Consider the following 144179-nt stretch of genomic DNA (forward strand, 5'->3'; position numbering starts at 1 on the left):
AAATCTAATACCATTCTGCATTTCCAGAACTTGGTTTCACACTTGCGCAGTGTTCTTGGTCAATCACCCACCAGCATTTTCTGGGTCTGTATGAAGAACGTTTATTAAGTTATTCAAACTGCTGTTTTGACCATAAGTCACATGTGACTATGACAATTAAGAAATCAATTTACTCGATTATTACTCTGTGCAGTGCACTCACAACGCGAGTGTAGAGGATTAAAAATAGAACAGAAGTCTCTCACCTCTAAAATGGACACAGGAGTTCTCAAATTAAAATCATAAAAAAGAAGGGGAGGGGAGCTTATTGGCAACAATAGACACTAGAGAGGACACTGAAATGGTTTGGTCAGAACTTAGGAATGTAATTTCCTTGACAAAGTTTTAAAAATACCTAACCAATACACTGCCTTATGTCTAGCAAGTACACTGCTCCATTCATTTCCATGAAAACATAATAACTGGTGTTCGCTGATCACGATCCATGTAGTCCCAGTCTCGGCTTCCCAGGCGTAGCACTCGGGTCCTGCCACCTCTAGCTACAGGCTATTGTCTCCAACTGCTGCTCGGCTTCTGCAGCCATGGCTGCAGCCTGCAACTGTTCAGTCTCGCTCTGGATGGCACTGGGGGTAACCTGCTTTCTCTCGCTGTGCATATTGTTCTCATGTCTCTTCAGATCCGAAGCTTTGGCAAAGGCCTTGGTGCAGGAGCCACACACAAAGGGCTTTTCACCTCTGTGCCTCCTTTCATGGTCCTTAAGGTGAGACTTGTGTTTGAAGGCTTTGTCACACATGTGACATGCGAATGGTCTTTCATTACTGTGAACTCTCTCATGCTTCTTTAAGTCTGGGGCACAAATGAATGATTTTCCACACACCTCACAACTGTAAGGCTTATACCCTGTGTGGATTTTTAGGTGTTCCTTCAGGTGGGCCTGGGTGGTGAACCCTTTTGTACACATTTCACATACAAATGGCCAGTCTGCGGTGTGAAGTTTCTCATGCTTCCTCAATCTGCCTTCATCAGAAAATGTCTTACCACATGCTTGACAGGCAATCTGCTCCCGATGGTGACCATAAAGTAAGTACTCAAACTTCATGTCACTGGTAGCAGTCCAGCCTGGTGTCTCTTCATCTTTTACCTCACTCATTCCATCATTAAATGTTAAGGCTTGAGGGGTCTGGGACCCCAAATCTTTGGACTCTGGGGTCTCCATGGATTCTACTTCCTGACCATAGCAATTTACTTTTCGAACTTCCTTGCTCCCCAACTCTTTCAAAATTGCTTCCTGAACCCTGAGTGTAGTCATAGGTGACTTGCCGTCCTCTTGACTTGGGGGGGGGTGTCTTCTACTGTGTCGTCTGAAGGACTGTCATCCTGATCCCCTATTTCTTCCACATCATCATCCTGAGTGTCAGCAGTATCTCCAATGGGGCGATTTATTTTGAGGCAATATTTACTCTTTGATTGGCCATTATTTTCATCAGGACTAGATACATCTTGCTTCTGAGAACAGAGTTTATCCAAAAATCTTATACCAAGAATCTGACCGGATGACATCATTAGGTTAACATCTTCCTTTTTCATGGAGATCTTTGCTGTGTACATGTAGTTCAGGACCTCTTCAAATATATCAGAACAAAGAAAATCTATCTCTATTACTGAAGAGCTATCTACCTCAAGCTTCTTGAAAAGCTTTTTAAAGTAGGTGCTGCAGGCGGCAAGAACACATCTGTGTGCTCTGAATTTCACATCTTCAACCACAATAGCAATATCACAAAATTCTCCTTCCAGGCGTTGTTCATTTAGTGTTTTCAGAAACAGAGTTTTATGATCATCGTCATTGTATTTAATGGTTTCAGACATACTGATGAAAAACTCCATGAACAACTCAGGCAATTATCTTAATGCCTTAAACGCCAAAATCTTCAGATCAGAATAACTCTGATCAGGGTCACACCAGACCTGTGTGATATCGAGCACACTTGTCTTTAAGATTGAACTTGTGAAATTCTGGTATTTTATCTCTATCCCCACAGTCTCAAAGAAATTTAGCTTTTTAACTCTTAGCCGAAGAACTTTTTCCTGCACTCTAATCTTAAAAACCAAAACACTTTCTCTACTAAACCATGACCAAATAAACTGGTATAGTAGGAGCAAAGGACTTGAGCTATAATACAGTCCCACAAAAACAAAACAAAACAAAACAAAAAACAAAAAAAAAAAAACTGATGCAAACCTCTAACCTAAAGACCAAAATTCCCTCTATAGAAAACACTAAGCCAACTAGAATACTAGGGGGGTTTCTCATCTGCAGTGTGAAGGCTGGGCAAAATTATTTCTAAGGATGCTTCTTACTTGACCATTTTGCTCCCTGTTCTTTAGGGTCCCCAGGGACTACAGTCACCCCCCCAGAGAGAGGGCAGTCCAGGGAGAAGTTTCCTACCCTGTCACTTCCTACTGATGTAACTTCTGGGGCTTAGAAAATAAAAGTGCACCGGTCATACAGTGTCCATGTGTGTCCTGTGTGTGCGCATGTGTTTTCCTTTTGTGGCTAGTGTGTATTTGGCTGTCCCCCTCCTCAAGATCTCTTGAGGACCTGAAAGGAGAGACCATGTGTTCACTGGCTCATTTTTTTCTATAGAGATGTTCCAATTGCTAAGTTCAGATGAGTCAAACCGGAAGACAGCCATTGCCAGTATTTATGTGGGTAAGTGCAAGAAAAGATGTAGCCCCCAACTACACCTCCACAATAAAGCTTCCCCTATGCAACTGCTCCCCAAATCGCGAGCGCACAGAGCCGCTGTGGGGGTGGGGATGGCCCTAGCTTGGCGCCAAGTGCAGCCCGCCCGGTGCCGCCCCTCGGAGCCCCGGGCCCCACCGCGCCGCCCCCAGCCGCCTGCAGAGGAGGGGGCTGAGACCCCCGCTCACGCACTCCCGGGTGCGCCCTCAGAGCTCGGGAAGCTGGCCGCGCGCCGCCCGGGCTTTACACGTCCTAGGAAAAGGGACAGGAGGGAGGGGAGGAAACCCAGACCCTGCAGTACCTCCCTCCGACAGCGCACTCGGCTGCCGCAAACTCGTTCCCCAGGCCTCCTCCCACCCTTTCCCAGCCACCGCCTCCCACCTCTGGCCCTGCGGTCCCTGGCTCTCCTACCTTCGCTTTACCAGCTTCTATCTTTCTCCTTCTTTCTTCGTCCTCCATGGCTTCTGCGGGGTAGGCAGGGAAAGAACACGGAGGGGGTCGGGGGTAGAAAGGAAAAATCGGTTCAGACCGAGGTGGGACGGCTAGCTCCGCGACCCAGGCCACAGGGCCCAGCTGGGAGCTGCCTCCCCACCCGAACAAAACCAGTCAGACGCTGCAATCACTGGCGAATCCTCCTCGTCCACACGAGTACAGCGGTCGCCACCGCCATCTTCGTCTCCACGTAAACACAGAGTGAGGCGGGAGTCAAGACACGTCACAGAGCGCAGGCGCCTCGAACTCCGCGTTGCCTGGCAGGTGCCAGGCTGAGAGGGACATGGTAAATAGAGTGAAAACAACATTATCAGAAATAGTTTAGATGTTGCAGTGGTATACACCTGTAATCCCAGCTACTCAGGAGGCTGAGGCAAGATCCTGTCTGAGGGGAAAAAAAGGGGGGGAGCTTACATTATAGCTCAAAGGTAGAGCACTACTGTTCTTTATCTCCACTACTGCAAGAACAAAACTAAACAAAGTATGTACATTATTTCATTTGTATAAACATGTGCTTTTCGAATGGGATTGAAAAACTATTATAAATATAGTTATTCTTGGGCTAGGATATAGCTCAATGGTAGAGCACAAGTTCCTAGGTTTAGTCCCCAACACCAAACAAAATTTATAAAGCAGTTCTACTAAACATAGTTAACTTTGAACAGACACATAATCAGCAAACTTAGATCAAGAGGTGGAAATAGAGAAATGGCAACAGTCTCTGCTTTCCAAAGTAGGAGAGACAGATGCTCCTGGGTAATAAGTACAGTGAAAGGTTGGATTTTGGATCTTACCCCCCCACACACAACATTTTGTTAAAATATTTAAAATGCTACTGACTCATTTTCTAGAATATTTTATAAGGAAAACTCTCAATATCAATTAAATGCAACCTAGCATAGTGCTTTTCAAATAGCAGGTATTCAATAAGTGTTTGCTTCTCTCCAGCTGTGCATGCTGGCAAGATGAGCTGGTCAAAAGAGCTGGCTGCAACGTTAAAGTAAGGAAACAGCTAAGAATCATGCAACCCATGGACACCAGTTTCTCAGGTGGAGAATGGGCCTGCTCTGCCACCTCAAGGGTCCTCTTCCACGCTGGAAGGCAAGAGGGCAAGAGAGCGAGTGCACTTGGAACCCATCTGTTTATTAGGGAAAAGACATTTGATAGAATGTTCCACCCCAATAAGGCAGGGGATAGTGTTTCAGCAGGGGTTGCCCAATCCTGTTGGGTACTGCTCAAGCCCAGAGCTGAGGCTCTTCCTTGATGAGTGGGGGTAAAGGCCACTTGCTTGTTATAACACATGGTGTGGCATATGTTGCCAGTCCAATATCCCCTTTACTCAAGGCTTTTGGAGGGGCTTAGCTCATGCACAGGGCAGTCCCTGACATTTGCTTCTTGAATGAATGAGCAGAATGACAGAATAAGTTCTTAATGAGTGTAGTGTTACCAGCTAGGTTGGAATTTAATAAGAGTAATCCAGAATTTTCTTAATTAGAAGTCTCTTATTGCTGGTATCAGAAACCACCTAAAATGATCATTTCCCAAAATTTATTCAGAGACTTGGTTCTCCAAGTATCTCATTTATTCATAAGACTTAAGTGTTAACATTTGATAATAGTTTTACGACATACAACTTTTTAATCTTTTTCTTGGTAATTGGTCTTCTGTTTCTTTCTCTCTAGATTTCTCTAAATTTCCTTTTTCAAGACCTTTTAATAAATGATCATTTTAAAATTCTCATGTATACAGTATAGTATAATTTAAAATTTTTTTAGTTGTAAATGGACACAGTACCTTTATTTTATTTATTTATTTTTATATGGTGATGAGGATTGAAACCAGAGCCGGACATCTTGCTAGACAAGTGCTCCACCATTGAGCCACAACCCCAACCCCTACAGTACATTCTGTACATTGTCACTGTCTTGATCTTAAAATGTTCCTTTCATTTTGTTACTCAGGTATTTTCAGTCTTATTAATCTATTTAATGTTTATTTGACCTCCATGCAAGTCGGTGTAGATTCAGAGATAAAAAAACCCACAGGCCTGCGCCTAATATTTTCACATTCTAATAGAGTAGAAAGTCAACCACAATACAGTAAGTGAAGTGCAGATAATCACTTATTTACTCATTTGATAAATACATTTGTGCACTTATTGCTTGTTATATCTTGTGCTAGACTGTAGAATGTGAAAGACATGGAATCTGTTAAATACAAGCTTCACTTAGTTAGTAGTAGGCAGAAACAAAAACAGATATTTATAAATTTAGGAGTGTAATATTATTCTGGCTCTATAAAAAACACAAGGGAGGAATATCTGATTCCATTTGGCAGTTAGAGAAGGCTTCTTGCTTGGATAAACTCTGAATGAAGCCTTGAAGTTTTGAGAAAAACTTGGTGAAAAAGTAGAGAGGTGTGGGTAGAAACTTCAGGAAAATGAGACAGGAAGAGTAAAGCACTGAGGTGTGGAACAGTTTGACTTCCTTGGGGGAAGTTGTACAAGAGCTTGGTATTATTGGAGTATAAAGGTATAAGCAAGATAGGGCAAGAGATGAAGCTGAAGAAGGTAGGTCTGGGCTCTATCCTGAGGGTCTTGAATTTCATGTTAAGGAGATTTTTATCCTGAAGGTTGTGGGATATGTTGATGGGTTTTAGGACAATGAGTAATATGGTTACATATACATTCATTCATTTAAATTTTTGCATTTAAAAATTATTTTTAACTGATACTTAAAAAGATTGAGTTTCAGATTGATCCATTTTGCAGCTGTATCGAGGATAGACTTGACGGTAAAACTATTTAGAGGCTGTTGAACTACAATTGAGACAGTGAAATAGGAGTGAAAGTGTGGGGATAATCAAGAAATATAGAGAGGATAAAATCAGAACGTGATTGGTTGGTAAAGGAGAGAACATGGATAGAAGGTTGGTGTTATCACTAAGAGAAAAAGAAGAACAGTTTCAGTTGTTGACTTCAGGCAAGATTGGGAAATCAGTTTGGGATATTTTGTATTAGAAGTTCCTTATGAGACACATCTGAGTGGAATTTTTCAAAAATTTTGTGGAGAAAAGTATAACCTATAGTGGCTAACCCAGATTGTTTGGGATCAAGTGTGACTTTGTCATTTAGTGGCTATATGTCTTTATAAAGTTATACTTAACCTCTCTGTAACTCAGTAACTCATCTGTAAATGTTGGTACTGGGGTTGATGTGAAGATTTAGCCTTTTAGTATAAAATACTTTAGAATTTTGTCAGGCTGTAAAAAGTCTTAAAGAATTATTAGCCATTCTTAAAATCATTGTCATGTTGGAATTTAGAAGATTAAAGCTATATAGCAGAAAACTAGAGTAGAGAAATATGCTGGGATCAGATAATGAGGGGCTGTATGTATCACTTAAAAGTAGTATGAATTTTAACCTAAATATAGCAGAAAACTTTTTTTTTTAAGTGTGATATATCTTAACCTCTGAAAGGGTTCTTTCCAAATAATTTATTATTTTTAGGTAGGTATGCTGCCACCAGGTGGTAGGTATGTGTTACTGTTGTACAAATGAAGCAATAAAACTATTATTTCTTTTAAATGAAGTATTGATTTGATTAAGATTGCTGAATATAAACAGTCTAATTCTGGTAGGACTTCTTTGTTTCAAAACAAAAACTAAGATTAGTTAAGATGAGGTAAGAGAGGGTTGTTGTAAAAATGCAGAGATTTCAGAGGAAGGACAGAGAAGTGTAGTAGGGCCTCAGAGAATCTGAAAAGCCATGGGAAATTGATGCCATTCTTGCCACCATTTCTTATCTCATTTCCATATTTTTGTATATTAACTTCCTTTATTTACACATCAGTTTGTGTATGAACAAAAATTATAGGGTGAATTTTCAAACCTATGCTATATAGTGGAATGGTTTCCCATTAAATACATTTTTAAAAATTTTTTTAAAAGGCAAAAAAAAAACCCAATATATAAACAGTGGAAGCAAATCTCATAAAATAAACCACTATCCGGTGGTTCCCAAATTTTGCTGTACACTTGAAGCTCCTGGTAAGCTTTTTAAAAGTTCTTTTTACTGTTTAGAACACACCCCATGCCAAAATCAGAAAGTCTCACTATTTTAAAAAGATTTTCAAAGAGCAGAAAAGTTTTAAACCCATTGATAGAGCCACTTTGCATGATTTTGCAATACTTGAGTGATTATATATTATGATTTCTTATAAGCCAGGTACTTTACTTGGTGTGCTTCTGTAAGGATTATTTAATGCCAGAAGGAAAACTGGCTGTATTGGATATAGAGAAAAGTGTCTTGGGCTGCAATTTATCTTGTAGGATGATCATGTGTACTGTAATTTAGAGGTCATTTTAGTGGTGTGGCTGTAATTACATGAGGATCAAATTATGCACTAATTTTAGAATCTTTCATACAAGATATCTCTTCTCTATAACCTTTCTGGACAGCTCTGCTACTTCCTTGTTCCCTACTTTCAAGAGAAGAATCTAATTGATTCACCCCTCTTATCAAAAGAGGGTGAAAACAGATGTCATGGATGGTAGAACTTGTAAGTACTGGCCAGTTCCCTCAGAAGGAAGTTCTACATACTTTAAAAGTACTTCAGTATTTCACCTACAGAAGAATGCATGGTAAATATATATATATATATATATATATATATATATATATATATATATATATATATATATATATATATATTATTAAAACAAGTGAAAAAAAGACCTCTACACCTATCACTTAGATTAAAAACATTCATGTATCAATGCATTAAAATCTTTATCTAATTCCACCCCTAGCACCTGAGCTAACTATAGTTCTGAATTTATCATCACCTTGCTTTTTATGCCACATATGTGTACATAAACTATACTTAGTTTTCTGTTTTTGAACTTAGTGGTGTCATTATGTGAAGTCTTCAGTGATTTTCCTTTTGTTCAATATCATTAGAGCATTTTCACTCCTGCGATAGTATTCCCTTATAGAAATTTATCTCAGTGTCCATTCTCATCAGTGAGCATTTAGGTCATTTCCAGTTTTGTTACTGTTACAAATACTTCTACTGTGTTAGGTTTTGTCTGCAAGTGCCAAGGGTTTAGAGTTGGATAGAAATCATGAATCCTGTGTTCCCTTAGTCCTTGAGTACTAGAGAGTGTCTTTGAAAATGAGGTAGAAAGAGGGAGTGAAATCAAAAGCAACCTGGTGAGGCTGGGGTTGTAGCTCATTAGTACAGCAATTGGCTAGCAGGTATGAGGCACTGGGTTTATAAAAATAACTTAATAAAATGGGAATTGTGTTTATCTACAACTAAAAAATAAAAAAAAGAAAAAAAGCAAAACTTGTATTTGTTAATATTATCTACATGGTTTCATTATATAAATCATCAAACAGACGTCCCTGGGAACTATTGATGAACACTGGATACCCATTGACCATTAACATGGATCACTGAACTGAACAGAGGTAGCAGTTCCTTTATTTTTTTTCTATTTTTTTTAGTTGTAGATGAACATAATATCTTTATTTATTTCCTGTGGTGCTGAGGATTAAACCCAGTGCCTCACACGTGCAAGGCAAGTGCTCTACCACTGAGCCAACCCCAGCCCAGTTCTTGTATTTTTGAGTTGATATTTCCTGCCAAAACTATATGCTTACCAGAAGGAATCACTTATAACCTAGACTTAAAAATTAATAAATAATAAAATAACCTGCATGACAGTGACAGTAGGTGGTATCTGATACCACCTACCTCTGCTTCATTTCACTGTCATGCAGGTTATTTTATTATTCATTTGGATGTGATTTTTAGTAGGTATATAGTTTTATTATTCTTTAAGAAAATACTTATTATTGTTGGTGGAATGGCAGTGGCAGGAGAAGACAGCCTGAGACATAAGCATACAAAGACTGAGTACACTATCCCAAGCAGCAATTGTAAATGATATTCTTGCTAGACATTTTCTATCAAGCATCTGAAATGAAACTCTCACATTGATTTGGATTGCTCTAGAGCCAGGAGTACAGGCTTCAGTTGACTTCAGGCTAAAAAGAAAACACTCTTGGTTTTCATCATAAACATAGGAACCAATGTGATAGTAAAATGAAATGAGACTCCAATATGAAACTGTAGCCACTGCTTTAGCATTTATCACTTTGTTCCTCACTCTGTCTTGGTATTCTAGTGCTAATATCATTGTATTGATTCATGGAAGAAACAAAAAAGATTGTTTCATGACCTAAGTTTTTTGTTGTATATGTTTATATGTGCATATTAGATACAGAGATCTCTCTGTGCATGCATATATACTTACATGCATCTATATGTATAAAATAAACAGATGTAAATGGAAAACATAGGCACCATAAAAAATAGTTATAGTAACATATGGAGCCATGATAATATTATCAGTGAATATTCCTTAAAGATATGTAGGGGTAGAAGGCAGTAAAGATCTTTCAAAGAAGAAAAAAATTACCTGTAGTCTCATAATCTACAAGTAATTATTTTTAATAATTTGTTTTAATTTTTAATAGTTTGTTAATATGTACATATATATTTAAAAACTCCACTTGATTCATTTTATGCAGTTTTGTGCTCTTATTTTACCCAGCTTTATACTGAGAACATTTTCCCACATTAGAATTTTTTGAAAATATTTTTTGACATCTGCATAACATTACATTGCATTAAGTAATTATACCCATGTGTAGCCATGGACCTGAATATATCATCTTAGGGTTTTTTTTGTTTGTTTGTTTGTTTTTGGTTAAAGAAACTATGTAGGAGTTCTGAAGTTCTGAGAAATAATGCCTATAATTAATGCCTAGAGGTGCCTCTTTCACAAAAAATTAGTTTTTAAAAATTTAGCAATTATTCAGAGCTTATATGCAGTCACTGTTCTAGACCTGGAGTGTATAATGATTGATTTTTATTAAAAATCCCCTCCTTTATGGAACTTTCTAGTAATTTGTTCTGAATGATACTTAATAACATGAGAATAAAATAATGTTTTGGTAATTTTATGTACTTAGATGTTATTCGTTCTGAACACTGAATCATTCCACTTTCTCTGTATCCTATACCATTTTTCAGTTGGAATTATTTAGTAATAGCTATATACTTTTTGTTGACTTGTATTTTCAAGCAACAGTTTACAAATTTTCATAAGTAAAATGCTGGTTTCCTTAGAATTGCAGGTAAAGAAAGGAGAAAGGAAAGGAAATAATTGAAAAATTTTCTCAAAAAACCTCAAGACCTGGAGGAAATTTTAAATGATTCTTCTAATGCATCTCTTCATTATACAGTTGAAGAAACTGAATTCTCCTGATGTAAAGTGGCTTGTCCACTGTCACATAGCTAGTACTATATGACAGCTCAGCACTATATTATATGTAGTCCATATTGTTTTGAAATTCAAGAAATATTTGGGTTGTCTGTATACCCAGGCCATGAAGTACACAAAATTAAGATGATTCCTTAAGCTAAAGAATCTGTTTTCTTTTTAAACATGAAGGTGATCGAATTGAATGAGATTATAGGCTATAAATAGGTTTGGTTGCTCAATGATTTAAAGTCTTATGGTCTTTTCCATTCTTGATTTCCTTAGTTTTATTTAGCACTATTTTTTTCTTACAGGTTTTTGTTTTGTTTTGTTTTTTTGAACGGGGGGTGTGTCTTGCTAATTCTGAGGCTGACCACAAACTCTTACATTCAAGAGGTCCTTCTGCCTCATCCTCTCAAATAGCTGGGACTACAGGCATTCTCCTAGGCCTGGTTTGTACCTTTTTGTTATTTTGGAAAATATGATTCAGAGCATCCTAATATGTTGCTTTTATCTTTGCTCTCATTTGCCCTTCTTCAGCTGGTTTTTAGGTTATTCGTTATAATCTTTTTGTTTCCATGGTTAGGCCACCAAAGTTTTTCTGTGATAGTTTATATAGCTTCTTGTTTATCATCCATAAAGAAATATTAAAAAGGCTTAATGACAGCCCTGCAAAGAACAAATAATCACCATAATTAGAATTATTTGGGATTTCTTCCATTTTCTACAGGAAAAACATAAAAATCACTTTTTATAGTTATTTTTAAATACTATAGAGATTACCAGATTACATATTTTTGTAACATTCTCTTTGAGGTATGTGCATTTTCACGTTTGTTTTTCCTCTCATCAAAAAACACTTGTCAGTTTGGCAATTTCATTTGTTCATGCTTTAAAATTAATGTTCTAGGATTGTGAAATACAATGAAAAAGGACGTAAAAATACATAGAAAGCAAATTAGTATAATGAAAGGTTGGATTTGGAGTCAGATACTCTAGTTCTGTTTTGTTTTGCCACTGATTATAATATTGATCAGGTAACAATGATTTTTTAAAATATTTTTTTATTTCTACACAATACATTTATTTTGTTTATTTACTTTTATGGGTGCTGAGGGCCTCGCATGTGCTAGGCGAGCGCTCTACCGCTGAACCACAACCCCAGCCCCTAACAAATTGATTTTTATATATCAGCTTCTACATTTTTGTCTCAGTAAGATATTTTCTGACCTCTCCCCACAGTCCCACAAATTGAATTTCCATTGTATGCTGTCTTTAATGCATATACTTTCTCTTCAAAGCACTTTTTATAACTTGAATGTACATATTTCTTTTTTGTTTAATATTATCTTTCTTACTAGATTGCAATTCATGAGAGTTCATATGTGTTATTTATCACTACATGCCCTGTCATAGCTCATGATAGGCAGTCAATAAGTATTTGTTAAATAACTGAACTATATACTTACAACCGGACATAAATCTAATTTTTATGCTTTCCAGGCATAAAACTACAACACATCTCTTTCGGAAGTCCTTTTTAAAGAAAATCAGGACAATACAGTTTCCTATAACACAATACACCTCTTCTCTCTCTTCTTGCTGTCTATATATGTATATATGAATGATTGCCAGGCTTAAGAAATTGCTGTAATCCTTATTTCTCACTCCATTTAATAATAGAGTTTGGCATTATACTGTGAAGTTCTACTTTTGGGGCCATGTGTTTCACTGATGTCTAGCACAGTGCCTGGCATGTAGTAAATAGTCAATGTACACACAAAAACCTAAACAGACTTCAATTAGTCATTTATTTTTGAAGGAACATTATAAAAACTTGGCATGTTTTTATATGTAACATTTTGAAAATGTATTGTTTTATTGAGAATGATCATTTATAAAATTATAAATATTGAATTTAAGGAGCTCAATATATTTATATTCAGTTGTTTATTCATATTCTGGTCAAGATAAGACATTTTACTTGTGATCTGGTCTACTTTTGAAAGATAAATATGTGAACATAATATCTTTCCAGTACATCTTGCAACTATTTCTGTGACTACACATGTTAACACTTTTATAATTGGCTTCCAAATGACAAACACAGATGGCTGTAGTCTGAATTTTCAGCATGTTTTAGAATAAATGTTTTCTCAGTAATTTAAAGTGCATGATTTCAGTATCAGATGGTTATCTAATTGATTCAGATTTTTTTGCTTATCTGCTAGCTTGCCATTTTTCAAATTTAAAATAAAACTAAATAGCTATAAATAATTGAATACATGATACAATCTTATCCCTTTCACATTTTTATAAAACAGTAGTTTTACCAGAAAGCTATTATGGATATTATTTTTTATGAGAAACTTTTTGTTCTGTTTTGGTTTTCTTGGTGGAGGAGGGAGGTTATAGTGAGAAGGATTGTTTTTATGTTCTTATTTATTTATTACCTATTTTTGTAGTTGGTCTATTTAATAGTTACAGTAATTCCAATCATATATTTCCTTTTTTTAAGGAACAAAGAAATTCACTTAGTCTCATTCTTTTATCTTTCACTTCTTAAGAGTGATTCAAGTAATTTGAAAATTATTCATTTTAATTTTGAAACCATGGAACATTTTAATAAAGTAGAATTAGGTATGCCTTTTATATGATCTTGCTTAGTGTGGTGACTTTTCAATAAAAGATAAATTATCCTTTTAAAAAATTCAACATAGGGGCTGGGGATGTGGCTCAAGTGGTAGCACACTCGCCTGGCATGCACGCGGCCCGGGTTCAATCCTCAACACCACATACAAACAAAGATGTTGTGTCTGCTGATAACTAAAAATAAATATTAAAATTCTCTGTCTCTCTCTCTCTCTTTCTCTCTCTCTCTCTTTCTTTTTGCCGCAGTCTGGCTACAGCAAACTAGCTGGGGGATGACAAACAACTTGTGTACGTTGATACAGCAGGAATGGGAGCCGTTTATTGTAGGACAGGAGCGGTATTTATACATTCCACACAGCTTATCTAATTAACATAAACTAGATACGGCAGTCAACCAATCAGGAATCTCCACACTTAATGGCTCACTGGCGTTATTTCACAAACCACTTCCTCTGGCAAAATGCCAGGCACCCATCCAGACTTGTTTACAGACTCTAACATCTTTTTAAAAAATAGATAAAAAATTCAACATATATTTATTTAATATTGCTCTAGGCTTTTAATATATAGAAGTAGGGAGGAAAAAAGTCCTTGCCCTCATGGGGTTTACCTTCTGGTTAATTTTTCTGAAAAAATAATATGACTCACATAATGAGTAGTATAGGCCTAGAACAGTATCTTTAATTATGTTTGTAGAAGTGATTCATTCTAAATACTATAATGGAACTATTTCTACTTTTTATTCCATATCTGTGTGCTTCTTTTTTGCATTTAGTAACAGATATTCGTATTTTGGAGTTTTTTTTTGTTGTTGTTGTTGTTGTTATTTTGTTGTTGTTTAAATCAAACTTTCCATTCTTTATTTATCTATCTTTCATTTTGTGCTGATGGTTGAACCTGGGCCCTGTGTGCTTGCTAGGCAAGCACTCTACCACTGAGCCACATCCCCAGATCTAAGTCATTCTTTCTATAATGCAAAGATAATATTTTTTTCCTTTGTTATATATTTGGCATTTGAATAAATATTAGATATAAATTATTGATATAATCTAACACTTGGAATTTTAAGCAAAATCTTCATCTTTGCCTTGATAAATTTTGCTGACTAAATATATTCTGATGCAGAAACGTGATTTTTCAAGAAGTTTCTGAAATTGAGTATAAATATTATAAATGTCATTATTAGTATTTATTTTTTGGCATTGCATTCTCTCTAAGGGATGCTTTTAAATAATGCTCCTGGATTTCTGATTCTATTTATAGATAAAGTATTTGCCAATATTCTAGTTAGTTTATTTTTAAGAATGATCTGCTATGCTCTAAGTAGTTCAAGTACATTCCAGCAGCTTAATAATGTGAAAATAGAGGCAACTGGTCGTGCACCTGTTCCTCAACACACTGCGTAGTTACTAAATAACTGGGAAAAATGTTAAATGTGATATATTTTTATACTCTGTAAGTATAATCATGAGCTATTTCTGACTTATGAATTAAATATCTTTATTAAGGGAATAAAACTTGTTTATATGCTTTTCTTCATCTACAGCAGATAATTTAAGTATAAAATGTTATTTATAAATAATGTATTTGCCACATATTTGATAGTAACATTAGCAAGATTGCTTTAGTACTTTAGATAATAAAAAATTTATTTGCTGTCTTTGTAAGTGGTCTGGTTAATAGTTTGGGTAATTCTAGGCATATATTTCCTCTTTTTAAGGCAGAAAGGAACTTACATGTGGTCTTCTTTTTTCTCCTCCTAAGAGTGATTCAGGAGCTCAAATTAACTTTAAGTCTTTGTCAGTAGTTGCTTTATATAAAAATCAAAAAATTTACTGTATTTAAAAAAAATACAGTAATAGCTCAGCAATATATCCTTTGCCTAGCATATACAAGGCTGTGGGTTTGATCCTCAGTACTACATAAAAATAAATAAAATAAAGGTATTGTGTCCATCAAAAAAATTCTTAAGAATAAATAAACAAAATGTAAGTGAGCAATAGGAAAAATACCTGTAATCTGAACTCCAAATGTAAACAAAAGTTGTTAAGGTTGTAGTTTTCCAGAATTTACCTATGTCTATGAATATAATGATGTTTAAATTCATACTGGATATAATCATTGAAAGCTATGAGCCTGAGACTTGCCTTATCTTTTAAAAAATGAAGTGTAATTTTCCTTTCATGAAAAGAAATAGATATGCTACAATACTACTTTATACCTGCTATTATATCACAAAGTCTTTAATAGCAATGGCTTGCATTGGCATTTTTAATATAAGTTCACCATAATTAGTTCTAGTGTTACCTGGTATATAATGTGTACTTCTGATTTTAGGTGGTAAGAAAATATTTTAGGGCTTAAAAAACTTTGGATAGTATAGTAAGAAAGTTTTTACCTTTTTCAGTTTTCTTTCTACTTATGATAATGAAAATCTGTTTGATGCTTCTCTCTCTTTAACAGTCTTTTATTTTGTCCATTTTTTTCATAGCCTTCAGCAACCTCTTACTAAAATTTCAGTAATAGATTTATCATTTCTTTTATTTTCAACTTATCTCTTAAAAGAAATAACAAGTGATATTAACTTTCAAATAATGCCAGAGATTACATCTCCTTTTAAAATAAATTTAAAGAAAATACACTGTTTAAAATATGTTAAGTAAATGATAACGTATCATGGACTAGGGTTTGGTACAAATTCTGATGATGACAGACAAATGATAAAAGGTAGAAAACACTGCTGTTTAAAATTTTAAGTTACTTGTAAGTTTTTCCCACTATAAATATGGTTGCAGTGAGCATTTGTATAGCTAATAGGCTAATTATCTTTTTTGTATAAAAGATAATTATAGACAATATCTTTTGTATAAAGTAGTAGAACAGAACAAGTGTGTTTGGAGCTCCTTGTTTTTGTGTGTATTTTCATATAATCTTAAATCTAGAGATTATACTGTGAATCCTCTATTCCCCTATTCTAGTTATAGAAGAGTTATTCCTCTAACTCAGCTAATTTCCTCTTCTTTAGACTTGACATGTTCATTTCTTACCCCTCAATATTTAATAAGTTCATTCACAAGTACCTAGTTTTACAACCTTTACAACCCGAATATTCAATCCAATAGTTATTCTGAAACTGTGAAGTCATCTATATTATTATCATCGTTTTACTTTGGTGATAGTTTAATTTTTTAAAGAAAGTGATCCCAAAGAAAAATTATCATTGATGTTAATGATATTTTTTTCCTGTAGCTTGCCCAGTTTCGACAAAGAAGAGCTCGATTGGATGGACAAAACCCTCATAAGAAGCCAAAAAAGAAGAAAACCTCAAGCAGTAAAAATGATGTTCATGGCTTGAATATTGATCAATCAAAGAGTGAGGAGATGTTCATAAATAGTTCTCAGGGTGTTGGATCAGCCGTGATGCCTGAATCCACAATAATGAGAACTCTAAACAATGAAGAAATGCTTAAGCATGAGCAGGTCTTTTGTGTTGATGTAAGTATTCATCCAGATTTTAAAACATTCTACCTCTAACTAGAAAGTAGTGGCAGTAAAAAGTCATTAACATCCACCTGAGGGAAGCTTGACAAAGTCATTGACTTTTTAGCATCAAGAACTGATGATTCTTTTAAAGAACTTGAACTTTTCTGATGGCATGTTAAGGATTTACTTTTATTTAAAAGAGTTACATGAATTAGAGGAATGGTGTCTTTGATGCTTTTGGCTTACAGATGACATCTACTATATATGTAAAAGTTCTTGCTACTTTTGTATTTATAACAATGCCTTGTGATAAATTTTATATGGATTATTATAAGTCATTATAATTCATAATGAAATGAAATTTTTAAAGATTTGGATAATTTTTACTAGTTTTTTAATAGTATTTTTGTGAATTTTCTATCATTGTTACTAACTGCAATGTCTTAGTAAAGCAGAATTTTTTTTTTTTGTAAAGTATGATATTTAGCAGGGGAAAAATGTCATAATTGTAATCATGTTTTACTTTTGTTGTAGCCAGAAAGTGAGATTTCAACCACAGAAGATGATTGCACTTCGGAGGTAAGACTAACATATCCCAATTAAAAATGTCATAAATAGAATTGATATTTTTTTGAAATTATTGATTGTTTGTACTTTATTTCTTATAAATTTATATGCTTCTGTATATATTTAATATAATTTAAGGTAGCATAATATAATATAAATAGATTGAAAAACTGAAAATTATATTTTACTGCTGTATCTTTTTTCAGTGGTTAGCTAAAGTCTTAACTGTTTGAATTGCTTAATCCTTAATTATATAGCAGCCCTAATTTGGTTTTTAGGAAAGTGAGTCTGCATTTCTAGGATCCATGACCATTTTAAGATAGCCATTTAGCACAGTAAAAATTTTATAATTTGTATGATTTTTATAGTAATGCTTTTTACAAATGTTTGAATACTAGTGTGTGTGTGTGTATATATATATGTACACACACACATACATTTATATATATAAATGTTTATTGGAATTAATGTTGCTGTAGTGTTGTGCGTGTGTGTGTGTGTGTGCATGTGTGTTACTGGGCATTGAACTCAGGGCCTTGTACATGCTAGGAAAGCACTTTGTCACCAAGCTACATTCCCAGCCATTTTTAAGTTTTATTTTAAGATAGATTCTCACTAAGTTGCCCAGGCTGTCTTTGTACTTGTGATCCTCCTGTCTCAGCTTCCTGAGAAGATGGGATTAACGCTGTGCATCACCATGCCTGACAATGATGATTTTTATTTTAGGTGATAAACCATAAAATAGGCATTGGTCTCTTAAGAAATACCTGCCTTCTTTATATGTTTGCAATAAGTATCACTTTGTTATCTTATTCTTTTTAGATATGATTGTCATTTCTTTGCTCCCAGATTTAGAGTACATGGAAAATTATTCTTTACTCTGAATGTTTAAGCAACTTAGTATATTTCATAAGTCTGAATTTATTGTAGGCTTCTAATAGAAAAACTATGTCCTTTTTTTAAGAGAGAGAGAGAGAGAGAGAGAGAGAGAGAGAGATAGAGAGAGAATGAATATGAATTTTTTTTGTAGATGGACACAACATGATGCCTTTATTTTATTATTATTTTTTAATGTGGTGCTGAAAATCAAACCCAGGTACTACCCATGCTAGGCAAGCACTCTACCGCTGAGCCACAATCCCAGCTCGAAAAACTATGTTCTTAAATTAACATATTACAGTTTTTATTTTTGTTGTTTGAGTGTGGGTGTGTGTTTGTTACTGGGGATTGAACCCAGGGGCACTCTACCACTGAGCTACATTCCCAGCTGTTTTTATTTGAAACTGACTTGCTAAGTTGCTCAGGCTAACCTTGTACTTGCAAACCAGAATTATCTCAACTTTATCCATGCTGTGGTTCTCTGAGGACCTGCCTCTGAACATCTGCCAAGAAAATGCTCCAGCAGAGCAAAATCTTGAAAGTCATTCACAAAGACATTTTTAAAATTTGCCTTGAGTTTTTTTCTGAGCTGGCACAAAATAAAGAAAACTACAGGGGAAAAAAGTCAGAGGCATTCTCTTAAATAAATCTCTAAAACCTGGAAGCTCTGAGGACTCCCAATAACTACTGATGCCTTTCTGAGCTGCTTGACTATCATACCTCCCAGTCTGGAGGTGAGATCACTTTTCTGTCAAAAATGTCTGTTGCCTGAAGGAGACTCAGGTCTCATCACTGATGAGAGCAAAGATCAGATAGCAACTCTGCTTTTGTGGAGTGGAGAAACAGGGCTTTCAGGTTGTATATTGATGAGTATTGTATGCTGTAGCTTGGGGAATTTGGTGGGAAGGCCTGCAACTAACTAAAGATGAGGATGAGAAGAATGAAATGGAGGAGAGTGAGGTGAAGTTTGAGAACTCTTCTGCAAACTTATGAAAAAAATCTTAGATAAGAAGTTGAGAATCTTAGTTATGAAGGTTTTGACAATCCTCCAGTAGGCTGTCTTCAACCTGCTGCATTGTGACTAGCACTCAGGGCTGAACAGCGAACTCAGAGCAGATCATAACAGTCCAGGCACTGCAAGACAACTCTACAATCGGCAACATGAAGGCCAGAAAGTACTTAGAGATAGATCCTAACCAACTCATTGTGGGGCATTATAAATATGTTTAAACTGAGTTAGAGGAGAACAAACTGAATATTTGCTATAGAGGTATTAGATATAACTATTATACTGGATAAATAATTTATGTAATACTGATAACATGATATTTGACATGATCTTTGATGATATTTACAAATATTCATTTTATTACACTGTTACTTCAAAATAGAAATTTTAGTGTGTACTACAATCAGAATGTGTCATTTCTGAGTCATGAAAAAGTAATTGAAATTTAGAAGTATTATAATTTGAAAATTATCACAAGTGACTTTATATCTAGAATTAGCATTCCTACATTCTTGTGGTTTTTCACCAATTACAATAATGTGTTAACAAAAGTTGTTTTTTTGCCTTCCATTTAGCTTTATTTCTCAGAGATTATTCTTAGAAATAAAGTAGAGCAATCAAACTGATTTTTTAAAAGTCTCTTAGTTAGGACCCTCTCCCCCGACCCTTTTTTTTTTTAATTTGGCAGTTGTGGGTATTGGGCCTTGCACATGCTAGGCAGATGCTCTACAACTGGGCTACATCTTCAGTCCTAGGATTTTTACTTTTTAATGTGTCATGCCTCATACAGACTTAATCCTAACATTCTGACTAGACATTCTGACTTGTCTGTCCTACATATTTCAATGTTAACAATTTCATTCTCCTGGGTTCTATTAACATAGAATTGTGAAGGCTTAAGATATAGGCAGGAATGTGGGCAGGAATGAAGTTGGGTTTTGTACTCTTAGTGGTAAAAAGGCAATTAAATGATTAATTGATAAGAAATTAATTTCCCACTCCTTAAACCCTATGTACATATTCTATCATCCTCCTTTCTCTTACTACAAAATATCTGTTCTACAGACAAGTGGTGATATGTTAAAGAAAGCCCCCACATCAGTCTGGATTGGCATGACTAGCAGTAGTACTATCCCCAGAGGAAAGTTCTTAGGGGAGTGTTCTTTACCTCTTTATTTCCCTTTGCTTGCTTACTAGCCTTTAATTAAATTTATACCAGTAAATGGTTTTATTTGAAAATAAATAAGGCTTAATTTTAAAAATATTTTTAGCTAATTTTAAGGAAGCATTTTGTAAAAGAAGATCTAGTAACTTGAAGCTTTTAGTTATCTTTCTGAAGACTAAATAGGAACTGCACTTAGAACTTCAGTTAACTTAAATGAAAGTGTCTTTTGCATTGTAAGAACTTAGATGTTTGAGGAATGATTGACATTTGATATGCCTCTTAGATACTTCAGTTAAATATAATTACCATATTTGTTTTGCTATTAAGGCATTTTCCCTAGATGTAAAAGATACACAGTTAGTAGAAATATTATTGTTAGGTAAATAAAATTTGGTCTCATAATATATCAGGAAATTATTTTTATACAGGTAAATGATTGCTGTAATGTGGTGAAAACAGGAAAGCCTACCAATTTATTAATGGTACAGTATATAAAACTACTCATGATACTAATATTTTTTATTATTTAAAATCATTTGACTTACTAACCAAGCTTTCTCCTGTATGTAATTCTTTCTGTATGTGATTTCTAAAAGTTACTAGATCTTCTTTACTGCTTAACAAAACAAAGTTACCTCATTTTCATTATAGCATGGAATTGGAACAAAATTTGCAGATATGCTGTTTAGGGGTAATATCACATTAATAGCAAACCAGATTCCCATAGAAGTGAACTTCAAAGTGAAGAGTGATGTTTTAAAGTGGATTTTGTTATGGAATTCAATACTCGAATTCCTCTCTCAGGAATGTTGCTAGTACTGAATTATTAAAAATATTGGATTGATTTACGAAGAAGAATTTGGTGTCGTTGATTCTTATTCTGAACAAGGCGCACACTATAGTGAGACTCACCTAGAGTTGATAGAAAATGAATTAGTTGGGAAACCTGAACATGAGCCCGAAGAACTGAACAGAGAACTGGAAGAAATGAGGACCACCTGTGGGAATGAAGGATTGCATCAGGTACATTTACCTTCTGTGGCCTTTGTTTGCTACTCACAAAAACAAAAACAGGAAATTTTTTTTAAAATATTTTTTTTAGGTGGACACAATATCTTTATTTTACATTTATGTGGTGCTGAGAATCGAACCCAGTGCCTCACGCATGCTAGGCAAGTGCACTACCACTTGAGCCACATCCCCAGCCCTCCAGGAAATTTTAATTATAGTTTATTTATTTAATGAGAATTACAGGTGTTAACTTAAGATTATCTCATTCACGAGAAAAATGGGGTTCTTGCACATAGTATTAAGAATCCCATTTTACACCTAGAATTCAACTATTTGGGGTAACATGTATGTTACTTTGTTTATTTAACTTAATAAGATAGAGTAAAATAACTTTGGTGATTTCAGGACAGATGTTTTTCTTATGAGCCTGAAAGAAAATTGTGGTATAAATCATATTTTTTTAAAAATGATGACTTAAACCCATTAAGAATGTCAGCATGTCCCTGTAAATATTATCTGCAGTTAGAGTGACATCTCTTGTATTAAGTAATCAGTTATGAATCAAGATGAAAATGGAATATTAATGAGGATGACAGAATAGATTTCAGTTTCATCCTCTCCAAAAACAAGTTTATGCTGTTGCCTGGTAACAGATTGGGGGAGCTCCCCAATATAAAGGCATTCGCTTCTAGAATTAGATATATAGAAAAGCCAGAACAAGTGAAAATTTTTTGCATGTGCACATTAATTTCTTTCAGATTGATTTGGAAGTAAAACAAATTTCTTAAAGCTCATAGCTTTCAAATGTGGGAGATAGCATACAAATTGTAAGAATTCCACTAATGTGTTTTGAATCTCATATTTTTTAAAAAGTTGCTTGTAACAATGATAATCAATTTTATGTAAAATATAAGCCTAGAATGTAATTATTTTCACTGATTTCCTTTAGTTACAAGAATTTGAAGCAGCAGTTAAACAAAGAGATAGTATTATCACACAGCTCACCGCCAATTTACAGCAGGCAAGAAGGGAAAGGGACAAAACGGTGAGAGAATTTTTAGAGTTGACAGAGCAAAGTCAAAAATTGCAGATTCAATTCCAACAAGTATTACAAGTAGAACAAGACTTACTCTATTTTTATAACGAATTTTTAAATTTTTTCGCTTTCTAGAACAAATCTGTTATAAAGCCATTTGTTTATTCATACTGGAAAAACTAGTGAATAAGTGTTATGTTAATCAAGAATTTAATTTATACTTCTTGGGTAGTTTCTTGCTATTGTTTTCTTTGTACTTCTTCCCTGTCTCTATTTAAAAATTCTACAAAGTCTTATCATGTGTATTTTTGCAGAAATTTAACCTGCAGTTACACCCTACTTTTTTTAACCCTGGTATGGCTTTATGTTAATTAGGTTCTCAATTATAACTAGACTGACAACTGGATACATTCCATTTATCTTTAGTTGGAACTATAATCTAATTGCGTTAAACAAAAGGGAGGAATTTAAGGTAAGAATACAGGCTTGTTTATAGAACTTAAGGGCAGAAATAGAATCAGAACTCTGAGAGAAATTGGAACTAGAGTTTGAAAAGTCATCAAGAATCCAGGAAGAACTTTCAGTCCACATTTTTCTCTGCCTGTCTGCCTGTCTTATTTCTCCTATTTTCTTAGCTTTATAATGTGAAAGGTAAATTCTTTGGCTCATTACCCAAAGTGCACATGACCTATCAGCATGTTGACAGCATGGAAACATGTTGGCTGAGATCGTAAGCCTATGAAGTGAGCATAGTTTCCAGAGAACCCCTGTGGGCTGAGGGTACAATAAAGTGAAACTTCAAAATTTAATATTTTAAATATTTTCTTTCTATTTTCAAGTTACAGGCTAGTGAAACTCTACGAAACCGCACTCACAGTAACACAGCTGCAGATTTACTGCAAGCCAAACAACAGATTCTCACTCATCAACAACAGGTTGAAGAACAAGACCATCTATTAGAAGATTATCAAAAAAAGAAAGAAGACTTCAAAATGCAAATTAATTTCTTACAGGAGAAAATTAAAGTATATGAAATGGTATGTGTATCTTAAGGAAGTCAACCTACTTGTAGCAGCTTTGTAATTAACTTTAAAGTTTTTAATGAAGGTGTTTATCTTTTTTTTATGCATATGCACCCAAAATTTCATAATTGAGACAAACTCTTTGAGTATATAAAATAATATATTTCAAAAACATTGAGAATTTCATAGTAATAGTGTTAAAGATGATACTACTCATTACTCTGCTCCTTAAAAGTGATCTGCCTATGCTAAACTAAAGTCTCAGGAGAATCTATTTTTATAACTAGGATCTTTATCCTTTTTCCTCCAACTAAATGTATTTCTTCTTATTTTGGCCATGATTATAAAATTCTGAAAAAGAAATTTTGTAAATTTAAATTAGAAAAAAATATGGTTGATTCTTTTTATTCACTTGAGTTATATTCCAGTTTGGGGGAATTATTTAGTCAATAAGTGCTCCTGGTAGGAAATGTATCACATGGATTGTAATCTTTAATCTTAAAAGCAATTCATGCTAGCAGATTCCATTTTTTTGTTTGTTTTTTTTTTGTTGTTGTTGTTGTTTTTTGAGAAGTTAAAGTTTAGATGTGATTATCCTGAAGCTGCCCCATTAACAGGTGCCAGAGTTGAAATTCTGAGCTCCTTGCACTACACTGCACTCTGATCCTTGCCATCTCTGTCCTCTTTTTTGCTCTGTGAGAGCTGAAACAAGGCAGTGTGATCACCGTGTTTGAATGTAGCTGAACATCATTTTACAGTAACTCAAATTTCTTGCCATCACTCTGTGTGTGTCTACAAATGTCTATGAAAGCACCATTGGTATGGATTTGTGGGTTTCAAATAAATTTGAGCAAGTAGGCAAATACAGAATCTGGGAATAATGAAGATGGAGAATACATATAATACAGCATATTTTATAAACTTAGCAGATTCTACAGGAAGTTGAGAAATTACCAAGACAAGAATATTGTTTGGATAACAAAAGCATTAACTAGCACTTATTAAGTACTTACTCTATAACAGGCAGTATTCAAAGCCTCTTACACATATTAATGCATTGAATCATCACTACAACCCCATGAGATAAGGGTACCTTTATCATTTACAATTGATGGTACCAAGACAGTGCAAGATGAAGGAAATAATCCAGGTGCAGAAGTGATGTATTTATAGAGCCATATTTCAAAGCTCAGTTATCTGACTCCAGAGACTCCTCTTTGAAAAATAGGAAATGTACAAATTAAAATTTTGAGAAGGGCATGCTTTTCAACTAAGGTAATTTAAAGATTATGCAAGTGTTTACAGAATACCTATTCTGTAGTAACCCTTGCAATAGATATATGACGGACCTTAAGATGTCCCCTTTCTTCACTGAACCCATGGAGAGGTGTGGCATGTACATAAGTTACCACAAAATAAAAAGTAAGTGCAGGTAACAAGTGTTATGAATGTTTTGACGAGGTCTGATTTATGAGGAAAAGATTCAGGGTAGACATCAGCAGGGAGGTAATATTTGAGATAGATCTATAAATTGGAATAATGTGTTATTTATATTTTGTTTACCCATAAATTGGTATAATATATGGAACATAATATATGGAACAGCTATTCAATACCTATTTGGTAATCAAGAGAATTGTTTATGAATTCATGACAAATAGAGATAGGCAGGATATTCTTTGCGGGGTGTGGAGTGGGCATAAAGACCCAGGCTGAAATGTTGAAAATGTATAGGGAGCAAAAAGTAATTTACTTAGAAAGCAATAGGCTTTGGAAGTGTCTTTCTGGAGGGTAAGAGTAGAAAGACAATCGAGGCCTAAGTTGAAAGTGCCCGGATCTAGGATTTTATTATTTCTTATTGTCACTAGGCAGTATAATTTCAGATAATCTAAAATTTATGTAATTCATTTTAGTAATGAAAATAAACTGTTTATTTGAATGTTAGCAATAATACTTTTATTGTTCTTCTTATTATATTTTAATTTCTCAGTTTTCAAAAAATTTAATCCCTTTGAGAAGTAGTTCTGTCAGAGCAGCTGAAGTAACTATATTGATAGTCAAAGGCTCATTATCCTAATCCTCTAAACCTCCTGTGTTATAGTGGTCACAAACAGGAAGTATATTATTCCCCACTCTTTCAGGTGTAGTTCTAAAAATAGAGGTTTCCTTGACTGAAGGGCTCTCAGTTTTGTAACATAGAACAAGTGATTTAAAACCATGTAATTTGAAAAAAGCTAAACAAAGAAAACTGTGAATTTGTGGTGTTTAATAGTTGAATGAAGAATTATGGTTATCATATTAGGTGTTGGACAGTATTGAATTAAGTTATTTTCTTTTATGAGGAGTGTTCCTTTCATCTTATAGAAAATCAGGAAATAAAATTATAACAGATTTTTATATCAATGTTAACATTTTTCAAAACTAGTTATTATTTAACAGTTTAGCTAAAATTGACCATCATGAACTGATTTTACTTTTTTAAACATTTTTTTAGTTGTAGATGGACAAGATATCTTTATGTATTCATTTATTTTTATGTAGTGCTGAGAATTGAACCCAGTGCCTCTTGTGTGTGAGGCAAACACTCTACCTCTGAGACCCAGCCTCAGTCCTGATTTTACATTTTATATAGGTTCCAAATGATTTATAAATTTCTTTCTAGTATATGAATATATTTGTATAAAGCTCAGTAAAAATAAAATACCTTAATTTTTTTATTTTAACCTCAAACACATTCTGGGAGATAGAGGAAATTTATCTTTATTGTACAGATAGAAATACCAGGATTAATAGATTACACTAATTTACTAATGTTGCATTCTAGTGTAGAAATTAAGAAGGCTCAGCACTTGGTAATAACATATGATGTAATTGGAAAAGGAATATGTGACACTAAGACAACAGCTCATAGTCTCACTCAAGAGGCTGCACAAGATAACCTTGTTTTATGTAGTGCAAAATTTGGCCTTTATTTGTTAGGCTCAGAAGTCATTTTATTTTTTTCTTGAGCTATATCAGAGGTGAATTAGTTCAAGAGGTTAATGTTTAAGTCTAAATATAAGACTGTGAATTTAAAATGAGAAATAATTATCACAAACTTCAGATTTTAAGCTCATTGGATTTTATATTCTTTCTATGGACAGATGAATTTTAAAAGCCAGGTAATAATCTAAAAAGTTGTTTATTAAGTATTAGATGAAAGGGTGTTGGAGGAATCAGATGTTCAGTGGCATGAGGTTGAAATAACCTGTTACATCCATCTCAGAATAGTAATGTTCATGTCTGTAGACTAAACTTCTTAAATGCTCCTTGCTGTAACTCCCAACATTGTTTTCTGCATTCAGTATGGTTTTTCGAGAGGGATCAGACTTCTCAAAGGTTGACGGTGCGTTGGTCTTCTTCCAAGAACTATACTCAATTGATCAATGCCTACATTTTCTTAGTACATTCATTCAAGGCGCCTAGAAGTCCTGTTTGGCAAGGACTCATGTCTCCTTAAGATAACTTTACTTCCTTACCTATATTTTCATCAGTTATATGTATTTCACTTATTTCCTTGGCTTTGGGACTACAGCTCTTAACTGTTTAATGAATATGCATTAATATGTCTTGTCTTAGCCTAATCTTCAGTTCCAAAATTGAGTCCCGAGATAGGAACTGGGGAAAATTATCTGATGGTCTTTTATCTTTCTGTTTGAACTGTGGGTCTAAGCCCAAGTTGGTATGCTGTAAATATACAGTAGTGGTCTTAGATGTCACTTGATGTTCAGTCACTTAAGCATTGCATATCCCTAAATTTCTGATTCACTTAAAACCCCAGGAATGAAGTTAAGGAAGACTTAAAGGAATCCACTTTAGTTCTTGTTGTTGTTCTCATTTTATAGCACTTGTCCATGAAATACCTTCAAATCACTAGAATCCAGGGGAGGACCGGTATTTATTTATTTTTTGTTTCTTCTGAGAATCCAGGGGAGGACCGGTTTTTATATTTTTGTGTCTTCTGAGAGTGTCTAGATAGTATGTAGTACTATAACTAGCCATCAGAAATACTTATATTTAGAATATTGACCAGTTAATAAGAAAAATAAAAATGTGATAGTTTATATAGATATTTTAGTCAGACTGGTTTTTGTTTTGTTTTGCTTTTTTTGGTAGTGCTAGAGATCAAACCCAAGGCCTCACACATGCTAGGCAAATTAGATTGCATTTTTAAATTTAAATATTTAATCACAGCACAATGTAAGAGAAATTTCTTCCCAAGAAGGGTAAAACTGTTATATTTTTTGCTCATATGTACTGTCAGGTAGATAAGTCCTAGGTCTCCTTGTACTGGGAAAAACGGGGGTGGGGGGGCAGGCCCAACAGTTGCTTTTTATAGAATTTTATAAAAAGGAGACACCCATAAGAAGTTGCCAGAACCTAAAAATGTCATTCTTATATTTTCATTTTCTTTTCTTTCTAAAGGAACAAGATGAAGTAGAAAAGTCAAATAAAAAAGAATTACAAGAAAAGGAGGCAATCATCCAGGCATTAAATATAAGAATAATAGAAGAAGAAAAAAAGAATCTTGAGCTAAAGGATCAAGTCACAGCCACTGAAAAATTAATGAGAGAATTACAAGAACAAATTGCAAGTATGAAATTAGAGCTGGCTAATTCTAAGCAAAAACAAAGACAATATTCTGAAGAAATAAAACAATTAATGGGTACAGTTGAAGACCTTCAGAAAAGACATCATTACACAGATAGCCAGTTTGAATCTGATGTGGTACAGAGAATGGTGGAACAAGAAATGCAGAAAAGATTAGAACAACTCCGAGCAGAGATGGATGAAATGTATGGGCAACAGATAGTACAGATGAAACAAGAGTTAATAAAGCAACACATGTCACAGATAGAGGAACTTAAAGCACAACATAAGGAAGAAATTGAGAGTGTTTTAAAATCACATTTAAATATTACAATTAATGAAGATCAAATAAAGTTAATGAACGTGGCAATAAATGAACTGAATGTGAAATTACAAGATACTAATGCGCAAAAGGAAAAACTCCAAGAGGAACTAGGAATAGTTTCAGGAGAAAAATCTACTCTGCAGAGACAACTTGATGACCTTTTTGAAGAATTGAACTTTTTTAGGGACCAAATTCAGAGAGCTAGAATGATAATAGCTGAACAAGAAAGTCAACTGAATGAAGCACGTAAGTCCCTTAGTACAGTGGAAGCTTTAAAAGCTGAGATTGTTCTGGCATCTGAATCTAGGAAAGAACTAGAATTAAAACATGAAGCAAAAGTTACAAATTACAAGATAAAACTTGAAATGTTGGAAAAAGAAAAAAATGCTGTATTAGACAGAATGGCTGAATCACAAGAAGCTGAATTAGAGAGGCTGAGAACACAGCTCCTATTTAGTCATGAAGAAGAACTTTCGAAACTTAAAGATGATTTAGAAGTTGAACATCAAATAAATATTGAAAAACTTGAAGATAGCTTAGGCATTCACTATAAACAGCAGATAGATGGCTTACAAAATTTAATGAGTCAAAAGATGGAAACAATGCAATTTGAAAAAGACAATTTGATTACTAAGCAGAATCAGTTGGTTTTGGAAATTTCAAAACTACAAGATTTACAGAAGTCCATCATGGATTCAAAATCAGAAGAAATGACCCTTCAGATGCATGAACTCCAAGAGGAAATCGAAATATTAAGACAAGAAAAAAAAGAAAAAGGTACGCTTGAACTAGAAGTTCAGGAATTACAACTTAAAATTGAATTATTGGAGAAACAAATAAAGGAAAAAGAGGATGACCTTAAAGAAAAGTTTTCACAACTTGAAGCAGAAAATAACATTCTTAAAAATGAGAAAAAAGCTTTTGAGGACATGTTGAAAAATTTATGTTCCTGCTGAACAAGAAGAAAAATTGATTTTCATTGACTCCAGCAAGTCCATATCCAAAGATTGCAGCTGGCAAAAAGAAATGGAAATGCTTACAAAAGAGAATGAGGCCCTCAAGCAACAGTGTATTCAGCTAAATGAAGAAATTGAAAAGCAAAGAAGTACATTTTCATTTGCTGAAAAAAATTTTGAAGTTAACTATCAAAAGTTACAGGAGGAGTATACTTGCCTTCTCAAGGTAAAAGATGATTTAGAAGACAGTAAAAACAAACAAGAATTAGAGTATAAAAGTAAACTTAAAGCACTTAATGAAGAGCTTCATTTACAAAGAATAAATCCAATTACAATCAAAGTGAAAAGTGTCATGCTTGATACTGACAAAGCTTTTGTCACAGAGGCATTAGAAATCTTTGAAGTTGTTGAGAAAGATACAACAGAACTTATGGAAAATCTTGAGGTAACCAATCGAGAAAAGCTAGAATTGTCAGAGAAACTGTCTGATCTCTCTGAACAATTAAAACAGAAACATGGTGAGGTTAATTTTCTCAGTGAAGAAGTCAAATCTTTAAAGCAAGAAAAAGAGAAAATTCTATTGAAATGTCAAGAGCTAGAACTCCTAATTAACCATCATAGAGCAGAAAATATAAACATGTGTGATGTTCATTTAAGTTCTTTACAAGATGGAATAGTAACTACTATAAACAAGGATTCTCAAGGATCATTATCTAATGTAGGTGAAGATTTTGGAGAAGAATCAAAAACAGTAGTGGAAGAGAAAATTTCTTTTGAAAATGTGGCTATTAGAAGAGAAAGCAAGCAAGAACAGTTATTTTCACCATCAGTAACAAATGAGTCCCCACCTGGGACAGATCAATCAAGTGAAAATGATAAACTCCATCAGGAACTTTATGTACTTAAATCAGAACAGGTATGTTTACTTATTTACATATGGTATAGCACAGTGAAAATGTACATTTCATGCTAAAAAGAGTTTTCACCTTATTAAAACAAAATTTATAAAAGAAAATGAAAGTGAATCATGTAATTCTCATTTGGATCTATCATTTATCATTTAATTTTCTTATTTTTTTCTTAAACTGTTTTTCTTTTAGCTAATCTATTATGTATTCTGCTCAGAAAATAAAGCAATATTTTCTTTATAAAGACAATAGTTTAAATAATATTGTTTAGAATCTCAACTTTACAAAAGTTATTGATTTTATAACTTAGTATTTTGTTGCAATTTCAAAGACTTTTAGAGTTTTTATTTCATACTGGTCTTTTTCAAGGTTCCACAATTGTAAACAAACTCTTGAATTTTTTAGTACCTTATGCAGTTGTTCAATAGTTATAAATTCTTTTTCCTTTGTGCAAGAAAAACACTTAAGCCCTAGAGTTTTTTGAGTCTTATACCTGAGGAGGAAAAAAATAGTATTAATTCTCTGGACAGCTAAAGAAGTAAAACACATAAAATAATAGGTTATTTCCTTTTATGTCAGCTATTCATATTAGAAATAATAGAAAAGCCTGATGTGTATCTTCAGTATGATAATGCTAAATAAACTTTTTATAATTAAAAACATCTTTTAGCTGTAGATGGACATTTTACCTTTATTTTATTTATTTATAATATGGTGCTGAGGAGTTAACCCAGTGCTTCACACATGCTAGTCAAGCTCTCTACCACTGAGCCACAACTGTAGCCTGCTAAATAAACTTATGTGTTTCTAAAACTTAGGTAACAAATATCTTTTGCAGATATAAGAGTTTAGTGTTGAAAGAGAGAAGAAGTTAAGGAGTATATATTTCAGTGAGGAAGACAGGTAATAAATGAGAAAATAAGACAGAAATATTGTTAACAGTCTATGAAGAAATAAAACATGGTATTGTGATAAAATAAAACAGGGAAGCTCACAAAAGAAATTGAGAATGATGGGTGGAGGTGGGTGGTGGTCTGGAGCTTGGAGGAATTAACACTTGAACTGAGATTCGAATGAGAGGGAAGAGGCTGCATTATGGAAATTAGAGCAGTTGTACCATGAGTAAATTTGAGGAACCGAATTAAAGGCCTATGTAGTTGAGTTTGAGAAGAGTTTGAAGAAGGAAGAAACTCAATCATAGGGAGCCTTATAGACTTTGTAAGTTTAGATTTTTATCCCTAAGTACAATAGGAAGTAATCGGAAAGTTTTCAGTTTTTATTTCTAATGACATGTTCATGTTGATGATCTTTTCAAATGTGGTCATACTTTACGTTTTTAATAACTTGAATAGACCCAAGAAATTCAAATTGCTTAACTACTATTGCTATGTTAAATATTGCAAATTGTTTTTAAAACTATAAATGGTGGTAATTACTCCTAAAAAATGTCAGACATAATTTAAATTTTATTAAAAAGCATTATTTGAAGAAGACCTGAATTTGAAGCACATTTGTCAAATTGGTGAAATTTTCTTAATAGGAATTTTGTTTCTGTATTGAAGATACTTGCAATGGTATTTAGATACTCTCTCCTTTAAATTAACTAAACAAAGTGAAGAAAAGCAAGTCTGTAAATTGCTCCCATTTATCATTACTAAAATAAACCCCATCATTGATACAGAGGGGGGAGTAAGGTATGTATGCAGGTGGAGGGAAGCTCACAGAAGAAATTGAGCGGTGACTTACATAGTGATACTGTTTACTTGTCTGAAATACTGCAGAGGCAACAAAATACTCCTACTCTCAGTATTAAACTTAGTAATTAGAGCAGATATATCTCACTGAAACCAAAATAAATGTGGCTGTTAAGAATTTTTAACTGGCCTGCTGCAGTGGCAAATGCCTATAATCCCAGCTGAGGGAGGCTGAGGCAGGATGCTAGTGAGTTCAAAGCCATCCTCAGCAACAGTGCGGCAGTAAGCAACTCAGTGAGACCCTCTCTCTAAATAAAATACAAAATAAGGATGAGATGTGGTTCAGTGGTCGAGTGCCCTGAGTTCAATCCCCAGTACCAAAAAAGAAAAAAGAAAAAGAAAAAAATAATTTTTAAACTGAAAAGAAAGAAATGAATAGTTTTGGAGTATAATTCCAGATTATCAAAGAGTCTTTTCAACATTGGGGTGCAAGGAATAAGGAGTGGCAGGAACATCATAGATATTGGCTAGTTATTGATGCTGAGAGAAGCCATAAATTCAAGTGTGTGTGTTTAAAATTGGAGGTAATTATTGGTATTGGAAGAGATACTGAGCTTAGAAACATCTACTGGAGCTTAGAAACCTCAAGAGAAACCATAATATCAGTTCTGTGAGTGAAGAGACACTACTATATAGGCTATATAGACAGCTACTATATCCCTAGTACCTGGAATAATGTTTTGCACATGATCAGCAGTTAATAATGTTTTACGAATGGATGAATGAGGGGTGAATAGGGGAAATAAACAAAGCCGCTTTATCAAGAATCAGCTGTGAATCAGGATAGGCCTTCATGTTAGAATGAAAATCAGAATAGCTTTTGTCACTTGCTATTTAGTATTGTTCTATAAGCCCTAACCATTCCAAAGATAAAAAGATACATGGCATAAATAGAAGTAGATAATTCACAGGTGTAATTAAGAAATTGAGAAAAATAATCTAAGCAAATAAACCAAAAAACCTAATGTAAAATAAATGTCAAAATTAGCCAAAAATATGTAAGACCAATATAAATAAAATTAGAATACTTTAATGAAAAATATTTGAATAAAGGAAAAGTCTCATTTCTGAGTGGGCAATTTTTTATATTATAGAATGTCAGTTATCTCTAGATTTATCCAACTTAAAAAGTTACAGAAATTTGACTTAATTGGTTTATAGTTCTTCTGGAAGAGTAAATGCACAAGGAGAGACATGAATATTTTTTTTTAAAAAAGTAGAACGTATGTAAGATGATATGTAAAAAATAATTTTTAGGTTTAAATATTATCAATTTAATAAATGAGATATTGAACTGAGTTAAGTATTCAACAGCATAGAAAAGTGTCAAGAATATCTACATTCAAAGGAAGTAGAAGGAAGGAAATAAAGAGCAAAAATAAGAGAACTTGTAATAAACAAGTGGGAAAATTTTTCAAGAACTTTGGAGGTTTATTATTTGAAAAGATTATTTACAGGTATTAGATCTCCGAAAATATGACCAAGGGGGGAAAAACACATAAGCAAAATCAAGAATGAAATAAGGACATAAGTACAGGTACCACAAGAAATTTTAAAAGTCATAAATAATGCTACAAATAATCTCTGCCAATAGATTTGAAAATATAAGCAAACTCTAGATGGTGTTCTGGAAGAATATAAACTACCAGAACTAATGCAAAAAGAAATGAATAAGTTCAAATAACCATTAAATAGAAATGAATAAGTCAGTAATCATTAAAGAGTTGAAGTAGTGGTCAGAAGTTTTCCCTTTTGCCTCATCTCAAACCAAAATGCTAGACTTAAGACCGTTTTACAAGTAATTCTTATTAACTCTCCAAGAACAAAAGTGTAATTGTTCACTAAAGTAGGATTAAAGAGAGAATGGAAAAAGAAAGGAAAGAAGAAAAACTGAAGAAAGAAAAACCACCCAGTTCACCTTAGAAGGCCAATATTAATATGAAGTCCTGATAGGAATTGTAAAGAAAATAAAATTGTAGAGTAATCTAACTTGTAAGTGTAGTTGCAGAAATTCCAAATAAAATATTAGCAAGTTATACCAAGAGTGGACAAATAGTTAAACATTTGAAAAAAAAATCTGTGACTGTAATCTCTACATTTTTATGTAGCAATACAAAATCCATGATTATTTTAGTGCATATCAGAAAAAAAATACATAAAAAATTTGACAACCCATTTATAAGTTAAAAAAAAAGCTTTAGGAAATCAGGATTAGCAGGGAAATTTTCTAGTCATGATGCTGATTTTCATCAAAATGTTGACAGATTATATTTCTGATGGTGAAATTTAGAAGCATTTCCATTAGAATCAAGTATAGGACTAGGATACATACCCATTGTCAACATTACTATTGCAACATGGTTTTGTAGTTCTTAGTGAATGCTTCTCCAGTTCTTGTAATATGACAAGAATAGGAAATGAGAAAAAATATGAACAGATCAGGCAAAACTTTAAACCCAAGATAATAAGATGTTTTGAGTTTTTGTTAAGAAAATTATAAAATATTGAAGGACACAAAGACCTGACTGTGTGCTAATACATATCATATCCATAATGGAAAGATACAAAGAAAAATATCAGTTCTCTCCTAATTAATAATTCTAGTCAAAATTACAATAAGGTTTCTTAATGAATGTGGAATACTGATTCTAAAATTGACATAGAAGAGTAAATAGCCAAGAATACTCAAGACAATCTTAAAAAGTATGTATTTGTTATCAAAACTTATTACAAAATCATTATAAACAATATGGTTTAATGCCAGGATGGTTAAGTAGATCAGTAGAATATAATGAAAAGCCCAGAACAGATCTGTATCTTGTAAAAATTTAGCAAGAAGGCCCTACAAATCAATGAATCACTTAGTGAATCTCTACTACATTCCAGGCACTGTTCAAGTCATTCATAATTTAACAGTGAATAAAAATGGTCAAGGAAGAATAAAGTTTACTTTTTAGGGTTTAAATGAACATTAGAAAATACAGACAAATATTTCTGGTGGTCTTAAGTGCTATAAATAAAATTACAGTATGATAAGAAGAATAAGATCTCCCTAAGTGTAGGGCTTTTTTTGCATAGGGTAGGTCAAGGAAGACTACTTTGGTGAGATGATATTTGAGCAGAGACAGAGGAAATCAAAAAATAAACCAAAATAGCAGAAGAAGCTTAGAGTATTCAAAATTGTTTGGGAGGATAAAAAACAAAATTTTTTTGAGCACAATTGATTTTTGATACTAGAGGTTAGAAGTTAGGGAACTAGATCATTGTCGCTTTAGGGAAAAAAAATCAGGTTGGTTAAAAATGTACACATAAGAAGAAAATAGAATCTTAAGATAGGGAAAACTTTTAATAAAGACAAAGCATGGGAAAAGATTTAAAGTTTTTATTCTATCTTTTAAAAACAATAATGTAAAACAGATTTGAGGACTGGGACTAGATATTTGCCATGAATGTAAGTTGCAAACAAAAGCTATCAAGAATATAGAAAGAAAAATTAATGTAACAAGAGGTCCAAAAACAAAATAATAATGGGCAAAAGATGTGAAAGACATGTGCCTGAATAGGAGATCAAAGTATCTAATAAACATGAAAATATTCTTTCAACCTTACTATTCAGTGTAAAAATAAAATAATATTTTATACCCATTTAGGTTGGTGAAGTTAGTCTGATATAAAGAATGGTGAGGATGTGAGTATATAAGTACTCAACCTTCTGGTAGCATTGTAAATTAGTACTGTTATATAAAAATAATTTGATCAAATCTAGCACAGTTAAAAATGCACTATCTGTGACCTAGCAGTTATATTTCTAAGTAGTTCTCAAAGTGGGGTTCCTGACCAGAAGCACAGCATTACTTGGTAACGGGTTAGAATTCAAAGCTCTTTGACCTCTCCTGAATCAGAAACTGTGGGGATGGGGTTAGGTTCCTAAAGTAACCTGTTTTAATAAGCATTCCAAGTGATTCTGATGCATGTTACATTTGAGAACCACTAGTTAGAAAGAAATTAGCACATTTATCCAAAAATTAGGAATAAACCAATTTATCTCCTGAAAGGAAATGGACAAATTTTGGTATAGTCATAATACCACAGTTAAAATGAATTAACCTGTTGCCTACATGCTGTTTATTTTTTGTTTGTTTGTGGTACTGGACATTAAACCCCCCGTTACCTACATAAAATAATACCAGAGAATGAGAAAATAAATTTGTAAAATTAATATCATTTGTGTAAGTCCATAAAAAAACAAAATATACAGTGCATTGAGAATGCAAAATGTATTGTAATGAGAAGTGATAATGTAAGAATTGGACTGGATTTGTACCAAACTATGATTATTGTTGCCTGTGAGAAAGGAGTGATGAGAACATAGAAGTTTATGGGGAGTACAGGGAATGAAAAAAATAGAGAAAATGTTATAGTACTTGTTAATTTGGGTTTTGAGTTTATTGCTTGCATTTTTCCATATTTAAAATAGTATTTTAAATCCAGGCATGGTGGTGCATGCCTGTAATTCCAGCTATTTGGGAGGCTAAGGCAGAGGAGGGTTCTAAGACCAACCTTGGCAACTTGTTGAGACCTTGCCTCAAAGAGGGCTGGGGTTGGGATTGTGGGTCAGTGGCAGAGCGTTTGTCTCACATATGTGAAGCACTGGGTTCAATCCTCAGTACCACATAAAAATGAAAATATTGAAAAAAAGGGGCTGGAAATGTAGGTCACAGGTAGAGAGCACCCCTGGGTTCAATTCCCAGTGCCATGAAAATAAAATATTATTCGAAAATAAAAAGAAAGATAAGGAAGAGCCAAAGCAACATGAAAGAAATTGGTATGAAAATTTGTTCTCCTGGTCTCCTTGGCTAACTACTCTTACACAGCTGTAGCCGATCCATTGCTGTTAGTCCTCTTAGGGTTTTTAATTGGACCCTGCATCTTTAACTGTTTATTTAATAAGATATATAAAACAAAAAATACATTCTGTAAAACTGATGGTCCTCCATACTCACTACAGTAGCTGTAAACCAATGATGATTAATTAATGATTTGATTAGTTCCATAAAACCAGTGGGGAAAGTTATAGGCCAGGCTATATAAGCAATGACCAAACAGACTTCATTTTACCCTGAGACTCCATATTACGTAAGAAGAGCTTCTCCCATAGGAAAGTCCCATCACTGTACCACATTACTAATTGCCTAGCATAGCCTACTTCCAATACAGAATAGCAATTCTTACACAATGTAAAATTGTTCTCTTTGGTTCCCACTTTCCTTGGGCAGTGTACCTTTCTGGGGAATAACTGATTAGATGTTAGTGGCCATTCTTTAATTTGTATTCAACTAGGGTCACTTTGATCCATTTCTCTTTTGATTATGATTATGAAAAAATCCCAGGAGAAATGAATGAGATGAAAATTTGATTAAGACATTGCATTGTTTCGCTAATGGCTTTATTCAGCTTCTACTACTTCTTGCTTGCTTGCTTGCTGGTTGCCAAGTGAATCTGGATGTGGTTTTCGCCTTTAAATATCCTAAAATGTTGAGGCTCTAGGCTGTTTCCTGCAGAGACAACTTGTTCCTGTAGGGAGCATTCCCGGACAGTCAGAATAAAGACTCTCCAATATGGACAAATCATAAGCTATACCAAATATCAGAATTTGCTCTAAAATTGAGGTAATGATACTACTCTCCTTGAAAAAAGAAGTATCTAAGTATAATTGAATGAAGAATGAAGAAAAAATGTCATTGGTTCTCTTATGAAGTTTTAAACTATAATTTATTTCTCCTCTTGTTTTAGTATATGCAAAAAGCAAATTATTTTATAGTAAATTATTTTAAATTTTTCTAATTTATATTCACTTTCAGAATGATTTAAGGCTACAGATGGAAGCTCAGTGCATATGCCTTTCACTGGTTTATTCAGCTCACGTGGATCAGGTTTGTGAATATATGGAAAATGAAAAAGATAAAGCTCTTTGCAATCTTAAAGAGGAGCTTATTTCTACTCAAGAGGAAAAGATCAAGGAACTTCAGAAAATATACCAGTTAGAACTACAGAATGTAAAAACACAAACAGGTAAATAGTTTCTGACTTATAATTACCATGAAGCATCACTTAGAGTCCACCATTTCATAATTCTGTCCTTAGAACTCACAGGGGAAGGTGACTTGTGTATCTAAGCCCTAGTCTTATTTGTTCATATAATCATTGGATATTCATTCAAGTGCTAGAGAAAACTAAAATTACCGAGGCATTTTCCCATAGGAAATTATAATCCATTGGGAAAGCATATATAAAATACACTGAAATTTTCTGAAATGTAAAGAATGGAGGGAGAAAAAAAGAGTTTTGTCTTTCCTGGGGAGATGAGTAGGATGAGGGTATGGATAGGAGTAACTGGGTTGGAAATTTGGGGAAGGCTATGGAGTCTTAAGCATTGAGCTCTATCTAAGATTGCATCCATTTGGGAGAACTGGGAGTTCAAGTTGTGTTAGCTAGATAAAACTGGAGAGATTGGAAGGAGCTTGATCAGGAAAGGTTTTATGTACTCTGATGAAACATGTTTATGTTTTATGCTATTGGTGATAAGACCTACAGCAGGATTTTAAATAGTGGGAGCAATAATAAGATTTTTATTTTAAGTTGATACCATTAGGATCAGTTGGAAGGGATGAAATTATTGATGGGAAGACCAGCCAGATTGAATTGAGTATGATAGAAAGTTAAATTCAACACTTAGAGTTAGGTTCTAGTTTGTCGTTAATGTTAGCAGAAATTAAGAATGATACCCAAGTTTCTAGCTTAAGAAACTAGAGTATGGTTCTAGTCATAGAAAGGAACCAATTTGTGAAAAAAAATAATAATTCAGTTTTAAATATATTGAGTTAAGAATAGAATACTTATTGACTTTGAAAAAATATATAGGAGTTAGTTGAAAATAGAAGTCTGAAACCTGGGAGAAAAATTTAATTATGAGGTAAAGATTTATAATCAGCATGAATGTCAAGGACAAGAATGAGTTATCAGGGGAAACTAGAGAGTGAGTTAAAAGACCAAGATGGCATAATAGGAAGTAACAATGTTAAGGGATCATACAATGAACCATAAACAATTAGTCACAGTTAATGTTTTGCTTTCATGATTATTTGGCCAGTTAACTAGATTTCTTGTGTTCAAGGTATCTCTAGGCCTTCACTTTTGCTTTTAGGAATGGAGTTTTATTATTGGAATTGCTTTGGTGAACAGAATAGAATTTCAAGCATATCAGATAATACCATGCTTTTTCACTTCAGGGGTTCTTTGAATATAGTAATATTTTAAGATTGTATTTTTTTTTTAATTGATATCTTCTTGAGGTAGTCTGTCCACTATTTCCCAAATTGCATGTTAACTAATGGCTCATTTAATTGGCAAAAAAAGTTAGTTTAGTGATTAATTATCAGCATTTTTAAGAAATAAAAATAAAAGAGGAAAGTAAAAGGTGTTAACTACTCTCCTGTGGTCCCTTTTCAAAACTTCTTTTGTTTCATGTTTCTGAATTGTTTTAAAGATATAAAATTGTTGAATTTAGAAATACTATACCATAAGGATAGGAGAAATGATCTTGAATCACACTGTTTTCTTGTTTTCATCAGTCAGAATGAGTCAAATTAAAACCTGAGTTTCACTCAAAACATTTTTCAAAGAATAAATATTTTTATACATTGAAATAAAATGATTATTTCACTGAGAAGTTTGTATTGAAATGTGTATTGTCTTCTCTTCCTGTTATCTTCTCTGAAAGATACCAAAAAAATTAAACAACTTGAAGAACAAATTCAAGAATTAGAAAAACTTCATATGCTTTTTGCGCAAACAATTGAAAGAAACTGAAGAAAATCATACGGCAGAAATTTATTCTCTACAGGAGAAGCTTCAAGCCATTAGTGAGACCACGGTGGACCCAAGGTATCTATTTACTTAAAACTTCATTCAGCAGTATTTGTAGCTTAGTAACAATGATAGTATCATCTAGAATGATTATTTTAAGAATAAAATATAACTTTAACAAAGAGATAGGATGTAACATTTTTAAGAAATAAGAGCAGGAGATAATTTTGTATCTTTGAAATGTGTGAAATAAATGTTGGTATAAACCAAAGACATTTTATTATAGGAATTTTACTTATACTTTTATAAAGATGTTATTATTAATCTATTTTCTGAATTAAAATAGGTCAGGTAGTAGACATTTACTTGTTTATTCTATGCCTCGGCTTTGATATGTTGATGTGGTGAATACTTAAATAGTCTAAGTATGATCATTCCACTATGACTTGAATATATTCCATTTGATTGTCTAATGCTCAAATTCATCATGTCCCAAATAGAACCCTGATCTATGAGGAGAGAAGAAATGATCTTCAATTACCACTATGTATGTTTTCTTGGATCAGGATCTTCTAAAATTTGCTCCTTCTGTAGCCATCTTCATCCATCATGACTCCTTTCTGTCATAACTCTCTGCCATTCTATGAAAAAATCTTGGTTTTTTTTTAACCTTCAAAGTACATCAAAACTGTGCCACTCCTTACCGCTCCACTGGTCCCTGCCATTGTTTTGTGTTTCACCTGGATTACTCAACTTCTGTTTACAGTCTATTCTCTATATAGTCAACAGAAGTGCCAGAACCTTTGCTTTTATAATTTCAGTTACATCATGTTACTCTAATCCTCTTCTGCTCTTTACAGTCTCACTAGTCCTGAGGACCATGACATCTTTGACTTTCATTTCCTACTGACTTTCTTATCACTTACTGTTCTCAAACCATATAATCCCATGGGGTTGGGGTTGGAGCTCAGCGGTAAAGCGCTTGCCTGGCTTGTGTGAGGTCCTGGGTTTGATTCTCAGCACCACATATAAATAAATAAAGTAAAGGTCCATTGACAACTAAAAACAATTTTAAAAGATTAAAAAAAAAACCTCATACATCCCCACTGTGATCCTCAAATATATCACATATCAGTACGCTTCTGCTTTAGGGATTCATTGGCTTTTTCTTCTACCTAGAATGATTATTCTCAAGGTATTTGTATGCCCACACCCTCATCTCCTTTGGATCTTTACTTAGATGTCATGTTCTTACATAAATTAAAATCGTCCCCAAAGAGTCTGTGTCTTACTTTTCTACTTCATTTTTTCTTAAAATTATTTGTTTTATATGTACGCATACATTATAATCATTGTGTGTGTGCATGTATATGTGTATATAAATAATGTATGTATGTAATTTATGTATCCAAATATATATAAATTTAGAGGAAGTATTGTTCCATTTTGTTTGGTTTCAATTAAGGAATTTAAGCCTTTTTAAAAAACATTTTTATTAGTTGTTATTTTATTTATTTATTTATTTATTTATTTACATGCAGTGCTAAGAATTGAACCCAGTGCCTCATACACACTAGGCAAGTACTTTACCACTGAGCCACAACCCCAGCCTAGGAATTTAAGCTTATCTTTGTCTATTTAAGTGACTGATGTATTCTAAATCCACGTGATTTCTAAATACTAATCTTACCTTATTGTTATAAGATTAGACATTTTAAGAAAACATTGTTACAAAGTAGTGAATGCTTATATAACGATACAGAATTCAGACATACATACCAAAAGATATGTGGGTAGATAAAATTAAAATTAAACTTATTGTAAGTTAAAATTAAACTAACTGTAAGTTAAGAACCTTCCCTTTCCTGTTGCCACACATCATTTCCAATATAAGCAATCATTGTTACTTTTGATATGTATTCTTTCAGACATTTTCCTATTTATATAGACATATATGTTAAAACAGGCTTTTAATGCAAGTGAGAATTTACAAGCTTTTTTAACTCAGTAATACATCTTAGATATATCTTTATATATATACATACATACATACATACATGCACACACATGTATTTTTATTTATATATATATATATATATATATATATTTGTTTATATACATTTATATATATATATATATATATATAATTTTTTTTGTATCAGGGATTGAATACAGGGGCTCTTTTCCACCAACCCACATCCTCACCCCTCTTCTTTTTTTTCAGAACTACTGTTTTTATTTAAAATAACTCATGTTCAGATCTACCACATACCAGTTGGGTAATGTTAGACAAATCAAATTTAATGAACTATTATTTCTATATATATATATAGTTTCAATAACTAATTATTTTTTTTAGTTCTAACGATTTTTTTTCTTCTAACTAGTTATCTAAGACAGTAGGATGCAGTTTGACATATCATACATAAATGAAGTATAACTTCTCATTCTTTCTTGTGCATGATGTAGAATATGTGATGTAATCATATATGTACCTGGGATAATAATATCTGATTCATTCTACTATCCTTTCTTCCCTCATAACCCTCCCCTCCCCTCATTGTGCTTTGTCTAATCCAAAATATGTTTATTCTTCCCTACCCCCCCAACCCATTGTGAATTAGTATCTGCATATCAGACAAAATATTCAGTCTTTGGTTCTTTGGGATTGGCTTATTTAGCTTAGCATGATATTCTCCAGGTCCATCCATTTGCCACCAAATGCCATAATTTCATTCTTCTTTAAGGCTGAGTAAAACTCCATTGGGAAGATATATATCACACTTTCTTTATCCATTCATCTGTTGAAGGACACCTGGGTTGGTTCCGTAGTTTAGCTATTGTGAATTTAGCTGCTATAAACATGATGTGGCTGCATCACTGTATTATGCTGATTTAAAGCCCTTTGAGTATAAACCTAGGAGTGGGATAACTGGGTCAAATGGTGGTTCCATTCCACGTTTTCTTAGGAATCTCCATGCTGCTTTCTATAGTAGTTGCATCAATTTGCAGTCCCACCAGCAATGTATGAGTGTACCTTTACCCCCACATGCTTGCCAACATTTATTGTTGCATATTTTTTCTTTTTCTTTTTTTGTGGTGCTTAGTATTGAACTAGGGCCTTGGTCATGTGAGGCAAGCAGTCTACCAAGTGAGCTATGTCCCTAGGCCTGTTGCTCATATTCTTGATAGTTGCCATTCTAACTGGAGTGAGATAGAATCTCATTGGAGTTTTGATTTGCATTTCTCTAATTGCTAGAGATGTTGAATGTATTTTCACATATTTGTTGATCGATTGTATGTCTTCTGTGAAGTGTCTGTTCAGTTCCTTAGCCCATTTATTGATTGGTTTGTTTTTCTGGTGTTTTTATTGTTTTTTAATTTTTTTTAGTTGTTGATGAATCTTTATTTTTTAAATTTATTTATAAGTGGTGCTGAGAATCAAACCCTATGTCCCTCACACATGCCATCAAGCACTCTACCACTGAGCCACAACCCCAGCCCCTGGTGTTAAGTTTCTTGAGTTTTTTATATATCCTGGGGATTAATGCTTTGAGGTGTATATGTGGTAAACGTTTTCTCCCATTCGGTAGGCACTCTTCATGTTATTGATTGTTTGATGTGAAGAACCATTTTAGTTTGAATCTTTTTATTGATTCTTGCTTATAGTTCTTGTGCTCTAGAAATCTTGTTAAGGAGGTCAGTTCCTAAGCTGAGATGGTAGATTTTGGACCTACTTTTTCTTCTGTTAAATGCATGGTCTCTGTTCTAGTGCCTAAATCCTTGGTCCACTTTGAATTGAGTTTTGTGCAAGATTAGAGATAGAGGTTTAATTTCATTTTGCTTCATGTGGATTTTCCGTTTTCCCAGCACCATTTGTTGAATAGGCTATCTTTTCTCCAGTGAGTATTTTTGTCACCTTTGTCTAGTATGAGATAACTGTATTTATATGGGTTTGTCTCTATGTCTTCTATTCTGTATCATTGGTCTATGTGTCTGTTTTGGTGCCAGTGTCTTCCCATTGTTTTTTGTTGTTGCTGTTATGGCTCTGTAGTATAATTTAATTTCTGGTATTATGATACCTCTTGCTTCACTTTTCTTCCTAAGGATTGCTTTGCCTATTCTGGGTCTCTTTTTTCCAAATGAATTTCATGATTGCTTTTTCTAGTTTTACAAAGAATGTCATTGGAATTTTAATAGGAATTGCATTAAATCTATATAATGCTTTTGGTAGTATGGCCATTTTGACAATGTTAATTTTGCCTATCCAAGAACATGGGAGATATTTCCATCTTCTAAGGTCTTCAATTTTTTTCTTTAGTTTTCTGTAGTTTTCACTGTAGAGGTCTTTCACCTCTTTTGTTAGATTGATTCCAAATATTCTATTTTATTTTTTGACGCTGTTGTGAATGGGGTAGTTTTCTTAATTTCTTTTTCAGTGGCTTTATCACTGATATATAGGAATGCATTTGATGTATGGTTGTTAATTTTATATCCTGCTACTTTGCTGAATTTCATTCATTAATTCTAGAAGTTTTCTGGTGGATTTTTTAGGTCTTCTAAATATAGAATCATATTGTCAGCAAATAGTAATAATTTGAGTTCTTTTTCTATTCGTATCCCTTTAATTTCTTTCTTCTGTCTACTTGCTCTGGCTAGTTTCCAGGATTATAACGAATAAAAGTGGTAAAAAAAAGGGTATTCTTGTCTTACTACAGTTCATAGATGGAATGCCTTCAGTTTTTCTCCATTTAGAATGATTTTGGTCTTGGGTTTAGCATGTATAGCTTTTTCAGTGTTGAGATTTGTTTCTACTATCCCTAGTTTTTCTAGTGTTTTAAACATTAAAGGGTGCTTTATTTTGTCAAATGCTTTTTGTGCTCCAATTGAAATGATCATATGATTCTTCTTGAAGTCTATTGATGTGATGAATTACATTTATTTATTTCTGTATGTTGAACCAACCTTGAATCCCACTTGAATATGATGCACTATTGTTTTAGTCAGCTTTTTTATTTCTGTTACTAAAAGATCTGACCAGAACAATTTTAAGAGAGGAAAAGGACTCATGGTGTTATTTGAGGACTCATGGTGTTTAGACGTCTTAGTCCATAGAAGGCCAGCTCCATCCCTTGGGCTTTGAGGTAAGGCAGAACATCTGGAAGAAGAGTGTGACAGAGGAAAGGAGTTCACATAGTGATCAGGAAACAGACAGTGACTTCACTCTCCAGATACAAAATATATACCCCATATAGAGACTCCACTCTCCAGATAAAAAAATGTGTACTCCATAGCCATCCCCCAAATTCCCATCTCCTCCAGCCATACCCTGCCACTTCATTTAATTCCTATCGGGGATTAATTCACTGATTAGGTTAGTCATTTCTCTTCTGAATCTTCTTGCATTGTCTTATGTGAACTTTTGGGGGATACTTCACAACCAAACCATAACAACTATATTTTTAATGTTTTTATATGTGAGTTGCCAGAATTGTATACAGAAGTTTTGCATCTATGTTCATTAGGGATATTGGTCTGAAGTTATCTTTCCTTGATGTGTCTTTGTCTGATTTTGATATCAGGTGATACTAGCTTCATAGAATGAGTTTGGAAGAGTTCCCTCCTTTTCTGTTTCATGAAATAGTTTGAGGCTTATTGGTATTAATTCATCAAAGGTCTTGTAGTACTGGGTAAGAATCTGTTTCATCCTGGGCGTTACTTAAATGGTTGGCTTTTGATGACTTCTTCTATTTTATTGCTTGAAATTGATCTGTTTAAATTGTGTATGTCCTCCTAGTTCCATTTGGGTAGCTCATTTGTCTCTAGAAATTTGTTGATGTCTTTAAATTTTTCATTTTTATTGGAGTATAAATTTTCAAAATAGCTTCTGATTCTCTACTGTATTTCAACAGTATCTGTTGTAATATTTTTTGTGATTATGAATTTTAGTGATTTGAGTTTTCTGTCTTCATTAGCACGATTGAGTTTATCAATTTTATTTATTTTTTCAAAGACACAACTTTTTGTTTTGTTAATTTTTTAATTGTTCCGATTATTTCAATTTCATTTATTTCAGCTCTGATTTTAATTATTCTGTCTTCTACTGCTTTTGGTGTTGATTTGTTTTTATTTTTCTAGGGCTTTGAGATCTTATGTTAGGTCATTTACTCATTGACTTTCTATTCTTTTAATGAATTTAGCTTAATAGTGTCCCAGAGATTTTGACAAGTTGTATCAGTTCTCATTTATCTCTGGTAAGTATTTTAAAAATTTCATCCCTGACTTCTTTTCATATCCATTGGTTAGTCAATAGCATATTATTTAGTTTCTAGGTGTTGGAGTTTTTATTTTTTATTGTATCAATGATTTCTAATTTCATTCCATTATGATCTGATAGAATGCAGGGTATAATCTCTTTTGTTATTTCATAATTGTTGCTTTGTGGCATATTTTAGAGAAGAGTCTGTGTGCTGCTGAGAAGAACATGTATTCGTTGATGGATATAATACTCTTTATATGTCTGTTAAGTATAAATTATTGACTATATTATTAAGTTCTATAGTTTTTTTGTTTAGTTTTTGTTTGATGATCTATCCAGTAGTGCGAAAGGTTTGTTAAAGTCACTCAGTATTATTGTATTATGGTCTATTTAATTCTTGAAATTGAATTATGTTTGATATATGTAGATGCTCCATTGTTTGGGGCATAAATATTTAACGTATTATGTCTTGTTGATGTATAATTCCCTTAAGCAGTATGAAATGTCTTCTTTGTCCCTTCTGATTAACTTTTGGCTTGAAGTACACTTTATCTGACATGGGGATAGAAACCCCTGTTTGTTTACTCAGTCCATGTGAATGATATGTTTTTTCCCGTCCTTTCATTTTCACTCTGTGGATGTCTTTGCTTATGAGGTGAGTCTCTTGGAGACAACAGATTTTTGGGTTTTGTTTTTTTAATCCAATCTGCCAATCTATGTCTTTTGGGTTTATTAGTTTAGACCATTAACATTATTTTTGAGATATGATTTGTGTTCCCAGTCATTTTAGGTTATATCTACTTTTTACTTTGAATTAATTTCTCCTTTGATTGATTATTCCTTTTGTATGGCTCCTCCCTTTGTTGATTTTGACTTTTTTTTCCATCTTCATGGAATATTTTGTTGATAATGTTTTATAGCACAGATTTTCTAGTTATGAATTCTTTTAACTTTTCTTTATTATGGAAGGTTTTTATTTCATCTTTAAATCTGAAGTTTTATTTTGTTAGATATAAAATTCTTGGTTGGCATCAATCTTCTTCAGAACTAGGTATATATTATTCCAGGACCTCCTGGCTTTGAGGGTCTGGGTTGAAAAATCACGTGAGATCCTAATTAGTTTCCCTCTATATATAATCTGATATTTTTTCTCTCATAGACTTTAAAATTCAATCCTTATTTTCTATATTTGACCTTTTTTTATGATGTGTCTTGATGTGAGTCTGTTGTGATCTTGTACATTTGAGGTCCTCTTGTATTTGATTTTCCATTTCATTCTTCAGATTTTGGAAATTTTTTCATATTATTTCATTGAAAAACTGGGCATTCCTTTGGTTTATATCTCTATGCCTTCACCTATTCTGATAAATCTTAATTTGGTCTTTTCTTGTTATTTCATCATTCTTGGAAGTTCTGTTCATGGTTTCTTACAATCTTCCCTGTGTAGTCAACTTTATTTTCAAAATTATATATTTTGTCTTCATTGCCTGAGGTTCTATCTTCCAAATGGTCTAGTCTATTGATAATAATTTCCATTGAATTTTTAATTGGTTTATTGATTGTTTTATTTTGAGGATTTCTGGGGTTGTTGTTGTTGTTGTTGTCATTTTCTGAGAATCTCTGCCTCTGCAATGATATTTCACCTCCTCAAATTTATCTCTGATTTTATTCCCTATATCATTCTTTATGTACCAGGTCAGTCTAATATGTACTTTCTAAATTCCTTTTCTACATTTCTTTTACTGTGTTGTCTATGGGTTTAATTATTGGATCATCTTGGTTTGTTTGGGCCACTTTGTTCCATTGTTTTCTCATGTTGTTCTTATGTCTGTCCTTCTAGCAGTGTGTATTTCAAGCAGTACAGTGTCTACCCTGTAGATTCATAGTGTCCCTGAAGATTTCTAGTACCTCGCCTTTAAAGAAGACACAAATAATAACTGCACCCAATACAAACAATATACAGCCTTAAACCAAATAGCTCCTATTAAGGCATCCACAGTTTTGTTCCATTAAACTGAAATGATGTGTTCAATTATTGTCTACAATATAAACAGTAAGTTTGCAAAAAAGTTTACAGTTTCCATTGGTGGACAAAGAGAGAACAAAAGTCATGTAGGGTGTGATGTTTATGAGGAAGGATCAGAAAAGATAGAAGTTAAAAAATTATAGGAAGAATGAAGGGAGGACTTAATAGAGGTTGGGTGTTAGCAAGAGAAAAGTGAGAAAGAGAATACAAGGAAACAGATAAATGAGAGGGGAATATATATATATATATATATATATATATATATATATATATATATATATATATATATAATTTTTTCAAAGAAAATAGTAAACAACAAAACTGTAATAATGTACTATTCAGATATCCCAGTCCTCAATAAAATGATCCATGAAAAATACTTGGTTTTAAAAATGGTAGACATGTGAGAGAAGAAAAAAAAGGAATCTGGATGAAAAATTGAACACTTTTTTCCATTGCAGTTCAAGTTTCTCAGCTTCTCTTCTGAGCAGTTAGGTATGTTGTCTGGAATTTGATGCTAGCTCTACCCTCAGGGTAGTTAGGGTTGCTAGGGTGAGAGTGTTAGTCCTGGAAGCGGAACTACTAGAGCCAAGGTGTAGGCTTAGCTACGTTCCAATCTCTTCACTGTGTGCCTATTGGTCTGAAGATTTTAAGTCATCACACCTCCAAGGCTCAGCAATTGTCTGTCCACATTGGAAGACCATACCTCGGGAATCTCCTTTAGGTTCTACACATGTGATGTAGGAATCTGTTCTTAGCCCACTACTTTGCCTGCAGACCCCATGAACCCTGGTCGTCATTTGGTCTCCAAACTTGATCTCTTCCTTTGCCTGTCCTTTCAAATTCACAGTCAGGCACTTCTCTTCCAGCCAGTACTGCAAGCAGCTGATTGGATGGGGAGGGGAAAGCCAGGTGGGTTTCCTTGATCAGTATTCTCCTGTGTAAATGTCCCTCCATGCTTGATTTTCTCCTGGTCACTTTGGAACACTTTCTATCACACAGCATGGGTTTGCCTTGCACATTTTTGGGGCCAGACTTCGATCTGCCAATAATTGACTCACCTAGCTGCAGGCCCCCCAGCCACTGCTTCACAAGGGTTCTTTCTGCTTTCCTCCATGCATGCCGCCAAGAAAGCTGGTGGCTTCCCTCCTGTACACAGATGCTGTGCAGCACAGCTTACTGGGTTTTTTGTTGTTGTTGTTGTTGTTGTTGTTTGTTTGTTGTTTTCTGAGCAGTATCTCTGAGCTCTTAAGCCCTCCATACCGCAAAACACCTCTATTTTCCTAGGAATAGGGGTTCCTTTATTGCTTTACTACATTCACATAGGGATTATTCTGGTTTGTACTTCCAGCTATTTTACAGCTCTGGAGCTGGGGATCTTTCCCCCTTATTTTATTATACAAGATCTCTTGAGTCCATGATCTGTTTTGAGTATCCAGTATTAAATTCCAGTTAAGTCCTTCCTAGTTCTGGACCATTCACCCATCTTGTTGAATAAAGTGACCTTTTTGCTTTTCTTGGTTCACTCCACAGATCTGTCAGGGACGCAAATACTTTATTCAGCCATCTTCCTGCATTTCCAACCCCCTTTTTTTTGAAAGAGAGTCTCATAAATTGCTAAGGCTCATCCTGAATTTTTGATCCTCCTGCCTCAACCTCCCAAATTTCTGTAGTTGCAAGCACACACCACTGTACCTGGCTCTTTTAATATATTTAATCCAATATAATCTATTCTATATTATTATATGTTTTGTGTCTGTGTAATTTAGATATCCATGTAATATGAATAATATGTATTATATATCTTAGGTATATAAGTAGGGTGTAGTATCAGTGTATATAGTATGTTATATTATGTACACTGTTTCTATATAAGCATATCTAAGATGTTACTTTTAAAAAACTTATTAAAAATGTTTTTTTACATAATAAACTTTTTATCATACATTTATACTGAAATTCATTAAATGACATAATATTCATTGTTACTTTTAAATGGAAAACTTAGTCAAAAATGTTTTAAGTTACAATACTTGTAACCCTGGGGAACTATCATTTTTGTCTCCCCACTGCCTCAGTACACGTTATGCATGGTAAAAACTTTTGATAAAACACACAACACTAATTTTTTTTATACTTTTTTATTTATATTTAGCTTCTCTGTTGATTCAGTGGTAATTAAAGAATCTGATGTACAGAAATCAGTAGTACATCCTGGAAGTTGTCTAAAAAAGAATATTGATCATGCAATAGAGGTATGTTATTTTTAATCTTCATTTTTAAACAGTTATGTACACTGATACTTTTTCTTACTATCAATTTTACGCCTTCAGTTTTGTAATTATGTAGTAAATATTTGGCTAAGATTAAGCATAAATCATGAGGATAATACCTTATGTAAAAGATCCAGAATGTCTATAGAAATATTTTTCATAGCATAGGAAAAACACAGATAAAGTTAAATTTGAGAATTTTTCTCCCCTGTTACAGTTTAAATTTTTTCTTTGTAACATTTCTTTATGAACTGTGTAACAAATCAGCTTCAGTACAATGGCCAACATAGTCTTTTCTTCCCCTTATGGATGCAGAGGGTATCTTCAGAATGGTGTATAGAATTCCCTAAAATCCAAGGTGCTAGCGCTGGAGTAATGGATCAGGCCATCTTCCAACAGAAGTAATGATAGAAAAACGCTTTTTTTACCGTGCTTGCCACTGAACCACTCTCTGCCTGTCCTCAACATTGTATTATTCAAAACTTTTTTCAAACCCCCAACTGCATCTTCATCTTCACTAAATAATTCTAAATTCTAGTAAAAATTAAAATCACTGACTATTGCCCATTCTCATTCTGGATATTAAGAAGAGATATGAGCCACACTCATCCCTTATTAATTGTCTGTTGGATGAAATTCAAATAATTGGTAAATAAACAAATACTTTCTTGTTGACAGTATATCTACATTTCTAAAAGAAGATTTATTTTTTTAATTGATAAAAATAATTTGTATGTGGAAAATTGTGTTCTTTTAATAAATACCAAGAAGAAAATTTACTCATGATTTCATTATCAAACATAGCCACTTGTTAACATTTTACTTAAAATAAATATACATTTATACATAAGTCTTATTAATTATATTTAAGTATCCTTAACCCACCCTAGAATTTATGCTAATAATTACAGATATGTAAATATATTTCTCTCTTTGCATCTTTAAGTTTATAGTAAGTGTAATTATTTCGTAGAATTATTAGATTAAATGTTTTTAGTTAAAAGATAACTGAAATTTATTTTTATTTGAAAGTGTCCAAAAATAGTGATATTTTTGGAATATTGACTACATCCTTAAAATTAATGGTATAAAATCAGTGTAAATTGTCATATTTTACCCTTCAATTTAGTTTTCTAAGGAATGTGGAATGAAACAAGAAACAAATATGGTTAAATTTTTGGAAAAACAATACCAAGAAAGATTAGAAGAAGAAATAGCTAAGGTAAGTTTATAGTTTATCTGCAAGGTTTTCTTGGTTTATAGATTTTCTTGATCTTTGAACTGTCAAAAAAAGCATGGATTTTATTGATGGTATGTACTTTGTTTTTATTTGTAAGTTTCATATATAGTTCATCAAACAGTTGTGTAACAGCATCAACTATAATTGCTGCTTCATAGAATGTTTTGCGATGCTTTTCATTGAAAAGAACATTTTTTCTTGATATAGAATAGTAATTACAATTTTTCAGAATGCCACAAGTTTTTATATATGTGTTACATTGTAAATAGTTACCTTGTGAAGGAGTTTGGAATTCTAAAAATGAGGCAAAAGTTATGAAGAGAAAAAGTAGTTGTATTACCCTGATAAATTATTGTAATGTTAGATAATAACTATAGATACTGATGGAGGATTGTCACAGAACATTATCACTCATGGCCAAGTGAATTTTCTTGGAAGGAAGAAATATAAAGACTTTTATTTTTTTTTTTATTTTTGTACTGAGCATTTATTGATGTTATAGTTAGAAAAGTTTTGCTTGTTTTATTTTAAAAGGCAGGCAGTAAAACACTTTGATGTTAAATTTATTGAAAAATAGCCTATCTCTGTATCACTTTATCAGAGGATTTATTTTTGTTTTTAAAACTATGAAGCCAGGCTTTTTTCTAATTCATATAATTTTGAGTAATTACCCACTTTTTAAATCCAGCTGGTATTTATAAATCTAATCCTTTTTTGTTTGTTTGATTGATTTCTTTAGGTCATTGTGTCAATGAGCGTTGCATTTGCTCAACAAACTGAACTATCTAGACTATCAAAGGGAAAAGAAAATACTATGTCATCAAAACAAGCACTTACTTTCTGTCAGCAAAATGAAAAACATTATTTTAATGAAATGAAATTATCTCAGGATCAAATTGATCTTCAGACCTCTGATGCATTGGACATGAAATTTAAAGAAGAATTTAAGCCACTTAGTAAAGAGTTAGGAGAAGATGGAGAAGTTCTATTACCAAACAGTGATCATCTTGATGATATAATAGAATCAGAGGTCCACCAACTAACTATTTCAGAAGAAATGTTCTCCAAAGACAAAACATTTATAGTTAGCGAATCTGTAAGTATGCTTCTTTGAATATAAAAAAGAAAAACTTATAATAATATCTTCAGTTTAAAACAGTAGCAATAATGCTGATTAATAGAGAATGAAAGTATGAAGTCCAGTCTTGACTTTAATTTATTTTATTAATTATAAGGTGTTTGATTAAGTGAAACAATATTGGTGTGAAGTATAAAATAAGTCAGGTCATAGTATTCTTGGTTGTCTTATGGACATAATACATGTTAAGTTCTCATTGTAAATTATACCTGTGTTAATTTTATTTAAACTAATTGAAGATTAATTATATTATAACTAGGTAATACCTGTGGCCAAATGATTTGCTCAATTAAAATGTAAGAACATAAAAGGAAATTGCTACGAATTCAAGAAGACAATTCAAAGTATCTTATTATCTATATACTAATTCTTTTTTCTTGTTAGTTGAGGATCTGTTACCCCAACGAATTGCAGCCTTTATTAGAAAACAATAAATTCTACTTCTTTTAAAATTATCTGAATTTCAAATTTATTTTATGTGTTCACGATAGATGTATCTTGTTCAGAGGAGTATTCAAATAAAACTGTCAGCTTTTTATGTAATGCAAAACTTGTGAAATGTTTATGAAAACTAATTTAGCTGTAGCTGTTCAAGGCAGAATGATTTTAATTAGTATCTTAAGGGATTGAAGTATTCATAGAACCTATTGACTTGTCATGAGTGTGAGAAACTCATAAATGTAAAGCATTTATTTCCAAATAAAATTTATTATACTTTTTCTTTGAATAAGCAGTTTTCTATAATACTGTGATGACCAATGAATAAAAATTAAATAGACAAAATTCCTTATATTTTGTGAACTTAATTTTTAAAAATATTTTTCTAGTTGTATATGGACATAATACCTTTATTTTATTTGTTTATTTTTATGTGGTTCCCAGGATTGAACCCAGTGCCTCATGCATGCTAGGCAAGCGCTCTACTACTGAAGCACAACCCTGGCCCTATAAATTTTGCGTGTGTGTGTGTATATTTGTTGTTGTTGTTTATATTATTTCCCCATTATAAAATATCAAGAGATATAAAGGAGTTATAACTTCATTAAGAGAAGGGGCTGGAGATGTAGCTTGGTGGTAGAGCACTTGCCCAGCATGTGTGAGGCCCTGGGATCAATCTCTAGTATGGGCGGAAAAAAAAGTGGATGGGGTGGGGGTTGGAGGGGGTGGATAAAGAATCTTGAGTATTTTGTTTTTCTCTGTTAGAATTAGATTTTAGCTAAACTATCTTGTAAGTAGCTGTTTCCTTTTGGAAAATAACATATATGATGGTAATAAATTAACTTCATGTTGTTTTGGAATTATAAATAAGAAAAATACTTTTTTAAAAAAAGTGATTTATGGGCTGGGGTTGTGGCTCAGTGGTAGAGTGCTTGCCTTGCATGGGTGAGGCACTAGGTTCGATCCTCAGCACCACATAAAATAAATGAAAAAAGGTATTATGTTCATCTACAACTAAAAAGTAATTTTTAAAAAAAGTGATTTATGCTTTTGTTTAATAATAAAACTAAAACTCAGATGCTTTATGTTGTTAATAGAATTGTTTTCATATTCAGTTAAAGTATCAATGCTGACTAATTGCCACAAAATATGTTATGATTGAGTTTTTTGCTTGTGTTTTTTCCTATCAAAGATTCATGGTAAGATGTTGACATCAAGCATGGATGCTTCCAGACAAATGATGTCAAACGAAGAACAGTTAGAAGATATGAGGCAAGAACTTGTACGACAGTATGAAGAACATCAACAGGCCATAGAACTGTTGAGGCAGGCACACATGAGACACATGGAGCAGCTACAAGAAGAGATTAAGAGACTTAATAGACAGTTAGCCCAGGTATGGAACTTTAGAGTCTCTTTTCTCCTCAATTGAAATAATGGTATTTTTTATGTGGCTTTTTTTTTAAGTCAAAATTATTTTTCCTAGATACAAATAAATTACAAATACTTAACATCAGGAAGTTCCTGGGATCAACTTTAGACCTTGTTAGGCACACCTAACTCAACTGATATAATGTGCATTTTCATTTTATTTAACTGCCTTTCAGGCACTGGAAATGTGACTACAATATAAATTTAAAAATTCTATTGACCATACATAGCTAAAGCACTTTGAGAGTTTTGGAAAATATTATACTGAGGTACTTGAGTATACAGTTGCTGTCATTCACTTTTTCAATGTTCATTTATAGTTCTGTGAGTCTACCAATTACCATCTCCAAGGTTTATCTTTATCTATCTTTAATCCATCTTTTTAATCATGAATGGAAATCTTCTGAAGTAATCTGTTTCTAGAACTCTCTCCAAGGACACATCTCTTGTTGATTAGAGAAATTCAAATTTATATTACATTCTTTTCTAAATTTAAATATCTCATGGTATTTGGGAGCTATATTCTTATCAACTGCTATATAAAATATACTCACAAAATTATTGCAGAAAAGCAAGAAATATTTACATGAAAGTTCTTATGAAAACAAATTTATTGAATTTAATTTTGAAAACTAAAACGTGTAATTTTTAAATATAAAATAATAGGGAAATTGATATTTGAGAATAAAATATATCATTTGAAAAATCAGTTTTGCTTTTCTTCATTGCATTTTGTGAATTTATTCTTCTAAAATTTCAATGCAAAAATTGACAGAGAAAATATTACTCAAACTATACAAATTCCTGAACATTTAAGTTTAAATAACTTTTTTTCTAAAGTTGCAAATTTTGCATTGAACTTCATATGTGCCTTTTAATCCCTAATAATGAAATATGAATCATAAGGTAGAACCAAGGTCTCTTGGTCCCAAGGGGTTAAAAGAAATCTGCTTGATGTTTCTGCTTTTTACCTCTATCGCAATCAATATTCTTCCATGACCTCTTTTTTTATTTAGAGATCCTCATTAAATAACGAAAACCTGGTTTCAGAAAGAGAAAGGGTGATTTTAGAGGAGTTGGAAGCACTAAAGAAGCTGTCTTTAGCTGGAAGAGAGAAGCTGTGTTGTGAGCTGCGCAGCAGCAGTACGCAAACACAGGTAGTATTGACTTTGGTGCATTTAGGAACAGTAGATCAACAATGCAGTAGGATTTGTTTGTCTTTATTGTTGGTAGGTGACGTATTTTTATAGTTACTGAGCTTAACATATTGGTGATCACTTAGATGTAAGGTAGGTGGAGTCAAAATGTCTTGCTTTCTGTTTAAGATAATTTGAATCTGGTATTGCTGTAGGAGAAACTGTTGTTCTACCAAGGAGCAACCTTTATTGACAACCCTTATTGCCACACTATATAGAGTATATTAGTTTGAAGCCATTAAAACATTTTTCATCTCTACACTTGAATGTTTTATCCTTTTCTTGATACTGCGGATCTCTTGATAAATTGTAGTTAAAAAATATTATTTCAAGCACTTTCTGGTTCACATCATACCAGTACAGAAGAATGATATGCTGTTTTTAAGACGACAGGTTTTCTTTCTGTCTTGTCCTCTCTGCTGTTGCACAAACTTAAACAGAATGAAAATGAAAACCAAAGGGAAATTGAGGAACAGACATTGAAAGAAAAGGAAATGGACAGAAAACCTGAAGATGTACCTCCTGATAGTCTGTCCAGTGAAAGGTATACAAAATGTGTATTTTTTCAGTGCAAAGTCAATTAAAATGGTTGTTCAAATGTAGTAAACTTTATTCATCCTGATTTTTATCTTGTGCATGTGTATTTTCTTAAAATGTCAATCAGTTATTAACTTGCATAGCCTCAAAGAAACTTTTTAAACCAGAAAATTAAGTATTTTATGATCCCCTTTTGAGTAGTTACTGATTCACCGGCCAAGGGCAGATTACATGATAAGGAGTCTAAATTTAGGAGAGAGTCATATGTGCCCAGCCATTCCTGCTGGAGGTAAATTATTTGAATTGGCAGCAATTTTCTGGGGAATGCAATAAACAGGGTCAACTTCCTGAGAGCTCTGATGTTCTTACTGCAGCTGTGAGAGTTGGGGCCACTCTGCCCTCTTCCTTAACCAAGGTCTCAACCCCTCGATTGAGGCAGGCCACGGAGGAGTATGGTTCTCTATTTATTTGTCTAAGTCTTGTAGTCCTGATGTATCCAGTGCAGAAACCCCTCCCTTACCCATAGGAATTCATGTGTTTTGACTTTTTAGTTGCAGCAGGAAGTCAAAGACTGGAGTGCATCACACGCTGAGCTCAGTGAACAAATCAAATCATTTGAGAAGTTCCAGAAAGATTTACTTGTAGCTCTTAATCACAAAGATGATACTATTAATGTAAGTTTATACTACAAATACATGTTTCATCTCATGAATTCTCCTGAAATCTTCTGAATTAAAATCGAGAGTCTTCCAACCTTTTGCTTCTTTTCTAGGCTTTGACTAATTATATCACACAGTTGAATCGGTTACAGTGTGAATCTGAATCTGAGGATCAAAATAGAGAAAATGAGTCAGTTGAATTAACCAACGGAGAGGTAGCAGGTAAGATCAGTCTCAGGGAGGTTCAATCCTTTTTTTTGCTTTCCTGTCTTTAATTAAGTATTTATACAGATCCCACTTTTCAACTGGCTGATTTTCTTCTTAAGCTTCAGGGTTGTAGACACATATCACTGGATCTATAGATATGTCTATTGCATTGGCAGAGGTGGGTTGCTGGGGTATAATGTAGCAATAGGCATGTGAAGAACACTGACTTTTTCTATCCCATTGAAAACTAGTAAGTACACTGCAGCTACAATAGTCACATCCTATACAATACTTAAGAGTATTGAACATTGTACAGTAAGAGAAATTTATTTCTTAACTTATGCAGATGATAGTTGATTTTGATACTCATCATCTCTATGGCTCTGTGGTCTTAAGGTCCACAGTCAGTCTTAAGAGTCCAGAGGTAGTTGGAACCATAAACTAAGGCTGTGAGAACAGAGGCTAGAGACTATCAGAAAGCTAGAGAGAGGGAGTGTAACAGTGTTTACTGATGAGGAAAATATTTCCAGATGTTTTTTCCCAAGTTGGATATTGCTTACATAGCAAGTATTTCAAACCACACCTGGTAGTAGATTCAGGGAGAAAATAGAGGATTGAATCTTTCTAAATAAGACACTTACTTGCCCAAGTGAAGATAGATCTGAGAGAGAAGAAAAGCTTTTATCTTACAAGAATAGCATAGATAACATTTTAGTTGTGCAAACTAGAAATTCACCTTTTGTTTTGTTTTGTTTTTAAGACAGACACAGTACTTTTATTTATTTTGATGCTGAGGATCAAACTCAGTGCCTCACACATGCTAGATGAGCACTCTACCACTGAGCCACAATCCCAGCCTGAAATTCACCTCTCTCTCTCTTTTTTTTTTTTTTAAATCTAAGCTTGCAATTCTCTTAAAAGTCATTAGTCTAATCAGTTTAGTTATTTAATTGATTTTTTTTCTTCTGGTGTTTGAACACAATCATTATTTAGTTTGGGGGAAGTTAGGAGAATATAGAGTTAAAAGTAAGGAAAGAAAAAGCTAAAGTCTTTTGTTTTTTAGGTGATCGGAATGAGAAGATCAAAGATCAAATTAAGCAGATGATGGATATCTCTCGGGTATAGTTCTTTGTAAGAGTCCCATAGTGCCTGTCAATTCTTCCTGTGCCTCACTTTTAAGAATACCTCTCTTTTCTGCAATTTTTAGACACAAACTACAATATCAGTAGTTGAAGAGGATCTAAAACTCTTACAACTTAAGCTAAGAGCCTCGGTGTCCACAAAATGTAATCTAGAAGGTGGGTTCTTCTTGAGAAGAAATTGCCATGTTGGAAAGACTTAAAATTTTATTGGAAAGATAAAGAATGGCTTCTTGCTTTCATGCTTCTTACTTTTCTTGGCACTACTCCCTCAAACAAGTTCTTAAGTCCTTGTACACATATAGAGATAAGCTGTTTTATCCTTTACAGACCAAATAAAGAAATTAGAAGGTGACTGCAATTCACTACAGTCTTCTAAAGTTTGACTGGAAGAGGAATGCAAAACTCTAAGGCAGAAAGTGGAGATTTTAAATGAACTCTACCAGAAAAATGAGATGGCACTACAAAAGTAAGATTTTCATTGTTTGTTATTATTATCACTGTGTGAACTAATAGATAATTTTATCTTTTCTTAAGATTATTTACAATTTCTTCTAGTTGTAATAAGTAGAAATTTGTCTTTTTTCCTTTGTGTTTTGTTTTATATAAGTTGCATTTTTCTTTCCATCGTCAGTCTTAAGAGTCCTGAGGTAGTTGGAACATAAACTAAGGCTGTGAGGACACCGTAATCAACTGTCAAATTCATATGAAGGCAGGAAGTGGTAAAATGGTATTAACAGTCACTGATGTGGAAATACCTCTCAAAGTTCTAGACCCTTTCTATGATCCCTCTATTTATTTTAATTACCTTTCATTGTGATCAGTTATGTAATTCTAATGTTTTGAACTTGTATCTCTAACTCTGGACCTTTAAAAATACTGAGTGATTTGGAATGACATGTTTTAGTAGAATAAAAACTTCAAAAAGGAATAATATTTACTTATTGATGGTACAAGTTTTGGACTTGAATATCTCAGATGTTCACACAAAATGGAACTGTGGCAAGGACCTTAGGAGTTATGATTACAGAAGTACTTGTTTGGAGTATATATTTATGTATTAATCTTCTTAGTGTGGAGCTAGTTATTTTTTGAAAGTTCATTTGAAGTTTTTAATCCACAAAAATACTTGAATTCTCTAAAAATAGGTTGTGTCAGATTTTATTTGTTTGCACCTGATTTTACTCTTCGATATATATATATATCTTGTAAAGCAAAGACAGTCCTTTTTACAGACCTAACTATTTTTAGGTATTTTGACTTCTGTTGCCTAATTAATGCATTAAATATTGAAACCTTTCCATTAACTTTTCTAAAATTCTGTGATCTCCAAGCGACCTTTTTAGAATCTCAAATTTTTGTTCAGGCCAGTTCTAAATTCCTGGCCTGTTTCAAAGAAACATTTCTTATTTTATCACTTTTTTTTAAAAGAACACTTGTTTTCTCTGTCCCTATTAGTAATCTGAATGACCTAAATGGCAATTAATTTTCTTTGTAATGCAATTAAATTGTAGCACTATTTTTCTCAACTCCTCCAAAATTTATTCAGTCATCATCTGTGGTTTGTACTCTTTTTACTCATTCCCAGGTACTATGTTAGTTCATGCCTCTGTCATCTTTTCTGTTTCTAACCTAGATCATCTGTCTTCATTCTCCATTTTTTATATTTGTATATAACTTATTTCAAATTCTTAGTAGTTTTCTCTATAGCCGCTTAAGTGGACTTTCTAAAATATAAGTCTGTCCATGTGAATATGTGCCTGTGGTTTATGAAGAATTTGCTTTCTATTTGATGACCTGTTCTTTTTTTCTTCCTTGTATCTTTTTAATAGTTTAAATATTTTTAATTATTTTCCTCATTCCCTGTATAAGCTTGATGTAATCATAAATTATAATGGAATTATAATGATATAATAATAATTTTATTCATCTTCTCATAATTTAAAGGCCATGGTATATATTCTGGATTTAATAAAAACCTGACATAGATTAATAGGTTTATTATTTTTTTATGGGCTTTAAGTAGCTCCTGAATCAGATAACTGTTGTGGCATTGTATGTTAGTACTTCATATACTGTGAACTCCACAAGACATTCATTCAATTTATACACATATTTAAAGTTTCTGTAGTTCTGCATTCTACACTGTTGGTTTCTTATTTGAAATTATTTTCATTCTATTTGAACATTGTCCTTTAATGATAGATTTGATTAGTGTATCAAAGGTAGTACAAGGATAAACAGAGAATAGTATTTTATCCACTAAATATTGCTACCTTTATAATCTGTATTAGGTTGACATGAACTTCATGATTAGCATTAAAACCAGTTTCCATTTTTAAAGGATCTTTCTTTTGGCTACTGAATTTTGACTGTTACTTAGTTTTAGCAATTTTAAAATATCCAATTAATTACCATCTGTTTTAAATTTTTTTCTTTAAGGAGTCCATTATCATTGTTGTTTGGTCTTATCCCTCCCCTAGTTTCTGTAGTCCTTTCTCTGTTTTTTTAACAGTTGTATTGGGAAGTGCCTAGGTGTAGTTTTCCCCACCCAACCCACTTTTCCTCTTGCAGTTATGTTGCTTGGGACCATTAAACACTTCTTGAATTTTCGAGTCTTTTTCTAAATGTTGATTTTACCTCATTCTCTCTTCTGATTATAATAATGCATATTAGAATTTGATTTCCCCTGCCTCCTAGATTCTGGATTTACTTCTTCTGGATATTTTCTTCTGACCTGTCTTAAAAGCGCTAGGATTTATTGTACTTCCCAAATCTGCTACTAAAATCTTTCATTGAGTTTAGGATTTTAAAAAATTCAGGGTTTAAAATATTATTTTAGTTGTAGATGGACACAATATTTTATTTTTTATAGGCTTTTTTTTAAGAGAGAGAGAAAGAGAATTTTAATATTTATTTTTTAGTTTTTGGCAGACACAACATCTTTGTTTGTATGGGGTGCTGAGGATTGAACCCGGGCCGCACATATGCCAGGCGAGCACGCTACCACTTGAGCCACATCCCCAGCCCAACACAATATTTTATTTATTTTATGTGGTGTTGAGGACTGATCCCAGTGCCCCACACATGTGGGGCCCATGCTTCACCACTGAGCCACAACTCCAGTCCTATTTCAGTACTACATCTCAAACCCAGGACCTTGAGCCATGTGCTCCACTATTGAGCTACCTCCCCAGACTCCTTGCTCTTTCTCATAAGGGACTAGGGTCTTACTGCTTTCAAAGCTATCTTTAATCTCATAATTCTGCCTCTGCCTCCTGAGTATCTTCGACTGTAGGTAGGTCACCACACCCAACTATTTCTTGGTTTTATAGTTTCTAATCCTTTGACAAAATTCGTAATTTTTTTTTCCTCTTTTGTGGTGCTGGTGTTTGAACCCAGAGCCTTGTGCATGCAAGGCAGCACTCTACCAACTAAACTATATTCCCAGCCCTGAAATTCATAATCTTGATTTTACTTTTTTGACTATATAAAGCACAGTGATTTTAAAACATGTGCAGTTAACCCCATTAGGTGGTTTCCTTTTCTGTCGGATTTTTTCTCACAGAATTTTGTCTTATGGAGTGCCTCGTCAGTTTTGATTGGCCAACATTGTTGTGATAATTATAGATGAAATTTGAGGACTAAGAGGAAGTTATCTTCTTATAGAAAAGTGTTGAGGTTACTTGAGTAAGATTGTCACTTTAAACTTAGCAATTAAGATAATTCAAAAATGAGTTGTCTTTTCAATGTTTCAGTATTGTTCCTTTTGGATTTTTTGCCTGTTCATCACTTAAGTGTGCAGTACTTTCTAATCTAAACTCAAAGGCTAGGGCTTTTATTAAGGGTCCCTTTATTGGTAGCCTCTCTTTTCCTCTAAGCCCAGGAATTTAATGAAGGCTTGGTTCAGACTCATATCTTTGTGTTATCTTCAATAGGAGAAAAGTACCTTAAAGTGCCAGCCTTACTTGTAATTCTGAGATTCCTTTTTCTAATGGATCTTGGCCACATACATATATCTTCACTGACTTTTTAGCTTGGATCCCTTCAAACACAATTTTATATTCTTATAAAGATGTTTTGATTGTTCTTAGTGCTCTCAGACTAACTCTTTGATAATTGGAAACAAAATTCTCTCTTTTCTTCAAGATTCAGTTTTCTCCATATTCCTTCTTAAGCCAGTGGGGAAAATTATTATATTCCTTTAGGCATCATTTATACCTGAAACAGTGAGCTCTTTTATTCTTTAGCATCTTACAAGGTAACTAGTATATTATAGCCACTCATAAGATACTTGCTGAAGAATTAAATGAGAAGCTATATAAGAATATATAATCCCCCTTTTCTATTTTGTATCAGTAATCCTTTTTTACTGTAGTTCTTCTGATTTATGGAAAATTAAGTTTCAAGTTAATTATCTTTTGAATTGAACTATGGCTAAAGTAGTACAAGGATAGCAGAAAATAGTATTTTTTAAATCATTAAATGTGGCTACCTTTGTGTCAGTAGATGAACATCTTGAGTTTCATGATCAGAGTTAAAACTTGTCAGTAGATAATACTCTGATAGTGGGTCAGTTTGGCTTCTTTTTCTGGTTGATAGACATTATCAAAACTCAGATTTGTCTTTTTGCTTAATTTACAATTCTTTTGAAATAGATATCTAAAGTGTGAAAAATGTTCTGTGGTTAATTGCATAGCTAAAAGACATATTCTAGAAGATTTTTTTTTTGACTGACTATATCTTTATTATGGTACCAGTCTTGGATTGAGAAAAGAGTTCCTCCATGACAAAGATATACTTAGTGTCCTACCCATGGCAGAAATGAGAAAAGAATTATCCCCTGCTTTATCCTAATATGTTTAATTATGTTAGGTTGATCAGTTCTGATCTTCCACATTGAAGTAAAGTGAGTTTTTATTATCTTACACACAGGAGACTTGCCCTTGGGGCACATGTTGTTTTCACATTTATTTTATTTACTGGTAAGTAGAGAATTAAGAGGAGAAGTTAGAAAATGTAAGTGATTTGCCAGAGTTTGATTTATGAAATTGCAGGTTTGAATTCCTATTTTATGTGCCTAAGCATTTTATAGAATTGTGGGAAGTGATATTCACAAAGAGAAACTTTTGATTTGATAACTGGCTTTATTTTAGGAAACGGAGTCAAGAAGAATGTGAGAGACTAGAAAAAGAGCAGCAGCTGTCAGCTGCAGATGAAAAGGTGGTTTCCGCTGTAAAGGAAGTTAAAAATTACAAGTGAGTTCAGTTTCTAAAGGAGGGTGTCAATGTCTAATGAATTAGTGTTAGCTTTCTTTTTAATCTTTTTTTTTACATTATGTAGATAGAAGAAAATAGCATGGAAGTATAAATAACGAGAGGATATGAACACATTCAATTCACACAGGAGAAAAAATAAATTTCAACTTAACAAATGAAAAATGTTAACAAAAATTTACTTGTACCCAATGGGCAAGACCATAGGGAACTTGGTCAATGCAAACAGTTCTGGGGGTTTTGTATGTTGTAGTAATTCTTTAAGAAATCAGTTTGCTGTGTGTTATATCAAGACCCACAGAAGTGTGCCATTTGATAGACCTTGGAAATCTTCTATGGATATAATTTGAAAAAAAGAAAAAAAGTTTTAAGGAGGAAGATATTTCTAGCAGAATTACTTGAGAACACACTGATGAACAGTTATGGAAATTATAATTTATCAATTCAGAATCTCTAGCAATTAAATGATAAAGAAGTTATTAGTATTAGGTTTTTATTTATTTATTTATTTATTTATTTATTTGTTTTTGGTGCTTTACTACTAAGCTACATCCTTAGACCTTTTTTTTTTTACTTTGAGACAGGGTCTCAGTTGCACAGGTTCCCACTTAATTGCTGAGACTGACCTCGAACTTGAGATCCTCCTGCCTCAGCTTCCCAATCATTGGGATTACTGGCATGTGGCATTGCACGTGGTCTGTAGTATTAGTTTTGATCACACTGGATTCATATAACTATAGAAATGTTTTTCTTATGTATGATAAAAGTCTTTAAAAGTATAGCTGATGGAATAAAGGGAAAATGGTCAGAATGTTTCAAATTTTATTCAATTGTTGTAATTCTTAGGCGGAGAATTGAAGAGATGGAAGAAGAATTACAGAAAACCGAGCGCTCATTTAAAAACCAGGTAGTAATTAATACTGTCCTGTAGTTGAAGGATTCTTTGATATCTAATACAGACAATTATAGGCTATTATAATGAGTCCCTAAAAACATTTTTTTAATGTGTTGTCTTTTTCAGATTGCTATGCATGAGAAGAAAGCTCATGATAATTGGGTAAGATTTTTTCCCCCTTTTCTTTATTTTTTGCATAGCCTACCGCAACTGAATTTGAATATTTTCTCTTTAATAGCTCAAAGCTTGTTCTGCAGAAAGAGCTATAGCTGAAGAGAAAAGGGAATCTGCTAATTTGAGACAGAAGTATGTGATTTTTGTGTCTTACTGTATGTTTTATAGTGTTTTAAGGTTATGCTAGATATTATCTATGATTGCTGTTTCATAATTCAGCCCATTCTTTCTCAATATTCAAGGCTACTGGAAATGACCCAAAAGACGGCAATGCGGCAAGATGAACCTGTGATTGTAAAACCAATGCCGGGGAGACCAAATTTACAAAATCCTCCTCGGAGAGGTAGGGGGCACTTTGTAAAAGGAGCTATTTTATTTCTTGGTGCAGAATGTATGTAAATTACTTTTTATTTCTGTGTGTAATGGTTATGAAATAATCTGAATGATTTGTTAAAGCAGGAGGTGTGGGGGTTGGTATCAGGGAGAAGGCTGCCTTAAAGTAGTAACATGGCATTGTTGTCTTTAGGTCCACTGAGCCATAATGGCTCTTTTGGTCCATCCCCCGTGAGTGGTGGAGAATGTTCCCCTCCACTGACAGCAGAGCCAGCTGGAAGACCTCCTTCTGCTACTCTTAATCAAAGAGATATGCCTAGAAATGGATTTGGTGAGCATTCACATGTTGCTTTATAGTAAACTGCTTCAAGGTTTTGGTTTTTTTTTCCCTTTTGAATATTCTAATGAAAACATAGAATTTGGGCCTGTAAAATATATAGAAGATAATTTCTTACTTTATCTTAGTGAATGTTTTCTGTAAAATCTGTTCTAGAATAGGAAACATTTTTTTTTTCCTGGAGGTCCCTGTATTGTTTTTTCCTTTTAAATTTTACACTGTGAAGTGTAAACCTTTATCTTTAAATTAAATCTCTATGGTGTTTGTTTCCCAAATATTATAAAAGTAGCCTTAAACTTTATGTAGCATACATATTTCCAATATGAAATACTGAGTCTTATTTCCAATTCTAAATAGGACTGTAGTCTTGGTAAGATTGGAAGTCAGGTTATACAGACTAAAGAAAAGCCAACCTACACATACTTCAAGTCTATAGCTTAAAGTTTAGGACCAGTACATATTAATTTGCTGTTCTATCAACCCAAGGCAGTTCTTTATTTTACTTAAGTCTCTTTATAAATTGTGATTTTCGTATTGGGCAACCTATTTTTTTAAAAAATATTTTTAATTGTAGATGGTGTGGTGCTGAGAATCAAACCCAGTGCCTCACACATGCTAGGCAAACACTCTACAACTGAGCTACGACCCCAACCCCTGGACAACCCATTTTTAATGTTGCTTTCTAGTTATTGTTGAACCCTGACCTGTCCACCAGTGGTTTATTTCTTCTGAAAAATACATACAAGGGCTCTGATCTTTCTTTCCCAAGGGTCAATGGATGGACCTTTACCTCGTACTCAATGGTCTTCTGAGGCATCTGGGAAACCCGTTGCCTCTGGTAAAGAGACCAAGTAATTTCAAAGAATCTGTAATTGTGGATGCAGGATTTTTATTCTTTTCATGTTAGAATAAGTCTGAATCCATTCTTTGATCTCTAACAGACCCAGGATGTGGTCCAGCTCACATGAAGAGCAGCTCCAGAAGTTCTTCTCCAGCTAAGGTGACGGATGAGGGCAAGGTAAGTTCTGTAGTTACTGTGAATCATGTGGTCGTGCAGGAACATGTAACTTTCCTACAGTACTTGCTCTTTGCTTTATCCTTCTTTGTGTTCTATTTGTACTATCCCATTTGTTTTTTAAAAAGCAAACTGTTCCCCAAGAACCTGAGACCCCCTCAGTTTCTACCATTACTTCTTTGACTGAGCATCCAGTTGGAGTAAGTACTTAGAGGTTGAGAACTGAATTGGGTTTTATTCTGTGCATTTCTGGGAAGGATATTCAGAGCATGACACTGATCTTGTTTGCTTTAAACTGCATGCAATATTGAGCTTACTTTTCTCCTTAACTTGGAAATGTGGCTTAAGTGTGTACAACTATAATGAACTACAGAATGTGAAAAGTTATCACTCTAACTTTATATGGTGTTTTGTGTTGAATGTTCTAAGGCAAAGTAAATTCATTATAAATTATATAATTCATCATTTTTATTTTTGTTTGGAAGAATGCTATTTAAGAATTCCTCCATTTGAGCAAACCCTATTTTGAGTTATTTGAATTAGATTGGTATCAGATTTTATGAAAGTGAAATACTGTTTCAGTGCAACAATGATAATCTGAAATGACCTCTTGAGCCAGTTCCAAGCAATGGTCTCATTTGTTCACATAAGTGCATTCTCTTGTAACTGTGTTGCTATTATATCTGGTAGGTCTTCTGCAGCTCTATAATAAAATAAATTTTAAATTGTTTAGTTTCAAACCCACTACTCATAGGAAATGATAAATCAATATCTCAAATGGTGTACAGTAAATGAAAGTAAATATTAAAGCCTTGTCTTCCTAATTTGTGTATATAGCATTGTGTTGGAAAATACTTCTCAAGTTTCAGTGTATACATATTCCAGGAATATACATCTCTGGAGCAATCTAAGGGCAGCTTAGATAAGACCCCCAAACCCCTTTGTAGTAGAAGATTTAAAAGAGAGCAAAGATCTGTTGTTAGAGAGGAGTAGAGGTGGAAAAAGCATGGCTTAGAGGCAAACCTGGGATTGAGATCCTTTAATATGCAGTGTGGCCTTCAACAAATGATGATAATCCATTTGCTTTTATTCCCTCTTATTTAAAACAAGACAGTCTACTTAAAGATCTCAGAGGTTGAATAATATATGAAAGACTTACTGAAGATACTCTGAATAGTAGCTATTATTACATGGGTAGAGAATGGATTTTTCATTTTATTCTGTTCATTCTTAATATGGAAGTAATGAGCTATTGTGATGAAAGGGAAGTGATGGGGAGGAGGGGACTCCCTTTGAAATAGGTTGTAGTGAATACAGCATGACATACTGGTCAGAAATCACCTCTGTTAATAACCTCTGCCAGTCCTCTTACCTTTCCCTTTCCTGTGCAGATATAATCAGTAACAAACTGCTCCCTCTTGTGGAATCCTTCTAACTTCTGTAAGCTGTCAGTGGAAATACACAGGAGGGGTGGGTAGAGTTTTGTTGCACTGATGGTGTTCTCTGGACAGGTGCCTGTTTTGGGTTTTAGCTTTTATCGGTGTTGGTACTTTGTCTTAATACATAGGAATTTTAAAACTTTTAACTGCTTTCAAATCTTAAATTGCAGGTTAATATGGCTATGAAAGGGTCCCCTCCTTTCTCAGGGGCACCCTTCATGGGCCCCCCTATGGGATCACCGATGGGACGGCCTCCACCACCTCCCTTTTGGTATGGACCGCCATTTCAGCTCGGTGGGCCTTTTGGGCCTCGGCCAATTCCTCCACAATTTGGTATGATGATCTGAACAGTAGTGATTGACTTATAAATCACATTCATCTTTCATTTCTATTGCTTGCTAAAACAGTTTGTTGCTATCTCAGGTCTTAACAATGAAAGGATACAGCTGAGTACATTTTAACTTTTCCTCCAGTTTTCTGGGACATATTGGACACTACATAATCTTATACTGAGATAGGCAATAGCTATCTCATAGAGAAGGATTAGGGGCTATATAGAGAAAAGCCAGAAATATTACTTCTGCAGATGTTTGTTGAAAATGTTTGTTGAAAATATGTTGATATGATATGCATTGCAATAGATGGAAAGGTGGATGAGACACATGCATAACTTAAAATTTTGTCACAGATATGAAAATCCTATAGCATAAAGTTTGTAATCACCCATAATGGAAGCATAAGCAGTAGGTTATAGAATATAGAAAAGGAAAAGTCAAACCCTCCTTACCTTGAGAAAAGTCAGAGGGAAGTGTTAAAGAGGAGGATTTAACAGTGACCTAATAAATGTTGCTGATTTAATTAGGTGGCTGTGGAAGGCCTTTTCCAGGAGGGCATGCACCTTGATTCTGATGGCATGTGTAAAGTCCATGCTGAAATATTTCATGAATTTTTAATGGATACAGTAATAAATAGTGGTATTTCCTTTTATCAAAATTTCTTTGATGTAGTAAAGTTCTTATTTCATAATCTATCATCTTGTCATGGTAATATAGTACTTCTAAATATAAATGGAGCTCTTGTGAGATAGAAATAATTCTGCAATTATATAATAGGGAAAGAAAAAAGATAAGCCTGGAGCTAGGTAGAGCCATGTTTAAATCCTTAATATGTTGCTTCATGGCTGGTTGGCCAGGCTATAACCTAAACTTGTTCCATTTCAGTTTGCCTCATCTGGCAAGTCAGGATGTTCACCAGTTGATGTTCTAGGCTTGGGAGAAATTAAAGATTATATTAACATACTTGAAATCACCCAAGTTCAGAAATTTCTGGGTATTTACATAACTTCCTTTTTATTTTCCAGGTCCTGGTATGCATCCACCAATAGGCTTCAGAGAATATGCACCAGGTGTTCCACCTGGACAACGGGATTTGCCTTTTGACCCTCGTGATTTTTTTCCAGGACCTGCACCATTTAGACCTTTAGGCTCATTTGACCCAAGAGAGTACTTCATTCCTGGTGCCCCATTACCACCTCCAACTCATGGTCCCCAAGACTATGGGCCACCACCTTCTGCAAAAGACTTAATGTCTTCAGGCTTTAAAGATAAACCTCCACCTACACCCGATTCTCAGAGTAGTGAGGGCTGTTCATAGGCCTTAAAACAGGGCCCATAAAATTAACCTCTGACATTTAGTCAGAAAGTGGACTATGAAATATTCATTGTGTTGAAGGATTATTGGCTTCAAAATATAAAAGTTTATTTTAAATGGTTTATGTTTTTAGAATAAAGCTGCCTTGGCGCAGTATACATTTGGAGCCAAAATATTTTCCTCCTAAATATCCCCCACTTAAATTAGAGTATCCTTCCAACTTTAAAATGTGCAATAAGGAATACCTTTGTTTTAGTTAATGTAGCATATACAATTGCTAAATGATTTAGAATGTCATAATTATGGACATTTCCTGTGGAAATGCTTTAAGAACATGTATTTCCAGTACCCTATTTTTAGTGTATTCCAGTTGATAACAGAGAAATGGTGTTTTATAAGCTTGAGTTTTCTCTTTAAATATCTGGTCGCAGAGACTGTTACGCTAAAAATGTTTACTCAAAAATCATAAACTTCATTTTCCTTCTTGCTGAAGTTCTTTGTTGTAATAGTTCATAAAAAATTGTTTATTAATATTTCCCAAGTGTCTGTTGATTCATTGGATCGTCATGAGACTTTGTGCCATTGGGGAAGCATGTAAACTCACTCTCAGAACTGAATATGGTGACTTGGCAGCATATTTCCTGTTGCTCACTGTTAAGGAGGCTGGACCCTGGTCAACTGTGGACTTATACAGAGGAATTTCTTTTACTTGTGAGAAGTCTTGTGGCTCTATTTTTGTAGCACATTCATGTACTTTTTTCTAACCACTGTCCATGTGAGAATGGTTTTCTGAGAATGAGTTTACATTAGTAGCAAGAGTTGTTTGACCTGAAGTTCTACTGCTTTTGCCATTATTGCATTATAACAGTAAAATATACGGTGGTATGTTGTGTCTATAAAAAATAAGGAAATTTCTTTTAAAAAATGTACACACACACTCTTCTCTTTCCCATACCTTGCCACTGATTTTCAAGAAATATGATAAAAAAAAATTAGAAAAGTATAATCCTCTGAGAAAGAATGAATGAAACTCGCTAAGGCTTATAATGTCTTTAATCAGCAACTATGGGCTGAATTAAATTCTTTTTTTTTTTTTACAGATACTCAAATATATTTTATTTAAAAATCAATTAAAGCAAGTCCTGAATCTGTAACTACTGTCTTTAAAACAATGTTTCTAAGAACTAGCTCTCCAGAGCTGTAATTTTAATTACAGCAATTTTAACAGTACATTTTAAGAGGTTTAATATTTAAATAAAATTATAAAAGCCTGGTACTTTTGTTTACTGCTAGACCATATTCTTCCATTCTTTAAAATTCTAGAAAGTAATAGGATTGTTGAAACCTAGAACATATCATTGTTCTTTTTATGTCCCCTAAGTATTCTCAAAATAGTGGCAAAAGCTTCAGTTTGAAACAAAATCTCTGTGAAACAAAATCTCTAAACTACTGAAGATGACTCAGAATCAAAAGGAATTTGAGTCCGTTAGGAAGAATTCAATCTACATAGCCTCCATTTAATATCAGAAGCAGAAGCTGTGTGTAAGAGGAAAACCATATAATAGCTTATGCCATTTTTAACCATGTAAAATAAAATTTAAGTCACAAACACCAATTTTGAATGTATCTTTCAACCTCTACAGGACACAAGGCAATGCTGAAGTTACTCTAACTTCTAATTTTAAAATAGCATTTAAATAAAGGTGATGTCAGCTAGGAAGATAGATTTTCAAGGGAAGGCAGATTTATTTTTTTATTCAAAGCAACAGTAGTTTTCCCTCTAAAGCCTTTTTTGTATTTATTCTATTAGTAAGCTATAATGTGTTCTACGTAGTTTATCTGAGCAGTTTTGAACCCACCCATAGTTGCCTCTCCTTATATCCATCTGATTGTACCACTTCTGTAGCAAAGCCCAAGGTAGCTGCCCATATACCAGTTGTGAGAGAATACTTACCCTTGATTCAATTATACTTTTTTATCTGAAAAGTTTTAGAAGTCCTCTCCAGCAAATTGTGTTTGAGTTTAGTTACTAAAATCATTTCATTTGTGAAGCAGTAGTGTTTCAACCTGAAAGTACTACTGTTATAGTTGTAATTATTGTCCAGTGACTCATCCCCTCCCACACTAGAAAGTAAATTTAAACAATTAATTTGTGAGATACAGATTGTTTTGTGTTAATTGCTTCAAGATAAAACCACCTTTTTTGGCGAGGGAGGTTTGGTCATTCAGGTCTGAATTAAAGCTAAGCTGATGACAATGTTCAATTTAAGTTTGTTTAATGCTGATGAAAGACATTCATACAAAGCATCCTCTTTTTTTTCACATAACCCCATTCTTTGGTGGCAGCTGGGGTTGTGGCTCAGAGGTAGAGTACTTGCCTAGCGCAGGCAAGGCCCTGGGTTTAATCCTCAGCATCGCATAAATAAATAGAGGTTAAAAAAAGCATTCTTATGTGAAAAATGCTAAATGTTTCTTCATATAAATTATCACTTTGAGGGGCTGGGGTTGCGTGTAAGGCACTGGGTTTGATCCTCAGCACCACATATAAATATAAAGGTACTGTGTCCATCTACAACCAAAAAAAAAGGTTTGTTTTTTTTTAAATTATCACTTTGATACACATGTTTTATAGTCTATGAAAAAACAGAAAGAACAATGTATCAATTTTGCTACATTTTAATAGTAGAGTTTAAGGGAGCAACTTCAAACATCAGTAACATCAAACAAAAAGGTACTGAGTACTCCACAGGGTACAGAGTGCTGCCAAGCACCTTGGAAAGTTTACATGACATGGAGAAGATGAGGCCCTTCTCTTGAGAAGTTTACAGTCTGGAAATTTTGACTACTCAGAGTTTCAGTTGAGTGAACATTTTATTAAGGCAAATTCTTCATTTCCTAGAACTACTGTAGACTGAACTATTTTTGCACTTGTGAAATTAACCCAATCCAGATGAAAGAAAAGACTAAATTTGGTTGAGAATTCTTTCAGGCTCATATAGTTTTATTAACATTCACCTAGTAAACAAAATTGACCTAACAGACAACTGAAAAATTAAAGACTAGATCTCTTGAAGTGCAAGGGCTAAAAAACTGTTATTCATTTTAAAAAGCAAACACATGGTATGATTAGGGTTTACATTAGTTTAAAAATAGGCCAAGTATTGCATTCCCTTCATACATTGTTCTTTTAAAATAGTGAATATTAAAATACATGGGTTCTACATGTAACCCACAAAAAAGCTCCTCACAAATCTTTATGTTCTGTGTATCAAATATCCACCTTGTGTACTATGAAAGTTTTATTTATGTCTCATTATTAAGTTAAAAGTAATGTAAATGGTGAAATTATAATAGGCTAATGACCTGCATATTTTCATATGAATGTCAATATATCTAAATAGGAAATAAATGGCAGTTTTATCTACCTATATTAAAAAAAAATAGAATATTGCCGCAGTCTCTGGCTGGGCACAAATCACGAGTCTCCACACAGCTTGTAGATTCAAACAGCAATTCTTTATTCCCGAACTCACACCGGCCGTCTACAAACACGTTCTGGGGGAATCCACGTTTTCTGCCCAAATCCACACCACATGGGCTTCTGTCTCCCAAAATATACTGTCTGACCCTAAGCACTCAAGAGGAACTCAGCAGCAGGATACGCCCTATTCTAAAGGGGGAACACCCTACTCTCCTATTATGCTAAACTTCCCTATTCTAAAGGGGGAACACCCTAATCTCCTATTATGCTAAACCGCCCTATTCTAAAGGGGGAACACCCTAAACACGGATCCTGCCCTGGTCCTTGAGCAAGGTCACCTTTCAGAAGTCCTTCCACTAGACAGCATGGGAGTAAGCTGGCAAGGAATTTGTCATACCTACTTGGCTGATGGCTCCCAGCAGAATATCTTTCCAGATTTTGCATACTCATCACTTTATAAAGACAAGGTATGCAGGTTTTAAGGTTTCACAATCAGTTGTCAGAAAAACAGCAGTTGTTCCTGCAGTATCTCATTAGCATCTGACTCAATTATTTTTAGATGACATGATTTAAACCCACCCAAAAATTTGTAATTATTCTGAGAGAGATGGTTTTAATGTTAACCCTAGAATCATTAATGTTAACCCTAGAAACAATAGCAATGTGATGTAGAACAACTAATCAACATGACTAAAAATATGCTCACTTTCAGAAAAACAATCTGGTCATCTGGAAAAAAAATCACAGCTACAATCTGGGGGGTACTCCCATATAAGATATTGATCTGGTCAAGGCATACTATTTCTAAGTAGAACTATCAGATGAGGGTGAATTTAGGCCAGCTCTAAGGAACAGCCTATAAGACAGACCATAACTGATCCAATTTCCTTTCAAAGCAATCTGGTACTATCCTACCCACTTCAATTCAAAAGTTTGAACTTAATTCAAATCAAAAGACCATATTGGAGCAAAAGTGAGCCAATGTGTAAACTCTAGCACATTCTTATTGCTGTATTTTAAAGTTTGAAGATGAGCATACCTACCACAGCAGTATTGTTCCAGGAAGCAGGGTAGGAACAGTGGTAAATTAGGAAAAAGACTATTAATTGCACAATTAATAGAAAAGTAAAAACATGTTTCAAAATCTACAATAAACCTTGTATCCAAAGGAGTCATAACAATGAGGTGCTGGACTTTAGTTCTGTGGTACAGCTTTGCAAGGGACTCACTGGCCTATAGGTATGGCTCACTTCCTGCCTCCTGAAGGATGAATATGCTACCCAGAGCTATGATGGTTTCTACTGAGTGGTAAAATTCACAGAAATTCCACATTACTCATGTCAGAATCATTCCTTGTGCAAAGTTTGATGTAGATGAAGATAAAGTGGTTTCTTGGTCAATAACTGCAATTTCTTTCTTTTAAAGTCAGTGGGTTTCTTGTATCTGTAACCACAATAGAAAGATGATTGTTAAAAATACTTTGATGATTGATTTACTCCAATGTTACATTCTCCATAAGAGGGACTAAGAAGAAACATGAACCAGTAACCATTAGAACAGTATGAATCCTATATGTGTATCACTTACAGTTCTATTACAATTGTCCCAGGTTAAATCTCATCCATCTCCATGAAAGCAAAACACTTGGTGCTGGTAAACCTTTTTTTAGGCTTGTAGTGTTTGAATTCAAAGAAGATAGCTGCACCTAAGGAATTAAAACAAACCACATAAGCCAGAGACCACATATTTCTTATGTGTCACCAGAAGCCTATGATTTTACAAAGTAACATGTGTCAAACAGTCTGATGACACAACTGTTGATAACTCACTGTGGCTGTCACTCCAAGCTCTTCTACCATGTCTGAGTGACATTTCTCCATATCATTTAATTCTACAAAGTACAACAAAATTGTATAGCAAGAATGTAAGTTATGTACACAGGTAGAATCATAAACTACCAAAGAATATAAAATATTAAATACCACAAGAAAAACAGAAGTTACTTAAGTATCAGTAGTACCTATAGAAATGGTTTCAATAAGCACCTATATTAGATAGAATAGAAATTTAAAAGAGTTCCTTTGATATTTTATTTCTCTCCCTCCTGAAACCACCATGCCCAGATTGTCCTTTCCATATTCTTACAAACTAACTGCCAGTTATAGTACCTTTTTACCCAATGCATCTTATTGAAAGAAAAAATAATAATTCTTTAACTGCTAGAAAGTAATCATTAGGTTCCTAAAAGGACTTAAGGTAATTATTAGAGAACCTGCTTCCTTAACTCTGTATTATGAGAAAAACTTCCCTGTCAAATAATTTTAACCACATTATTTCACAACTAGATAATGCAACTGCTAATTCTCATATTTTAAAAAAAATTGTTGATTTGACTTTCTTTAAGTCAATATTCATAACTATGTGACATAAGATCTTGTGTTAAGTACACTATCAACACAAACCCAGATAAGTACTGTCCTTAAGAGGTCCTTAAGAAGTCAGTAACTGATAATTACAAACCTTTGGTTAATTTTTCAATATGCTTCTGGAGCTCAATGTCCACATTAAAATGAACATATGTATCTTCTTTTCTTGAAGCCACAGGAGTATCTGGCACAGGAGTTAAATCTATGCCATTCAGATCTGGAGAAACAAATAAGTTTCTGCTTATGAGCATTCACATATACAGACTGAAAATCTAGAAACTGCAAAGGTTACAGTTCCTAAAGAGGCATGGAAAGAGCTGAGAGGAGATTCTCAGGCTAAGAGATTCCTATTTGGTGTGACCAAGTATGTGAGAGTTTTTGAAGTTCATGGGGTATGTGAAGAGAAATGAAAATAGACTGGATAGGAGACTTCATGAAGGGGACAAGGAAGCCTTTACATGGCCAAGTGGACAAAACTTGATCTTCATAGTGAAGTGGTAAAAAGAACAAACATGTTTTCCTTAGGGAATAGCCCACTATATTTTTCTATGCAAAAAAAAAAAAAAATCTGGAGTATATAATTTGCCACAATGGAGCTCTGCCACCAATTTCTAACTTTGATCAAGTATATGGCTTATTTAGAAAAGTCTTTAAACCTAACCTTATCATAATTTCCCTGTTAAGAACCCAAAATGGATGAGAACAGCCAACAAAAACCCTTTTGTTAATGAATAATTTTTTATATATATTATCTAAATTCTGGTTATACTGTTTACAACATACCCTGAATTTACAACAACCAGATGGTACGTTATATATAGTTTTAATTTTCTGGGTTTTAAAATCTCAGTTTAATCAAATTCAACATGGACTCATTTAATAACTCCTCAGTGTTTATGTGTTATTCATTTATGTGTCTCAAAAAGCTCAAAAACAATTTAGTACATTTAATAATTAAAAAATATTTACATAAAAATATTTCAGTTTAACATATGCAAAGGTAACTTAGCATTTACAACATCATTAAATATTTTTGTGTTTTAAGTATACTTTCTGAATGAGTATGCAGTTTTACAAATGGTGTATCAAACAATGTAAATATTTTCCAGTACACTATATATTTGATAACTGATAACATCGGAATTTAAAATTGTACCAGTATTAGTGCTGTGGATTATGTTCTTTAAATAAATCTTTTTCTTTGTGGTCATATTTTTCTTTTAATTAGCACTAATGAACCCATGGATCTGACTTTATTTCTGCAATTGATAAAAGTTCCTCCATTTAATTTCAGCACCAATCTGTTCCTTTGGTGCAAAACTACAGATTAAAATAAGCCATTTGTACTAATTATAGTTATTTATTTAAAATGGTATAATTTATTCCTTAATCACGTCATCATCCCACGGGATTGCTTTCAGGGCATGGATGTTATGGATGCACCCTACTTCCCTGTCGCCTGATTTTCATCTGCCTCTGTAGGACTAACCTATGTAGATACCTCAGTAGCACAGGAAGAAGAGGGGCTGAAGCAGGAGAGATGGGAAAACAGGACATGGGGCTTTGTGTAGAAAACTACACACCCATGGAAGGTGAGGAGTGCTATTGTTAATCTACATCCTGAAGGCTGTAGCTGCTGTTAAGGACAATGTGTATGTTTAGCCCGCACGTTAGCTGGAATCTGAAGAGCAAAAATCTATACAAACTCAAAAGCAAGTAGGAAATATATTTTGTAAGTCTTTCAGAACTATGTTCTGTTATGATCTCTTCTAGGATTTTGCCTCATTATAGAATGCATTAAAGTAAGTTGTCACATATACAAGACCATCCCCTGTCAAAAACTTTGTCCCATATGAGAAAAAACATAATGCAATTTTCCAGTTATTTACCCTTTACACTAACTGTAATATAGGGATCGATGCACTGTCCAGCGTCTTTCAGACCAATTTTCTCAATCCTGATAGTGAGTAATGTCATTCCCGGTTCTGATGGCAACCTTGGTAATAAAGTACCTAGCAACAGAGAAACCTCAATAAAAATTAGCTCCACCAATAATTCAGAGTAAATACTTTGACAAACAGAAGATATAGCCTACCTCTTAAGAACTAGCTAGGCATTATGTATTTTTATTTCCAAAATTCATGAACATCTGATTTATACTTTTTTAGAAAAATATTTAATTTTACACATAATATATCTGCATTTCCCAACCATACAATCACCTTTAAGCAGAAATAATAATTTCTATAATAATAGTGTATAGTATGTATAATAAAAGTTTGTTAAAAACATCACTTGAGGAAGCCCAATTATACATAATAGTATAATATGCTCACATAATATTTATATTCCATATGTACTTCTATATTATTCTCAGCATCTTAATATGAAGTGGTAGAACAAAGACAAGAAAAGCTTTTAAAATACTTGTTATTCTGTTCTAAAGTCTGAGACATTTAATATCAGAGTTGATCAATACATTCTTTCCTTTAGTTACACCTAATAAAGAATAATTTACAATTTGATATTTATGTTTTAATTTAACTTTATAGTCTAACTTCTATTCTTCATTCTATTTTGTATGATTTATTCTCAGAAATTAGTACTATACAGACTGCCATATAAAAGGGCCATTTGTATAACTGAACATTTTCCCCAAAACCAACTAAAATTTTTAAAACTAAAAACCCACCCAGAACAACATGACAACATTCACCCACCAAGAACATATGAAGGAAGAAATCAACTGTTCAGTATGTTCCCTTTTTTGAAACTACCAATAGAGAACAGATGCAAATAAGCTGATTTTAATCAAGTATGTATACAGAACCTCAAAATACATTTAACAAAAGATTTTGGTTGATGTTTTTCAAGTTTCTATTCATCAATGTGTTATGCTACTTTTAATGATGAGTTATTTGAAATACATGAAGCAATTAACACACTATATTTGAAAATACACATTTGATTGATGGCAAATGTGGATTGAGGAAATTTTGGGAGGTGATGGGAATGTTCTGAACTTGTATAGTGATGACAGATGCAAAACTCTATAGAGGTGTCAAAAATCAATGAATTTTATTCTTACAGAGGGAAATGTTATGATATACAAATTATACCTCAACAATGCTGTTAAAAATGTATTACTTTCTAATTTAAACAAATATGAAGACAATACAGACAAATGCAAGAATGGGAAGGCCTGGAGGCTGCATTCCACTGTTGCATTAACAAACCTAAATGGGCTCAGGCTGATATCATTAAATATATACATAATACCTTTTATGCATCTTCTTTGATTGACAAATGAGGGTACTTTTAGAAGAGGGGCTTGTACCTGGACATCTGGGATGAACTTCAGAGAGCTAAGAAACACCTCTAAAATTTTATGAAAAATGTGAATATGTATACATTTATATTTATATACATACATATTCACATGTATGTATATCATATATAAATTTTTCTGCAGAAAAGTTCATTCTATTATGTAGTACATGGCTGTATAAATATGCTACAGTTTATGTACAAATTCTTGTGTTGATAGATATTTGAATTAATTTAAGTGTTTGGATATAGTTAACAAGGCTATTATAAATACTCTTCTGAACATTTTCTGGTGCCCATAAGCACCCATTTCTGAAACAGAGAAATCACTAAGTCACCTGGCATGTTACCTCCATACCTACTATGTAACGACAATCCATTTCCCAAGGTGGTTGTGCCAATTTTTATTCCTAGCCCAAGTGCAGTAGTGTTCCCATTGCTCCACATACTCACTAGGTACTGTTTTCTCAGATTCTTCATGTTAGCCAATTTTGGTATCAAGAGATCAATCATTTTAATTAGCATTCCTCTGAAGATTAATAAGGTTGAGCACCTTTTCGAATAAATCAAATAAATGATTTCCTCTTTTCTGAAGTGTGTTAAAATATTTTGCTCGATTTTTTATTGAGATGTCTATCTTATTGAGCTGTAGGAGGTCTCTATTATTTTGCTGGACAAATGTTTTACAAATAGCTTCTTAGTAGTTTTCTTTTATAAAGACTTTTTGTTGAAGTAGAGCATATACATTTTAAAATGTACAAATTGTTAGCACAGTTTGCTGAACTTTCACAAAGTGAATACACCTGTATAACTAGCATCAGATCTAAGAAAGATATGATCAGCCTCCTGGGAGTGTCCTTCCCCACACCCTATTCAATTCACTCTTTCAAAAGATAGCAACCGTTGCTAACTTCTAACACCAAGTATTAGTTTTGAATGTTAAGAATGACTTTTGTCTGCCATGGTGTCTTCTGATTATGATAAATACTTATGACTAGTAATATCAAATTTCTTAATATCTTCCTTCACAATCAGTGCTTTCTATGTTATATTTAAGAAAACTTACCCCACTCCAAAATCATAAAGGTATTATCTTGAAAGCATTTTATTGTTTTGCCATTCACACTTAATTCTATATGTCACACAGAATTATTGTCTATGGTGCATAGTAGAATCTTTAATTTCATTCAATTTCACATAAATACTCAATTGTCTCAGCACTACTCATTAAAAAGACTGACATTTTCCACCACTGATCTGCAGTCCCACCTCAATCATAAATCATGTGGCAATCACTTTCTGAGTTTTCTGTCTTACCGGACTGTTTATCCTCTTATCACTAATACAGTATCTGAATTCTATAGCTGTATAAAAGGTCCAGGAACTGCAATAAAAATTCAGATGAGTTTCAGAAAGAGTCTATCTTTATAAATTGCTTCTTCTAATTTATGAACTAGTATATATCTTTACATTTTAAAAATCATAACATTTATTTAATAGAACTTTATTTGACCTAAAAGCCTTCAGAAATAAAGACCTACAGATCCAGGGAAAACTCCTGTTTCTATGTTTATGTTCCATGAAGAATGAATGGCCATGTAGAAATGACTGGAAAGGGGGTGTGAGCTAATGGTAAAAGCCTGCCAGGGTCCTAGCAAGCCCTGTCTGGTCAGATTCTTCTTGGCCTTTTTGTATAGCCTTCTTTCCTTCTGGACCTAAGGCAGGTCCTGTCTGGAATGAGGGTTTTTAAGGGAGGGGGGAAGGGAGGGTAAGGAGACAGGAAGGGAATAGCAGGGAGGGTAGAGGAGAGAGAGGGAGAGGGAGAGAGAGAGAGAGAGAGAGAGAGAGAGAGAGAGAGACAGAGAGAGAGAGCTTTCTAGGTTTTATGAGAGAAGGATTTGGGAGAGAAGGGTGAAGGACAGGAGGGCAGGAGGAGGGCAGAGGCTTTGCTGCTGAGGTTGCTTTTGGGATTCCAATCTCCTTCAGTTAGAAGTTCTCAGCAGGCCAAAACCCCACCCTTTGGGCTATCATATTCTGATCTGACCCTGCCCACCTTTCCCCTCTCCCTCCCTCCTCCTCCCTTTCTCCTTTTAAAAAGGGAATGTGTAGATCTTTCCATCTTCTAAGATCTTCTTTGATTTCTCTGTTTAGAGTTCTGTAGTTTTCATTGTATAGATCTTTGATTTCTTTCGTTGATTCTCAAGTATCTTATTTTTTTTTAGGTTACTGTAAATGGGGCAGTTTTCCTCATTTCCTTCTCAGAGGCTTTGTCACTGATATACAGAAATGCCTGTGATTTATGGGTGTTGATTTATATCCTGCTTCTTTGCTGAATTCATTTACTATTTCTGGAAAGATCTATCTTGCTCTTGGGATAGGCAGAATTAATATTATCAAAATGACCATACTACCAAAAGCACTATATAGATTTAATGCAATTCCAATCAAAATCTCAATGGCATTCCTCATAAAAATAGAAAAAGCAATCATGAAATTCATCTAAAAAAATAAGAGACCAAGAATTGCTAAAGAAATCCTTAGCAAGAAGAGTGAAGCAGGGAGTATCGCTATATGAGACCTTAAACTATACTACAGAGCAATAGTAACAAAAACAGCATGGTATTGGCACTAAAACAGACTGGTAGACCAATGGTACAGAATAGAGGACACAGAGACTAACCCACAAAATCACAATCATCTTATTTTAGACAAAGGTGCCAAAAACATGCACTGGAGAAAAGATAGCATATTCAACAAATGGTGCTGGGAAAACTGGAAATCCATATGCAACAAAATGAAATTAAACTCATAACTCTCACCATGCACAAAACTTAACTTAAAATGGATCAAGGACCTAGGAATTAAGCCAGAGACTCTGTGTCTAACAGAAGAAAAAGGTAGGCCCTAATCTTCATCATATGGGTTAGGCCCCAACTTCCTTAATAATACTCCTATGGCACAAGAATTAAAACCAGGAATCAATAAATGGGATGGATTCAAACTAAAAAGTTTTTTCTCAGCAAAAGAAACAATCTGTGAGGTGAACAGAGAGCCTACATCCTGGGAGAAAATCTTTACCCCTCACACATCAGATAGAGCACTAATCTCTAGGGTATATAAAGAACTCAGAAAGCTAAGCACTGAAAAAACAAGTAGCCCAATCAAAAAATGGGCCAAGGACTTGAACAAACACTTCTCAGAAGAGGATATACAATCAATCAACAAACATATGAAAAAATTTTCAACATCTCTGGCAATCAGAGAAATGCAAATTAAAACTAAGATACAACTCTAATCACAATGGCAGCTATTGTGTAGACAAACAACAATAAGTGTTGGCAAGGATGAGGGGAAAAAGGCATACTCATACATTTCTGGTGGGACTGCAAATTGGTGTAGCCAATCTGGAAAGCAGTATGGAGATTCTTTGGAAATCTGGGAATGGAACCACCATTTGACTGAGCTATTGCTCTCCTTGGACTATACTCAAAGGACTTAAAAACAACATACTACAGGGACACAGCCACATCAATGTTTATAGCAGCACAATTCACAATAGCTAAACTGTGGAGCCAACCTACATGCCCTTCAGTGGATGAATGGATTTTTAAAAATGTGGCATATATACACAATGAACTTTTTAAAAAGAGAATAAAATCATGGCATTTGCAGGTAAATGGATAGCATTGGAGAAGATAATGCTAAGTGAAGTTAGCCAATCCCCAAAAACAAATGCCAAATGTTTTCTCTGATATAAGAAGGCTGACTCATAATAGGGTAGGGAGGAGGAACATGGGATGAATAGATGGATTCTAGATAGGGAAGAGGGGAGTGAGGGAAAGGGAGGAGGCAGGGGATTAGCCTCCTAATGAATGTGGAATGAATGTGATGGACATCATTATCCAAAGTACATGTCTGAAGACACAAATTGGCTGTCAACCTACTTTATATAGAAACAGAGATATGAAAAATTGTGGTATATATGTGTAATAAGAATTGTAATGCAAAAAAAAAAACCAAGTACATGTATAACGTGAATTGGCGTGAATATGCTTTATACAAAGATATAAAAAATTGTGCTCTATATGTGTAATAAGAATTGTAATACACTCCATTGTCATGTATTTAAAAAAAATAAAATCAATAAAAGAAAAAGAAGAGAATGGGGAGTGGGTAGGGAAAAACTGTGGAATGAACCCAAACTAACTTTCCAATGCACATATGTGAATATACTATATTGAAACTCATCATTTTGAATATCTATAAGATGCTAATTTTAAAAAATGTAAATAAATAGATCAGTTAAGTGGATCAAAGGGAACAGTGGGAGGGAGGATGGGGAAGGTGAAGAAACTGAATTGGAGCAAATTATATTCCATGCATTTATAATTAGTCCAAATGAATCTAATGTCAAGAATAACTATTATGAACAAATGAAAAAAAGAATAATAACTTCACTGTTTTTATAAAATGCATTCTCATAAACAATTCAATCAAGAGAAATGAAAAAAGTAAAAGAGAACGTACAATTCAACATCTCACCAACCATAACAATTATTAAGTCACTCTTCCATCTTTTTCCCTAATTTCAAGATTACTCTAGTTTCCTTTTCCTTTTGATATTCTTTTCTTTCTTTCAACAAAGTTTTATTTTCTACATAAAATTCTTATATTTCTTTTGTTGAATTTATAATAAGGTCCTTGATATTATTTAATACTACTATAAATATTATAATAGTTCATTTTCTAAGCAACTATTACTTGTTTGAGATAGAATTGATTTGTCTGTACAAATTTTATATCCAGAAACCGCATTATCTTATTAATGAGTTATGAATAGGTTTTTTTGCATATTCTCTATATATTCATGAATATGCAAATAAACAGCATCCCCCCTTTTATATTTCATTTTTCTTATCTTAGTGCAGTAGCTAGGGCTTCCAAAACAATTCTGATGAAAAAAAGTAATAGACACTCTTGTTTTGTTCAAATTTATCATTAAATGATTTTGGGCTGTAAATGTCATGTAGCCGTGTTTTATCAAGTTAAGGATGTTTTTCTGTTCTTTGCCAAGAATTGTTTAAAATCAAGGCTGTATTTCAAACTTAACTGAGAACTTTTTCTGCATTGTTGACAACATTATGAAATCTTTCCCCTTAATCTGCTAATGTGAACTACCTTGATAAATTCTCCTAATAATATATTTTGAAAAATCACTCATTAGTTCATGGAGATTTTCTGAATTATTTTCTACAGCATCCTATGTATCATAGTTTATTCAGTCAATCTTCATATAGCAGTTACATTATTTCTAACTTTTTATCATTATAAAAAACACCTCAACAGAGAATCTGGTATATATGCAAGTGTTTCCCCCTCTTTTTCCTGTATTTTGCGGGTGCATCTTCAGAGTAAATTCTCAGGAATGGGATTGCTAAGAAAAAAATATGTACTTATATATTGTTAGAGAATGCTCAATCTCCGTCCAAAGGAACTGTACCATTTTTCTATTCCCCTATTCCCACCAGTGATTAATAAGTACCTATTTCCCCTAAGACTCACCAACAGTAGCTTTAATTTATGTTTTTCATTAAAAATAAAGTTGAGTATCTTTTTATATGTTTAACGGGTATTTTTAAATGTGTGTGTGTGTGTGTGTGTATGTGTGTGTGTGTGTGTGTGTGCGCGCACGTGCGCACACTCGCTCATGTTGTCTGTTCCTCTCATGTATTCTGCTTTGGTTATTACAATTAAAATTTTTCTTTATATATTAAGAATGTTGAGTTGGGATGTAGCTCAGTGGCAAAGTGTCTGCCTTGCATTTGCAAAATCCTGGATTCGACGCCTAGTTCCAAAAAAGACAAAAAAAGAACCCACCCTACCACACCCCCCAAAACCCCCAAGAATGTTACCTCTTTTATGTCTTACCTCTTTACTACCCTTTTTTTGACAGTCAAAAGACGATTGCTTTACAACTTTCAAAGTCTTTTTGATGTTAAGATTATTTTTTTCCAAGTTGATATTAAACTTGTTGTTACTTTGGGGTGAGTCAATTTTATAACCTGTCATCATCTAGATCTTTCAGTTGAAATGGCAGGGCTGATGCTACATTCCTTACCAACAATCTTTTTGCCTGAGACTACACAGTAAGGTTTAATGTAATCATTATGCTTTGAATAATTTAATATGGAGGCAGTGATTGCAAGTCTCAATTTCTTGTTTAATTCAAGGTAGAATGTCAAACATTGTGCTCCATGATGAAGGAAGCTGACTGTAATTAAGATCATAGATTACATAGAAAGGTGCCTATTTAAGGTGCTTCAGAATGATCTATGATGTTCTCTCTCTCTGCATGGTCAACTCCTACATACTCAGTGAGTCCTAAATCTGGCTAGATTTATTGAAATCCCTCAGCCCTTCTTTTTTCCAACCTATGACATTGGTGCACATCTCTAATCATAATCATGTGCTTTTGGCTCTGTCTTGCTGACTACACAATAAGCATCCTGAAAGGTGTGGAAACTGTTCATTTTGTAGTATGCACAAGGAATAAACAGATCTTTGTTGAAGAAATATTTTATTGAATTAATGACTGAATTTCCAGTTCTAGAGGTTATCATTCTCTAGTAAACAAATGGCTAGAGAATCTATATCAATGAGTGAAGAAATAATAAACATAAAAGAAGATCAAATACTAAAATAATACCATACCATCTATAGCTCCCAGGTTAGATGAAAAAGGGTGCATGTTTTTTAATCAAAGATAAAACCATGATAGTTGTAAATTGAGCGATTGCATTAAAAGGAAGATTTCTAAGTGAATAATTAACATATCCAATTTCATAGTGTAATATGAGAACACATCAAGTACATTCATAAAATCTGAAGACTAACAAGGATAAGAAAGAAATCACTACACACAATCCAGTGTAAACTGTGCTATTCCAGCTAGATCATCTGCTCTCAGATCTAGAGCAAAGATCAGAAGAAATGTTCTTCCACATGGAATTGCTATGTAAATAAGAAATAGCTAACACTTGTGAGTATTTGTGATGTGCCACGTACTGTCCTAATATCATTTTCAAAGCAAAACTCAAACACAGTTTGTTGTAATTAGTAACCCTAATATTACCACTAGATGTATGACTACTTGGATTGAATGTTTGTATGTGAATATCAGATTTCATGCATTTTTTAAAATCTCATTTCAATCCATTATTTAAAATAGTAAACTATTTTACTTTTTATTCACTGTATGGTCTATTCATGCATCATCTCTATATACGTAGACCCAGGATACACCTATTTTTATCCCCAAACTCTAAGTGATAGGGTTTCAAAACAGGCTCCCAGAAATGGTGGAAGAAATATGCATGTCACCTGCTCCATGTATTCTTTTCATCACATCATCTTCTGGACACAAAATGCAAAACTCACACTTATCTTATTCTTCTACCAAAGCCTCATTTTAAAGAGAGCATGGATTACTAAAATCATCTGTGTCTGCATTGCCTATTTTCAAATTTCAATCCTATGGTGAGTATACACTTGTTTCTTCCTAGAATAGTGTATTCAACCATCCCCCTGTTGAAAATATCCCTGACCCTATCACTCATTTTATACCTTGCCCGATCTCCTAACATCCCTATTGATATCTATTTCCCCAAGTGCCTTGTTGTGACTGACTCTTCTTGTGTGCTGACATTCCTATTTACACTCTAATAGAAATTCATTGGATTGCAAAAAGGGCCTTCGGTCCAAATCCTAAACTCACTCTTCTTTCTTACCCTAGTCTGGAATCCTGCCTACTCTCTCTATTTCACTGGAAGTTCTCTTTTACATTCAGTAGTGCCAGGTACAAGATCTCATGCCATTGTATATGGATTTAGAGGATTCATCTCTGCAGAACATAATTCGAAACTATGTATCCAAATCAAGGGCCCAACACCCTTGTGTGCTTCAGATCTTACCTAGTTTTCTATTTTCATACTTACATTTCACCTTACATTCTTATAAATATCCCAGTTGCCCAATACCCGTATTCATCCAGCAGAATGACTCCTAACCCAAATCGAACATGATATGACTCTTAACCATACTCTGTTCCCTCAATCTATTTTCACATAACAGCAGGTTCTGAGTTGATCTTGTCATACAGGTATGTAGGGAATCCTACAGCTGCTGAGAAGCTCAAAGGTAGATGCAGAAATGATCCCTAGAGCAAATGAAGGCAGCTAGGTAGGACCTGTGAGGTCTAAAGTCATCTTCCATGGCCAATAACCCAGTCAGGATGAAGGGATGTTGCTGAATCAGCCTCTCTCTTCTCAATGCAGGGAAGATGAACACAATCAGGCCTGTGTGGATTGCTGAACCCGGGCTCCTAGGGTATATAGACCTTTATGTCTTGTGAAAATGTCACAGGAAGGTGGGGCAGCCTCCATCTCATGGGACCCTTGGAAACAATTGTTAGGACAAAATGGTTGCCAAGGCAGTGACCTCATTCACTTCCCTGAAGGAAGTGACCTCACATCACTTCCTTGGTGATGGAATTCTCTGAACTTGGGATCCAGGAGGCAAGGCACCCAGAGGCAGTTCCAGTCTCAGTGGGCTCATTTGTTTGTCTGTACCAAGGCCAGAGTCATCCTTTCTTGGCACCTAGTGATGTGTGGAGAGCCAAATGCCTTAAATGGTCTGAACAGGGACCTTTCCTGAGAAAGAAGTGTTGGCTCATTGCTGGCTCCTGACAGCTACACAGAGATGGCCAAGGAGACAAGAGCTGAGACAGGGCAGGCCACAGCTGGGGAACATATTTTCACCCACCACTCAGAGGACAGAGTGGATAGATGCAGACCAAATACAGGGACGTTTTGTGGGTCTTAGTGGGTGTGTGTTGCAATTTGTCATTTTATGTCATGTTCTGAGAACATGAAGGAAAAAAGTTTTTCTGTTGTTGTTGTTGGTGGTTTGAAATGGACTGTAGACTAGTGAGTCTTTCTATGTCAGTGGATCCCACTGGGTTTGTGTTTACAGAGAGTAGAGAGAAGAATGCAGCCGTGAATGTGTCCTGTCTAGTGGAAATCTTTGCAGGACTTCGCATGGCCAATTTATGAATGGACTGCTGCTTGCTTTGCAGATGGGCAACACCTACCAAGATCCGAAGTTCCTGTATTCTTCCTGAATTTTGGCCACTCTCTGAAGGGGTTCGTGGTTTTGTGTCCAAGATATGTACCACCTTCAAGCTGTGTGATATGCCCATGGACTGGATTGCTGAAGGGAATGCCAAGCATCTCAGAAAACTCAAAAATTAGCATGACTGGTAAGGATCTCTCTGGAGAATCCCTGCTTGAATAGATGGCAACCCAAGTTGCATGATTAGGAGCTGTCAGTGCCACAGTGTTCAATTAAAGCCAAGTTTTTCTCCAGGCTTCTTTCTTCCCTATTGTTCTGTTCCCCTGAATGTCAGGGAGGTGTTTGCCTTGGGGCACTCCTTTGGGAATCCTCAAGAAAACAGTTTCAAATGGAAATGAAGAGGCCTAATCTGTGCCTTTGAGGTAAAGTGCTTTGTAAAAGCTGTGTCTGAATCAGACTCTTGGCCCTGTGTGTGGCTGTGAATTACATTCTCAGCACCCCAGGAAACTCAAGAAAAATCCCATGTGTCCATCCTAATCTAAAAGGGTGAAAAAGAAGTGTACTATTGGATGAAGTCTCTTGCCTTCCTCTGGTCAGGCTCCTGACCCGTATGAAGTAAGAACAGGGATCCTCTGGGTCAAATGAATTGTTGCAAGCCATCCAGTAACTAGCACACAGGTATTTGGGTTTTTTCATGAGTCCAGTACACATAAAGAATCTACCCCTGGCAGGCATGAGGCCTCTAATTTGAGAAGCAGAGCAGTTTTAACTACAGGCCCATTTTATCTCTCCTATTTCTCATGAAGGGTGTCCAGGCCACTAAGACATTTGGCATATGTTTGGCATGAGACCTTACTTTGCACACCATCTTAGACTGCTCCCCCTATGCAAACCCCCAGCCAGAATGTTATGATGAGTGTCTGTATGGAAGAAGATGAGGGCCATGTGGGAGTGTTTTTGTTAGAATAGCGGTCTTTTGTGTGGGGGTTGGAAAAGATGACTGGGTCCACATCAGCTTGAACTCTGGTGTGATGCCATTAGAGACTGAGTTCTGGAATGAATCTCAGAAAACTATTGCCATGAATTGAGTTGGGATTTTACAAGGCCAGGCATTAGAGGAGCCTTTGAAAACTGAGATCTAGGCTGTTAGACCAGGACGCAAGAAAAGACCACCGACTCCAATTAAAATCAAATTAAAGCAAGCTTATTATTTCTACCGGCTGGGCTGCTTCTCCCTCCCAAAATGGCAGGAACAAGACAGCAGCCCCACCTTTCCTACAGCTCAGCTTTATAGCCCAGAAATTTACACAAAGGGGGGTTACAGATAACAGTACTCTGACAAGCATCACACTAATGGTAGTTTACATTTTTTGCTGGCCCCAACATCAGAATTTATGAGGACCATTAGAACCTCAGAGAGGGTCGTTTTCTGGCCAGGGAAGGCCAATATTTATGAGGTGTCACTATGTTTCAGAGAGGCCTACAATCTGGTCAGAGAGCCAGGCATGGGTGAGTTCAAGGCACGGGCAGGCATTCCAAACAGGTTCAGAATTTGCAGTAATATATAGTAAAGCCGAATTATCTTTTCATTGCTTTGTGGCAAGATGGCTCCCAATTTTAATAAAAGATCAGGTTGGGTCTATCAAGGCGAAGGGTGGCTTTCTCCACAGCACTAAGAATCTCAGCAAGGATTTCACATGATTTTGCTGTTAAAGCCTTTTCAATATAGTTGAGAGCCAAAACTCACATGAACCTCATATTTTAGACCCCAATGGGCCGGGATTCCTGTGACCTTTCACCACTCCTTGAAAAGTCTTGCCTGTGTGTGATCTCCAGAGCTTTTACTGAAAGCAGATTTCTCAACACTTAATGGTTCCTGAATGAATCAAAACCCACAGTGCCAACTTCTTCATTCTTGAAATATGGCTAGGCCAATACCATGAAGTTTTTGAGAATCCCATGAGAAGAAATCCCTGAAGAACCTTTAGATCTCCTGCTGCTCATCATGACTGAACCAGCGAGTGCCATTTTTGACTGAGTGGAATTCATGACCATGGTGAAGAACAGAGATGCCAGTGAGTAGGAGCCAGCAGGGAACTGGGCCTGGAGCAATGGAGTGCAGGTGTGTGATCCAACATCTGTGGTGGGCCCCTGTGGTTCTGTCATTGGCTTCCAAATGACATGTGACTGACAAGGTGCAGCCAGCAGACCCTAAAATATAAAGGCATGTTGTTGTGGGGAGAGGATTTGGTGCGATGCTCAGAAACAAGTTGCTACACTCAAGTGGGAAAGATATATGGGATAGCAGCCCAGTTTGTGTGTTTTCCTTCAGACCCTGACTCACCCCACGTGACAGAGCTCCCTCCAGCACTGTGTCCCGGTTGACCTCTTTGTATTTCAAAAACAAACACCAATTTTCCAGGGAAGCTGCAAGAAATGCCATTAAAACTGGAGGGTGAGCCAAAGGCTTCACAATCCACCCACGGAGACATTCATACCCCAACGGCCACAGTTACCTACAAAGAGAGGATTCAGCTCTGCTTCCTCCTGTTCACATTGGAAAATATGAACCCATGTCCTCCTGTTCAAATAGACTCAGACCAAGCTTTGATGGTCTCACTACAAAGGAAGCTAAAGCACAAAGCTATATTTCTAGTGCACAAATGTCAGAAGCAGATAGTCAAGAAGTCATTAGGCCAGAAAAGCTCCCATGTTTGGGGAACGTTTACCCTGTCCCCTACTTTTGGGATCTCTTCTGCCACACCCAAGTTTGTGAGCTCCTCAGAATTTCCAATTCCAGATATGTATTCACAGATTTTTTTCCTCTTCTCCTCTCATTGTGTCTTATTTGGGGGTGATAGTAATGTCAAGGCATTGTGGTGGATGACAGTGGAAGACTTTTATGTGCCACATGTTCGCATATATATTAGACTCATTTTCCATTTTGCCATTTGAAATATTGAATCTCTGACACTAACCCATAACCTACTAGACTCTGACTCCTTATCCTAACGGGAAAATGTTATGGTTTAGATATGAGATGTCCCTAAAAGCTCATGAGTGAGACAATGCAGGAATATTCAGGGTGAAATGATTGGATGGTGAGAGTTGTAACCTAATCAGTGGATTAATTCATTGCTATGGATTAACTGGTGGTACCTTATCAGGTGGAGTGTGACTGTTGGAGGTGGGTCACTGGAGGTACCTTTGGCATTTATATTTTATTTCTGGTGACAAGCAGAGATCTCTCTACTTTCTGATTGCCATATCCTTTAGCTTTCTGCCAAGATGTTCTGCCTCACCTTGGACCCAGAGCTATGGAGTCAGCTGACCATGTACTGAACCTCTGAAAGTGTGAACCAAAATAAACTTTCCCTCCTTCAAGTTGTCCTTGTCAGGTCTTTTGGTGACAGCAAAACAAAAATGATTAAAACAAGAATCTTCTATAAATGATTTTAAAGATTGCTAGGACATCCAGTGACTTAGTTTCCAGTTCTTCCTGAGAGGTGAAGGATACTGGGAGAAACTAAGTTTTTGGTTTACATTTCATAAAAAGGCTCTTTTTCTCATTTCCTTTGGGCATCAATGTTTCCTTCATATTACTTAATTCTTAATTTTTAATAAATGTACTTCACAGGTATTTTGACTAAGGGGCTGGTAGACTAATAATAACATAAACTCAATTTGAGCTAGAAGGGAATGTGAGGGATATTGTGGATCTTTCTCTTTTATGAATGAGAAAATTGTGGCAGGTAGAAGTTGGATTATTTGGCTAGGATCACTCACCTGATGGCAGGTGTGACTCTTGAGAGCAAAGTTTTTATTTAAGGACCAGAAACATAGTAAATATATTGGGGTTTGCTGGCAGCTATTTAATTATGCTGTTGTACAAGGAAGCAGTCATAAATAATATGTAAATGAATGGACACTGGGAAAATTTGGGCTGCTGATGGATTTGACCTGGACACATAGAGTGATGGAAACCTACACAAGGATAGATACTTTGGAGTAGCTGGGTCATATGTCAAGTATATGTTTAAATTCATAAGAAATTGTCAAACAGTTTTCCAGGGTGGTTATACTATTTTGTATTCCTACCATCAGTGTGTGAGAGTTCTAATTTCTTTAAAGTCTTGGAAGCACTCCATATAAGTGGTACTTCTAATTTATGCCATACTAATAAGTGTGGAGTAACATCACAGTTTTGTTTGTATTTTCTTAGTGAATAGGGAATGATGTAAAGCACATTTTCAAGTGCTTATTTGCCATCTATATATTTTCTTTAGTGAAGTGGGTTTCCAAGTCTTTTGTCAATATTTTAAAAATTGGATTGTTGTTTACTTATAGTTGAGTTCTGACAGGTTATAAAATATATTCTGGGTACAACTCCTTTGTCAGATATGTGGCTTGAAAATATTACCTCCAAGTCTTTACCCTTTTTTGCATGCTCTTTGTAGTATCTTTTACAGAAAAAAATGTTTTAAATTTTAATAAATTCAATTTTCTAGTTTTTTCTTCTGGGGAGCATGTCTTTGGTGTTATATCTAAGAACTCTTTGCTCAACTTCAGGTCTTAAAGAATTTCCCCTATTTTTTTGCCTAAAACTTTGATAGTTTTATGCTTTACATTTAGATCTATGATCTTTTTAAGTGTGTGTTTTAGTTTTTGTATGACATGTGAGTATAGATTAGAGCTCTTCTTTTTGCATATGAATGTCCAATTATTGTAACATCATTTGTTGAAGAGATCACCTTTTTATTACTGAATTGTTTTGGTACATTTGTAAGAAGTCATATGGCCATATTTGTGTTGTTTCATTTCTGGACTTTTTTTCTGTTCCATTGATACACAAGTCTACACTTTTGCCTTATGTCTTTATTACTATAGTTTTATAATACCTCTGCAAATGGAATAGTGTATATCTTTAACATTATTTTTCTTTTTCAAAAATGCTTTCGCTATTCTAGTTCCTTCACCTTTCTATATAAATTTTAGAATCAACTTGTATATATCTAGAGGAATCCCACCAGAATTTGATTGGAGTTAAGTCTATGGATTTTTTTTGCAGGGACTGACAGATTTATTATGTTTGGTCTTTCAGTCTCTAAACACAGTATGTCTTGTCATTTATTTAGGCCTTCAACTTTTTTGATCAGCACTTTAGAGTTTTTAGCACACCGTTGTTGTACATATTTTATTAAATTTCCCTATATTTAATTGTTAGAAGTATTTCAAGTGATTTTATTTTTTTCACTGTATACTTATTAATGAATAGCATCATGGTTGATTTTTGTGTATTGATCTTGTATTCTGCACACTTATTAATAATTGTACATACTAATTCTAGTATTATTTTGTGGATTTCTTGAGATTTTTCTGTATAAACAATTACATAATCTGCAAATAGGAACAGTTATATTTCTTCCTTTCCAAGCTGTATACAGCCTTTTATTTTCTTTTTCTTGCTGCATCAGCTGAAATTTCGTATAATGTCGAATAGGAGTTACAACAGCAAACATCCATTTTAGTGGCAAGGTCCCCTTTTATTTGTAGTTTGTTAAGAGTTTTTAACATTAATAGATGTTGAGTTTTGAGAATTGTTATTTGATGCAAATGTGTAGTTTTTATTTTTTACACCATTAATATGTTGGATTATACTGGTTGATTTTTGAACATTGAACCAGCTTTCCATTCCTGGAATAAACTCCACTTGTCCACTTGTTTATGGCATATTATTCTTTTATATTTAGAGCTGGATTCCTTTTACTAATATATATTGAACATTTTGCATCTATGTTCATGAAGAATATTGGATTACAATTTTCTCTTTTTATACTTTCACTGGTTTTGGTGAATCAGGATACTGTTGATCTCATGAAATAATTTGAAGTGTGTTCCCTCTTTTTTTGTTTTTGTGTTTATTTGTTTGTTTTGCTTTGCTTTCTGTAAGGTTTTGTGTGGAGCTGAAATTATTTCTTTTTTAAACGTGTGGCAAAATTTTCCACTAAAAAAATTCTGGAACTGGAGATTTTTGTTTCAGAAGGATTATTATGAATTCTGTTTCTATGATCTATTAGTATTCAGTTTATCGTTTTTCATTTTTTAGTTTCATTTTGAGTGACATTTGGTAGTTTAAGATTTGGGGGGAATTGATCAATTTTATCTGAATCAAAAAGTTCTATGTACATGAATTACATATATTACTTATTACTGTTTTTAATGTAATGGATTCTGTAATAATGTCTCCTCTTTTGTTGCCTGTAGTTGTAATTCGTATCTTCTTGTCTCCGTCTCTCTCTGTCTGTCACTCTCTTTCTCTCTCTTGCTCCCTCTTTCTCTCTGTCAACCTTGCTAAAGGTTTATGTATCGATTTATTTTTCAAAGAACCACCTTTTGGTTGGACTTATCTTTTCTTTTTAATGTTTCAAATTTCATTTATTTTATTATTTTAAAAATATATTTTTAGTTGTCAATGGATCTTCATTTATTTATTTATTTATATATGCTGTTGAGAATTGAACCCAGTGCCTCACACATGAGAGGCATGTGTTCTACCACTGAGCTGCAACCCCAGCCCAAATTTCATTCATTTTTTAATCTTTATTGTTTTTGTTTTTACTTCTGCTTGCCTTGCTTATTTTAATCATCTCTTTTCATTTTTGTAAGGTAGACAGTAATGTCATTTATTTGAGACCCATCTTCTTCTCTAAGCATTTAATAATATAAATGTCCCTTGAAGCACTGCTCTGTCTGCATCTCACAAATTTTGAAATGTTTTCATTTTGATTTCCTTCAAAATATTTTCCAGTTTCTTTTGAGGTATCCTCTTCTAAGTCTTGCACTTTCTAGAATTTTGGTGTTTAATTTCTAAATTTTAGAAGTTTTCTTATTATCATTCCATTATTGGTTGCTCATTCAATACAATTCTTGTCATATAATATACTTCATATAATTTTGATTATTTTACATTAAGATTTGTTTTATGTTTCTGGAAGTGGCTGGCACTGGTAGGATATGATCTGTATTGGTGAATGTTCCATGTACACTTGAATAGATGCATGTTCTCTCGTTGTGGGTTATTCTAGAAATGTCAATTAGTTCTAGCTGGATATTGGTATTGTTAAGATATTCTATTTTCTTTCTGATTTTCTTACTGGTTTTATTACAAAGAGTAGCATCGAAATTTCCATCTATAATGGTAATTGATTTATTTCTCTTTTCAGTCCTTCGTTCAATTTAAAGCTCTCCCACTAGGTGCATAGGTATTTAGAATGTTATGTTTTCTTGTTGGATTGACTATTCACTGTTATGTAATGTCCCTATATCAGCTTGGTAGTGATTTTTGCACTGAAGTGAAGTGTAGTTTGTTTGATATTAATTAGTCACTTCAATGTTCTTTTGATTTGTGTTGATATGGTTTATTATTTTTGCATTTTATTATTAACCTATTGATATGTCTATATTTGAAGTGAGTTTTCTGTAGATAGCACAAAGTTGGGTTATTTTAGAAATTCAATTTTGATATCTCAGTTTTTCAATTAGTATGTGTAGTGCATTCACGTCTAATGTAATGACTTATGTGCTATGCCATTTTGTTATGTTTTTGTTCTTCTACTTGTCCTTTCCTGCCCTTTTTTAGTTATTTGAATATATTTTAATATTCCAGTTTTTATTTAACTATTGTGTTTTGACTGTCTGTGTGTGTGTGTGCACGCACTGTGAATGGTGGTTCCTGTCAGATGTATGTGCTGAACGTACTTACTTGCCCAGTCTGTTCCTTGCTATTTTGTTTCTCAAAATGCTTTTTTATTCTGAGAAATTTTGAAGTTTTATTTTTGAATGGTATTGTTTTCTGTATTGTACTTAAGAAATCATTGTCTATTCTCATTTTAGTTAGATATTTTCTCACGTTTTCTTACAGAAGTTTTATAGTTTTAGTTTTTATGCTTATGCCTACAGTATGTTTTCAAGGTAATTTTTGTGTATGGTGTGAGGGCTTTTTCTTTTCCCTTCCAGTTGAATATCCAGTTCTTCCACCAATATTTGTTTTAAAGATTTTTCTCTTGCCCTTGAAATACTTTGGCACCTTCACTGAAAATCAATTGACCATATACATGTGGGCCTATTTTGGTACTTAATATTCTTTGCCATTGTTTACTTCACTATCCTTATATTAATTTTAGTTATGACTAAAATTTTGCACTCAGGGGCAATTTCCTTTTGTTTTTCTAATTATATTTTATTTCTGATTGCATCCTTCATTTATTTCTTAAGCAGCTATGAAAATTTCTTTTCCTATTTTGTAGTATATTAGTAAGTTGACTTGCTGTTTGTCGTGTTTCTCGGCTTAGCATGGACAGTGCTCTCTACACTATTGTTTAATAAAGAGCAGCTGATTTCTGTGTGATATCCTGTATGGCTTAAATGAGACCTGTGTGCCTTCCTGTCTGAGTTGCAGTTTGAGGACATTGAATATTGCATTTATTTAAGTTTTCAGTGGTGCATGGTAGTGAAAGAGGTATGGAAAAGGGAGCCTGGCTGAGGCTGGGTACAGCCTGTTTGGAATAATCTGAGCTTTGTCTTGTCTTCTGAGGTTTGGATAAAGGTCTTAAACCAGGGTTTGTTTCCCTAGAGTTAGGAGGGCATCTGTCCCCATCTGGTGGGGGCTACTCCTGGGCCTGAAGCATTTCCCTAGTTCTCCTGGAGCTGTCCAGGAAAAACACTTTAGCAGTTTCTCTGGCCTCCACTGAGGTCTAGAGATCTGGCATAGATGATTGAAACTCGTTTCTACCAATGCTACTTTGCTTGACTTTTCTAGGCTGTTATCCAGTTTCTCATCTTGCTGATCTCTAAACTCTAGTGTGATGGTGAGAACTTTCTATATGTTGTTGTCTTCTGCAGGTAGGCATACTACAAAGATCATTTCTTTTTAATTTGAGGTTTCTTCGTATATTTTTGTAGGGGGGTGCTTTATTTTTTTTTCATCATTTGGTTCTGTAGTAATTGAGGGACCCCATTCCTTGATCTCTGCCATCTTTAACCCACAGGTCTAATAGAATGAATCATCATATCCACCCGCACTCTCATCAGCTTGGGACTATTTAGAATTTTAGAACCAGAGGTGATTTTATATTTCATGTTACATCTTGTTAACTGGAATTTTAACCTTTTTAAGTATAGATTGCAGGATTGGTACTTTCAAAATTAGTGCTTGTAACTGATAAATAGAAGTGGTAGTATAGGGAATCAAAATCTTAGATAAACTATAATCTGGGGAAACTAGTTTTGTTTGTTTGTTTGTTTTTTAAAGAAGAGCCTTTTTTAAATTTTTTTTTTAGTTGTAGTTGAACACAATGCCTTTATTTATTTATTTATTTATGTGGTGCTGAGGATAAAACCCAGCACCTCGCATGTGCTAGAAGAGCACTGAACCACTGAGCCACAACCCCAGCCCTTTTTTCTTGTTGTTGTTGTTGTAATACTGGGTTTGAACACAGAGGTTCTCTACCACCGAGCTACAAACCCAACCTTTTTTTTTTCTTTAGAATTTTGAGACAGAGTCTTGCTAAGTTGCAAAGGCTGTCCTTGAATTTGTAATCTTCCTGCCTCAGCAGCTGGAATTACAGGTTTGCTCCATGACACCTGGTGGAAACTAGATTTTTAATGGGAAGTTGAATTATAAGTACTTATTGTGTCTGGGAAAGAAGTAAATAGAAGAAAACTTAATATCTAAAAGTAACTTGTTGCCAGGCATGGTGGCACATACTTGTAATCCCAGCAGCTCAGGAGACTGAGGCAGGAGGATCACAAGTTGAAAGCCAGATTCAACAACTTAGAGAGGCCCTGAGCAACTTAGTGAAACCCTGTCTCAAAACAAAAAATAAAAAGGGCTGGGGATGTGGCTCAGTGGCAAAGTGTCCCTGGGTTTAATCCCTGATTTAAGAAAAAAAAAAGTAATTTGTTTACTTTATGCTATTACTGACCTGACAATAAAGGAAGGAGCCAGAAAGATATTAACATCTCTCTTGGGAGAAATGGGGTTCATTCTGAAAACAAACAAACCTTTCATTTCATTTTCAGCAGTGGCTTGGACAGTATATAATCCCTGAGCCTTGGGAAGAGCTGGATATCATCTTTTACATTACCACTTGCTTTTGTGGCATTTTCTAGCTCTTTCTTTCTGATTTAGCAGATTTGTTGTATAACTAGACAACAGTCCTCCATAGACAAGATCATGCAGATACCATACATTTTGACAGCAGCTTGCATTGGTGACATTTTTCAGTGAGCCCCTTTGTGAGAAGCCTCTTCCTGAAAACACACCATTAAGATTTGTAGCTCAGGGTATCGCCAGTGGAAGCAACAGCTCCTAGAAACTGGATAATTGGAGTTGGGAACAGAAATCACAATAAAAGGGACCATGGCAGTATCTGAACCATGACAGTGGATTGATCTTCAGATGATGGACATCTCTTGTCAGCTGTGATAATGAGGCATTTGGGGCCAGTTGTCCTGAGAGTTTGCTTTCTCAGCTGCATCCTTGGACTTTTCTTTAGCCCTCTGCCTTCTCTGCATAAGCCTTCTCCTCAGTTTCTGCACTCAAAATAGGTGTCCCAGCTTATGGAAAAACCCGCTCTGACATTTCTTCTCTTCTATTCCCATGATTCTGCTTGGTGCCAGGTCTATTGAATGCAGCCCCCGTCTTGTTTCCTTTGGGAACTTACCAAGTTGTGTTGAAAGATAAGTGTGTAGCTGGGCTGTCTAACTGTCCCTTCCTTCCACTCTAAGGGGTTTTCATCTTCCTTCCGGCCACCTCTGCCTCTTACATGCCACTCTGTTGACACACTACTGTCTCTTTTACTTGCCCTGGCTGGCTGCTTGCCCAGTCCTGGCTCCCTGAATGTTAGCGATCTGAGAGAGGTGACATGTGTGCTCTGCACCCTTCCCTCCCTGGTTTCCATCCCAGGCTATAGCCATCCCCTCTGGGCAGGGGGTGGGGGGTTGGGAGTGGTGATAGTGTCTAAATCCCCATTTCCATCCCCATTCCTTCCCCTAGGTGTTCTGTAGACATCTAAGGTCACCACAAGCGACAGGACCTCTCCTTTGTTCAGGCCAGCATCCCCCATGGTGAGTGCTTCATCTTCCTGCCATATCAGGCATGAAAGTGCTATAAGCCTTTGGCTCTCCCCCTTCCTTTCTGCTGACCTACTTGCTCGGTACCTTGCCCTTGTCCCAACATCACTAATCATGAACTCACTGAGTTTTTTTCTGTTTCTCCTGCATGGGTCCTGAGTCCCTCGATTGTTCTTGTACCCTCATTTAGATTCTCTTTCCTGCACATTGCACAAGCCTCCCAAGCGGTCTTTCTCTATCATCTCCCTTCCTTTAATCTGATTTATTGTTCTGTCCATATTTCTCACCTTAACACAGATACCTCTTTTTTGTGCCTTTCCCACTTGTTGTGAAAACCTTAGTTTCCTCACATTCTTAGAACCTTTCCATTTCTACTAGGATTTATCTTGTAGACTGATGCAGAGGTGTGTGCACAAACTGACAAGCAGTAGTGTTTACTGTCATGTAGCTCATTATAGTGAAAGTGGGTAATAACCTCTGTCTACCAGTTGGACACTGGGTAAAGACAGAGTTATTTAATGACTAGAATATCCTGTGGCTCAGCCACATCAATGTCTAAAGCAGCACAATTCACAATAGCTAAACTGTGGAACCAACCTAGATGCCCTTCAGTAGATGAATGGATAAAAAAAAACGTGGCATATATACACAATGGAATATTACTCAGCAATAAAATAGAATAAGATCATGGCATTTGCAGGTGAATGGATGGAGTTAGAGAAGATAATGCTAAGTGAAGTTAGCCAATCCCACAAAACTAAATGCTGAATGTTTTCTTTGATATAAGGAGATCAATTCATAGTGGGTAGAGAGCGAGAGCATGGGAGGAATAGATGAACTCTAGGTAGGGCAGAGGGGTTGGAGGGGAAGGGAGAGGGTATGGGGTTATTAATGATAGTGGAATATAATGATCATTATTATCCAAAGTACAGGTATGACAACATGAACTGGTGTGAATATACTATGCATATTCCTAGAGATATGAAAAATTGTGCTCTATATGTGTAATAAGAATTGTAATGCATTCTGCTGTTTCATATAAATAAAAAAAACTACGTAAAAAAGAATATTCTATGGCTATTAATGACAACAAGACATAAATATTTACTGATATGGAACAACTCCAGGATGTGTAAGTTGAAAAATGTTAAAGGAACACAACCGTATATATATTGATATGTTTCTATTTGTGTTGAAATTTTTTTTACACATCCCTTGAATATTTATAAGATATTTGTGAAAGGTTTCTTAAAACTGTTTGTTTTACTTTTTAAAATCGTGTTACAATTTAGATATCATGTGTCCCCCAAAAGCTCATGTATGAAATAATACAAGAAATTTCAGAGATTGAAATGTTGGGTTATGTGAGCCTTGACCTAATCAGTGCATTAATCCACTTGAATAGATTAACTGGGTGGTTAACTATAGGTTGTAGGATGTGTTGGGAGAAGGTAGTCAATGTGGGTATGCTTTTGGGGTATATGGTATTTGAGCTGAGCTTAATCTCTCTCTCTCTCTTGGCTTCCTGATTGTCATGTCCTGAGCGACTTTCTTCTGCCATATCCTCTGCCATGTTATTCTGCTTCATCTTAGGCCCTGAAGAATGGAGTCTATGGAGAAACAGAAAGAGAGAGAGAGGAAATTTATACCCCAAAGGCACACCCCAGGACCCACCTCCTCCAGCCACACCTTACTGCCTTTGGTTACCACCCAGATAATCCATTCAACTGGATTAATGCACTGATTAAGTTAAGACTCTCATCTAAATGTTCTTGCATTGTCTGGCTTTTGGGGGACACCATATCTAAACCAAATCATATATGTATTATATTTTTTTTTCGAAAGAATAATAATACATAAATAAAACCTTACAGGATCTTCTTATAGAATATTGAAAAATTCTGGATTTCTGAACTAGCAAGTTTGGATTTGGCACATATGGGCATTTCTTGCCTTGTTTTTATTATTTTTCTTTTCCTAGCTACATAGCCACCATGAGCCCAGGGAAGAAAGGCACAGACTTCTAACCATTGATATGATGTGCTGTGGGCAATAGCCCCAAAAGGTTATGCATTAAATTCAGTGCTGGATGAGAACCTGGTAGATCCTGGTATACTGTGTGCTGTCACTTCAGTTATTGTGTTGTAGACTTGTGGAGAGTTCCATGGAGGTAGGGAGATAGAGGTTGCCCAGGATGATGGCCAAAAATTATAGAAGGCAGGAGAGTAAGGGTCAGGCTGGCAGCTGTATACTTTCTAATATGGAGGTTGTGGGGGGCTATTCTATTTCCGTTTTGAATGTCAACCCTAGATGAGATTTTTGTTGTTGTTGTGTGCGTCTGCTTGCTGCCTTGAGCTTGTGCCCATGCCCATATGGTCTTTTCTAACTGCAGTACCATTTCCTAATCTCTGCTATCCTGTCTTGCCTTTCCTTCAAAGGTGGTTGAAGTATTCATCTTTCCTTGCTCGTGGCTCCAACCATAGCAGTTCTACAGTCCCCCCATATCCACAGGACATATGTTCTAAGACCCCAGTGGATACATTAAATCAAGGCTAGTTATGAACACTATGATTTAATGCATTTTCCATTTTAACTAAAAACTTATCACAAACGGTGGCAGTAACTTTTACAGTTTGAGGTGTGACAGCAAAATTAGCATGAATTTCTTTTTCCTTCCTCACAATTTTACAGATAGAAGATTAGTTCTTACAATAGTTCTTAGCAATCTTGGCACATTTTTTTTCTTTTCTAAGAAGTTTCACCTTTTCACTTAAAGGAAGCAGTTAACACATTCTCTGGCACATCTGAGAAGCCAGCATCACTACTCTTGTGCTTTGGGACCACCACTATTAAGTAAAATAAGTATATCAATACTCTAACAGTCCATCTGATAGCCAAGAGTACTACTAAGTGACTAATGGCTGGGGTAGCATATACAGCATGGATATACTGAATGGTTTACATTCCTGGCAGGATGAAGTGGGACATTGAATCATCACATTACTCAGAATGAATAGTGAGGCCACATCATGCCACTTGGACCAGCGTGCAATTTAAAACTTATTTCCGAAAATCTCCATTTAATGTTTTTGGACTGTGGTTGACCACAGGTAACTGAAACTATAGAAAGCAAAACCACAGATAAGGGAGGAACACTGTAATCACCCTTTACTCCTGGGATCTCTTTATCTGTATCTGGGTTTCCCCATTTATCTCTTTCTACAGGGCCTTATTATTTTTTTTCCTCATCTTATCTCCCCTGCTAAAGACTTTAATTACATGCTGATAAGGCCAGAGTCATTCATCTTTTTTATTTTCCTCTACTGCAGTGAAAGGATTTTCCAGGATTCTGTCAGTGTTGAATGTGTGGTCTGGTGTCTCTGAGTATAGCCAGTACAGTGATCTGAGATTTCATGTCTCTGAGATATTTAAAATGGTAACTGAACTAATGATTTGATTTAGTCAGCTTTTTCACTGCTGTGACTAAAGACCTGACAAGAACAATTTTAGAGAAGGAAAATGTTTATTTGGAGGGATCATTGCTTCAGTCCTTGACAGCTGGCTGCATTTCTTGGGGCTCCAGGTGAGGCAGAACAATATGGCAGAGGAGTATGATAGAAGGAAACAGCTCCCATAATGATCAGAAAGCAGACAGAGACTCCACTTTCCAGATACAAAATATATATACTCCAAAGGCATGCCCCCAATGCCTTATCTCTTCCAGCCACACCCTACCTGCCTTCAGTTACCACTTAGTTAATCCCTATCAGTGGATAATTCACTGAAGTCTCTCAATTATTTCACCATTTAGCCTTCTTGCCTTGTCTTAAACATGAGCTTTTGGGGGACACCTAATATCTAAACCATAACATGATTGAAGGAAAACCACTTGAGAAGAATGAATTTCTGTTGTTTTAGCAAAGGAAGTAGGAGGCATTTTAAAGTGCAATTTTGGGGTGTAGTGAGGGAGGGGGAAGCATAGGGATTAGTAGAGCCAAGGCATGGGAGAGCCCTCCAATGGACATTGGATACAAGTCCCTATGACCAAGAAATGAGGATTCCTGTTTTTTCCAGATTAGCACAGGAAACTGAGCAAGAAGTCAGAGATGAGTTCACTCAATTTGCAATGTAGAAATATTGTCTTAAATATTTTTGCTTGTATGTTTCTCTGACTTGCTCAATATTTCCCATCAGAATTCTCCATGTTTTCCAACCAAGCTGTTTGTTGTCTTTCTTCTTTCTTTCTTCCCTATCAAAAATAATGAAACATTAAACATGAAAAGCCAGTTGTCACACGTGGGAGTCTTATGGCTTGAGGTTTTTAATATTTGTGTGAATTTCTCATATATATCCATTACCCTTTTCTCTAAACTTAACAGCTATTCTAGAGTTAGAGGTTTTAAAACATTGTCCTTTATTTTAGTTTGCTTTTGTGTCACTGTTAACCAAGTACATGACAAAAATAATTTGAGGAGGAGAAGTTTATTTGGGGCTTGATTGGGTTTATTGGGTTTCACAAGTTTCAGTCCCTAGAGGTTGACTCCATTGCTCTGGACCCAAGGTGAGGCAGCACATCATGGTGGTGGTCCAGGGGAGAAAAGCTGCTCAGCTCATGGTGGGGTCAGGAAAGCAGATGAAGAGGGAAGAGGAAGGGAACACAGGAAGATGTGAACCTCTGGGGTACACCCCCAGTGACTCACCTCCTTCAGCTTTGCCCTCTTGCCTATATTACCACCCAGTCAGTTCATTCAAACTAAGGCGGACTGATGAGTTAGCAACTCTTACAATCCAACAATTTTACCTCTGAATGTTCCTGCATTAACAAAGGAGTTTTATTTAAACCATAACAGCCTTGTTTTGCCTTATTCTACTTTTATTTCAGGAGGTCATCACACTAGGACCTATAGGCCAACCACTGCGTGTTTTTGGAAAAAAAGTTTTATTGGTACACTGCCATGTTTGTTCACTTATATATGTTACTCAAGGTTGGAGTTGTGTAGTTTCAACAAAAACATATGTTGTCTGTAAGGCTGAAAGTATTCACTGCCTAGCCCTTTTCAGGAAAAGTTTGTGGATCCCTACTGTGTATATTAAATTGTCACTTCATATTTTTTTCTCAACCCCCACCACGATTATATTTTCTTCTTGGTTCGTTCTTCTGTAGTGTTTATGTCATGACAGACCCAATCACTCAGCACATCCCACCAGCTGCATGTGTGCAGCCCTGTCCTCCTCAGTGATTCCCTTGCCTGGCTTTCAGTGTGGATGATCACTGAGTTTCTGCCTTTACTCCTTCAGTGGAGGGGTAGCTGGTGTTGACCAGATGATCTTGTTATCGTAACCAGGTATCATTAAGTGCATTATCTGCTCAACTTCTTGGCAACTTAAGAGCAGAAAATGGTCTTTTCCTTATTGAAGAAAAGGAGACATAGATCATTAACTTGTCTCAAATCTCATGACTGGCCAGTATGAAAGTCTGGATATAACCAAGGTCTGTCTGACTCCAGAGGTCAGTTCTTACTTCTCCATTGGGCCAATATCTCATCAAAGCCAAGCCCTGCTGCACTCGAACTAATGTCTGTGTTTGGCTCCCCTGTGTCATCCACCTGGAGAGCTAGAAACTCCTTTGTTGCTTCTTTTTTTTATCCTTCTTCTTACTTTTACATCTTAAATAGCATTATTTAAGACTCTTCTTATTCATTCCTCTTTTCTGTAGAAATCTTAACCATGATTCAACCTTGAAGAACCAACTTTATGTAGAAGACTACTAATTCATAACCTTCTTTTCTTTGTGAACTAAATCATGGGACTGATTTTTGTCAGAGCTTCACCCACCCAGTCTTTCTTATTGATCATTGTGATTTTCTCAGTTATCCCCCTGAACTTTCATTTCTGCCCTAGAATCAGTTTTCCCCTGACCTCAGGGTTTCTGTTTAGGGCAACTTATTCTTCATGTGCTAAGATTCAGAACAAAGTGGTCTTGTATCTTTTTCCTTCTCCATCACCTCCCATGACTCATTCTGTAACACCTTGTGTCTTCATCTCATTGTGTTCCACTCTGGCCACTTCACCCTGGCAGTTTTCACAATGCCTTTTGCTTAGCTTGATATCATAGCTTCTTTCTAACTGTGCTTATTGCTCCAGGCTTGGATTGACAGACTCTTGGGGTACTCTCTCCTCTTGACCTTCTGTTATGGTCTGAATGTGTCCTTACAAAATTCATTGGGAATCTAATACCCATTGTGGTGGTATTAAGAACTAGGAGTGAGTAAGACATGAGGGTCTACTCTCATGAGCAAGATTGATATGCTTATTAAAGAGGTTGAAGGGAGCTACCCTCCATTTCTGCCTCATGAGGATGTAGCAACAAAGTGTCATCTTTGAGCCTGAGAGAGAACCCTCAACCCCAGATCTGCTGGCACCTTGATCTTGGATTTCTCAACCTCCAGGATTGTGAGAAATAAATTACTATAATGAAATATCTGAGTCATTTAGGTTTATAAAGACAAAGGGTTTATTTTGACACATGGGTCTGGAGGTTATAGTCCAAGATGAGGCGTCCCTATTCTTTAGACCTCTGACAAAGGCAGCACATCATGGTAGGAGTGTGTATTTTATCAGTGACTCACAGACTTCCTACTTCAGAGCACACCTTCCAATAGTGCCACCTGAGGGACCAAACCTTCAATTACAATGAATCCTTGGGGTACACTACCCATATTCAAGCCATAGCCATTACCCAGTCTCAAGTAGTTTGTTTTAACAGCAGAAATGGATTAAGATGCGTTCTTAACACAGTACAGGCATACCCATCCATTCCTTCTCTTATTTCATACAGTTATAATCAGTCATTGTATTCATTTTTATCTTCTATCTGCTTAGAAACTCTATAATTTCTTATTGACGAACACATTAAATGTTAAAATCTATTAATATCTAGATTAGCACACAAAGCTGGCCTGTATGTGGTCTCCTTTTTTTTTTTTTTCTGGCGAGGATCATTGACTATGTTCCCTGAGTTCTAGGAAAATAGGCACTTTGGTATTCTCAAAAAGTGGTCTTAATAGCACCTCCATACTATTACATCTGCTTAGAATGGGGTTTCAATCCTGCAAGCTTGTTTCAATTGCTGTTTCCTCTGTGGAATCACTGATTTCGAGGCAATGTGAATTTTCTCCCTCCGAGTCACTACATTTCTTGTGTGGGACTTCTCTTGTGGCATTTGGCCTTAGACAAAGCTGTGATGACTGGTGAACTTGCTATATACTTCTTTGTTCATTGCACTATTAATACACCAAAGGGGGAATTCTTCTCTGATTTAACTAATCTGATGTTTAAGATGCCTGGGAAATGTTTCATGAATATTTGCTGAATTATTCTGAATGGAATTAGCCATTTAGTGGTTACCCATGAAATTTAACAGTTTAACAGAAATTTAATGTTAAAATTAACATTCTGGTTTCCCCAATATATTGTTGATCGGGTGGTTCTTTAGTAACATTTATTTTAATTTTAAATATCATCTTTGTCCAAAGTCCTGACACATACTGCCTCAGTGTGTTGGAACATAACGAATCTAGGAATAGCTCTGGGCATGGGGTGCCCTGTCTGGGTCACTGTTTTAGTCAGCTATTTTACTACTGTGACTAAGGGATCTGACAAGACAATTGTTGTAGTTCATTTGGGGACTCATGGTTTCAGAGGTCTCAATCCATGGACAGCCAGTCAGCTCTGACTCCATCCCTCGGGGCTCAGGGTAATACAGGACATCATGGTGGAAGAGTGTGGCAGAGGGAAACAGCTCACATGATGATCAGAAAGTAAAGAGAGACTCCACTCACCAGATAAAAATATATACCCCATAGTCATGCTCCCAGTGAACCACTTCTGTCAACCACACCCTGCCTGCCTCTAATTACCACTCAGTTAGTCCCTTCAGAGGATTAATTCACTGATTGGGTTAAGACTTTTACAACCCAGTCATTTCTCCTCTGAACCTTCTTGCATTGACTCACATTGAGCTTCTGGGGGACCCCTCACATCCAAACCATACCAGTTACTAACTCAGCTCTATGGCATTGAGTTTGGCTCTTGGTGTTTCTGGGCTTTACTTTTCTCATCTGTAAAGGGATCTAGAAAAATATTCTTTTCAAATAGAGCAGCAGCACTAGGGAGTGATTTTGCACCCCACTATCGGGGAACATTTGGCAGTGTCCAGAGACATTTTTGTTTGTCCCTACTTGGCAGGTATGTACTTGTAGGCCAGGAATGCTTCTAAATATCTTTATTGCATAGAATGACCCCCACAACAAAGAATTACTGGTACAAATGTCATTAATATTTGAAAAACCTGAAAGTATAGCATATATGACTTAAAATCTTATTTTAATGAATCAAGTGACTATTGTAAGCCTGATATTTTAAATTATAATTTAATTTAGTAATGACTAATTCTTTCTCAAGAGTTATCCTGATATTCAATTTTTTTTGTTTTATTAGTGTGTAAGAAAAGTGGAAAATGAACATTATTAGGGGGCCCTAAAACTGTGTAATTTAAAGTCATCTTCATCTTACTGGGCCGGTCACTTCTCAGAGTTCTATCTTAATGTTAGTACATTTAAAGAATTTGCAGGCAGGAAGTTCAGAAGAAATGGAAACCATGTATATGTGGAATTAACATGGGCTTTAAACAACTAGGTGAATTAAAGTAAACCTTTCTTTGAATTCCTTAAGAATCAAAGTTACAGGTGTTTTTTGGGAAAGTTTCTGCAGCTTGGTGAGATTAGAACATGGAAAGTTTGAAGGTAATAATATTTCCATTGCTTGGGACTAGCTTATGTAATCGGTACATTATAGTTTGGAGAGTTTGTCTTGTTAAAAACGCCAGAATCAAAAAGTAAAGCTGGGAGTAGAAATAGCATGAGTGGTTTAGTACACAAAAGTGGATCATGTGGCAGGTAGAGCACTTGTTTCTTTAGGATCCCACCCATGTAGCTTGGGTCCCTTGCCAATGGCAGACACCAAAGGGACCTTTTACCTTGAGTGCATTTGAAGCAAATTGGGAAAACAAGATCATTTGTTCTTGATTCTTCCCTTCCATCATCATTCTGTACACAGGTAAGTTTTGGAAAAACTACCTGTAAAGAAATATAATTTAATCCACAGGGAATTGCTGTTTTGGAATGAACTCAGAACTGCAAGAACCAATTATGACACTGGCAGAATTGCAATGATTGGCAAAATTATAAAAAAAAATTCTGAAATATATTGGAACAGTGGGAAATACTTACTAATTAAAAGAATTAGGTAATTTGGCATCTACACTGATCTACATTGCAGTGCCATTATCTGCAATGTAGATCAGAGGGAGACCTCTCAGACTCTTGAGATTCCCTGATAGAATTGCTGCAGTGTTTTCCTCTGCTGGTCTTGAGTTAGAGATGACCTGGAGCTTCAGGGGGCAGAAAACCTAATGAAGGGGAACTTGGTCAACTGGAAGGTTACTATCCCTATTGTTTCAGGGATCCATGCTCTCTGACTTTTGCTTCTCCATTCTTACTGGTATGTGGATTTCATTTTCATGCTCCTGAGATAATTGTTTCAATATCTCACTTGCTGGAGGAAAGGAGAGAGAAGTACACAAGGGCAGAGGACACAGAGCTGACATCTCTTTGGCCAGCTCAAGTTCATGTGTGCACCTCTAGTTGAAAGGGGGCCTGGGAATCCGGCATCCATAACAAGGCAACTGCTGCTCTGTTGGAACTGCATTTCTAATGGCAAGGGGTCAGGGGAATGGATATAAGGGAGGCAACAGGTGTGTCTTTAGCTTGGTGTTCTTGCCTGTTACTCCATAGACATTCTCAGGGATCATAAATTTCTTTGTTGATTTAGAGAAGTAGATTAGAAAAACCAAAGTTGTACAAGTAGAGTTGTGTTTTCCTATTGCTTTTTTCTTTGACTTACTGAGCTAAAATTTGATGTCTTGGATTGTGATTCCTTTTTGTTGCCAGAAAGACATTAAAACTGACTTTTGGTATAGGCATTGTGCTGCATACAGGTTGAACATTTCTAATCCAAATATGGGAAATCTGAAGTGCTCCAAAATCTGAATCTTTTTGAGAACTGATATGATGCCACAAATGGAAAATACCACACCATGAAACCTTGTTTCCTGCACAAAATTATTGAAAATATTATATAAAATTAACTTCTGACTGTGTGTACAAAGTGTATATGAAACATGAATTTCATGCTTAGTCTTGGGTCCCAGTCCCAGGAGGTCTCATGTGTATATTAAAATGATCCCAAATTTAAATATATCCCAAATCCAAAACACTTCCCAGGCATTTTGTATAAAGGAGACTGAGCCTGCATTTGATTTCCCTGCCAGGACTAAGGTCTTTATTTCCTATTCTGGTTCATAAATCTAGCTAAAAGGCCCTTTAATGCTGCAGCACTTGAGAAAGGCCAAAGAACAGGGTCATAATTTTTTCCACATTTTTTAATTGGTGCATTACAGTTGTACATAATGATGGGATTTGTTGTCACAGATTTGTACATATACACAATACAACAATATGTGGGGGCAGTTTTTAATCTAGATCAAGGAATACAAACCCTTGCTACTTTCAGGTTGTTGAGTGTATGGAAAGATGCTGTGTGAGGGAGAGATGATCTTGCCATCCAGGTTGCCTGTGTTTCTGGAATGTTCTGTTCCCCAATGGATGGAGCTTGGTGACAGTTCTGTGGAAACTGGTAAGTGGTGCTGGCCACACAGGTGTTGGCTTCAGGGCTGCATACTGTGCTGTGAGGGGTGTGCACACAAACCTGGCCACACTTATACACACTTTATTGTGACTCTTTTGACTCTTTTCAGCTGCCTGTGAAAATCAGAACTCCAGTGTCCCCTTGATGTATCTCTAGCCCGCCCCAGTCCAACCTCTGGTAAATTTCTTTTGGGCCATCTTTTTTTCCCTTTTAGCAGAAGGTCCTTTTCAATGCCTTGAAGAGGGTTTGGGCTGCTTTCAATCTATTGCTTTTAGGCTCCCATTGTACTGGGTTGCCGATTTTTTTTAAAGCCAGTTTTTCTTTTTCTACAGTGTTTGATGCTTAGCTGAGTGAAGCTGTCAAAATGTTTTCCTTCCATCATTAACATAGTCTGTCTTCACTCTGAGTTGTGTATTTTGTTTTGTTTTTGTTTAATCTGCTGAGCCACAGATTAACAGCCAGAACATCCCCACCCCTCACACACCTCCCTTCAGAACACATCAAGAATGAAATCTGTTTCAAAAAAGCATCCTAGACATTTCACAGTGCTCAAGAGGACAGGCTGCCTGCTCCACAGACTGGAGATGCTGTGCCTTCTGATGGAACATTGCCATGGTAACGAGTGAAGGATAACTAAACCTGGGTAGAGAGGGAGGCAGTCTGGGGAGAGGACTTGGCTGGCAGACCCCTGTTCAGTCCCTCAGCACCATCTTATTTCTTACCACACTCTTCGGAATGACATTTTTCTGTCTAAGAGCACATTGTGTGCCTGTGTAGGGATGGCTTTGTTGTCTGTGCTCATACCAAGTCTGTTTTCTCACGCCTTTCTTTCCCATGCTAGTATCAGGGGCTCTCCTCTCTATTCCTGCTTCTCTTATTCTCTGCTCAGTGCTGCTTTGGAGACGAGGGACCAGCTAGAGGACACTCAGATATATGAAGACATCACTGATTAGACAATACTGGAAATAGAAGTATTATGAAGAGTCGCCTTTTACTCTTTGAAAATGAGCTACAACTTTGATATAGTCTGATTGTGTGGCAGTGGTATCAGGACTGAAAATGCCTTCCATTTTTTAGGTGCCTGTCACATCCTAGAAACTTATCATGAGCTGTCTCATTTGATCCTCATGGGAATCCCTGAAGGTGGATAGTTATTCCCATTTTATAGATGAGTAAAATGAGGATTAGGGAGGTTAGGTAGTTTATCTAAGATCACACAACTTCTAAGTGACGGGCATTAAACCCAGAATGCTACTCAGTCAAGCACTGAGAAAAGTCTTGACATGTCATGTCATAGGTACTTAGTAAGTGTGTTTTGGGAATGAATTCATTTGCTCCTGGTCAGGTATCAATAAATGCTGATATTGAATTATAATTCAGCACATTCTCTAATTAGAAAAGAGACTATCACTTAACTATTCCCATTAGTGCATATGTCTATCTGCAATGCTTTGTCAACAATGATCAGTCAGGTGACCAAATCCTTTCTTCACAAACAGCAGTGTGAACTTTGAACATTTAAATCGCAAATGCTGAAATGGCATTTTCTTTGTTAATGAGGTGGTACTCTCCAGTGAAACCCATGCACATTGCTTCAATTGATAATACAAATGGAATTTTATTGGAAAACTTGATAGAATGATGTGAAAGTTCATTTAGAAAAGCGAACATACCAAAATAACTTAGAGTTTGGACAAATATTGGTCAGAAAAGACTAGTATAATCAGAAGTATAAAAAGCTAAAATTGAAGAAGTTAGAACAAAATAGAATAGTAAAATGGCTGGTCAGTGAAAGATAATAGACCAAAAACAGCCCCTGCCAATGTATCTATAAAAACTGAACATGAGGTAAGAGAGGTCTACTAAGCTGTAAAAAAAATAATTATATCATTAATATATTATGCTTTTTTTATATCAGAAATACAGTAATACATGCACACATTTCTAGTAAAAGTCACATCTTTCTATTATTTCACTCCCAAGAATAAATTACTATTAATACTTTGAGTTATATTACAAATATGCTTACAGAATTGCATACCTGAGGAGAGGCAGCATGGGGTGTTGGTTAGGAATGCTGGCTCTGGTCTAACAGTCTGGGTTCAAGTCCTGGCTGTGGGACCTTGAACATTGTGAACTTTCTGGTCCTTCTCATGTTTAACATTTCAGAATTCTTAATTGAATCTAGTCCTTAGGTGTAAGTGATCCTTGGCAACCTGTAAATGGAAGTTCTGAGATGGAGTACTTGGTAATATTAGGTGCATAGTTTTTGTTGAGTGGATACCATCAGAATTAATCTGAGGCCTGCATTTTGAATACAAAATATGCACAGGTACACACACACACATGTGCACACACACACACACACACACACACACACAAAATCAAAGCCAAAGTTGATGAGAAAATGGTTCTTGTTCTTTTCTGTCCCCATTTATTTCTATCTTTTTTTTATAACTATCATTAAAAACCTTCAGAAGAGAGAGGTTAAAAATAGCATGAAAGGGAAGAACTGGTGCTGTACACTGAAATCCTTAGGAAATTGATGGTGCGTTGACTAGAAATTAGAGACTGTTGCTTACTTATTTGTGTTGTTTTATACCTTCTCTCTGCTTTTGCCCTCTTCACTCTTCCTACGTTCTTCCTAGAGTGAGAAGTGAATATTTTATTTATTTCTAGGAAAGTGAATTCAGCTTAAAAACACCAAGGGATGGCCTCTGCTTCCATGTGACAACACCCCATTTAACAAGCAGGCTGAGAGTTTCTAGAGACCTGAGAAAACAACTTGACTTGATATGATGGAAATCAACATATGCCCTAATTTAAATGGAGCTGTCTGCTGCATTTGAATTTCTCTCCTCATAATATTTTCCTCTGGAAAATCAAATGTCTATGATTAGGAGAAACCATTATAATTTGGATACTGAATGTCAAGACCACATTCTCTTGGCGTCCTTTGCACTTTGAAGCCAAATGCTTCAGTACCACTCAGTTTCACTGCAGTATGTTTGTTAGTGATGCAAAGATAGAGCCTTTGGTAAAATTTAGCAAAAAAAATCTTGGCATGTTTCATTATAGCAATTATCATCTTCCCTGTACTGAAGCGAAGCCATTGACCCCCTGATGTGGAATTGTAATGAATCAATATGGGGATGGGAAGCAAACATATTTGCTGTATTCATCCAAGTCATTATTTTTATTGAGATCCAATTTACATATCATAAAATTTATCAGTTGTAAAAATTTTAAACTTGTGCCATCATCACGATCTAGTTGTGAAGGATTTTCAAAACCCCCAAAAGTTCCCCGACGCCCATTTGCATTCATTCCCCCTATTGAGCCCAATTAGATCTGCATTCTGTTCCTATAAATTTACCTACTATGGAAATGTTCCTTAAGTGGAAGCATGCAATATGTAGTCTTTTGTATTTTTCCTTCTTTTAATCAACATAAAGTTTTTGAATTTTACCTGTGTTGTAGCAAGTGTAAGTAGTTGGATCCTTTTGATTATTGAATGGTACTCCATTGTACAGATAGACTATCTTTGGTTTATCTATTCAGTTGATGGCATGGCATTCCTTCCAGTTGAGGGCTGTTATGAATAACACTGCTATGAATATTCACATATAGGACTTTGTGTGGGTGTATATTTTCATTTCTCTTGGATATATACTTGGGTGTGGACTTGTTGGATTTAATGGTAAGTCTAAATACTTAATCTTTTAAGGAGCTGTCAAATAGGTTTCCAAAGTGGCTATGCTATTTTTCATTTTCACCAGTGGTGCATGTGGGTTCCAGTTTTTCTGTACAATATGCCAACACTTGTTATTGTCTAGCTTTTAATTATAGCTACCCTTATGGGTATATAATCCCAACTGGACTCTCAATTCTTTAATTCATACATATTTCTGCATTCACATACATATTTCTGTATTTACACCAATGCCATGCTGTTTTGATTACTACAGTTTCATAGTTTTAAAATCAGATCCTCCAAATATTCTGTTTTTCTGTTTTGTCTATTTTAGATTCTTTGCATTTCATATAAATTGTAGGGTTATCCTGTCAGTTTACTACAAGAACCAAAATCAAATAAACCTGATGGGACTTGGTAATGTGTATATAGAATCTATAGGTCAGTTGTTTGAAATTAACATGGACATTTCTCTACTTTTGTTTAGATTTATACTTTCAGTTATGTTTGTATTTTTTAGTGTACAAATCTTGTGCTTCTTTCTTTTTAATATTTTTTATTAGTTGTTGATGGACAATTATTTTATTTACTTATTTATATGTGGTGCTAAGAATTGAACCCAGTGCCTCACACATGCTAGGCAAGTGCTCTACCACTGAGCCACAACCCCAGCCCCAGTCTTGTGCTTCTTTTGTTAATTTTGTTCCTAGGTATTTTATCCTTTTTGGAGTTATAGGGAATGGGGTTGTTTTTTTAGTTTCATTGTTGAATTATTCATTACATATAACTGATATTTGTATATGATCTTGTGTTCTACAACCCCACTAAACTTGTTTTTTAATTTAGCAGTTTTTGCAAATTCATTGGAATCAAGTTCTTTCTATATAAAGACAAGTTTCACCCCCTTTTCTATCTAGGTGTACAGTTGAGTGTTGGATTGGTGTGGAAAAATTTTTATCCTAGTTTCTGTTCTTGGAGGAAAACAGTCTTTTCACTATTATGTATTATTTAGCTGTGTGCTTTTCATAGATGCCCTTTATAAACTCAAGAAAAGTAGTTTTTAATTCTCTTTTGTTGAGATTTTTTTTCCATGAGTAGGTATTGTCAAGTGCTCTTTTCTCCATCTTTTGATTTGTCCATATGGTTTTCATTCTTATTAGTACTGTGGTATGCTAAATTGATTTTGGACATTAAACCAACCTTGCATTTCTATACTAAATCTCATTTGGTGATCATGTATAATCCTGTTTATATGTTGGTGGATTTGATTGCTTATTACATTTGGCTCTATAAGTATGAAGAACATTGACGTTCATATTTCTTGTGTTGTCTGTCTTGATTTGGTATCAGAGTAATATTGGCTTCTTAAAATAAAATGAAAAGTTTTTCTTTCTTTTATATTTTTTCAAGAAGAGATTTCTACAATTGGTGTTATTTCTATGACATTTTAGTTCTTTTAAGTTTTAAATTTCTCTACGTGGTAGAGGTAATGGTGGTAATCGGGAGTAGGTCTGTGAGAGTGAGAAATAGGGAGAGAGAGATTGCTCTAGGGATTACAATATTCATTTTAATGCATCATAATCTACATTAATACTAACATAATTCTAGTGAAATATATAATCTGCTTCAAATAGCATTTTCTTTTTTTCATTATGCAGTGGCTTTATATCTATATCTATAACAAACTACAGAATATTATGCTTGTACAACTTATGCCATTGAAAAAAATTTAAAAATAATAAAAGGGAAAATATGTACTCATATGGTCTTTTATTTTTGCCTTAATCATTACTAGTTCTAGTGCTTTTTATTTCTTGCTGTGCAATCATGCTACCACATGAAGTCATTTCCTTTAAGATTCCATTGCTGTTTCTTGTAAGGCAGGTCTACTCCTAACTACAAACTTTTTCAGTTTTCTTGTGGCTGGGGATGACTTTATTTTGCCTTAATTAAAAAAAATATATTTTTAAATATATCCAAAGTACATGTATGAAGACACAAATTGGTATGAATTTACTATGTATACAACCAAAGATATGAAAAAATGTGCTCTATATATGTAATAAGAATTGTAATGCATTCTGCTATCATATATAAATAAAACAATTAATTTTAAAAAGAGCAATATCTTTTAGGAAAAATAATATTTTAAAATAATTGTAAATTTACAAGAAATTGCAGCATAATATACAGGGTAATCTCACATAACTTTTAGCCCAGCCACCCCCAGTGTTAATGTCTTATATGACATTGATGCAATATCAGAACCAGGCAATTTATGTTGGCACAACCCACAAAGCTCATTCAGATTTTGCCAGTAATATGTGCACTCATTTGTATGTATGTATGCTTTTGTAGGTCTACATGAATGAGTTTTGCTGTCCTTTGAACTGGATTGTTGGTTGTTAATGTTGAGTTTTGATAGTTCCTTTTATATTCTAGATATAAGTCCTTTGTCAGGTATGCAGTTTGCAATTACTTTCTCCCAGATTGTAATCTGTCTTTTTATCCTTTTAGCAGAGTCTTTCAAAGATTAAATATTTTTAATTTTGGTGAGGTTCAATTTAACAGACTTTTACTGACCATGCTATTGGTCTCAAGCCTAAGAATATATGTCCTACCCACAGATCTTCAATATTTTACGCATTTTTTATTTTTATTTTTCAAATTTACTTATTTTTAATTTCTTTTCTATTGATTTTTTAAAAAATAAAGGACAGCAGAATGCATTACAATTTTATTACATGTATACAGCACAATTTTCCATATCTCTGGTTGTATATAATGTATGTTGACACCAATTCATGTTTTCATACATGTACTTTGGATAATAATGCCTATCACATTCCACCATTCTTGCTAATCCCCTCCCCCCTCCCTTCCCCTCCCACCCCTCTGCCCTATCTAGAATTCATCTCTTCATCCCATGCTCCCCCTCCCTACCCCACTATATTAGAGAAAACATTCAGCATTTGTTTTTTGGGGCATTGGCTAAATTCACCTAGCCTTATCTTCTCCAACATGATCCATTTACCTGCAAATGCCATGATTTCATTCTCTTTTATTGCTGAATAAAATTTCATTTTTATTTTAAAAGATTGATAGTTGTATATTTTGCATTAAAGATCACTGTCCCTTTTGATGAACTTTTGTGTAAGGTGTGTGACTGGATCTCTGTTCTTGCCTGTGGCCTGTTGTGCCCCATGGTGTCTGACATTTCTGCCATCACATTTGAAAAGGCTACCCATTATCCACTGAGGGACACTTCTCAAAAATAACTGAACATATGTGTGTGGGTCTATTTCTAAGTTTTCTGTTGTGTTTCATTGTTCAATTGGTCTATCTGTCTTTTTTTTGCCTGTCTCTTTAATTTCTCTCTTTGTCTGTCTTGCTGTCTTGATTATGACAGTTTAGAATAAGCCTTAGGCCATCAGTTCAATTGTAGCTGAGGTTTTTAATCAATATTCTGTACCTGAAAAATAAAAATATAAGGTACTAATTTATCCATGCTTGATGGACTGAAGAAAATCTAATGCAGACTTATAAGCACATACATACTTATACATACATGTGTACTCATGGACATACACAGGTGTACATACACAGAGGGAGGGAAAAGCAATTCATTCTTCTTCCTTCACTCTCTTAACAATGGGGAAATTTTTCTTTCATCTAAGTTTTAGGATAACTTTTTTTTCTTTGTCTACAAAAGAATCTTACTGGGATTTTGTTCAGAGTTTAACCTACATATAAATTTTGGAATATTTTTATCTCTACTATATTGATTCTTCTAAACCAGGAACATAGTAGTCTCTACAATTAAGCCCTTTTGATTTTTTTATCAGAACCTTGTAACTTTTAGCATGTAGACCTTGTGAATAATTTGTTAGTTTATACTTAGTTATTCATTTTCTGCAGAGTATATTAAGTGTTAATGTATTTTTATTTTCTATTCTGGGGCTTGGACCCAGGGCCTTGTGCGTGCTAGGCAAGCATTCTACTATTGAGTTATGTCTTCAACAACCTGCTGCCTAATTTTTTGTTGTTGTTGTTCTGGAGATTGAACCTAGGAGTGCTTAATCATTGAGCAATATTCCCAGCGGGTTTTTTTTTTGTTTTTTTTTTTTTTTTGAGACAGGGTCTTGCTAAGTTGCTTAGGGCCCAAGTTGCTGAGGCTGGCCTTGAACTTGTGAACCTCCTCCCCTAACCCTTCTGAGTCACTAGGATTACAAGCATATGCCACTGCATCTGGTTCCTGAGCCCTTTAAAAAAAGAATTATTTTGAGGTAGAGTCTCACTAAGTTGCCCAGGCTGGCCTTGATCTTGTGACTCTCCTGCCTCAATCTAATGAATAGCTGGAATTACAGTCTTCTTCTTTTTTTCAGTATTAAAATTCATTTTTTTAGCAAAAGATATTTTTTGTTGTTGTTCTTTTTAGTTACACATGACAGTAGAATGTATTTTGACCTATCATCCATACACGGAGTACAACTTCCCATTCTTGTGGTTGTACATGATGTGGAGTTACACTGCTTGTGTATTCATATAAGAACATAGGACAGTTATATCCAATTCATTCTACTCTTTCCCATTCCCAGCCCCATCCTTTCCCCCAATTCCAATTTGATGGGCACCTAGGTTGGTTCCATCCTGGAGAAGCTCTATTTCCTGTAGTATGTGATTACTTAGGTGTTTGCTCAGTTTAGTTGTCAGATGATGAGTGGTCAGAGATTTCCTTAAACACCTTTAACTAATAAGTCTTCCACCTTTGCAAGGAGCTCTGTATGGGTTTGGAGTATACCTTCAATGTTCTATCAGTTTATAATCCTGCTTTGCCTTTACCTTCTACTTGTATAGGGTCTTAAGATCAGGTCTTGGTGAGAGATTGGAGCTCTTTTGGGTCTTAGCTGGGCACATACACAGTCCTGCACCTGTGTGTAGCCTTTTATTTCTTCAGAAATATGTTAGAGCTTTCTAAAATTCCCTATAGACATCTCATTTCCTAGTTCTTCTTTTCAGATCTTTTATACCTTAACCAGTGTTGTAGCCTCTAAAGTTATGGTATTAAACAACTATTGCTAATTGATTTCAATAGCTGGAGATTGGATCTTTCCTGAGTCAGCTCAAATGTCCACAGTATCTTTGAAATAGGATTTTTCAGGTGATTTGAGACAGGTCAGATAGTGACAACACTTTGGGGATGGGTCTTTTTAAGTAGCTCCAAAACCAGTCTGTCCTTTGGTGGCTTCAAGGGTACTGGTTGTTAAGCAGCCTGCCCCAAAATGGTAGCTGGGGGAGGTCCTGTCTCTCAACCAAGGGCACTGGGTTAGGTTTCTGGTGTTTCTTTACTTCCCCTGTTGTGAAGAAGGGAGTAGGAATTGGTGTGCTAGTATTTTCTGGGAAACTCCTAGGCCCATTTACAAAGCTGTCATTACAGCACTGTTTGGATCACTTCCCTGGAAAGGTCTGTCATTTATACCCGTTCACTCCAACATAGTGCTCACTCTTTACTACTTGCTCTGGAAGTCAGTTGAAGAATCTGCATGTGGTTTCTGGTGGATTGGCATTTTTCTTTCTGGAAAACCTTGGAGTAAATTGAAAATGAAGAGTTTATTGTCTAGGTCTCCTCCAGAAAAAAAAAAGTGTTAGAGTTTTATATGGGTTGAATACATCGTTATTTTCAGGCAAATATTGTAATTCCTATTATTTTAGCCTATCTATCTTTGTTCTTGTGCACTTTCTCTCTGAAATGCCTTTCCTTGCTACCTTCCCTACCGCCATTCCTAGAGAATGCCTCTGAATATGTCAAGATTACATCAGTTATCTGTGTCTTTGTGGACATACACTTTAACACTCCCTATTCTCCTAGATAAATATGACATCCTTTCTTTCATGGCTGCACTGTACTCTGAGTAACAGCAGTCACAGCACCTTTAACACATCATTATTCTTTCTGTTTGTTGCTTAGATATTTGTCTCTTATTTGTAACCTATGAATCCATTAGAGGTAGGGACCATTTTTTCTGTCTCATTAATTTTGTATCGCTAACACCATGCGTGAAGACTGAGTAGTTTTTCAGTGTTGAATGAATGAGTGGGAAAATTAGGTGAGACCCAAGCATGGGTCAGTGATCCTTGACATCTTAGAACAGTCAGGATTCTGTTAGGTGGAAATCCTTGCTTTAATGGGGAGAGATGGTAACTGACTTTTTGCTACCTATTTTGGATAGCTAGCCTTTAAATTTTACTTTCATTTGTTTGTTTTGGTTTTTCAGAATGCTTGGGTGAAAAGCATCTGCTTTCAATTATTTTTAACTAATTTGTCAACTGGAATACAGAATCCTGTGTGCTAGGTATTCAAACTAATGCCGATGACCTCTCTTTTTCAAAAGATACAGTTTTGTAGTGGAAATTATAGTCAATATAGAAGTTCTTCAGTTCAATGATTTCCCCTAATATGTGGTAATCACCCCAAGCTCCAGGGCACCCCTACACACTCACATTTCTCATAAATCCCTTATGCTATGTTCTGTATCCTGGCTTTTTCTTTAGATTCACTGGAGAGTTAGTGAATGTTCTCAGGGCAGTGCTCTTTTCCTTTGCATGAACAGTGTCTAGCATATAGTAAGCACTGGATCTGAATTACTAAGACCAGAAAATTTTGGAACCAGTTTAGGAGGTGGGAGGCCAGGAAGGACACTGTTGGTGGTGAAGCCTGGCAGAGTTGCGTGGGTAGTTGCCTGGCATCTGTCTCCTAGCACTCTCATCATTAAGTGACTGCTAGGCAGACAGGTTGATTTCTACCTTACTGGCCTCCAGGGGCTCCAGGCTTGCCTTCTCCTGCCTCTCTTGCACATGCCATTGAATGCGTCTTCCTGCAAAGCCAGACCTGTGACTGTGTTCTGTGAACATACCTCTTATGCATTGTTTAGTTTTAGAAGGAGGGGAGGCTGGTGTTTTTGTCCTATGAGGTAGGTTTAGACCATGACCAGAGATGACTTATTCTTTAGCTATGGCAGACAGAGTGCTTTTGACCTACCAAACTATTGCAGTGCACCCATGAAAATATTTTATTGTTTTTAGTCAGAAGGAAAAAGACTTTTAGGTCAAAGAGCATGATTTAGCATAACACAGCATATACTAACTTATCATAAAATATAGACATACTATTTTTTATAGAAGTAGAATTGTAAAATATTTAAATATTTTTTAATATTTTAAAATTTTTAAATATTTCTAATGGATATTTCAATATTTTCAAGTGGACATTTAATTTTGTTTTTAATTTGCCATGAAGGCAGACGTGCTCAGGACTCAGAGAAATCATAATGCAGCTCTGGTTATGATTTGCTCCGGATCACCTAGCATATGGTGAGGTTAGACTTCAAATTGTCTTTGAGTTCATGGGACAGATGTAGTCCCCTCTCTCACAGAGGAGGAGGAGGCTGAGGCGCAAAGAGCAGGTGTCCATCTGAAAACAGTATGAGCTGTTATGGTCATAGCTGGGTCTTCTGAACACCTGCTGCTGCTCTTTGCCACATGCCAAGCTCCTTTCCTTGAAAAACCTTCTGAAGAAGTAACTTCGATGAGTATAGATTCTAAGTATATTTCAGTTACATTCATGATTCACAGATGCCTACTGACACTCCATTCCCTGGTCACTACTAAAGGGGTCACTTCTGAATAACTGTGACACTTGCATCCCATTTTTCAGTCTTACTGGTTACTGGTTTACTGTCTGTTACTAATAAACCAAGACTTATTTCAATGATTTTTGGTTTTAGAATGATTTGTTTAAAAATGTGGTACTCCACAGTCCCTCAGGTATTAATTTATTCCCTTCCTTGCATGAGACAACATTTTTAGCCCTCTGCACAAATATCTTGTACCATTGATTGCTATTTACCCTGTTGGATCAGAGACAGAGGAGAACGCACTACCGAACAGTTAAACCACATAAAAACCATATCTGCCTTCATGCCTGTGAAGATTAAGAAACTTTTCAAATTTTATAAGCTGTTTTACTTTTATAGACCTCATTTCACTGAACCAGTATCATGGTTGAACATAATTCTTGTTCATTCAGTGATGCAATCATTCTAACAAAAAAATATTGATTGATTGCTTTTTATGTGGTGGGCTTTTTCTGAGGTCTGGGGATTCAGAAGTGAATAAAGAAGACAAACCCCTACTGTCAAGGAATTTGCTTTCCATTGGGGCAACACTAAAATTATTTAGTTAGTATTTCCTATTTTGAGAATCTTAGTGGTTATAGATAATGTGTGTGTGTGTGTGTGTGTGTGTGTGTGTGTGTGTGTGTAAAAGCAGCAGCTTTTTCCATGATATTGTTGTTGGATTATTTAATAAAAAAAGGTAAGGTAAAGCTGGGAACATAGAGATCTTTAATGCTTTAATGTTGTATTTTAACTTTATGTCTTAGTTCAGGCTGATGTAAATGTAGACTGAGTGGCTTATAAACCAAAGAAATTCAGTTCTAACAGTTCTAGAAGCTGGAGGCCCCAGTTGAGGGTGTATGATCAGGTTTTGGTGATTCAGGTTCCTCTTCTAGGAGGCTCACTGCCACTTTCTTGTTATATCCTCACATGGGCTGATAGCGGGTGAGAAAGCTCTCTGGGGTGCCCTTTATGAGAGCACTAATCCAGACATGAAGTCTCCACTTTCATAACCTATTCATCTACCAAGGGCCCTTCCTCCAGTATCACAATGTGTGTGATGGTGTCAGGATTTCCAGATGAATTACGGGGGAAGGACATAAACATTCAGTTCAAACACTTTATATGTTTAAAGTTTGTATGTCTACACCTAAATCATGTGAACCCTTTATTGGAATGTGGATTCAGTGACAGGAATTCTGAATTGAACTTCTTATTATGAACCCTATAATAAGCATGTTGCCTGAGATTTCCCATTTGCTTGAGGTTAAAGCAGAGCAAGAACATTAAGTACTGGTAATATCTTATGAGCCAAGTTAAAAATTTTTCAAGATTTATTTATTTTTATTTTGAGACAGAGTCTTGGCAAGTTGCCAAGGCTGGCCTTGAACTGGGAATCCTCTTGACTCATGGGATTTCAAGTGTGTAACATTGTGTTTAGCTAAGAATTATTCTAAAGTTTAAAATTTTTCCCCTTCCAGTGTTTCACAATTATCTTGCTCACACCTGCTGTGAATTCCACTATTTTTCAACATAATGGCTTTCATGAATCTTCTCAAAGCATTGTATCTAAGTAATAGAAGTTGACCCTCAGTTTTGTTTTGCCCTCACGGATATAAGGTTGTGTAAGAGTTAGTCAGAAAAACTCAATAGTTAAAAGTATGGGCCATGAAGCCAGACTGCTTGGACTCTTTTCTGATCTCTGCTTCTTGCTGGCTTAAAACTGGGCTTTGGCCTCCATATTTTCACTGCTAAAATAAGAAAATGATTTTACATGCCTTAAAACAGTGTTGCAGGAATCATATCAATTATAAATAAAGTCCTGAGAACAATGTCTGATGCATAGTCAAGGATAGCTGTAATTATTACTATGAATATTTAGTATTATGTAATGAGTTCAACAAATCTAGCTGGTATAGCAGATTTGAGAGCAGACAACACTGTTTCTCCACTGAAAACTAGTGAAAGCTGGTTCTACTACTGATTGAACTTCCTGAGATGTGGTCTAGACCAATCAGGCATTTTATAGAGGAAATAGAATGTTTGCTGCTATGGCAAATGGGTAAGTGGAGCTCAGTCTAGGAGTTCATACTTTGGGTATAATTGATCATGCCTTTGCTGTAATTGAGAATGCGCGTCAAGCTGCCTGGAAATAGATTTTCTAGCTTTTTGTTGTTGAGTGAAACCAAATAACTTGCTACTTTGCTAAAACCTTTGTCATTCTTGCTTTCCTGAGAAAGAAAGAAGGGGTGAAGACAGGGAGGAAGGAGAGGCGGAAGAGACCTTGAATTTATGCAGCATGTTGTGCCTTAGTTTATATTCTGCAGATCCTATGAAATTCAGAGAATTGGCCACCATGCTTTCTTCTGAGTGCTATTTGTGTGCTACATGAAATGATATTTACTTGCTGATCATCTAAACTAATAGATGGAAATGGCCCTAAATTAACAAACTCAGCAGGCAGGATATTTGTCACTGGGTGAACCTCCCCAATTTACAGTTCTGCCGCATCCTGGGCTCTCGGAGAACAGGAGAGTAGCTTTTTGTGCCCCATGTGTCTTTGTTTTTATCCCACTGTGTGTGTATGAGAGGGCATGGTGACAGGTAGCATATAAATAGCTAGCTCCCACTTTTTTTTTTAGTGGTAATGACTTTCTTGGTTTTGAAATGAGATTTCTTATTTAATAAGTTATGGGATGTAATTACCACCTAGCAGAGACAGACTGCATCACACTGACTAAACTCTCAGTAAAGTTAAGGCCCATCTATCATGGAATAAATGAAGTCTGGTGATGAAACAGGTAACCTTTCGCCTGCGTGAGTGTTCCTCTCCATTCCTCCCCCCTCCCTCTCCCCTTCTGTTTCATAAACTGGATGAGGCAGATTAAAAGTGTTTCTGGAGTGAGTTTTCTAGTTCTAGGTGAGGATGGGAAAGTCGGCCATGGTAGTTCTCCCACTGTCCAAGGGTCCTTCCTATAATTGGATTTTTCTCTTTATTTAAATCGTTGCTCACAACCTTTAATTCTCCACTCAGGGAACCCGAAGGCTTAGTTCAGCGACCTCCTGCCCTGCATGGCATGGGAGTTTCTTTGCCTCCCCTTCAGGAATGCTCCAGAAAGGCTGCCTGGTGGCTCAGTCACCTTCAAGGGGTTAATTGCTACCAGGCAGCCAGGATCTTATTGAGTTAAACCTGTGTGTAAAAAAAAAAAAAATCCCAGAGTCAGAGTCATCTTCAATTTTTTATGAATCAAGCTTTTAGGCACTAGAAAAGATTAACCCCGCAGTAGCCCATGTTCCTAGTGACCTGGATCCAGACAGACCTACTGGAGAAATAATAGGTAAAAATTCTGGGCTTACCCCACACCCCTTCCACGCTGTCCCCACCTTACTAATGCTTGCTGTTCTCTTCTCCTTTGGCCCTCCCATCCTTCCCGCCCAGCAGAGCATAGCACAGCTTCTCAACATAGCGGTTCTCGGGAGATCTGCTCCAAATAGAACTGCTGACAGAACCAGGCATGTGAGTTTTTCAGAGTGCTGTCATGACCCATCCTGCTTAGTTCCGGCAAGATGTTAATGGCGCAGGGAGAAAGGACTGTGTGCTTGGGCTGCTCTTTTCTACCATCAGCCTTAGGGGATGGTGTGCCATTATGTCCAGATTCCCTGTCAACTGTCAGGCTCTGTGCTACGGCCAGGGGCTCCTAATACAATCTTAAGTGAATGCAATTGGAATCACTCTTAGGGGATTTGGAACTTTTAGGGAATCTGTGTGTTTTCTGAGAGACTGCAAGTGCTGGTCTTCCTTCTGCCTTCAGGTCTCCATTCTGCCTTCACTTTCCAAGGTCAGCTCAGGTTCAAATCCACCTCTGATGCTAGGTCCTATCAGTTCTCATGATTTATTTCTCTCTCTTCTAAACTTGTAGTAGCTTACTCTGTTCACATAACCCAGGTATTGCTCACTTGCTCTCTTATCTTCCTAAAAACTTCATATCCTGTACTCAGAATAGCACAAAAGCTTCTGGGGCCATACGATGCTATGTAGCTTTGTAAAAAGTGGAGAAGAGCAGTGTACAAGAACAGGTGAAATAAACAATGATGCTTGTCCTATTCTCTCACTTCCAAGAATATATATGTTTATACATTTGTGATATATGTCTGTGTATGTTCACATTCATACCTGCATCTATATTTATGCCTGTATTTTATATTTGCATACCTCTATGTACAGTTCTATCTAAATGACTACCTTATACTTGCACATTGATGTGCTGTTAAGGTTACAGGAAAAGAAATTGACTTCTGCTTCTGAGAGCTAAATGGGAGGCAGCAGCATATGTAAGTGGTGGCATTTGACCAGTGCTTGGAGTCCCTGGATGTGAGGCTGAGGAATTTGAGGCATGAATATTTGTAAGTAGAAGAGTGGTATGATGCAAACCTGACTTGGGGCAGATTTGTCTGCAAGCTTTAGCTGGAAACTGGGAGAAACCAGAAGAGAGGAGTATGATTAGGAGTAGTCACAGCAGCTCAGCAACCCAGTGACAGTCAGGCCAGGCTAACGGCTTTGAGACTGGGAAGAAGAGTTGAGTGAAAGATTTTAGGGAGGGCAGGCAGGTAGCATCACATAATTAGAGACAGACAAGCTGTTTGGCCACTGACTGGGTGGGTGACCTTGGGCAAGTTACTCAGCTTCTCTGTAACTCCATTTAAAAATGGGGACCTCAACCTTAAACTTCATAAGAATAGCTTGGTTGGGTATAGCTTGTCAACAACTCTTAGGAGAAAAAAGCCAAGCAAACAGAAATCAGTGGGGCTTCAGTCTAGTGGATGGAAGAAAGCCTGAAAGATGATGGAAATTTTTAAGTCTAAGTTACTGATGAATAAGACTAAGTGTATTTATCCTCAAAGCCCAAATTTAGTAGCTATTGCCATTAAAACTGTGCCTGCTGATTCTTTATCTCCCTCAGGTTTCTTGGTGGTTTAGAACACCCCCCAAAAAATTCACACATGAATATGAAGATTGTTGGATGTCTTATTCATTTTCGCATCACTGTGTGTTATAAACAACAGTCACTCAATAAATGCTCGTCTCTTCTTTGGTTATTGCCTTCTCTTATTCTCTTTCAGTGCCAGGGTCTTGTGTATTCTCTCTGTACCTCAGAGCCCACCCAAGTCCCTATGGTTTTTCTGCTGCCTCTCACAGATGTCCTGACCTCGTGCATGGACTATGGTGATGGCCTCATTATTACACTCTCTGCCTTAAGTTTTGCCTCTTCCTGTTTATCCTGGGGATTGTTAGATAACAAAGTTTTAAAATCATGTCTCTTATTCTCTCTCTAACATTAAATGGCCCCCATTCCCTACTAAATAAAGTCCATTACCTTTAGTCCACTTTTTAAGACCCTTCATGAACCCCATGTTTCAGTGTAACTGGTCCTCTTCTCTCCACTGGAACGGCCTTTTCCTCTCCCAATTTTTGCAAATCTTCTTTTCACCCTTCCATACCAGCTCAAGTATCACCTCTTTCACCCAGCCCTTCTTGATTCTCATGTCATCAAGGAATAAGCCCTATGGTCCTGTGCTCCTGTGAGAGGCAAACACTGCTCTGTAGTGCACTTGCTTCACTGGGAGTAAGGGGTCATGCTGATTCCCTGTTGGTTCTCTTCAATCCCATCTAGCATTTGTACACAGCAGGTATCTATGACTGTGCCAATGGAAGACTCTCCTTTTAGGCAGGGGAGTGTTTCCTTTGCTGATGACACACATTACTTTAGTGCCCCCTTCTCTCCCCAAAGATGGCCTCTTGTTCCTTCTCAGGGGTGATGCCATTCCACTTTCATCTGATATTGGAACTGCAGATTGGACTCCAAGTGACCATTGTGTCTTTTGTTTGGCTTTGTTTCTCTGGCCTGAATGATAAGTTGACAAGGCATGATTGGCATACATTAATGGTGGAAGATGCCTCCAATGCAGAATCACATATTATTTCCCCTCCTTTCTTATTCTCTGTAATCATTTGGAGTTGCCAGATAATTTTTTTTTTAGATTTGATTAACAACAAACACAACAGCTTTCCAAGCACGAGGCCTGGTCGATTTTCCAGGTCTTCTCAGAGCTCTAAGGAGTAGAAGTTTTGGAAAGACACTAACAGTCCTCATATTCACACTGTGAATCCTCTTGGTTCCAGATATGTCAATTCCAGGACCAAAAAATAAGTAGACCTTGGTTTATGGAGATGTTGTAAGTTAGAGAGGAATGTGGCTGACGTTGACAGGACTAATATTTAAATTTTTTTCTGGGCTTTTGTAATACTTCACTTCCCATTGGATGTGGCAATTTACCAAGAGATTATAACTGACAGGGTTATTTTTCACACCGCACAATAGGGAACACTATGGAGTTGCTTTCCTCCTAAAAGTAAATTAAATATAAACACTCTGCAGTAATTGCATTTGAAGTGCATCCCTTCTTATTATTTTGTTTGAATACCTCTTCATCAGTCCCCAGGAGGATGTGTCTGGAGCTTTCCAGGTTTTTGACATCATGTGGCTAAACTGAATTGTTAGCAATGAGAGAAATCCCTTCAGGCAGAAGCACTGGGGTAGCTTCTGTCTTGTTTGGTTCAGGAACTACTTTCTTATTTAGTCTTAGTATTCCAGTTTTAGAACACTTGGGAGACAGAGTTCCTTGATGCCTGTGTGATTTAGCCATATGTCCCATTTCTTTTGGATCTTCCTTGGCCTTTGGCATGGCCTGTACTCCTGGTCATGGGCAAAGGCTGGCTCAGGGGACTATGAGTCATGCAGTGGTTCTCAATCCAGCTGCCCAGATGGGAGTGATTCATTGGTCCAAAGTCAAAGGTAGACCTTTTTTAGGTCTTTTTGGTTTGTTTGTTTCATTTTTGTTTTTAGGACTTTACAGATCATCTCAGGATGCAGAGACCTTGATCTTAAGTCAATGAGTGGTCCTTATGAGAACCCCCTGTTCCCCATCTTCTTATTTTCCCTGGGTCTCATGGGAAGAGAATAATATTGTGTTTACTGTTTATAGGTGTGGAGAGGACCATAGGCTTAAGATGGCTTGCTCTAATAACCCTTGCCCCTTATTCCATTTCCATAGTTAATTAAAGTCCACAGGAAGCCAGCACTGGTGCTTAGGATCACCCTGTGACTGGGTCAGAAATTCTTGTTGCTGAGCCATTCCTACTGGTGGCTCCAGGAGACCAGCACTGGACTCTAATAGCTCTGTTATAGGTTCTACATATCAAAGTCTCAGTATTTCAGGGCATGGCCTTGCTAGGAAATAGGGTTGTTGTAGATATCAATAGTTAAGATGATAGAGTAGGATACCCCTAATCCAATGTGATTGGTGTCCTTATAAAAGACGCCTTATAAAAACCTCTGTTTCTAGGGAAATAAAAATTTAATGGATAAATTTAATAGACACCTTTACCTGTGATGTGGTGATAATAGAATGTAAATGTTTTCCATTGAGCTCACAGTTTTAGGGCCTCTCAAGTTCTAATTAAAGAATATCCAAAAAGTCATGAGGTATCTTGGCCATGAAGTGTCTATGGGTATTATGGTTTAGATATTAAGTGTCCCCCAAAAGCTCATGTGTGAAAAAATGCAGGAAAGTTTAGAGGTGAAATGATTGGGTTATGAGACCTTTAACCTAATCAATGCATTGATCCTCTGATAGGGATTGACTGGGTGCTAACTGTAGGCAGGTAGGGTGTGGCTGGGAGAGCTGGGTCATTGGGGTGTACCTTTGGGGTATTTATTTTGTTCATGATGAGAATCTCTCTGCTTCCTGGTGCTGGGTCCTGAGCTGCTTTCCTCTGCCACACCTTTCTGCTATGATGTTCTACCTCATCTTGAGCCCTGAGGAATAGAACTATCTTTCTGTGGACTGAAACCTCTGAAACTGTGAACCCCCAAATAAACTTTTCCTCCTCTAATTGTTCTTGTCAGTTTTTTTTTTTGTTGTTGTTGTTGGTTTCTTTTCTTTCTTTCTTTTTTTTGTCACAATGGTGAAAAATCTGACTAAAGCAGTGGGGTAGTTGGTGGTCATCATGAACAGTCAGGGTTCAGAGCTGGATATTGGACTCTTCTGCCTCCCAGTTCTGTGATTCTAACTAGTCATTGTCTTGGGGGCCTAAGCTTCCTTAGCTATAAGTGAAATTGTATTCTGTGTTTAGAGGCCAATCTCAGTGCTCAGCACCTTGGACATTACTTTTATATCATGGACAATTTTGTTTGAGTCCAGTAAAAGTTGCTACCCAGACTCTTATTTCCTTAGCAAGAATCTTGGATCTTCATCCTGTGCCTTTGAAATACTTTTTACAAACAATTTCAGAGAGGTCTTCTAAAATGAAATGGTCAACAAATCCGTGATTCTGGGTACTTGACCTTCCAAATAAACTTTGATGGTTATGTTTTGCCTGAAACTTAGTTTGTGGGGAAGGGTTTTTCATCTGGGTGATAGTAGAAGGGTTATATAAACCATTAATGTTCTCTGGACTTTATTCCATGACCCCCGCCTGGTGGGAGCTCAATGGACACATGCTCTTTGGATGTAGCAGTGAGTTTGAGGTTTCTGTTTGATACTGATGACCTTCCCTGATCCAGTCCTCTCTTGCCAATATAATATATTTATGTTTTTCATTTCAAGGGTTTGCATTGTTTCTTAGTTCTGTTCCTGTCATCCATTAAGAAGTTTTACTTGGATATCAATTATGGTATCCAGAATATGACTTCATCCTAGGAAAAGGGGAAGGAGAGTTTAGTGATGTGCTTGCTTTATCATTTACCCTTTATTTCTTTATATTCCCAAGCAGTAGTGTGCATTTCCTGTGTAGAAATCCTGTAGCTGGTCTATTAAGCACCTTCTTTTTGTGTTGGGTGCTAAGAGTCCAGCAGTGAGCAAGACAGACTTTATGGAGCTTGAGAGAGAGAGAAAAAAATATGTGTCAGGCTGCAAGGGATGCTATGGAGGAAGATGAAGCCAGAAGGACAGAAATGGCAGTTATACAGTAAATAATGCAGTCATAGAAAACTTCACTGCTAAGGTTACAAAGATGGGGAGAATGAGGGAACCACGTACAAATATCTGGGAGGAGAGTATCCACAGATGGAAGAGAAAGGACATGGGGGGAGGCTTCTCACAGCGGCCTGGTGCCCTGGCCAGTGCTGCTCCAGCAGAGAGAGGGAATGGGAGGAGGCCATGAGGTGACTGAGTGTCTGAGACTGGGCTGTTTCATGTTAAATGTTAAAATATTTAAAGATTGTCCTGAAGGGATCTCCATTGATGTGGGGAGACCCGTTTCCCAAGAATTCTGTCAGCTTTGGCTTCCATATTGGATTCCATATTTGGAATAAATGTAATATATTGGAATATTCCATATTCCATATTCCATATTTGGCTTCCATTCCTCAGTTCTGTTTCAATGGTAGATCAAGCAACCTGTCATTTCTGGGAGTGATGCCTTCTCCATAGGATTTTGACTGAGAGGCCTCATTAGCTTTGGACTTGGCTTAATTGCTTTTTATTATTCAAACTTGGTGAGTCTCTTTTTAGATTGTGGTCTTCTGAAGGTTTTTATCACTGTAAATGACATATATGAGAGTTATGAGGGTAATGATGGGATCTACTTAGTGAAACTCAGATACCAGCAGGCTCTTGCCATGTGCTCCAAATGCTTTATGAATATCAGCTCCACAGAAATTCCCTGAACTAGAGACTAATGCTTCCATTGTAGGAATAAGGAAAATGGGGAAAGGGTCCTAGGGGTTATAGCTCAGGGTTAGATCGCTTACCTAGCATACATAAGTTCCTGGATTTAAAGCTCAGCAACACACACACACACACACACACACACAAACACACACACACACACACACACACACACACACAACACCAAGGCACAAAGATATTAAATAAATTGTCCAGTTTTACATGGCTCAGAAGGTGGGATGAGGATTCAAACTGGGCAGCAGGGTTCCCAAGCTAATGACAGCACTGGTAACTGCTATACTGATGATAGCTTTCTAGTGAAGCTCCACAGCTCTCTTCCCACAGGAGTAAAAAGAAATAAAGTTATCCTAGTTCATTTTTTATCCAAATAATCATTGCAGAGATGCCTCTTAATATAGAGAAATGTATTTTAGTGTCATTTTTATAGGGAAAAAAATGGACCCAGAAGTCAAGATTGCTTAGGAGATATGTGGAGTGTGTTCCAGATGGTGGATTATTTTCTGTTCATTGTAGGCATAAGGGTATGGAGTCCCCTTGAGCCCAGAAGCTGTTCCTCTGCCTCTGCTTTCCCTCTCTCAGGGTGGAGGCTGTCCAACACCCCTACTTGAGACATTATCACCATCTCATCTTCAGATCCATGACTTCATTTTTACCAACAACTGTGGGGTTAACAGGATGCAAGACTAATTTTTTCTTTTTTCCTTCCTTCTCAAAGAGATGAGCATATATTATAAATAATTGGTTATATGCAAATCATTGTGATCACAATATATCCAATCTGGGATCTTCATTTACCTTGGATTGGGGTTTCTGATTAGGCAGGGTGACTCTTTGATTTGTATTTGCAAAACCTAACCTTCTTTGCCCCAGCCTTTGACCTCTCTTTAGTTTCTTTCTTTCTTCTTCTTCTTTTTTTGAGATTTTTTTTTAAAAAATAAATTTATTTATTTACTTTAATTGGGTATATATGAAAGCAGAATGCATTTTGATTCATTGTACACAATTGAAGCACAACTTTTCATTTCTCTGATTGTACCCAATGTAGCATTGTATCATATGTGCAGTCATACATGTACCTAGGGTAATAATGTCTATCTCATTCCACCATCTTTCCTGCCCCCATACACCCTTCCTCTCCTTTCCTTCCCCTTTTCCCAAAGTTCTCCCATTTTCCCCATGCCTCCTTCCTCCCTGTTATGAATCATCAGCCGCTTATCAGAGAGAACATTCCACCTTCGTTTTTTTGGAATTGGCTCACTTCGCTTAGCATAATATTCTCCAACTCCATCCATTTACATGCAAATGCTATAATTTTATTCTCTTTCAATGCTGAGCAATACTTCATGATGTATACATATCACAATTTCTTTATCTGTTCATCTATAGAAGGGCATCTGGGTTGCTTCCACAATTTAGCTATTGTGAATTGAGTTATTATAAACATTGATGTGGCTGTATCACTATAGGATGCTGATTTTAAGTCTTTAGGTATAGACTGAGGAGTGGGATAGCTCATCAGGTACTTTCCTGTAGCACATGACCATCTTTGCCCCTTTTTGAAATGAGCATACTTTCTAGGACACTTTCTCAAGCTCTTGTATGTTTAATACTTTTTCATGGTCCTCTGCTATATCTGTCTGTGTGTGATTGAGCCAGTTCTGATTGAAGTGCCTCTTGGTACATCTACCTGCACCTATGTTGACTTACTATATGGTGTTATAAAGTGTTCAGCTTCATGACATCATGAGAACCACAGTCTTCAATTACAGGTAGCTGCAATTTGAGTGACTGAATATTTTAAAATGAATGATCAGTGGCCCAAGGGCAAGAGGGAGTTGCCTTTTTGGTCTACTGCTTCTTGTATAGTTTTGTTCTTGTATAGTTTGTATTCTTTGGTTAATATGGTGTGATTAGTGTACATGTGTATATGTATGTGCTGACATATACAATGGGAAAACTAAAAGTAGTGTGGTTTCCTCTAAAAATGAGCTGATCTGGCTGCCAGACATGTTTTATCAGAAACTTCATAAAACCTCTCCCCTTCAGAGAGTGTGAAAAATGTTCCGGGAGGGCCCAAGAGGGTCAGGTTAGCTGGGCAGCCAGAGTGGGATGGAAGCTGCTCTTAGATATTTAGAAGGAAAAGCACCCAGTTTTAGATTAAATGTGAATGCTGACATTCAATTTCTCTCAGCAAAGTGAAGTAGGGAATTCCAGCTATATTCTGAAAGAGACAAGCATCATGTGTTATTGAGGCTATTTGCATATAGACACTTAAGAAGAAGATGTGAAATTTTTCCTGTAGTATGTATTCTCTAGTTAATTTAAAAAATATTAATTGGATTTTTTTAAGAGGAAGCAGATGTGTTTTTTTTTCTTTCAAATAACTACTTTTGGGGATAGAAGCTTGGCTTAAAAATTAAAAAAAAAAAAAAAAAAAAAGAAAGAAAGAAAGAAAGAAAAAAGGAAAGAAAAAGAAGGGGAAAATTAGGATTACCCAGAAATGGTATCTCAGGATTCTAATGGTACACAATAGATTCTAAATTATTTTCCTCCAATATTTTCCTTTACCCTTAACTCACAATCTTCCTTCTCTGACTCTGTTATCACTGGAACCAGAAGCTGGATGGTCAGGAAACTTGTCTTTGTACAGGATTTTGGAACTGGATCCAGCCTCAAAGGTTATCTCATGGAGCCCTTTGGTCAGCAAAAGTTGGAAAGACCCTGAATCTGCATCCACATCTTGCCCATGACTTGACTTATAAATATGTTGGCCTTGGATCCAAGTCCAGATTAATTTTTGTCTCAAAGACTGACAACCTTTACACAATAAATGAATGAATTTTATGACATATATTGTATATTTTGGTGGGGTAGATGATCTCCTGAATAAGGACTTTGTTATATGTTTCTGTTGTTAAACGAACATTTTATTACGCCATATAGTATGTTCCATCAACTTGCTTAATTGGGCTTGACAGTTGGGTTTTCGCTCTTAAACAGTTCTATCACCCTCCTAATTAAAATCCAGTATATGGTGCTATGTCTTTTAAATTGATGACCATGACTCACAGAGTTGAGATGGTCTAATTAATTTTCAACCCTTAATGAATTCTAACTCTCTTCACCTTTGATTCCTTCACTACAAAAGTCTTTGAGGTATAGACAGCAAACATTTAATATGCTCTGAAAATGAATCTTTTCAATTTAAGAAAATCCTTTATTGCTATGTAATTGGGCAGGTAAAATGCTTTTTGCTTTGTTTAATAAAGAGCATGATGAAAACCTGGGACTGGGATTTCATCTGAATACTAATTTTACCAAGTACCTTGGTTTGATAATTGATCTTGGATACATAGGGGTGATTTTTTTTCATCATTTTATTTTTTGTAAGACTAGATCTCTCAATTTGGTGTCCTATGAGGTTTTTCATGCTAGGTATTAGACAAGAAATCATTACTTAGTGCAAGAGCCAAGTTGTTGGCAAGAAATACTCTTGTAGTAAGCAGTAAATTGTTAATTCCACAACTGATATCTTACATACAGTCTTTCAGTTTTTAACCACAACTTGGGGTTTCGAGACCTTAAGCAATTTTCCCATCCTTACACTGGTACAGAGCATTTGGATTCAGATTCGGTTAATTCTGCCCAAAGTCCTGTGTAACCACTAACTTGATTCACCACCCCAAGAGAGAGCTTGTGTTTTCCCCATCAGCTCCCTTGCTAAAGGGAAATTAGGAAAAGAAAGGGTTGGATGTGGTTCAGGTGATAGCAGCAGGATCATTTAGAACTTGGATGAATCCAGAACTTTTAATTCTGTGAGTCTGTCCATTTTATTTGGAAATCCAAAGAGCTTCTTAGTGTTAGAAATTTCAAATTAAAATTAAAAAAATATTATGGAGCAATCATCCTGAAAAATTATCAGAGTCCGTTGTAGCTTTAGAGTCATACTTGTGTGTGCTTTCTTTTTTTTTTTAATTTTTTTTAGTTGTAGGTGGACCCAATACCTTTATTTTATTTATGTGGTACTGAGGAATGAATCAAGGGCCTCACACAAGTAAGACGAATGCTCTACCGCTGAGTCCCAGCTCCAGCCCTTGTGTGTGATTTTAATTTCACTTTATAATTTTAGGGGAAAAAAACTAGATGGGTTTGTGAAAGAATTTCATATCCTATGCTACCTATATTTTGATTAACTAGAAAGTTTACCAGTAATCCTTGTATTGAAAGCTTTTAGCATAACAGTTGTATATATATATATATATATATATATATATATATATATATATATATATATATATATATATATATATATAAAAAATAGTATTACCTCAAATGAACTTAGGAGTTTGGCAGAAGCTAGTCACAGGACAACAGGGCCTGCTGTGGAAAACTGGGGTGGGACATGATGGTCCTGACTCCCCTGCCCAGCCAGGAGGCTTCATGCTGTCCTGCCATTATCATTATCATTATTATTTTGTTCCTTTCAAGTGCTATACCTGATGGAAACTTCTTTTGAGCTCCTGTAGGAATAACAGAAACGTCTATTTCCTTTTGTGGTTGTCTTTCATTTACATATTAGATACATCCAGGATGGAGGTAGGGAATTTGGGGACAGAGGGAATAAATTAGATTATTGGAGAATAGAGCAATCACTTTTACCTCCCTTCCAGAGAATATAGTTGGGCTCCACTTAGCTGTAGAGAAAAATTGTTGCTTTATATTCACGTGCACGTACACACACACATACACGTTTATTTATCCAATTAGGATGTGACGTTTTACATGCTCAGAATTACTGAGTCTATGCTGTGTGTCAGATTACAGGACACATTGAAAGGAGAGTAATCACAGCTGCAGGTTGGTATTATTTTGGTTGTGCAAGTATTCTTCATATTAACTTGCCATGGGGAGGTGTTGTCTGATGCCTTTTGCAATTCGTTATCAAATTAATCTTTTCCAAATGGCTTCATGCAACATTACACATACAAAATCTAACCACTACATCACATTTAGCTTCACTATTCAAATGGATAGCAACCTGGAAATAAAGCTGGCTAACAGGAAAGTCACACATTCCTTTTCTGGTTCTAGAAAGGCTCCAGCAGCACAGTGGTGGTATTAACATAAATAAACTGCTCCCTTCCGTAGGTGGTTATGTCTGGGTGCTTCTATTTGGCTTTGGTGAGAGTCATCTTTTTGAAATGCGGCAAATCCAGAACAGGAAATAATGTGAACAGAACCTATTGGTGGAGTTTTCTTTTGGAGTTAACAAATTTTGTGACTTTTCACTGAAAGCCTGCCAGAATCCTGCATAGCTAATTGGAGAACTTTACTTTCTCTCTTTATTTTTAAATTATAAAAATAATATAACCAAATTATCAAAACTAGAACAGTTAGAGGGTTGAAAAAAGTCATTTGGTTGTAATTTCCTTTTTTTTTTTTAAAGAGATAGTGAATTTTTAAATATTTATTTTTGAGTTTTTGGTGGACACACCATCTCTGTTTGTATGTGGTGCTGAGGTTCAAACCCGGGCCGCACGCATGCCAGGTGAGCACGCTACCGCTTGAGCCACATCCCCAGCCCCTTCCTTTTCTTAATGATGGAAGTAAACAATTCTGTGGGCACTAGGCTTGGCTGGCCTGGGCAGGTGATGGAGGCTGGGAAAGGCCTCTAGTTGAGAGGGGTGTGGCCTGAAGAGTAGGGACACCTGCTGGGATTTCCTGGTGAAAGAGGAGCAGCAGGGGAGATCTCTGCTAGGTTTGCACCTCTGACCATAGCAGCTCCAGGATAACTTCCTTCCTAGGCAGCACCCCTTGCAGGATGCCATCTCCTATCAGGCCCAGGGCCACTCTTTCCTCCCTTTGTCACTCCAGTCCGACTTGTGTGCTCTTCTGGTGCCTTAACATCCCAGTTTTGCTGACTTCACACCACAAATTAAAGCAAGTTAAGGTCTCTTCATTTTTGCCATTGAGGGTGATTTCTATTCCCTGCTGTGATCTTGGCTGGCACACAGGCGTGTCACAGAGATAAAAGGTAGATTTGGGTTCCAGAGAGGAGTTGAATTATAGTCCGGTCATACATTTCTATGTGTGTATGTAAACATGCATGCATATATGACAGCTGTGTGTCAGTGTGCCAAATGCTCAAAAGTGGCAGCCACCTTCATCAAGTTCAGGAAAAATCTGTTGGATTTTGTGCTGTCCCCTTTGCTTAGTGCTAGGGTGAGGTTGGAGCAGAGATTCACAAATAGGAATAAGATGGGCATGACCTGTGGGGAGCTTCCAGGCCAGGGAATTGAGACATTCACATGGTCTCTTGGATGGGATGGGATAATGCATAGATAAAAAATATTTTTGGGTTTAGGAAGAGTTGGTTCTGTAGCATATTAGCAGGGAGTAAATACCATCTTTGTTTACTGTGAGCTTGATTTAGGAGGTTTAACAGGATTGTCCCCACCATCCCTCCTGAGACAGTGATGATAGCATGGGCAGGAAGGCAGCTGTGCATCAGGGGAGGGGAGATGGGCTTGTTTTCAAGGTGCCAAGTCTGCCCTTTCTCTTTGGGACTTGAAAATACTTGCCAATACATTAGATCATGAGAAAGGTGTGACCCCTGCTGACCCTAGAGCCTTCAGCTTTGTAAGCAGAGAGACTCAAAAGAGGCCAGGCCATTATCTGTCTCCCCTGTGGGTTCCTTTTTGTGTGAGAGACCTTTCTCTATGAAAAAGAAAGCCTTGGCCTCTCAGAGGCATTGGTCTGATTGGTTAGGAATCCTGCTGGGCCATTTGCACAAGGTTAAAATTCTTACTGCCACTTAGTGCATGGCCCTTTTGTGTTGGAGAAGCTTATTTTGCAAGCTAAAAGTAGGCCAGGTGGGACCAAGCCCTTGCAACTGGGGATGCAGGTTTTTCCCAGTCATAGCTGCAACAGGCCCTATTGGCATTTTTATTTTCCTTATTTAATGAGAAATACAGCAGGATCAGGCTTTTCTGAGGATTAAAACCACACTGTAGAATTTCACAGGCAGGTCACTATCCATAACCTCGTTCTTTAGCATCTTTTCCTCTACAATCTCCAGGAGTTTTCAAAATCCACATATCCCCTCTATTCTTCCTCTGTGTTCCCTGTGCCTCCTCTCCCCACTGCTGCCCTTTCCTCAGGGTCTTGTTCTTGGAGACCTTCTATAGCCCACCACCCTGAATCTCCTCCCTTGACTAGTCAGCATTCTTCCTCTGGTTCTCACCTCACTGTGCTCACTGAGATTTTTGTTTCCTATGCTGTCTTCCATGTGCTTGCCCACTTCTTATGCACAGGCATGCCCCAGGGCCTCCTTCCTGCTCCTCTTTGGAAAACTCCTCCATCCCCCACTCAACACTGTGTGGGAGGATCCCAGGACCCCCCATGAGCCTGGAGACTCTCCTGGAGGCCAAGCCTGAAAGGAAAGTGAGAGAATAAGAGACGAGGGGGTGAGGTGGTCTAGGTCCTTCATTTCTTACCCACCCCATCTCTCGCTTTCTCATTTTTCTTTTATTTTTGGTGCCAAAACCTGGAATCGAGTTCCCTGGCCTGCCTGCTCCCCTCTTTGAGGGTCACTGAGCATCCCCAGACCCCAACCTGGATCCCATGGTGGAAGCAGGCCTCCATTCTGTGGAACGCCCTCCCCCTACCCATCATTGGACATTGCAGGTAAGATCTGGGAATGCTACAGAGTCTTGACTTCTGAGGGCAATCAGGGAACTACTCCTGGTGAGACTGAACCCCAGCCTTGGGTTACTCTATCTCTTCTCTATGCATCTCCAGCACTAAGTGCACAAGTGCCTCTATGGGCTCCTGCCCTGATGCTTACCCAGTAGTGGAGACAACTCCCCTGAGTTGTCTATCATCAACTGCCCTTAAACAGGTGATGATAGAGACTGGTGAGGCCCCATCTCTAAACTCACCTCCCTCCTCTCATCATGGGTGGTTCCTGGTCATTCCCTCCCATAATCCCCTAGGTGGCCTCCTGACAAACCTAGGGTTTCTTTCTCTCAACAGGGACCTAAAGCTCCCAAAACTTATCCACTTGTGCAATCAGATCTGGCCTCAATATCCTTTGAATAATGACTCTAGATGGACGCCTAAAGGCACTCTAATCATGTTAATTAATTATATTCCCATTTGGCCTTCAGGTGATTTCTTCATCCAAATTTGTGAGGTTTCTTTTTTGTTTTGTTTTGTTTTGGTAGTTGTGTATGGACAGCATGCCTTTATTTCATTTGTTTATTTTTATGTGGTGCTGAAGATTGAACCCAGTGCCTCACATATGCTAGGCAAATGCTCTGCCACTGAGCTATAGGCCCAGCCTCTTTTGTTTTGTGTGTGTGTGTTTGGTGCAAGAAAGGACACCAAAAGACAAGAACTAAGTAAGAGAAAGTGACAATTGAACACATCTTCCTAAATTTTTGGATTTGTCTGTGCCATGGTCCTATTTTACTCTTAATGCTTGGGCATTTTATTTTTCTATAAATTCATGCTTTGCAGATCTTTCATCACCTACTCTTCCCTTAGGATATCAGGATCTGCTGTGTCACTGGTAATACAGGTTTCATTTCTTCCTAATTAGTGTCTTGATTTACCAGTGTTTTCATAAAATTTTACTCTAAATTATTAGAAACATAATTAAAAATACAAACTGCTGAGTGGAAAATGGAGACTCTGGAATGTAGGCCACGTGATCAATGATGGCAAGCTCTGCACTGTGGGTCCCTTTTCAAAGTTTACCCTGGGTCCCTTCGCTTCCTGGGCCCCAGTATGGAGGTAGAGCTGCAGCTTTATCCCAAGAATAATGGCTAAATTGGAGCTAAAAGACATTCAAAGTTTGGCAGAATGAAAGGACACAAGCCTTAAAAAAGTGAAATATGAAAATAGAAGGGAGACCAGTAGAGTAGGGGGCAGGAGGAAGGGAGGGCCTGGAGAAGTAATGAAATCTACCAAACTGTGCTATGTTCATGTGTGAATATATCATAAGGAATGCACTAACTAAAATAGTAACTATAGAAGGGAGATCAGTAATAGTAGAGTAAGTGGGAGAGTAGGGTAGAGGGCATGGGAAGGTACTAAGGAATGAGATTGATCAATTATGTGAATGTATGAATATGTGCATGTATGAATAATGGATTTCACTACTATGTATAATTTTACTGCACAAATGAAAAAAATTAAAAACCCAGTAAAATATTCCAACTAAAACTCTATCTAAATGTTTTGGGAAATGGAATTCTCTGATTATTTGAATTATGGTTTTGATTCCATCATCATCATATTCAATAATAGAACAGTGTAGACCTCTGGGCATCACATCTATTCCCACACACCATCAGGAGCTGTCAATTGGTCTTTATCTGTTCACATCAGCTGGTGATATTTTGGGCTGGATAATTCTTTGTTGGGGCTGTCATGATCCTTGTAGGACATTTAACAGGAAAGCTGGCCTCTACTCATTAGATATTAGCTGTCATCTTCTCTCCGCATGACAACTAACAATGTCTCAGGCTTTGCCAAATGCGCCCTGGGGTAGGGGGGCGAAAGTGTCCCCAGTAGATAAACCTTGATTTATACCTTTGTAGTAGTACAGTTTAAATTTCACCTTCTAGACTTTCATCCGTCAGCTTTTTATTATTGTTGTTATTATTATTATTATTATTTTACATGTATTTCAAATTAGAATGGAAACACTGTCCTCATTTAGGTTTTTCTAGTTGCTGGATTACATACACAATGAGAATCTGTTCTGTAGAGAAATGACTAGTCCTCTGTAGTCCTGTATTTCTGTGGCTCTCTGTGCATGGTGTCATGATGATGTTGTCCCGGGAAGACTGAATCTCTGTCTCCTCTGGCCATGTAAATAAGCTCCTTAATTTTCTTTCAGGCTGATTGAGCTTGAAGGAATCACAAATTTCTTAGAGGCTAGACAGGGTGTGAAAGGTCCCTGGTGGCCAGTCCAGCAGCTTTGCTTGTGGGGCCTGGATGTCTGGGGCATGTTGCATCTTTGCGGACTCAGCACTGCATTGTGCTTCTGGGTAACCATGTATATTTTTAAAGGGATGAATATAAATAGCATCTAAATGTCATATAAAATCTCCTCCATGATAACAATAATTTTTCTCTCCAACTTGAAGATTATTGGTTCTTTGCAAGGCTGTACAGGCTTCCTTGCTGAGAATTCATTTTAGATCATTAAGCTCTTAAGGGCGTATAATAAGCTTATAGTCCTCTGTTCTCAGACAGTCTGCCCTGGGGGGCGGGGGGGAGACAGCAACATGTGCTAGGATGGGCATATGACTGGAAGTCAGGACAGGAGGATTCTTGCCCTGGTTTTGGACACATTGATGACCAGGCTTCCGTCAAGTAGCTTCCCTCTCTGGACCATTTCTTTTTCTTTTACATAAGGCTGTTGGATTAGATAGACCATCTCTAAGGACTCTTCCAGCTTTAAGTGAAAATGTATGATTTTAATTAAAGTGGTAATTAACTGGGTATTTTAAAATATAATAGAGTTGAGACTTTTTTTTTCTAAAAGGATGGATAGTGGAAGGATATTAAAAATTATATTTATTCCATCCGTGAAACATTCAAGCAATGGATGTAATTAATTAAAGTTGCCATGGAAAATTTGTGGACTGAGAAGAGTCATTTTTGCATCTCCATTCCTTTTAGTCTATGCCTCTGAAGTGAACTGACTTCTCTGGAAGATATATCTGGGAGTGACAATGTGATTTTCTCTCTGTGAATCTGGACACCTGAGTGCCAGTTCTTGCCTTACTATGTGATTTTTGGATAAGTTGCTTCTGTCTCAGGGTTCCATTCTCTTTTTAATGAGAGGAGTTAGCTGTGATCCTGTGCAGAGAAGGCTAATGGAGCAGGCTGGAGATTGCCTATCCTAAAAGTGCTTGCTTGCTTTATTGGCTATTGGTAGTGTTTGGGAGTTTGGCTAGTAAAGAGTTGCCTACACAGAAAATAAATTTTCTCCAAATAAAAGTGGCTTACTGTGCCTAAACTGTTTGTGCAACCCATGTGGTTTATGTGCAACACGTGCTTTCCTCCTGGGAGTCTGGAGTTTTGGTAGGTACTAGGTGGAGGGTACCTATGTAAAAGGGTCCCTAAAATCCCTGATCACTAAAGTTTTGAACAAGTTGTTGTCATAACCTGTGGAGGAATTAAACCTGTCTTCTGTGACTCCTCTGGGAGAAGACTCTTGGATGCTTCCATTTGGTTTCCTCCAGACTTTGTCAATGGACCTCTCCCCTTTGCTCAATTTATAACAAAAAGTTATAATGAATCTTAGCCATGGATATGACTATATGCCAAGTCTTGGGAGTCCTTCTGGTGACTCACAATACTTGGGGGTGTTTTGGGAACTCCTGACATAGATACTCTAGAACTTGCTGAAAATATATTTTGTAAGTAGAATTATTTGGATATTTTTTCCAAAGGAGAAATCATTTCAGTATCTTGGACTTTTGTCCCCCTTACAGTGGTAGGGAAGAAGGGTCATGGAAGAGGCAAATGGTTGTGAGATTGCAGAAGTGTTCCTGTGCTATGGTCAAACCACAGCCTAGTTGGCCTTTAGGGATGAACTTTTTATTGTGAGAAAGGGTCAAAACAAAGTGAGGTTAACTAGGCAATACCATTTCAGCCATCATCCCGTTAGCTGTAGATTTTACATATTGGTGGTGTGTCTATGCCTTTGAATTGGATGTAATTGGATTTTTAAGACTGAGCCTGTGTCTATAATTTGAAGGGAGCTTATTTGAAGAAACCGTCATGTGAATTGGTTCTTAATTTATCTTTGGATGATGCCAAGATGAGAGGGGAGTAGTATGAGTCTGAGCATCAGGCGCTCTGATTGAAAGAGATGTAAGTATGTTGTAGCAGTTGAGAGTTCCAGGATAAGCGGTGAAAGTCCCTCATCTTAGCATAAGCAAAATAAATGAGAATGTATTACAGAATAGAATTGGCCATATCCATGAGCTCAAATGATGTCAGAGTTCAGTTCTCACTCCCTCCTTCCTTTCCTCTCTTTTCTTCTTTCTTCTGTGTCAGCATCATTCTTTACTGGCTTTCTACATGAGTGGCCTTGAATTGTCCCCCCAAAAAGTCTCCCATATATCAGGAGAAGAAAAACTTTTTCTGTCCCATCATTTCTCTCATTCTCTGAAAAAAAAAAAGATTCTGATTGTCCAGTCACTGTGTCCAGGGGGTGGGATATGCTGCAGTCAGGTCATGTACTTTCCTCTAATGGAGGAGGATGGGGTCATCTTAGCTACTGAGAAGGACTAGTCCCTGTCTCAAAGAAGAAGAATTTTAAAAAAGTAGTGGGGAACTTCTTTTACCAGAAAAAGGAAGGAAGAATGAATGAAAAAAGATGCTTAATGACTGTCCACTCTCTGCATATATGTGCATCGCAGTAAAGGATTACCTGGCGTTGAAGTTGAGAGTCATGGTACCTATTGCATGGTGGTGATTGATAGATATCTCTGAGAACTATCTTTGAGGATAGAAATAGATCAGCCTTATTTTCCTATTGGATAGTAATTGTAGCAGGGGTTTTGATGTGGACCAGGGAATGAGGGTAGCTTGTGAGGCTTAATGAATTTTCACAAAGTGAGCTTTTCTGTGTAACCACACTCACACTCACTCATCTTCCCACCTGACAAGTCCTTCTCATGTCCTCTGCAAGTCACTGTCCCACTCCAGAGGTAACCACTGTCCTGATTACTGCCATCATATTTCTCTTATATATTGCTTGTATGTCTTCGATCTTTACCCAAATATTTCATAGGAATACTTTTGTTTTTCTCTTTGTTTCTGGTTTGTCATTATTCATTCTTCTTACAAGGATGGTATACAGTGGGTTCTTTTTTGCTACATTTCTGCAGGTAAATCTTTGACAGAATTCTAATTCTGAAGATAAGGAAGTTGCTGTGATTAAAATGAAATGGGGCCAGGATGGGAAGACTTAAATCTACAGGGTTTAAGGAACTCTTTTTGAAGAGCCATGAGGTAGATGCTTCAACCATGGCAGAGAGTTTGCAGACTTTCAATTTTCTGACCTGATACCTAGTTATGAGTTATTTATTAGTGCTGAGTGGAAATAGAACTAGTGCTACTAAGGAAGAATTATTGTCAATGGATCAAGAAAAACCATGACTCTCTTTATTTTCCTTTGGAGCATTAATACTGATTCATCTGTGATTTATAACTCAGTATCATTGGGAAATTGTCCTGGCTCATGTAAAATGCCCCAAACACAGCTCTTTAGCTATAAA

The 144179-nt window shown here is 35.7% G+C and overlaps 2 protein-coding genes and 1 pseudogene across 2 annotated transcripts; 2 read left to right on the forward strand and 1 right to left on the reverse strand.

Annotated features, from left to right (window-relative positions):
* Nucleotides 1–535: 535 nt before the first annotated feature.
* LOC143640642 (zinc finger and BTB domain-containing protein 14 pseudogene) lies at nucleotides 536–1985 on the reverse strand (annotated as a pseudogene).
* Nucleotides 1986–2817: 832 nt separating this feature from the next.
* On the forward strand, nucleotides 2818–58353 carry LOC143640639 (A-kinase anchor protein 9-like). The gene is given in 22 exon segments (XM_077108292.1): nucleotides 2818–3425; nucleotides 4184–4235; nucleotides 16470–16715; nucleotides 17238–17282; nucleotides 20752–20803; nucleotides 21171–21346; nucleotides 22284–22439; nucleotides 23210–23407; nucleotides 27857–29281; nucleotides 29283–30218; nucleotides 37826–38036; nucleotides 39733–39797; nucleotides 39799–39908; nucleotides 50271–50370; nucleotides 51518–51610; nucleotides 52368–52724; nucleotides 54397–54600; nucleotides 55652–55792; nucleotides 56272–56375; nucleotides 56920–57042; nucleotides 57141–57249; nucleotides 58298–58353. Coding segments are annotated over 20 exon segments (5373 nt in total). The 3' UTR covers nucleotides 57014–57042; nucleotides 57141–57249; nucleotides 58298–58353.
* Nucleotides 58354–64993: 6640 nt separating this feature from the next.
* Nucleotides 64994–69503, forward strand: LOC143640641 (transport and Golgi organization protein 1 homolog). The gene is made up of 5 exons (XM_077108294.1): nucleotides 64994–65061; nucleotides 65245–65382; nucleotides 66330–66406; nucleotides 68013–68175; nucleotides 69203–69503. Exons 1-5 carry the CDS (start codon nucleotides 65022–65024, stop codon nucleotides 69493–69495), a joined length of 711 nt encoding a protein of 236 aa, XP_076964409.1. The 5' UTR covers nucleotides 64994–65021; the 3' UTR covers nucleotides 69496–69503.
* The last annotated feature ends 74676 nt before the right edge of the window (nucleotides 69504–144179 follow it).

The sequence above is a fragment of the Callospermophilus lateralis genome, unplaced genomic scaffold, assembly GCF_048772815.1.
Source record: "Callospermophilus lateralis isolate mCalLat2 unplaced genomic scaffold, mCalLat2.hap1 Scaffold_408, whole genome shotgun sequence".
NCBI classification, from domain to species: domain Eukaryota; kingdom Metazoa; phylum Chordata; class Mammalia; order Rodentia; family Sciuridae; genus Callospermophilus; species Callospermophilus lateralis.

Excerpts from the sequence above, each read along its gene's own strand:
- LOC143640641 (XM_077108294.1), top strand. The coding sequence starts at position 65,022 with ATGCCGGGGAGACCAAATTTACAAAATCCTCCTCGGAGAG. Across the intron at positions 66,407-68,012 it reads AGGTGACGGATGAGGGCAAG|GTTAATATGGCTATGAAAGG; the intron begins GTAAGTTCTGTA and ends CTTAAATTGCAG. Across the intron at positions 68,176-69,202 it reads GCCAATTCCTCCACAATTTG|GTCCTGGTATGCATCCACCA; the intron begins GTATGATGATCT and ends TTTATTTTCCAG.